The sequence below is a fragment of the Pipistrellus kuhlii genome, unplaced genomic scaffold (assembly GCF_014108245.1).
Source record: "Pipistrellus kuhlii isolate mPipKuh1 unplaced genomic scaffold, mPipKuh1.p scaffold_m20_p_1, whole genome shotgun sequence".
Taxonomy (NCBI): Eukaryota; Metazoa; Chordata; class Mammalia; order Chiroptera; family Vespertilionidae; genus Pipistrellus; species Pipistrellus kuhlii.
Genome location: NW_023425404.1, coordinates 40,988,444 through 41,110,339, shown reverse-complemented (window position 1 = coordinate 41,110,339; position 121,896 = coordinate 40,988,444). Strand labels below are relative to the sequence as shown.

The window sequence follows — 121,896 nt, the reverse complement described above, 5'->3', positions numbered from 1 at the left end:
CCAAGCAGCCTGAAGACTTTAAGGGCTCAGGAACAGCCTCGTTTTAATGCATTATCTGATTTTTTCCACCCAGAACTAAAAGAAAACCATTACCAGGTTGAATGCCACATCCTGGGCATTCATTAAAGGAATCAGGACTATAGAGCCAAAATCATCCGGTGACAAAACGTCCTCATGCAATGAGCCATGAATGGGTGATGTCGTGGACCTGGGCAGAAACCAGCTGGCTTGTTTCCAGGCAGAGGGTGACTGTAGCTCCTCTCCTGAAGACACCCGGTGAATAACCAGGCATCCCTATGCAGGAAGGCCATCTTGCTTGGGCATCTCTGCCTCTAGAACAGAGAAAAGGAACCAAATATGAGTTTGTTTTGATGGACGTCTCTTCGCTGGGATCTGTCCTCACCCACAACTCACACACACACTTCACGGAATGCTGTCCAGGTACAAAGGTGGTTGGAGGAAGGCCAAGACCCAGAAGCGCAGGTGTGGAGGGAAGCGGCCAGCAGGAGGAGAGGCCTCGCCGCTCAGGGTGCTCACAGCTGCAAGTCACAGTCCACTGTACGCGTGGGTTGCTTCATCTCCGCTCACCTCCCCTGCGCCTTCTCAGGGAGGCCCTGGATTTGTTGTGGAAAAAGGACTGGGCCTCGGCCAGGCGGAGTAAGGACTGTCTCGACTTCCAAACCCTGTCTTTCCATCTGAGCAAGGAGGGAGAGTGATCTAACCTCTCTAAGAGATCAGCTCTAAAGATCCAGGAATCAGGGAATAAGTGATGAGATAAAAACGTGTAGACCAGTGGAGAGGGGCAGACACAGGAGGGGTTTGCAGCGAGGGCCTCCAGAGAACCGGAGTTTCCCGTGGGTGGGCAGCAGACCTTTGAGAAGCAGGAGGAGCTCGCCCTCACTTTGTGATTATGCTCAAAGCCCCAAATCGGCCTGAGCTTTCTGGAACAGTTAGATGAAGGTACTGGACACAGTGCTCGATGGATGGGAGCCTTCCGCTCCCTCCCTTCCTGGAGGCAGAGCCCACTTCACCTGTTTCGGACCCCCTCACGCAGACACGAAAAAAGCAGCACTTCTGATCTGCAAATGCAAACACTCGCCTCACTCAAGACTTCCTTTACCAAAGAACTTTTTAATTTAAAAACTATAGGTTAATATAGCATAATTTTGCAAAGACCACAGTTGACTCCAGTCACCGAATTAAAAATAGAAATAGAAAAAGATTACATTTTTATTGGAATTCAGTTGGATCTGAGAATGTTTCCATTTGCAGACTCACACAATAAAATAGTAGCTTAATCAAAGGTTTGTTTAATGCAAATATTTGGCATCCGACCAGAAAGACCATAAGGCTATTGTCAAATCAGTTAAAAATTTTGTTACAAGCAGTAAGGGAGGCCATCTGCTGTGCTTGGCAAGGAGATTAACATATTTCAGAATGCAAACACATCTCTGTCTCCCCGTACAGATCTCCAAGCAGGCATCTTGGCTATAGACAATTGGGATCTAAGATTTACTTCATTGTCTTCGAATAGGAAAGAGGTATTAGATAATAAAAATGTTCTATTTATTGCTCTGATGAAGGATGACAATTTCTTAGCTTAATATTTTGTGCCTTCTTGAGAAACCCTATTTCAAAGCATTAGTGGCAATTCGATTTGGCAAACTAGGATAGTGCCCCTGCCATAGACAAGCCATTGGACTTGGTGCTTGAGGCATACAATGGAAGAGGGGGGATATGGACACATACATGCTTGTACATACAAAGTACAAAGAATACTATCGTAGAGTCCACAGGAGTCTTCTTATCTTACAGGCTGGGGCAAAGGGTTCCCCCTCAATAGGGATTGTGAAGTATTGTGAAGTATTGATTCAGTAATCTTATCCTCTTTCCTCACTGATTACCTGGAATTTTTTACTAAAGAAAAATTTTCTGTATCAAGTATGGATATTTGGTTATCTTAAATATAGAGGATATAGGAAAGGCAAATTTTCTTTTTTTTAAAAAATGTTTTACGGCTTTCAGAGAGGAAGGGAGAAGGATAGAGCAGTGGTTGGTAAACTCATTAGTCAACAGAACCAAATATCAACAGTACGACGATTGAAATTTCTTTTTGAGAGCCAAATTTTTAAAACTGAAACTTCTTCTAATGCCACTTCTTCAAAATAGACTCACCCAGGCCATGGTATTTTGTGGAAGAGCCACACTCAAGGAGCCAAAGAGCCACATGTGGCTCGAGAGCCACAGTTTGCCGAGATAGAAACATCAACGATGAAAGAGAATCATTGCTCAGCTATCTCCTGCACGCCCACTACCCGGGCATGTGCTGTGACCGGGAACTGAACCTCCTGGTTCGTAGGTCGAGGCTCAGCTTCTGAACCATACCAGCCAGACAGCAAATTTTCTTATAATTGTCAATCTTCAACATACCACTTAACTGAAAAATATAAGATATAGAAAGCCACATAAAAAATACCTTAATAAATTATTGTAAGCAAACTTCTGTAACCCTGGCCTACCTGTGAGGAGTTAGAACTTGGGCAGTCATCCCAGGAGCCCTCGGTGTGTCCACTTACGGTGCTTTTTATGGTAATCATTACTTTGCTTTTCTTTATATTTTATCACCTATTAGTGCATCCCTAAACATTATATTTTAGTTTCTTTATTTATATTTTTTAAATGTAATATGAACTTTAATAGACTTTTTAAAAGTACCTTTTACTCTACAGGTTCCCCTTCCATTGCTCCCACCCCTTAAATGTATTTGTTAAAAAAAAAAAAACTTGACTGATCAATGGAGTTTCCCAGACTCTGGATTTTACTGATTGCATCCCCATACCTGGAACCACTGGAGACCAGGAAGCCAGACCAGAAAGCTGCTCCCATCACTGCCACTACTCGACGGCATCTTGCCATTCACAGAACCGGTGACTTGGCACTGGAACATGAACCTTAGAACCTAAGAATCTCAAGAATGGACCCAGGACACTGCTGCTGAAAAGCTCCGTCACTAGGACCTTGCTTGCAAGAAAAGTCCTCAAAAGGGGGTAGGTAGAAGGACCGCTTCTGCTTCATTTTCATACTCCAAATCTTTCAACAATGCATCAAGGAGAGGAATGATATTCACATCCAGAACTCTGCTGTGAGCAAGTCTAAAAACTGTCGTTTGGCTTCCCAGGATCTGCACGCCAGGAAGAGGCTGGGATGAAATTGAGCTAACCAACTCACAATATTTGCTGCAGCAATTTTTGTGTGTCTTCATTCAAGATGTTGGCACAAATAAGGTCCGGAACCATGTGGCTCACCCTAGAAGATGCTCTCCAGATGGATCAGATGGCTCTAATTTCTCTAACCTACCCAGGGTCATGGTTATAACTGGCAGTTGAGACTTAAACCCAGTTCTGACACCAATAACTAACACGCCTATATTGCCTTTCAATTTCTTTCATTAATTTTTGTTTGCTGTTTAAGCAGCTTATAAGCCACCTAATTTTATCTTTATCTTTTTGGGGGACAACTAGGGAACAGTATTCAAATGCTGTGCTAATTCAGAGTATTCTACGATGCTCTCCTGCTTATCAGTCACAATAAAAAAGAGATGCCATGTCCCATGATGGGGAATCCATCGTTGTTCGACGATCCTCATGCTAATCTAACATTCCTCATGACTGTTTAAGACCTGCTGCAGGCTGGGTTGGTGAGAATATACATTTGTGGGCAGATGTGTGTAGCACTTGGTGATCTTTCCCAGGCTCAGCTTCCTGTCAGTGGTAAGTACAGACTGAACAGCATTTAGCAACCGCTGCCTCTGCAGAGGACAGTCACCACCCACAGGGCCGGCATTTTTTTAAAAATATATTTTATTGATTTTTTTACAGAGAGGAAGGGAGAGAGATAGAGAGCTAGAAACGTCGATGAGAGAGAAACATCGACCAGCTGCCTCTTGCACACCCTCCACCGGGGATGTGCCCGCAATGTACATGTCCTTGACCGGAATCGAACCTGGGACCTTTCAGTCCGCAGACCGACGCTCTACCACTGAGCCAAACCGGTTTCGGCAGGGCCAGCATTTTGCTCTCAATCCTTCAGAGCCTGCCAGGCAGACTACACACTGTGACAAAAGGTGTGGTGTCTCCATTTGTACAGATTGGATTCGTCATACATGTACCAAGTCGAGAATTCCAGATGAAGCGTTTCAGCCTTCCCCTGCAGATCATGAAAATATGGTGGGGATCCACAGCACTCTCATATCCTGTACGCAGAATAAAAAAATACAAAAAGACAACCCTATTGGGGAAAAAATGGAATAAAGATGGTTGGATTAGAAAAAGTTCATACTCCTCAAGTTCCTAAGAACATCCTTCAGTGAATGCAAAAACTGGTTAAAAAAGTGGTTAAGCATTTGATAAGGACCAAGCCCCCGAGGTTGCTGCAAGGACTTCCGACACAGGAGGACGTGGCTCACCCCTTCCTCCAGAGCGTGGGGCGCTGGCAGTGAGGCGGTGTCCAAGGCCCAGGGACCAGGAAGCAAGTAAGTCCTAATGCCAGAGCTCTTTCAGCTTAAAAAGTGCGAATCATTCTTATTTAAAGATGGTGAGAAAATGTTCTCATTACAATTAAAATATTTTAAATGCTAAAAAAAAAGACTGAATTTGCATTAATTATGGCTTACACCAGAAATTAAATTCTCTCATGTAAAACAGTTGGCACTATTAGGCCCCTTCCCCCAGTCCTCAGGGCCCCAGGCTCTTTCTATGTAGTTACTCCATCATCCTCAGCATGTGGTGTCACCTCAAGGTCCACGGCAGCCTATCAGAGTTCTAAGGCTTCATACGTGCATCCCAGCCAGCAGGGAGGAAGGCAGGCAAGCACGTTTAACACACCTTTTGATGGCCTTCTTTGGGCTACTTGGCAAGTGGCTCCACGTAACTCCAGGGAAGCTGGAGGAGGCAGGCTATCTTGCAGATGGCTAGGAGAATGCTACTAGTGGATGCTCTCTGCGACGGTGACCTCATTGCATCTTCCTCGTTATCTTGCAAAATTTCAAAATGGCAGGTGTCTTCTCCAGCACTTGGCACAGAGCCTGACATTTTTAGACACATTATTATTTGTTCAACAAACAAATCTTTTTTTTTTAAACTCTGAATGAAAATTTAAAAGCGGTTTAAAAATATGAATTCACTTCTATGTGGAATCTAATGAACAAAATAAACTAACAAATAAAATAGAATCAGACTTATAGCTGTCAGAATGGAAGGGGGCTGGGTGAAAAAGGTGAAGGGCATTAAGCAAAGAAAAACAAACAAAAAACCACCCACACTGCATCGACAACAGAACAGTATGGCCCTCATCAGAGGGAAATGGGGATGGGGGGAGGCAGGAGAGGGGAAACGGGGCAGGTGATGGAAAGAGACATGACTTGGGGAGATGAACACACACAAAACAGATGATGTATTATAGAATTGGATATCTTAAACCTATATAAATTTATTAACCTATATGTGGACTTAATCATATTCAATAAAATGTGATTAAGTATACATCTAAGAAATGTGCTTAATAAGCTATAAAACAAAATATTGTATTTAAATCTTATTTCTCCCTTGACTTCCAATGTTATGTCATATACTTCCATGGGGGTGAAGGGGGAGAACGTGAATAATTTAGAGAAAAACTATAAAATATAGGTAAAATCCCAAAGCAACAAAAATTAAAAGGAAGCACAAAAGATATAGGAATTAGGGGTTAAAAAGAAATAAAGTCCCCATACAATCAAATTTAATCATAAATTTTAAACCAGAATGGAAATTTCAAAGAAGCCACCAAAATAAAATCTGTAGCCTGAACAAGTATCTTCAGTATTGCGTAATGGTTAAGAACTAGGCGTTGGGACCAAATTCACCCCAGGTCTTCCTGTTATTAGCTTTTACCCCTCCAGTTAATCTCTGAGCTAAACTTTTTTAATCTGAAAAGCAGTATTCTTTCAGAATTGTTACAGTGAGGTACTGAGAATATAAGCAAAGCATTTAATAGTGTCTAATGCAAGTCTAAATATTCCATATATATAGTAATACCATTCTCATGATATATTTAATGTATAAAATTATTTTTCCTTCTCTCTAAAATTAAGTACTAGATATAAAACCTATTTAGAAAACTTGTAGGGTTTTTAGTCTCCCCTCCAATCCCCCAAGTTCTACCCTTATAAGCATATTATAGTTCCAGAGCTGGTCAAATACATTTTAAAAATTTCACATTATATACTACTAAAGGCCTGGTGCACAGATTTGTGCATGGTGGGGTCTGGAGGCCTAGCTGCACCCTCTCTTAATCTGGGGGCCCTTGGGAGATGTTGGACTGCCGGTTTCAGCCCGATCCTTGCAGGCCAGGCCGAGGGACCCCATTGGTGCACGATTGTGCGTTGAGCGTCTGCCTCCTGGTGGTCAGTGCATGTCATAGCTGCCAGTTGAATGGTCGCTTAGGGTTTTATATGTATAGGTTGATAAATAAGCCCATCCACAAATTTGTTAATTCTAATGATTAAAAATACACTTACAGCAATGTACATCAAAATCAACCTCTACTTTACAGACATAACAAAATCAAAATTTTGTTTGTCTATTATGGTGACAGGTGCTGAAGCAATTGGGTTTATTTTTCAACCCAGAGAGGGAAGGCCGAATACCAGTTCACACTTTACCAACAGTCTCCTTCTAAACGTCGTCCTTCCTGAAAATCTTCTTTTGTCCTGTTCTTGGTTCCTTAGTGTGAATTCTCACCCTTTTCACTACATAACATATTATATATACCTCTACTTGGCACTTCTTTCTTTTAAAAAAAATAATTTTATTGATTTCAGAGAGGGAGGAGAAACATCAGTGAGAATCACTGATTGGCTGTTTCCTGCATGGCCCTACAAGAGAGCAAGCCCTACAACCTGAGCATGTGCCCTGACTGGGAATTGAACCATGACCTCCAGGTTCATAGGTCGATGCTCAACCACTGAGCCACACTGGCCAGGCAGCACTTCTTAAAGAATACGTTATTAGTTATTCACAAAACTGAGCATCACTAAAGGTAGGCACAAGATTTTAAGTCCCCATTATTTTCCTAGCTTATGGAAGATAAAATTATAAAATTATACAGGGTTCAGGTGCACAATTCTACAGCACATAATATGTGCACTGTATTGTGTTCACCACCCCAAGTCAAGTCTCCTATCACCATTTATCCCCCATCACACACCCTACCCCATAATCACCACACTGTTGTCCATTGGAACTCAAGGAAGTGAGCTCTCTGCAATACAGAATCAAGAACCTAAGCTAATTGGCTTTTGACCTTGTTTTGTCTAATAAGACTAAATGGGGCTTGGAGGGTGGGACAGGAGATTCCAGGATCTTTTTTCTGATAGAAGCTTGAGAGCTTGTTTGGAATGTATAAAGATGTAGTATTTGGAGCTGCGGCAGCCATCCTGAACACAAGGCAATAGACACAGGAAAACAAAGTTGAAGATGATGGAACAGAAATATAGCATTTGCTTCTTCCAAAATTCTTAAGCTAAAAATAACTGTCCTTATGGTTTTAGTCTGTTAGGTTTTATTACTAGCAACCAAAAGCACCTCAAGTGTTATATAACCCCTTCCTGTTCCCGCTTTCATACTGATTTATTATATCCTCTAGGAGCCCGTTGCAGGAAGATTCCTGCAAGCGGCCACTGCCACCTGCCCTACCCCGTCTGCGTTTTCCCTCTGGCAGCTACCTTGCTTTCCACTTTTCCTCCCTCTTCCTTCTAAGCTGTCTTTAGTTTTCACTCCTCCCTCCCTTGAGGTATGCAAATTAACCGCCATCTTTGTTGAGTTAATTTACATACTCACTCTGATTGGCTGTGAGCATAGCGAAGGTTTGGTCAATTTGCATTTTTCTCTTTTATTAGTATAGTTTGTTTCTTGTTTATCTGTTCTTGAGTATTTAAAATTTTTCCACTGTCGCTGATAATCCTAAAATACCTATTTTAAATTAACATCTAGTTAGTTCATTATTTTTATCTTGAGTGATTGCTGATTACCATTCTTAGGATTGGTTTCGTTTTCTTCAGAATTTTGGTTTGAGGCTCATCAGTTGGGAGTCTTCCTGCTCTTCACCTCCTCCTTCTGAATCCCTCTTCTTTCTTTTATAACTGCTTCCACCACTCGTCCACTCAGGGCTCCAGGCCTGTGGTGGCAGAAGGGCGATCACAGACCTACACAGACAAGCAGGCTGTTTAGCTCAGGCCCTGGCTATAATAGGTCACAGTCCCTATAACAAGTTATGTTGCTTCATCCGTTTTAAGGGGAGTCTCAATCCTGACCCTGGTTTCATTACTCTGTAGGAGTTGAAATTTCTGACTACTCTTTCCTGCTTCCAGACCTACAGCTCAGGTTATGATATACAAATTCATTACTTACCATCTGTATTTCGGGTTTGCCTGAATGACTTTTGAATACAATTGTGCTTTAAAAGTCTCCCATCTCCTTCTCCCCCCATTATTTTTCTTTTCAAAGCTCCACAGGCTAACACTTCAAAGCAAACATTCTATGGATGAGCCAGAGGGAAAAAAAAATTTTGGGGGGGAGACACCATACAACTCTATGCCATGTGCCATTCCTTGGTAATAAATCCTAAGTGAACAGCACAGTTCTGATGAGTAAGAGTGGTGTATCCCGCTGGATTAATAGCAGAGAGATTAGCAGCATTATTGTGCCTTGTACTAATTTTTAATTCATTTCCTGAGCTCGAAGGAAGAATGGCATCAGATCTGTATATAAAATGGCATGCTGCCTATATACTAGTAAAATAGATCCCATAAATCACCTTAAGATCCAGTCAGTTTAATATAAAATGTTTTTAATTGAGTTTGAAAACATTTAAAAAACAATTTTAGAGCACTTTCAATAAAAAAAGAGAACTGAAATGCTACTGCAATATTCAACTACTGTAGTTTTAGCAGGTACAACAGACAACAAAACTTTGGGGAAATCTGACTTTGCACTAAATGAAACATGAAACAGGGCTTGTTTTTGTCATGTATGGTGTAGTTAAGCACATTATAGTACAAGACTCTTATATGAACCTCAGATGCACTGCACAAAACACTTTCCTTCTTTTCAGTTCAAAAGTCAGTGCTTATTGCAATTATATGCAAAATTATTTACTTCATGAAGTTTTATCATGATAAACAGTATGCAAAATGTTTTAAACATCAAAACAACGAAAATAACCTGAAAAGAGAACATATTCAACAATAACTAAGCAGAATTAGTAAACATAAAAAAGTAAATAACTTTTGAATAACTATGCTTGCCTGGTTAACACTGAACCAGTTCCAATACAGCCAAGAAAAAAAAAAAAAAGTGGTTACAGGAATACCTAGTACTGTACAAGATAAGTCAATAACACTCATGCACATTTTGTGATCATGTATTAACATGGTGAAGCAAACTAAACTTAATTCTTCCTGCTGTAATATTCTCATGTAAGAGAATAAGAAATAGAAATATCTCATTGAGATCAATGCACATTGCTACATAAGACAATTTTATCTGTCACTTTGATGACATTTTGTCTTTTCATAATGAAACACATTTAAAAAGTTTAATCTGTGGACTGTATTGGTTGCATTTATCCTAAGAGATGTGCCTACCACAGGTTCAACAAATTTAGTGCAATATATGAACCCCAGAAAGTTTGCTGGACGAATTCAACCAAATTTAAAGTGTTTGCTGCAATACTGTACAGGGGTTAAAAATCCTCCAGTTTTTATATTTTTTTTTATCAAAAAATTTCCATTATTTTTATATTAGTAGGAAGCTAATAATGTAAACATGGGATTAGAATGGCCTCAAAATCTCCTTTTCAGAGTATCTCTTATAGAAAGGCTCCCATCATTTGTTGTAAGAAATCGCACAATTTCCTTTGGGTATTGCATACTTTGGTGTGCAGTAGTGCTGTGTCTCAATGTACAGTGAAGAAATAACTAGCATCAAGAAAAAAATATCTAACAGATCATTAAATCAAGATAACAGCAAACATACACAAATGCCAATAACTAGGACATAACGATATATAAACCTGTGAGCCAACCCTAGCACCATTTATCGAAATATATTAAGACCCTACCTTGCAAATTTAGTGAACAATGAAACCTTATTAAATTAAACCCTTCATCACAATTGTTAAACAGTCACTGATTGTAGTCTTCTGATTGACTTACTAATTGAGGTAAAGGAAAACTTAGCTAGGTTCAAGGTAGAATAACAATGGTTTAATGTTAGCTTGGAAACCTAATGGCAATTTTTAAATCTTTCTCAAAGTAATCTTGAAAACAGTTTAAACAGAGCTGTCAACTAGTGAGCAGATTTGTGTCAATGTGAAATTCATAAACAATTATTCATAAAACAAAATGGGAGCCATGGAGAGAAACATTTTAAAACAAATCCTGAGCGCTTATTTTGCAATTGTGGTTATCACAATAAATAAATTAAGCATGTAATAAAATGCTCCTCTTCTTCAAGTACTATTGATATCCCCCTTTGTTTTATCACAAATATAAAGGTTTGAGGCTTCAGACCTCAGGTGGTGAAATGTTTTTGTTCAGGTTTTTATGTTACCTCCCTCCTGCTTGTTCTCAAAGAGGTCTCATGATCAAACAGTATTACCACATTCAGGAGGAGTGACGGAGTCAGTTGCTAAGTTGAGGACTTAAGGATATTATAATTAAAACTTGAAAATAAATTTTAAATAGAATTTTAATATGTGCATGCAGCCATTGTAATGAAACAGAAAATGCTTCATTGTCCTTCTCAATTCCCCTGCTTCAGTTACCAAATAATAAACATAAAATAATTTTTAACATGTTTATATTTATTCTATTAAATTACAATGCTTGGAGTTGTCTGTTTTGTGTGTTTGTATGTGAATGTATGTTGGCTTCATATTAAAATCAACTTTTAAAATAAGATTAATGCAAGGTCACAAATATAAATGGCTACTAGTTTTTTCTTTGAAAATTTATAGTGCAGCTTTTGCTTTCCTTAAATTAATATTGAATTTTTCGTTATATTTTTCCTATTTAAGCCCTTCATTGCAGGTGCAAATGGTACTGAAGTCCCAGAAAGTCCTAGAGATTTCTCATTCTACAGTAGCTCTATGCTTCAAGCCTAAATACTTAAAGTAACCTGAATATTATCCCTGTTTCAAGGAAGAACTTCTTGCCTACAATTCACCTTATCTATGATTTCATATCTAAAAGATAATGCCAACAACAACAAAAAGCTTATGTCTAAAATCAATGGTTTCCTCTAAGTTCTGTGCAGACTGACTGATTAATTAAAATGAACTTATACAAAATAAAGATCTAGACTGCTCTTGTAAAAGCTGGTTAGTCAAATGTTTACTAGCAAACAATGTGATTAAAATGGGGAACATTATAAAATTTAAAACCTAATAATTGTTCTTCTACAGCCTACTGTCTTTCCAGAAACTTCTTAAGAACTGAGGCGAGTCTAACCATTTCCTATTGAAGAAGAAACCACTTCTGCAGCAAACTCTGAAAATGTCACAATTAATAGTAAGTGTTTCTGCTGCGGGAGGCACTTCCATTAAGACAAATACAATACATATGTCTTTAGATACAGTGTGCTACATATTATAAAACACAATTTAACCCAACATTTCAACAGTAGGATGGTCCTTGCTGTCTATCCATTCGAAACCCGACGAAGTCATAGAGCTCATGGATTCACTGCAGATTTGCTGAAATAACGGGTCATTCTTTAATTCTTCCAGTGTAGCTTCATCATCTTGTCCCTGCTGACGGCCTGGATCAAACAGCAGATTTGGGTCTAACGTGTTCAAATCGTTGATGCTGCCTGAGAGCTCAGAAGACAACCTGATGTCACTAGAGAAATCGGGTGCAGTGCTCGCGAGGTCAGAGGCCACCTGACCCACCAGCTGCTGGTTGGCTTGCAAGCCGTCGCCACTCAGCAGGTCTTTGACAGTGCTATTGAAATCCAACTGTTGCTCTCCGATTTCTGATTGTGCTTGATTATCTCCAGGAGAAAAACTGATCTGATCGGTGCTATTACTTTTGGTGAGGTAAGATGGTGTTTGGAATTCATAGACAGAAGTGCTGGAATCGATCATATTCTGAGGATTGGCACTAGGGAAAACAGTGGAAGTTTCCAAAATCTGAGTGAGATTCATCCGAGCTGTGTAATTGGAGGGCAGGTTGTTCATGCCCAAACCTCTCATTGCATCATCATTGTCAGAATCCAGTTTACTCAACAGAACACTGGTTATCTTTTTACTGTTCGTTTGCTTCTGAAGAGCGTTCGGGAAGGCTGTCTGCATCATGACTGTCAATGGGACTGACTGACTTCTTTGAGCTATGTTGTTGGCACATGCATCTGTGTGAGCATTTGTGAAAACGTGAACTTCCGGGGTGACTGGGCTTCCAAAGGGGGTCACATTAGATCGGGGGAGATTAGACACTGGATAGAGGGTGCTCCCGCTAAGATTACGTTGGCGATGAACAGCAGGGCTCACACTCCGGCATCTGAAGTTGCTGCTGGCAGATGAATTAGTTCCTTTATTATCAAGAGGGGCAGGGACTGCAAACCCCTCCTGCTTGTTGGTGTTATTTACGGTGGCACCTTGATGCTGCACAGGAGAGACAGGAGTCAAACGACCAAAGTGAGTGTCATGATGTCTGGACTGGGACTGATAAGACTGTCCAGGCACAGCAAAAGCGTGAGGTTTCCTGAAACGGTCTTCCACTAGCTCCTGATAGCTTGGGAGGATGCCGTGGCCAGAAACTGATGAGTTACCAACCCCACTATACCCATTATTCATCCATTCAAGCTTGGTTTTGTCAGGGTGTGTGGCCATGGGCCTTTGCATCGGTTTCACAGGACTGCTTGAGACAATGCTGGCATCGTGATAAGCCATACTGGAGCTTATAGGGGTAAATGCAAATGGATTCCTGCATTCAACAGGGCTGGGAGGGACACTGCTGCTGCAGTTAGAATGCGGAGTGCCGATGGGTGTGTGTCGGCTACTCCCTAGAGCGCTATCCACAGGTGTGGTCTGGGCTAGCCTGGAGCAGGGGCTCTCCCGCGACAGACTCTGAGACCCAGCAATCATTTCCGAGGTTGGGGTCGGGGTTGGGGTAGGGGTCGGAGTAGGGGTGGGGGTGGGGGTGGGGGTGTGGATCGGAGTGCCATTGCTATGGATTGGATGGTAGAAGTGGGTGCTGGAGGCGTGAGATGACATTGGAGCTCCTGGAGTTACCGACTGATTCTGGAGGGTCATTCCCAAACAGTTACCGTAAGAATGAGAATTGTTCATTGACATTTGCTGCTCCATAAGCACCAGCTCTTCCACGATGCTGTCTTGTGTGAGTTCGTCATCAAAAGGAAAGTAGCTGTCATTTGTCTGGGAAACGGAAGGCTCAAACTCTTTCAGTTCGGACTGCAGAGGTAACTGATCTGAAGACTGTGCTTGTATTGGGTTCAGAGAAGATTCCTGGAGCTGGCTATGGAGCTGCTGGGTGTATGTGTCCTGTGGCAGTCCGTCTAGTTCCCAGACAGATTTCTCTAGGTCATTGATATCAGGGTGCTCGGGAAGTGTCATAACACTGACATCGTGCTGTTGTTCACAGGCAGCAGACACAAACCCAGAATCCTTAGTGATCTGTTGCCATTCGTTTGGATTAAAGCTGCCATCTGTTTTTGAATCGCTGTCCAAGAGAAAGACACTCTCTTCAAGTTTTACTTTTATGTCTGGAGATGATGATGGTGTTTGCTGTTCCAAAGCTGAGTCACTGGTAATAAGGGCAGAAGAATTCAGGGGTGTGTTTGCCATCACGTGTGAGTTGACGTTTATTGATGCCATGCTAGGCATCGGAGCACCTGCTGCTGAGCTTTCTGCTTGCCCTGAATGCGAAGCCTTCTGGTCCTTCCTAATACTGCCTGGTTTCTGACCTTCTATGGAAGCCGCAGAAAGCTGTTCCACGATTGGTTTCTTTACAGGAGGCACCTGGGGCTCTTGCAGTAGAGAAGACAGTCGCTTTCTTGGGCTTTTAGTGCATAATTTAGGGTCTTTATTTATTGAGTCACCATTAGATGGTGAGCTGGTGCTGGTGAATGTTAAGTTCTGAGTGGCAACTGAGAGAGTGATAGTGCTTTGATTATTGCCTGTCGAAGTGCCTGGTGGAATTTCATTACAGCGACCCTTACATTTGGTTCTCTGGTCACAGACCTTAGTTGCTTTTGTCTCGGTGACACTTTCATTCGAAGGTTTTTGCACTATTCCATCTGAATTACTTTTCTGTCCGGAAAGGGCGCTGGGCGCTGTTTTAGGAGCTTTAGTACCATCGGCGTTCTCTTGGCACTGTACGGGATGCTCGTCTGAGGCTATTTCCGGTTCCGTTTTGACTTCCACGGCGGACGTTCCCCCGGCACTGCTGGTCTTGGGTCCAGGAGACTGAAGTGAAACAACAGAACCGTTCTTGATCTGTGGAAAGGCCTTTGCTTCTTCTGTTGTTCCTGTAGCACTGTTCACTGAGGCAGAATGTTTAAGAGGGGCACTGCTGCCGCTGGGTGTGAGGGATATTGCTGTCATTTTCACCACATTTAGAGAACTCATGTGTGAAGTGGGTACAACAGCAGTTTTGATGGGACTGCTCGTGAAGAGGACAGTAGTTGGCGAGCGAATGGTGAGTGCGCTGGTGTTGGCTGGTTTGGGTAAGATCTGAGGGTAGCGGTTCCGGGCAGAGCGGTCCCCACCAGGACTGGCTGGGACGTTCTGAGGAGTCTTTGGTGCCTGTTTCACAGACTGCATGTGCTGAGTGACCACTTGTACATTGAGGGGAAGAACTTTTCCGTCAGAAGAACTCATTGGGCTTGGTGATGTTACCAACTGCCTGGTCCTTTGGACCTATTAAGAAGTGAGAAACAAAAAAAATCAGATTTAGTAAGTCTAGGATATAAACAGTAAATCACATATTTATAGAGTATTAAGGCATTTTTATAAATGCTATGCTAAAAAGAAAAGAAAAGAAAAAAGACAGTTCCTACATTAGATGAGAGTTCTTCTAGATCAGTTTTATAAAATCAGACATATATTCTAATAAATATAACATAAACACAATATAGTTACAAAATATAATATATAAGAACATTAAGATAATGAATATTTGCTAAGACAATGATTTTTTTAAGGAGATTATAGGAAGAGGAGATAAAAAATCTTGATGAAACACATAACTATAAAGGTTATCTATTCGAGTCTGTGCCAATAAGATGACTCACTCACAGGAGACTGTCTTATAAACGGTCTGTCTTGGATGTTAGTAACTAAACCACTGTGGGAAGGTTTCATATAAAACTAATGTCTCTTCAAGTTTGCTCTACAGTGAATAGTGCAAGAAGATAGTTACAGGAGGTTCATGCATTATAAGATGATAAGAACAACAACAAAAAAGATAAAATATCTCCTTTGTAATACCATCTGTAACAAAATACCACCTTGTCTTATTAGTAAGATGCACTCTTATTTTAAAAACCTCTTTCATCATAACCTCAGTTGTGTGAGACAGGAAAGGAAAACACAACTTCTATTTGTTGATAAGGAAACAAGTAGCTAAGTGGCCAAGGGACTTGCCCAATGTCCTATGTCCAGCAAGCCACAGAGCTAGGTTTTTGTTAAAGTATCATCAACACACATTAAATTTTGCTCCATCTGCATGTTAAAAAGAAAAAACAAAACAAAACAAAAAAAGTTTAAACCAAAAAAAGTTTGCAATTGCATCACTCTGGTTTAGAGATGAAAATCTCTGAAAATGACTCATCTCTTACATATTTCATAAATTCTGGACCTTTGCATTCTCACTCATGTTCATGTCATAGCTCACTTTGTAATCAACAAGGTATATGTATTCTGCATGAAAGGCAACCAAGTAAGGCAGAATCTATCTGTGGTCACAAAACCAGTGTATGAGGGAATCTTCTCCTATACCCGCCTCCTTCTCATGTGCCACTTTCAAATTAAATGACTGATTCCCCCCCCCCACCCCCAAGCCCAATCCCTTCAATGGAATTACCGGGATGGGACTAGGGACAGCTGCCACAACAATGCCAATGGGCTGAGGGGACAGGATTGCGGGGTTTCCATTGGAAAGACTGGCCACTCCACTGGTTGTAGTGCCTTCCGATTTTTTTGCTGAGGATTCTCCTGGCAGAGGGGATTGCAGTTTCTGTTCTTGCTGCTTCTTCTGAATTTTCCGTTGCAATTGCTGTTTAGCATCTATAGGCGATGGCAAAGTCTTCACCTGAGGCTGAAAGGAATTACTTTCAGCTGTAGGTACAAAAGCAGAAGGCTGTGCAATTCCTTTAATTCCTAAAAATAAACAAAAAGGAGAGTAACAGTTAATACTTTCTTCCATAAAAGGCAGTTACAGCTCATTTTCTTTTTTTAATTTTATTTTTAAAAAAATATTTATTGCTGAAAATATTACATATGTCCCCCTTTTCTCCCATTGATCCCTTTTATTTTGCCCCAACCCCCCAATCTCCTGTGCTCCAGGCCTTCACCACCCTATTGTCTGTGCCCATGGATTATGCATATATACATATACGTTCTTTGATTGATCTCTTCCCACCCAATCACCCACCTTCCCTCTAAGCTCAATTTCTTTGAGTATGTACCCTTCTACTGGACAAAGCAACAAAAACCAGCAAATTTTAACTCACAATTTATTTTTAAAGCATACTTCCGATTTATAAACATTTGTTAATACTGTTTTAGTGGGACACCTTAAAATATAGTTCAACCAATAATAACAGATTTTGAAGAGTAGGAGTTATGCTATAAATATGCAGAAGCTCAGATAAATAAACACCAAGAGAGCATGTTTTATATTTTATCAGATGTCAGAAATTTTCTTCTCTCCCTCTCTAATAGAAATTCATGAATTTTTATGATTTTAATATTCAGCCCATGAGGGGCACTCAATAATTATTTGCTGAAACCATCCATATCTTGAAAAATATTGTATGGGAAAGCTTTTAATTCTACCAGAAATTCATGAAAAATGATATTACTGCTATTTTAACTGCTACTGTATAATTAATTATTCCAGTAGACCTATAAGAAATTGAACAGGTTCTTAATAAGACTGAGGTTAAGATATTTTAAAAGTGTCACGGAAAAAACCTTTTACTGCAGTAGTGAGGATCAACACTGAGAAAAGGGAATGATGAAACAGGCAAGAGATAAATTTGAAAAAAAAATGATCATATTATACAATTTTTTTAAAAGCTAATTTCACAGTGTGGCATTAGAAAGTAAGCTGTGGCTGGTGAAAAACAGTGGAAAAGAAATCCTGCTGGTACACTTGCCATTCCTTTCCCAGCCCTAGCTCTGCTTGTCATTGTTTTGTTAACAACTTGAGGAGTGGGAGACAGGAAGGAGAGAAAGATGTGACTGTGAGCTCTCTTCCACTCCTCAAAATCACTCATCTTTTGGGCCCTCATCCCCGTTTATCACCTAAGCACTATTTTTTTCTCTTCAATTCTAGCTCACATTGCACGGCTCCCTCCTGGCCCCCGAGTCTCAGCTCCGGCTTCTGGGCACCTGCATTCTTGCAAGTCCCTGCCAAAGGCTCAAAGCTGTCTTATCCTCCTGCCAGGGTTTCTGGACAGAAAGGAGTTCCGAGCAGCTGACTCACAAAAGAACATTTGTAACACAACCTGTTCTATATAATGTACAGACTAAATTTATAAAAAAACAAATTCACCTTCAAAGGATAAAGGTGAGTTTAATCACTACCAAAGGTATTAGAGCCTCCGGGAGAACAAATGAGGTGACACACGCAAGCTATCTAGCTAGGCAGGGCTGCCCAAGCACTCTCCTGCCCATGTGTAAGTATTTGCAAATGGGAAAAATTATGAGAAGGCTCCAGAAAGAGATTATTTTGCTGAAGTGGGTCCTCAATTGACCATAAGTTGAAAGGACAAAACAATTATAAACACACACACACACACACACACACACACACACACACACACACACCACAGAACTTTAAAGTTTCTGATAAGTATAAACTGAATGAAAAATATTAATTATTAAAATGATTAAGATAGAAGAGTGAAGTTATTTTAGAAACTATAATTCTGGCCGACATAAATCTTTAGTAAATTTTAAGATATTTACAATAAATAATCAGAAGAATCATCTCTGGAAAAGAAGTTTCATATTAACACTTTTTTTCATGGAAATTATAATTTCCTAGAGTAATAACATAAATTACTTTTTTAGGCTTATCAGGTATGACCAAAATGAGACATTAGAAATTTAATCTGATAGTTTACATAACTATTAATTTAGGAAGAAGTTATTTATTCCAAGGATACCGTGAATTCTAAAGTTTCTATTTGAATGAGAAAGCTCATTTGCATATTAAAAACCATCCTTATTATTTATAGTAATGTTTCATACAGTTTATTTTTTGGATTTTTGAGTTTATTTGAGCAAAACTGACCACATATGCAGGGGAACAAGTTACTCTGGGGGAATAACAGTTTTGCAGCTTCTTTTATGCATTTGAAATTAAAAGGAGGGAACTACATGAAGGTGGGAGAAAGCAAGGCAGAGACTGAATTATAGGAGCATTAACAAGATTATGTGCTCCTTTGAAGGTTTAATACCCCCATCCAAGGGTATTACTTCTACTATTTCAAAGGTGTGTTAACCTAGATGACCTAGATCTGGCTTAAAACCATTTACTAAAGAAATTATAGGCCTTGAGCATGACTACCCACCATGACCTGCCCAGTTAGGAATTTATGACCAGAAATACAGTTTATTTTTGTGAGATTAAGGCATCTCACACATTGTCCAGAGATCAGTTTTTTTTATTTATTTATTTATTTATTTATTTTTATAAGCATTAGTTTCTGGGATAGTTGTCTTTCAAGTAATTTTAAAATTTAATCTTACCTAATATTTACTAACTTAGGTACACATATATACTTAAAAGTACATATATGTACTCTTCAAATTTTAAAACAGCAATGGAAAAGTTAATGTTAAGTGGGAAATCTTAAATGTTTCATATCTCAGAAGAGCAATATACATAACTACAGCTTTATGCTTTAAAATAGGACTATCATTACTATTTTTGTTGGCTCAACAAACCCATATGAAGTTAGTGTTAAGTGAAATAGAGTGAACTCAAATGAATACTACTGAAAAGACAGAAGTTCTTTAGCTAAACTCTTCTTTTGCTACCCGCTCCAAAGCCAGTAACACTTCTGCCAGTTCTGCCCTAGGGCGTACCTGGTGGCGCTGCGGCCATTACAGTCAGAGCTGCCATGGACTTGGTGCCAATATAGTGGCTTTTTACAAGGAAGCGGGCTAACTCCAGGACTGTGTCGAACGGCTGGCTTAGCACTTTCTGGGCCCACTCGCACACCAGACGGCAAGCAGAAGAAATGACTTCCTCGTCAATATTTTGAAGCTGCCCAGAAGGTTCAGGTCCTTCCAACTAAACAAAAGGAAGAGAAAATATTAAATTTTAAGAGAAAGTTCAGGGAAATTAAACTGAAGCACATTAAAGATACGTATTCTTAATTAGATCTAAATCCGTCAGGCCTAAGTATCATTAGGTGACCTGTCGGCAGGCATTTCAGTCTTGTAAGTAAAGGGCCTATGCCTGTACCCACTGCCATCAGCAGCATTGTGCACATACCATGTAAATGCTTGTTACAGTAACCCCAATCAGCCCGTGAAGCAGAAAGTCAGGGTTCAATTTGAGGTCAGGGCACATGCCCCGATTTTAGGCTCAATCCCCTGAAGGGGCCTGCAGGAGGCAGCTGATCAATGATTCTCTCTCATCACTGATGTTTCTCTCTCTCTTTTCCTTCCTCTTCCTAAAATCAATTAAAAATTTTTTAAAAAAATGTTTGTGAGCATATACGAAGACTAACAGATATTTTAAATGTTTCTAAAACCTTTTCTGACATCAATAAAAATATACCAGTCATATTCCCTATTCTAAAAATATTTATAACATACCTATTACTCTACAACTTCATTTCTCCTCTTGACAATATATATATTTTATATATTTACATATCAGTACATTTAGAACTGTACTGTGCATCAGTACTATCTTGTTCTCCTTAATTTCAGAAGTCGTGTTGACTTAAGTCATATACACTAACACTTTTCAGTCATATTTGACTTTTTTTTCTCACTTATTCAATAAAAGGCAGAGTTCCTGGTCCTTGGTTTTATCCAAATGAGACTGTGCAGTATGCATTTCAATGTTGATTTTAAGGAATAATTCAACTTATTAAAAAGAGAAGGCAGAATTCTTACCCCATCTCCAGTTTTGTGAAAGTCAAGATTGGGCAGTGTTGGCATATGAACAAAAGCTTTTTTTCTCAGTCCACTGTAGCAATATGTAATGAACAGTTAAGGTCTCAAGTATTCCAAATTAAATGAACTGCTTATGTAATTAGCACTTGAGAAGAAACCATATATGAAATGAAAATAAAATCAGAATGAAATAACATCTACTTTCTGAGTTTTCAGTAAGAAAAACCTTAATATTATAAACTTGGGATTTTTACTCCTTTGAAATGGGAATAGTCTGCAGAATGTTACTTTCTTAAATAAAACAAAATAATTCTCATCTGTTATAAATTTAATGAATAAATGTTTCTAATAAGCTGTGTCAGCCATCAGTAACAAACAGGTCAGAAGGAAAGAAATACCCAGATGGAAACCTGGAACCGAGAAGGGAAACTTCAGCTCAGGGCACCAGGACAGAAACAACTCTGAGTGTCACAAGGGCTTTAACCTTTTCATTTCCCTTTTTCCACTGAAACGCACAGGATTATCACCTGCAACATGCCAAAGACACATCAAGACGTTTTTGTCTGTACTCAGAAGACAGGGGCGGGTCGTGTAACAAGCGGCTGAAGAACACTTGGAGCCACTTTAGAAAAGCAGCCTTCCCCCTTCCCCTTGCTCTCCTCTCTCCAGAGCAGTGAATGTTTATGCTGTGAAAAAGGCCAGGAGCTGAGCAGAGAGAGGAGGAGGACTTCTAATATGATACAGAGACCCTCTACCTTCTTCCAAGAGTAGGAAGAACTTTAATAAATCCTTAATTTTCATTTCCTTTTTTCTGTTTGCTTCTAAGTATTTCTCCATCACAAGAGGGACCTAGCTTTGGATGTAATACAGGCTTTAAACAGTTGGCTGAAAACTACAGAGAGCAGGAATCTTCCAGTATAAGTTCCATAAGACTTTTTTTTTTTTATTGTTATATATTTTGCAAAGGAGATCCTATGCTTCTAAATGAGAGGAAGGAAAGAAGGTAAGCTAACACCTTTCTGCACTTTTATTGATAATTTACAATTGCTGTACTGTGGCATGCCTCAGTATTTCTCACCACTGAGGAAAAGATCAGACCAGTAAGAGCACATTACAATGATAGAATAAGATGAAATCTATCACAATCTTAATGACCATTATTTGTTATTTCTCTTGCAGTTGATAAGTAGCTAGGAAAATAATATTTGCAATTATCCTACTAAGTTCTTTTGAGTTGTTTGTATTTATAGATTCAAATTTATTTCTAAATATGGTTACTGGTTGAAACATGAGAGCAGATGATCTGTAATAAGTGGAAACTTAAGAGAGATTACGAAAATCCATCCTGGTAAAGGATATTTCGATTTGCCTCTCGTGCCCAGACGACGAGCCTTCATGTTTGGAAAGACGTTTTTCATGATCTTTCCAAAGTCAGCAGCACTCAGTGGGTGGTAACCGAGATTGTCACAGTAACTCCTGCAAAACAAGGAGGGCCGGTTAGAGCAACGGAACTCGGAATTGCACAGCACAGTGCTATTGCAACACAATTAGATGCGTTTGACAAAGTGAAAAACACATTTTTAAGAGATTCACCACAATTTTCACAGCTAGAAGGTCATTCTTCTCTGGAGATAACTCAGGGTTAGTTAGATTATTTTATTCTCTGGGTATTCAGTACTGCTGCTTTCAACAGCATCCAAGAAGCTTTCAGGAAGAGATACTAGTGGTATAACCCTGAATTCAGAAATGAGTATATCCAACTCAAACAGTAGGGCTACAAATTCCCACATATATATCAAGCTCACATACTGGGACAATTTGCAATATAAACACATGTATGCCAGATATTAGAGACAAAACTACTACATGGTTTAAAATAGAAACATGACATATTAAAACTTAAAGGGACCCTAGAGGTCATCTATACCAACACTCTCATTTACCCATAAGAGAAAAAATGAAGCCACAGAGAGAAGGTCCAAAGGTCCTCCATTCTTATTATCGTCAGGAAAAAGTACTTTGTAAGGCAGTAACTTCAACTGAGACCAGGGAAACAAACTATGTCCTAATTAATTACTCCTGGAACCAGGTGTCCTGTTACTAACGGTGCCAGCCATGGGTAGAGGACAAACCCTCCTCCACCAGGTTAGCAGCAGGCCGAGGCCACAGTGTGTTCTGGCCACCAAAGCCTTCCAAACACCTGCTGGCCTTTGGGAGAACCATTACCTGAGACCTGCCAAAGAGGAAGTCAGAGGCATTCCCAGTACTTCAGTCAAGTCACCCCCTCATTCCACCTCCCCGCCCCACACACGTTTTAGCATCAACCAGAGCAACTTCTTGATGAAGACATGCGGTGAAGAGCCAGAGAGAGATTTCGGATGAAGAACAAAGGAAAACAACAGGAAGGCCTCGTGGGCAGGGCAAAATTAACTGAAACTGGGATTTGAGATCTTATAGACAGGTGAGTAAGAATCCTGGCAACATTCCCAAAGTGACCTGAACACAAGCAGTTGAAATGGAAGATCTTCAGGAAGTAGGAGAAAGGGGTAGGTCTGGAGACATGGGTATTTTCTTAATTATGCCCTACCTATCTCACCAAAACCTGCTCCCCTGGTGGTGGGGAGGGGAAGAGATGCCCAGCAAACACATCTCCAATAATGCTGGCAAGCAGGGAGAACGGAAAGGAGCTAACACATATTACAGTTCCCTCTACAGACATATTTAGATACATCATATAATTGAGGCTAAATTAAATACTCTGGTTCAGAGATCAAGATTTAAGTTATAATCTGAAGGGCTGACTATTCTTGGGTGCTGACAATTCAAATGAACTGTATTAAGTCATAACTACTATGGTAGCAAGTTAGATCAGCCATCTATAAGGCTGAAACCAGCACAGAGAGAAAATGTGAATGAGGAACCAGACACACGTTGCTTCCTCTACCTGGACCATTATTTCTCTTATCCTTCCAGTCCCAGTTTAAATGTTATGATTTTGAAAGGATCTCTTCTAAAGCAATGCCCTCTTGCCCCACCCTAACCACATTTCCTATCAGTGTACTCTTTTTTTTCTTCTTCTTCTGCCTTATAACTATCTAACAGCAAATTTCCTTGTTGTCTCCTCAATCAGGGCAGTGGCCAGATTCAGGGGTGGGCAAAAGTAGGGTTTATAGCTATAATACAAACGAGTAAGACAATAATCAATAAATAACGATACAAGAATAAACTCCGTTTTGTGCACTCACAACTGCAAACCTGCTTTTTACCCACCCCGTATATCTGGTTCACCATTTTATTCTCATCACTACGAACAAGATTTAAGAATCACATTAAACTGTGATATAACTTTAAGTATGCCATAGTTAAAATGACAAGAAACTTTTGCCGAAACCGGTTTGGCTCAGTGGTAGAGCGTCGGTCTGCGGACTGAAGGGTCCTGGGTTCGATTCCAGTCAGGGGCATGTGCGTTGGTTGCGGGCACATCCCCGGTAGGGGGTGTGCGAGAGGCAGCTGGTTGACGTTTCTAGCTCTCTATCTCTCTCCCTTCCTCTCTGTAAAAAAATCAATAAAATATATTTTTAAAAAATAAAAAATAAAAATAAAAAAATAAAATGACAAGAAATTTTAAAGAAAGACACAAAAAGACCAAAAAACCCCAGGAAACAATATACAAAATCCCACCAAACTCAAAAAAACCAATATGCACTGGCTCCTATGACAACATGAGCAGATGGGCCTAAAAAATTGATGCCAAATAAAGAGAAGCAGGGCAATGAGTCTAGTGATAGAGTATATTCATTCTTATTTTCTCTCTGTGCTTAGATTCTGATGTTTTTTCATTATATTAGTATTTAAGGCCTGGTGCAGATTCATGCACCGGTGACGTCCCTTGGCCTGGCCTGTGGGGATCGAGCCAAAAACGGCTCTCTGACATCCCAAAGGGTCCCAGATTGTGAGAAGGTGGTTCTCGGGTGACACACCCTGGAATCAGCCTCCCTCCTCTCTGGTCCCGGGTGCATTACTCAAGAACCCTAGCTACCAAGTCACCACAACTCAGCAGCTCCTGTGTTGAGCATCTGCCCCCTGGTGGTCAGTGCACATCATAGCTACTGGCTGGTCAGCCTGTTGGCCATTCACTTAGGCTTTTATATAGATAGATAGATAGATAGATAGATAGATAGATAGATAGATAGATAGATAGATACCAATGTGTTTTTTTAATTTGGTAGATGTGGTAGGTATAAGATTGGCAAAGTTAAGTGTCAAGATGATCAATTTGCTTGGCAAACAGAACTAATCCAATTTCATCTGAATTTTTATCCCTTGCCCCATTTTTATTTATTTTCACATGAGGATATTTTTTCCATTGCTTTTTAGAGAGAGGAAGAGGAGCTGGGGAGCAGAGAGAGAAATATCATGAGTATAATACTATATGTATTATAGTACTATATCTGAGTCTGGCTATTTTAGAGTAAAAAATATTTCATTAAGAACATACTTTAGCCTTGGCCAGTGTTTTCTCAATGGTTACAGCGTCGGTCTGCATACCAGAGGGTCATGGGTTCAATTCCCAGTCAAGGGCATGTATTTGGGTTGCAGGTTGGATACCCGGCCCTGGTCAGGCACAAGTGGGAGGCTACCAATCAATGTGTCTCTCTCAATTGATGTTTCTCTTTCTCTGTCTCCTGCTCCCATCCACTCTCTCTAAAAAGACAATTAATGAGCCAAAACCGGTTTGGCTCAATGGATGGAGCGTCGACTTGGGGACTGAAGGGACCCGGGTTCGATTCCAGTCAAGGGCATGTACCTTGGTTGCGGGCATATCCCCAGTGGGGGGTGTGCAAGAGGCAGCTGATCGATGACTCTCTCATTGATGTTTCTAGCTCTCTCTCTCCCTTCCTCTCTGTACAAAAATCAATAAAATATATTAAAAATAAATAAAAAGACAATTAATGAAAAAAATATCCTCTAATGAAGATTAACAACAACAAAATACTTTATTTACTGAGTTTTCACATAGTCACTAATTTAATATTAAGAGTAATTAGAATGGAATCTGATCCCTCATACTGATAGTAGAATCTGTGTTATGAAAGACTTCATCCCCATTGTCTAGATAAAAACATTAAAACCCAGAGAAGTTAGGTGACTCTTCCAATGTCACAAAATTAGTGGTGGATATAAGCTTAGAACTCGGATTCCATGCATGGTTCATAGCAGGTGAGAAGGCAAACTTGTTAAATAATATCAAACTGGGTAGAAAAGGTTTGGCAAGTTTTTATAAATAAAGCTGCTTATGATTTCTACATAATATGAATAAATAAGCTGCTCAAAATATGAATTTGTTTATATATAAATGCATACAAATAATATGTGTGTTATAAGAGACATAGCACAGTAAAATGAATTAACAGCACAACAGGTGCTAAGAAGAAAATGTTTCTGTTTCCACTGAATTTATAGCATGTGGAAGCTCCACATGCTTCTCTCATTTGACTATACATTGCCTGAAAAAATAATTTGCCATGTGTTTAAATAAATTACCTATATAATCAAAATTATTTGAGTGTCTAATATGTGCCAGCCACTGAATAAACCCTCTCATCCATGATTAAGTAATTCACAACACCCCAGAAACCTATCTTTTTCTTTTTCTACAGAGGACTTAAAAAGTTTTGAATTCATGTCCTGGCCACTACTGTTCAGAGGTTAGAGAGTTGGCCCAAGCCCTGAAAGGTTGAGGGTTCGTTTCCTGGTCAAGGGCACATATCTGGTTTGCAGGTTCAATCCCTGGCCCCAGTTGGGGCACATGCAGGAGGCAACTAATCGATATATTTCTCTCACATCAATGTCTCTCTCTTCCAGTCTCTCTAAAAATCACCTGAAAAATGTCCTCAGGTGAGAATTAACAAAAAAAAAAATAAAAAACACACAAAAGGTTTGGATCTATAAAATTTGTAAATATAAAAAAAACATGTTTTAGTTTTCCCGTATGCACTGACTTTTTTTACTGCCTTCCACTTTCCTTCTAACTCTAGGTATACCCCTCTTGTTATCTTTAAGAACTCTACCCGAACACTTTTATTCAGCAATCCTATGCCACTGTCCCTTAACCTCAAACAGGCCTCCAGTCATCTAGGTGAACTCTAGAAAGATCCTTTTATTTAGTAATCCTGTCCTTTGCTCATATGCTACCTGAGAAATTTAGAGATGCAAGGAATATCATCAATTTATAAGTTAAACTCTATATGTTTATTATAGAGTGATATTCACTGTGATATTCACCAATGATAAATCACTGTAGCCAAACAGAGTACTTCAGCTCTTTAATACATCACCATGACTGACGTATATACATAATACTTACTTGTACTCATCATAGACTTCCTGTTTGGGCAGTGAAGTCTCAGGATGTTCCTCTAGAGTATTTCGAATCCAGAAAAAGGCATGCTTTTGTTGTGCCCGACTAGATGACATAGCGTTCTGATCACTAATCATAAAACAAAAACACATTTTAGCCGAACTAGATAGCAATTCATTGAGAATTTTTGAGATAATGTTCCACTAAATAATTGTGTGCGAACACACTCTAAATGACCGAACCTAACTGAGGACATGCACACAGCACGGGATTCCCAGCCATCTATATTCAAGTCATCCACCTGTGGTTGTGGACCATTTTCTGCAGCTAGTGTTGGACTAAAGTTAATATCCTGTTCCAGCCCACTTCGCCATTTTTAAAGTGGCAGAGGTGACAGAGCATTGGCAACATTAAGTATTTGTTTTGGCCAAATTTGTCTCTAATTGGGTAGTTGCTCACTTACTTTGCTTGTTTACTTGCCAAATCATCAAACTTTTAAAATAGAAGTTATGGAAGCAATTTTTTACTTCCTATTTGCTTAGCATTCCCAAGTAACTACCCTGAAGTCTTACGAAAGCCCTCTATGCTCCAGAATGTATTTCACACCAGAGTGACCTTAAAAGGACAAATATCCCCTACATTCCTTCCTATAACTAGGTCCCCTCTCCAGGCTAGCACCACCACTAATTATCATAAGTTTTCATTATATGACAGTGTATTTATAAACTAATTTCATGAAATAGACACCTAAGATAGATTAAGCTCCGCTAAAGATTCTGATATCAATCTCAGCTAACTATAACAATAATTTATTTAATTCTAAAGAAGATACTGCGTAATTTTCTAGGACAGAAAATAATTAAAATAGTTATAAATTTTGGTCAAAGGAAAATGAGGTACAAACAACAAACTTTTCATTCCTTTTATTTTTACACACAATTTTAAAGTAACAAAATTTTCTTTGTATAAATTATGTGAATAAAATTAATTATGAGAGATATTTTAATAACGGTATAGAAACTTAAAGAGCATTAATGCATGAACCACCACTGACTCTAAATTTTAGATGTGACAATATTTTTATATGAAAATATAGTAACACCCCCACACACTTAAAACATCTTACATTTATCAGAAATTCATGCTTCCTATAGGCAACTCACTTTTTTCTTTTTAATATTCTGTGATATACTCACCTGACAGTACTTAAACAACTCTTGCAGTTACTTTATTGTTCACAGACTTATGTACTTATTCTTTGGTATTCTTTTCAATTTTCACAATCCCTATATACTGCATAAAAATATTAATCTATTTATAAAATAAAATACAACCAAAACTGCATTCCACAGCATTTACCCAGTAACACAAATTAGCAAAAACAGTAAGTAAACACTTAACTAAATATGATCCAGAACTAAAAAGATCGACTGTTTGCCACTCTGTTTCCTGAGGACTTTAGGGGTGTCCGGTAGACACTGGAGCTAAGTAAGGCAAAGAAAAGCAGACATACCTTTTCTCTCCACTGCTGAGGCCAGAAGGCAGCTGAAGGTAGAGGTAGAGTTTCTCTAGGTCTGTAAACTTCTCGACTTCTTGCTGTTTACAAAGGGTTGAAAGGAAAGGTCATTTTAAAAACATCGTTTTTGTCTTGTAATTTATTAACATCAGTTTAAAAATAAAATACTAAGTTTAAACCGGATTGAATGATCACCTGCCAAAGAAAACAAAATCTATTCTTTTTCCCCCTTCATCATTAAAATAATAGTTAAGATGTTTGATAAGTGTATTGCATGTAAAGAAAGAGATAGAGAGAGAGAGAGAGAGAGAGAGAGAGAGAGAGAGAGAGAGAGAGAGAGAGAGAGAGAGAGAAAATGGAACTTTCCTATTAATGCTTATACTCTACGTCTAAATAAAACTATGGACAAAGTTTGTCATTTTTAATCACATTTAAAGAATGAAAAGTACTAGACTGGGAGTCAAGAGAATATTTATTATTAGTCTTAACCTAACCTTACAACATAAACTAGATGAGAAAATTTCTAGGATCCTTTCCTAAGTCTCAAAAACCCAGAACATGTGACTAAATGATGCTGTCACCTGTGGATGGAACAGAGTTTAAAAACACTGAAGTACAACCAACAACCTTTTCTGCACTATGCAGATGTTAACTATTCTCTTCTTGCAATAATGGCTGCTTCTTGGAGAACCAAGTTACATGATTCCCTATAGCTACTGTTCTGTAACTGTCATTTTGTCTATAAATGTACTTTTTAAAAGAATTTCTGCTACCTACAGGACCATATAGCTTTCTTTCCCAGCTGAGTTTGCCACAGAATAATAGCTTTAAATATGCTATAAATCCTATTACAATAAAAATATCATAGTGAAATTTTGATAGCAATTAATTGTATTGCAAATGAAAATGTGGGCACATTATTCAAAGTTGTGGTGGCAGAATTTATTCTTACATAATAAAACACATAGATAAACACAACAATTATCCTTGCCCTTAAGGAACTTAAAATGATTCTCAAATTATTAAAATACCTAACCTGCCATTAACTCCTTCCCACTTTAATCTGTCTTAAATATAGTTCCTAAAATACTTTTTATTGAACATCATTAACATCAACCACTTACTGCTAACAATGCCTATCACATTAAATCCAAAGTAGGTTACATTACAAAAAAACCCTTTAAGTATAATTATGGGCAAAGTTCAAGAAAATGTAATACAAAACATCATTTTCTAAATAAAGAAAATGTGATATATATATTATATACAATGTGATATATATATATATATATAGTATATAAAATGTGACACACACACACACACACACACACACACACACACAGGTGCATGAAAATTCATGTACTGCAGGGGGGAAGGGGGTCCCTTAGTCTGGCCTGCCCCCTCTCACAGTCCTGGAGCCCTCAGGGCCAGGAGGCAACCCAGCAATCAGGGGACGGCAACGCCCCATCACACCTCTGCTGCTGCCACTGCCAGCAGCACAAGCCTTGGCCGGCCCTGGTTACCTGAGCCTCGGGAAGCCCTGGGCGGCTGGGCAGCTGCCATCCGAGGCTCTCCTGTACCTCGGACACTGGCTGGGAAGCTGGCATCCAAGGCTTGCCTGTGCCTCGGGTGTCAGCTGGGCAGCCACCACCTGAGGCTTGCTTGTGCCTCGGGCCAACCCTGAGCAGCAGTGGGGCTGAGGGGACTAGGGGGCTCTGGAGGCAAGTGCCTGGCAGCACTGAGGGGACTGGGCGCTGCCATCTTGTGATTGTGGGCACCGCCATCTTTGAGGGCATAGCAGCCAATTATCGTATTCCCTCCTTATTGGCTGTGGGTGCCCCATCTTTGTGAGGGTGTGATGGTGAATTGGCATATTCCCTCTTTATTAGGTAAGACTGGTGGGCTAGTGCACAAAATTCATGTACAGGGTGTGGGGGGGAATAGTCCCTCAGCCTGGCATGCACCCTCTCCAATCTGGAACCCCTCAGGGGGTGTCCAACTGCTAGTTTAGGCCCGATTCCACAGATGGATGTCCCTATTGCAATCTGGGACCACTGGCTCCTAACTGCTCTCCTGGCTGTCTGTCTGCCTGCCAGCCCCTAACCATTCTGCCTGTCAGCCTGCTTACCCCCAACTGACCACCCCCTGCCAGCCTGCTTGACCCCCATTGCTCCCCTGACCAGCCTACCCCCCCAACTGCCCCTGCCCCCACTGGCCTGATCACCCCCAACTGTCCCCCACTGCAGGCCTGCTCGCTCCCAACTGCACCCCCTGCCAGCCTGCTCACCCCAATTGGCCCTCCCGCTGGCCTGCTCGCCCTCAACTTCCCTCCCCTCCTGGCCTGATCTCCCCTAACTGCCTCTGCCTTGGCCCTGCCATCGTGACTTTGTCTAGAAGGACATCTGGAAGGTCTCCTGGACTAATTAGCATATTACCCTTTTATTAGTATAGACAGTATATTCATTCAGCCATAAAAAAAGAATAAAACCATTCCATGTATGAGAGCAAGGATGTACCTTGGAGGTATCATGCCAAGTGAAGTAAATCAGACAGAAATAGATAAATATTATATTTCTCCCTTACAGGTGGAATCTAAACGACAACAACCACCACCAACCAAATAAAACAAACAAGTTCCCGAATTCCTACCCCCTACACAAGGAGCTAAATGGATACAGAGAACAGATTGGTGGTGGCCTGAGGTGGGGGAGGTGAAATGGGTAAAGGGATACAAAAGGTAACATTTCCAGTTATGAAATGAATAAGCCGTGGAGATATAATGCACAGTATGATGATAGTACTCCAAATAAGCAAGCAGACCCACGTCATCATACCATTCAAATCCCATCGAATAAAGAGGGAATATGCTAACTAACCCTCACTGCCATCGCAAAGATGGCGGTGCCCACAGCCAATAAGGAGGGAATATGCTAATTAACTGCCACACCCTCAAAGATGGCGATATCCAGAGCCACAAGATGGCTGTGTGCCTGCCTCCAGAGTCCCCCAGTCCCCTCTACCCTCCAGCCACCCAGAGCCTGCCCATGTGGCAGGCAAGCCTCGGTTGATGGCTGCCCAGCCGCCTAGGGCTGACCCAAGGCACAGGCAAGCCTTGGATGGCGGCTGCCCAGCCGTCCAGGGCTGCCAAAGGCTTGTGCTGCTGGCAATGACAGCAGCAGAGGTGTGATAGGGCGTCACCTTCCCTTCATTGTCAGGTCACCTCCCACCTCTGAGGTCTCCCGGATTGTGAGAGGGGGTAGGTCAGACATAGGGACCCCTCCCCCCCATGCATGAATTTACATGCACAAGGCCTCTAGTAAGCATATATTTATAAAACTTTTCGAACCTCTGCCCATAAAAACAAAGCAATGCTATAGACTTACTGTTGCCAATGACCTAAACATACTTTAATCCAGGAGTCTTCAAACTACGGCCCGTGGGCCACATGCGGCCCGCAGAGGAGTCTGATCCGGCCCGCCAGGTTTTTTGGGCAGTGAGCGCAGCTGAGGTGTTACAGTAGGAATTAGTAGTTCATATAGTCCGGCCCTCCAGCTCTCTGAGGGACCGTGATCTGGCCCCCACTTTAAAAAGTTTGAGGACCCCTGCTTTAATCTTTCTCATTCTCGACAGAAAAGCTTGTTTCTAACTACCTGATTCAATATTCACTTAGATATCATGTGATCCAGAGGAAAATAAAGGTACAATGCAAGGTATACAAAATCAAGTTACTTTTAGAGGTTTGAGGTGAAGTTTGGTGTTGGAATTCTACCACTCAATCTCATTCTCTTCTGATGGCTGATGAAGAATATTCACACAAAGACCAGTAGCATGGAGCTACATGGGATACAAATAGTGTTCCATCAAATATCCCATTGTTATCGCCATAATTAGCTAGTTAATATTAATAAAGTTAAGAAAGCAAAGGGAAGTCAGACACTGTAAGCACGTTCACCTGGGAAGCTTTACGAGGAAGCTACAGCTTCACCCAGTATTGCTCCCCCAAGAGGATTAGCACCCTCCCTTCCCCCATCTGTACTAGAATGTTGGCGAGAGAGAGGGAGATAGGCACACGCGCAGAAGCTGGAGTGACAAAGGAGAGGTGCTTGCCCGGCAGTCTGGGGAACAATGGATTGGCTAGAAGGGCATGGAATCTTGGGAAGTTAATTGGTTAGTTTGAAGAAGCTTGGTTAAAATCCCCAGAGTTCCCTCTCTCTTATTCTTGCTCCTTGACCACACGTTCTCTCTCCATAGCCACCATGGCCTTATCAGCCACATGCCACACACATGCAGGATGCTGGACTGGACTCGTCTTTAATATGGAGCAGAAACTATGGGCAGTGGCCTTTATTCTGGCCGTGCTGAAGACAAGACTGAACTGCTTCCCTAGGGAGATGGAAAGAAATGGGACATTGGAAACACATGGGTTTATTTCCACCTGAAAAAATATTACTCATCCTCCGGTGCGAGTCTCAGGAAATTCTTTTAATCAAGACATCGCAAGAACTCCACTTCCACCTAAAACACCATTTGCTCACCTACATTTCTCAGCCTCCTTTACAGTTAGCCTAGGCCCTGAAGTGAGCAAAAGTGATGTATATGATTTCTCAGCTGACATAGTTAAGAATCGATATGTCACCTCTATCCTTTTCCCCCCTTAGTGGCAATTTTGAAGCCATGTGCCTGCCAATAAAGTTCCTGAGGGACTATGTAGAGCAGGGGCCTCCTATGACTTGTGCAGTACCCATAACATGAATGAAAATAAAATTTTATGATTAGGCCACTGATACTTCAGGCTTATTTTGTTATGTAGCATAGCCTAGCCCACTAAAAGCCCCTTTTATATATGCAGATATTATAAAAATGTGGGGAGAAGAAAAGGGTTCCTCTCTGTAATTAAGAAAAGCTTACATTCATTCATTTTTAGAATATTTAACTTATTTTGAAATTATATTAAACAAGAATATATGAATTCACGTTTATAAAAATAGGCTATGCTACATAACAAAATAAGCCTGAAGTATCAGTGGCCTAATCATAAAATTGATCTAAAAAAAAAAAAAAGTGAGAAATACCAGTTTAGAACACACAACAACCTTCATGCTCTCTTCCACTTAACTTTTACTTTACTACTATTAATAAAAATATTAGTGAAAAATTAAACTCTAATAACTGTTTTACACACGATCCTACAATATTCCTCTTTGTCCCTCTACTCTGGGCCATAGCAATTAATCAGGAAAAAAATTCAATAAATTCACATTTACTGATTGTTTTAAAAAATGATTTCAGTGTCTGGTTATATCTTCCCCCCCTCAACTAGACTGAAAAACTTGGTTTGTCTAAACTCAATCACCTTTTGAGGGAAAATCTTGAAAGATAAACAGAGCCAGATGGGAATGCTTTTAGTATTTTAATACTCCACTTAAAATGTAAAATGTTAAAGTATTTAAAAGGAAGTCTACAAAGTAGAAGCACATGTATCACTATCCATATTTAAAAGATGCTAACTTTTGCCACATTTAGTTCATAATTCTTTGATTTTTAAACAGATTTATACAATAATGTTATATGGATTGAGACCAGTTTATTCATTTCTCTAATAAGTAAATTACTTACTATAAAAATCTCACTATTTCAAATATTATTGCAATGAAAATCCTTATTTGTAACTGCTATGTCACCGCACAAGAGTTTTTTCTGGACACATAATCAGAGAAACCAAAACGACGGAAAAGGTAAACACTTGAACTTGCTGCCTCACACAACAACTTAAAAACTACAACTAAAAGACAAAACAGACATCAACCAAAACCACAAGAAGGCTAGCTAAGTGGAAATTCTATAACTAGAAGGGAAGAGAAAGCACACTGAGACCCAGAGGAGCTGTGGAAGGCAGAGGTACTCAGTTGTGCACCCGTGTGTGTGCGGAGAGGGCTGGCAACTGAGTACATGGCTGGCTTTCTCAGCCCGGAGAAAGACACAAGTTCCCGACTGCTTTGTACTCCAGTTCCGGGCGAGACTCTGGGGACCCACACTCATAAGGGGAGAAACAGGATTGTCTGGCAGCGGGCAAAACTCGAGGATGGCTTTCTCTCAGAAGTGCTTGCAGCGATTACCAAGGGACACTGAAACCCAAGGACCTCTTAGGGAAGGGCTATGGGAAGCCATTGGTGTTTGCTCTGCCCTGAGACTCCAAACCATCCAAGCTGTTCGCAGAGGCTTTTGCATATGAATGATCTGGTTCTTTGAAATCTAAACTTACCTAAAAAACTGCAACTGAGTCAGAGAGACCCAAAACATCCAAAAGAAGGCCCCAGGCTTCACAGCAGTTTGAATTGCTTGGCAGCTGGGCCTCATCTGGGCACCTCCAAAACCCAAAGTAGAGGAATCTGCAGATATATCTGTAGCTCCTGTTCGGTGGCCTCAGGCAGAGGCTAAATTAGCACCTTCTTGGAGATCCAAGAACCAGTGTACCCAGTGGTCAGAGTAGGACCATCCAGATTACAACTCCTCAGATCCGTAAGGGACACACTCAGGGGGCAGACACAGTGAGCACCAAAGCCCAGCTGAAGCAAGTCTTGCCTCATAAGGGTATTTCCAGCACAGAAGTTCTTCCATCATAGACACAACTGATCGTCACAGCCAATTGGCCTGGAGGTCAATTTCTCCCAGTGATACCAACAACAATCAAGGCTTAACTACAATAAGACTGTGCACACAGCCCACAAAGGTGTGTACCAAGAGTGAACACATCAGGTAACTGGGGAGGCTGAGCCACTGGGCCTTATAGGACATCTAGCACACAAAGCCACTCTATCAACTCAGGGAAGCAGGCAAGATGCGGAGACAAAGAAACAGATCACAAATGAAAGAAATGGAGGAAAGCAAATGACTAGAGATAGAGTTCAAAACCAGTTAAAAATTTCTCAATAATTTTCCAGGAAAGGCTGATAAATTTAGTGAAACCCTCGAGGATATGAAAAAACAAAAACAAAAAAAACCTAGAAACTAAGAATACACTTTCTGAAATAGAAAATAATATACAGAGATCCAAAAGCAGACTAGAAGATCACAAGAATCAAGTCAAAGATTTGAAATACAAAGAAGAAGGAGGAAAAAAAAAAAAGAAGAATCCAAAATATGAAGATAGTGTTAAGGAGCCTCTGGACAACTTCAAGCATTATGGGGGTGCCAGAAGAAGAGAGAGAGCAAGATACTGAAAATCTACTTGAAGAAATAATGACAGAAAACTCCCCCTACCTGGTGAACAAAATAGACTTACAAGTCCAGGAAGCACAGAGAACCCCAAACAAAAGGAATCCAAAGAGGACCACACCAAGACATGTCATAATTAAAATGCCAAGAGCAAAAGACAAAGAGAGAATATTAAAAACATCAAAAGAAAACAGTTAGTTACCTATAAGGGAGCACCTATATGACTGTCAGCTGATTTCTCAACTGAAACTATGCAGGCCAGAGAGGAGTGGCAAGAAATATTCCAAGTGATGAATAGCAAGAACCTACAACCAAGATTACTCTACCCAGCAAAGCTATCATTCAGAATTGAAGGGCAGATAAAGAGCTTTACAGATAAGAAAAAGCTAAAGGAGTTCATCACCACCAAATCAGTATTATATGAAATGCTGAAGGATATTCTTTAAGAAGAGGAAGAAGAAGAAAAAGGTAAAGATTAAAAATTATGAGCAAATACATATCTATCAACAAGTGAATCTAAAAGTCAAGTGAATAAAAAATCTGATGAACAGAATAAACTGGTGAATATAATAGAATCAGGGGCACAGAAAGGGAGTGGACTGACAATTCTTGGGGGGAAAGGGGAGTGGGAAGTGCGGGAAGAGACTGGACAAAAACCGTACACCTATGGATGAGGACCGGTGTGTGTGTGTGTGTGTGTGTGTGTGTGTGTGTGTGTGTGTAAGGGTGGGACCCGGTTGGAGGAGACTATGGAGGGGGGGGTGGGGGAAGAGGGGGAAGAAGTACAATTGTAATAATCTGAACAGTAAAGATTTATCTTTTTAAAGTTTTTTTCTATAATATGTATCTATTAAAAGAATTACTTGTACCTAAAAGAATTACTTGGTCATAAAGGATATACATCATCAATTTTATTGAGTTTTTCCAAATTACTCCCCAAAACTGTTATGCCAATTTATACTTCCTACACCAATACTATTAATATAATTTCTCTACATCCCTGTTAAAATTTAAGATTTAAATTCAGCTAATCTCATGGATACAATTACCCAAAGTACCGTGTTTCCCCGAAAATAAGAAATCCTCCGAAAATAAGACTTACTTACAGGTTTCCTTCTGAGTGAAATATAAGGCATCCCCCTGAAAATAGCCCCCCCCCCCCCAGGCTAAACATGAGAGATTTGGTCCACTGATTCTGAAAGAAATGGAGTCACAAGAAATTCACCAGGAAATTCAGGAATTGGATTGTTATGATGATGTTCCAGAAGATGATGACATGATTGTCATTGAATAAATGAGTAAATTCTTGATACTGTAGGATTCACAGTTTGTCTGGTTTGTGTTGACAACTACCGTACTACTGTACCGTATACAGGTAATAAATTTCCTTTATTTTCATTTAACAATAAATGTGTACCGTATTCTTCTTCATGGAAAAATAAGACATCCCCTGAAAATAAGACCTAGCGCATCTTTGGGAGCAAAAATTAATATAAGACACTGTCTTATTTTCAGGGAAACAGGGTATCTGATTGTTTTATTTTACATTTTCTGATTGATGATAAAACTGAGTATCTTTTCATATTATTTATCATTTGAATTTAATACAATGGCTGTCAAATTTTACCAATGCATCAGAAACACCTGGGGAGATGTTTAAAGATTGTAGGACTGCACCTCCAAGTTCCAGAGGTTCTGATTCAGTAGGTCAGGAGTGAGGGCCTGAGAATCTCGATTTTTACAAGTTCCCAGTCATGCTGGTCATGGGATCACATCTGGATAACCACTGCTCAAGAAATGCACATTTAAAAGTGGGACAAAATACACACACACACACACACACACACACAGATATTTATTCTGTAGTTTGTATATATTAATCCTCTATTAGTTGTAAGTGCAGCTAATATCTTCCCCTAGTTATAGCTTATCTTTTCATTTTGTTTATTGAGTCATGTGATAATTTCCAGGCAAATATATCAATCTTTTCATTTATAATCTGTGATTTTTGCATCTTGTTTTGAAATCCTTTCCTCTCCCAATGTCATAATGATATCCACTATTATCTTTTTAAAGTTTTGTTTTTCACATTTAGGTGTGCAGGTCTTTAATTTCTCTGGAATTTAACATACAAAGAAGGGAGGGATCTAATTAAAAGTTTCCCACAGGGCTTGCTTAATTGTCCCAGTATAATTTATTGAAGAATTCACTGATTCCTTTGTAATTTTTCATGCTCCATCTAAATGATTCACTGAACTTGAACTTATGTCACAGAAACTTTTAATATAAGAATATTGCCCAGTAGCTGATTAACAGAATAAAGCAGCTTTGATGAAACTTTTATAAATCTGAGGTTAAGTAGTAAGCATCCTACTGATAAATTAACAGCTAACAAAAATAAAGGACCTCTATTATATATTATAGATGAATGAGGCAGCTGCTACTTGAGCTTGATTGACTGACCCTTCATATCTAATTTACTCGAAGGAGTACAGTGGTAAGGTATAGGATATAGAATCAGAAGGCCTGTATCTGATCCCAGATTTGCCACTCACTAGCTTTGTGACATTAAGCAAGCCATTCAAACTGATTATTAATTTTTAAATATGTAAAACAGTGGTAAATGGTGAATTTTGGGGAATTAAAAGCAATTTCCAAAGTACATAAATATTACATAAATATTCTGAATTATAGAATTGCTTAAAATAAAATTTGGCAGGAGAGTTTATAATTCAATTCTATCAACAAGTATAGAATCTTTTATTTGAAAAAGCAAACATTTAAAGAAATTTAGGAAATATTTAGCCTGGTGACCTCTAACTTGGGAGATATGCCATAAGAGCAAGGCTCCTAGATTTTTATGTGAGCATTAGACTTGGGCATAGTTATTGAAGACAATGTTCCACTATCATTGACTTTCCTTGGGGTAAGAGCAAAATAATTAAAATTTCCTCCTGAGCCATTAATTAAATCCAAATTAGAAAATATTTCTAATAATTAGGCTACTAGAAAGAAAAGGAATCAATCTAAGCAAAATAGGTCAGAAATAAAGGCTTTTCCCAGGTTGAACTGGGAATAAAATATATAACTTTCTACATGTTGTCTTCTGTCATAAAAAAAAAAAAAAAACCTAAAACAATATCCATGTTTTAAAGAGTTATTTTTTAGTGTTTCTGTTTGTCTGTGTAGGACATCTGTCTCTGAACTGTCAATACATACCAGATGGGTTGCAGAGAACCAGTGAGAATTTTTTATGTTTTATTACTAAAACTTGAAGACCTTCAAGCAGATGGTAAGGAAATATGTTCCTACTCTTTACTGACATAGAATACAGTATAGTGGAAATCTGCTCCTATTTTTTGAGACCATCTTGAATCAATTTCTCAAATGTTAATAAAAAAAAGGATTTTTCCTGTTTGACATAAATTTCTTTGCAGTGATGCATTTCCTGTTATGACACTTCCTTCAAGTGTTAAATTTTTTTTCCTTCAAGGTCATAAAATTGGGGAAGAGCTGATGCTTATAAAGAAAATAACAATCAAAGACAGAATAGAGACGGTTCCATGCAAACTCTTGACAGTGAAATTACATGCAAGGTGTATTGGTTTTATTTCCAGAAGCACCGGAAACTCTCCTGTTGAGATGCATACACACCTTTCAAAGAAAGGTCCAGGTTGACAATGGCTGAGATTGGATGGAAGATAACCAACAGGTATCATAATTAGATCTTTATACTTCACTTTTCAAACTGGTATCAAAAAAGGTTTTTTTTTAAAGTTTTAATTTAAGTTTGAGAACAGTCAGCTTAAAATCCAGAAGCCTAAATTATCCAGTTTGACTGTTTCTTCAGTTAAGCTACCTTGCCTGGAGGGAAAATGTATCTGTTGATAGGATAATCACATTTGACTTTGTCTGCCCTTGATTTTGTAAACTATAAAAATAAAATGTGGAAAAAAAATGCTAATTATCTTTCTCCTCAGGTGACACTAATTCAGGAGCATAGTTACGAAAAGGCCTCTTTCTCCACCAGCTCCCCTGACTGAAGGACCAGAAGGGGAATGTCTAACCTTACCCTATAGCCTTTCTTTAATTTACAGAAACAATCCACATGCCTGATATACATATACTCTCTCAGGCCCATCAGTCGTGAAAGCTGTGCTTCCACATGACTGAATAAGGAAGATAAAGGTCAAGGTATGAGGACTCTGCCAATGGTTTTTGTTTACAATTCTTAATTTTTAGTTTCCTAACTTGCTATGAGAATGATACAGTATGTGTGTGTGTATGTGTGTGTGTGTGTGTGTCTGTGTGTGTGTGTATGTGTCAGAGAGAGAGAGAGAGAGAGAGAGAGAGAGAGAGAGAGAGAGAGAGAGAGAGGGAGGGAGGGAGGGAGGGAGGGAGGGAGAGATTTTTTCTTTTTCTTTTTTTTTTTGAGAGAGCTACCTACTATAAAAATACAAGGGGAAACTTTTTTCTATTCTCAGTTCAAAAAATATAAACCAAATGCGAAAAGTAACTGTTACTGTACTAGTATTAATGTGAGGATTTACTGTATAAACATACTAAATTAGATGTAAAATGAAAATGGTTTTAATTGTTCAAAATGTTCTGAGATAGGAATGTGATCTAAGTTCATTTAAAAGACATCCGTTACTATGGCATAGCAAGGCTGACAAGTAAACTTCAGCAAAACTCAAAATCTGTTTCTCACTTTCTTCTTACTATCAATAATTCTGCTAGGTAACGTACAGAATTCACAACCATCTGAAGAAAAAAAAAAAGAAAAAAAAAAAAGCTAACAAAACAAAAACCCTTTTCAACCAAGCCTAGAGGAATTCTGATTTCAAGGAGCACTAAGGGACTGCAATATAAACACTGAAAAATTCACACTCCAAGGTAGATATGTAAGATATTTCTGAGAAAATTCTGTGTGTACCTAAAATTGAGAATGTATTAAATCATGTATTTTTTTAAAGTTAAAGAGATTGCCAAGGGCGTTAACTGTATTTAAACAGTGGTCATTTTTATGAATGTGTTCCAAAATATGGTTTGGCCCTGCCCCGCCCTGCCTAGGGCTTACTAATAAAAAAGGAAGTTGAACCTATGAAACTGAAATAATGAATAACAAGGTAACAAGTTTCATGGCTACATAAGTACCCAAATGACTAAAGACCAAATAAAATGTGGAGACAAGAGCATATTGCTAAAATAGTAACAGAGCAAGGCAGAGGGTTCACTAACCCACAGATGTGTGTCCCTGTGAAACAGGGAGAAGACTCTGCTCATAGTTAAATTCTCCAAAAAGTGACCATCCTTTTGATCATGTAATATTTCTCTGGATCACTCTGGTAACTATCAATGTTTCTTTCTGTATGCTGCCTGAGAAGACACACATGCACCAGTGACTGGGGATAGGGATTAGGGTGCTAGAGAGAAGGAGGTTTGGACCATTCTAGTCAGTTTTTAACTTTCAGCATGGAAAGAAAAGATGAGAACCCAGCTACTACTATGCTTCCAAAAAATTGAATTTCTAATCAATTCTTCAAAATTATAAAGCTACAATCTCAACAAAGGTTAGGCCCAGAGAGGAAAAGTCCGTTCTTTAATTCCTGTCTCTGCTCCCCATAAAGCTTTCCTATCTTTCTCTCCTACTCTACTTTTCTGTAAGTTTGAAATGACTTACAAAGAAGAGAAAAACTATGCCAAGATCGGTTTGGCTCAATGGATAGAGCGTCGGCTTGGGGACTGAAGGGTCCCGGGTTTGATTCCGGTCAAGGGCATGTGCCTTGGTTGCGGGCATATCCCCAGTAGAGGGTGTGCAAGAGGCAGCTGATCGATGGCTCTCTCTCATCAATGTTTCTAACTCTCTCTCTCCCTTCCTCTCTGTACAAAAATCAATAAAATATATATATATTTTAAAAAAAAAAGAAGAGAAAAACTAGAATGCTGTAAGAATTAATTTGTTGTCTACCAGAGCACATGCTTATTTATTATGCCAATCTCTGAATACAGTATTAATGAAAATTGAGTTTCTTTCAGGTAATAGTGAGAGATTTCTATTGTATCCTTTCCTACTCCTCTTTGAGACAATAAAATGAATGTGAAAGCTAGCTGACAATGGTTACAGTATTTTTTATAATTAAGACACAAAAATTAACAAGGAGAAAAAAATAAAAGAAAAACATTATCTACACAGGGTATGGCAAAGATAAGTTTACAGTTGTATAAAAAATAATAATTAAATAGTAATATAAATGAAAAAAAGAGAAACATGCAAATTACTGTCACTTCGTGACACCCACCAGCCAATCAGGAGTGAGAATACAAATTAACCCAACAAAGATGGGGGCCTCTGGGCAGCACACAAGCAGGTGCAGAGTGGCTGGGCGGGGCAGGATGCCTGCTATGAGGAGGAGGGTGGGGAGCAGAGGGAGCTTACAGGAGCGAGGACTGAAGGCTCCGGCCTGGGCCCCAAGTGCTGGAGGAAAACCAGTGCCAGCAGCCAGGGGAAGGAAGGCCTATTGCACGAATCTTCGTGCAGGGGCCACTAGTACAAAAATAAACTGTCTTGTACAAAAATAAACAGTTACACAACTGTAAACCTACTTTTGCCACGCCCCGAGCTGTCCTCCCAGAGTGAAGATAAAAAACCTCATCTGCTTAACGTGTTATAAAAGGAGTTTTAAAACCCTCCAAATGGCACAGCCTTACACAGATCATTGCTTTTGTGACATTTTTACTTCTGAGAGTGTGTGATCTACCTCAGAAAGTCCCATTCTAATAATACTAGTCTGGCTCTCATAAAAAATGTTACATGATGATGACAAATGCTATAAAGAAAAAGTGCTGGGCCCTGGCCAGTGTGGCTCAGTTGGTTGAGCATCTTCCCATGCACTGAAAGGTCACCAGTCTGATTCCTGGTCAGGGCACATTTGGGTTTTGGGCAGAATCTCTGGTAGGGGTTGTGCAGGAGGTAGCCAGTTGATGTTTCCCTTTCACATTCACATGGATGTTTCTCTCTCCCTCTCCCTATCACTTCTTCTATCTCTAAAATCAATAAAAATATTTTTAAAAAAGAAAAAAAAAAAAGCGTTGGAAGGGGATATAATTTAAACAAGAGCTATCAAGAAAGGCTTCGTGGAAGTAAGAAGATAAAAAATGTTTTGCGCCGTGAAAGACTCAAGAGAGTTGCTATCTTTCTTCTACCCTGCTTTGGCTTCCTATGGACTGGCTGCGGTAACAGCCAGCCAGGGCAAGAACTGAGAGTAAAGAAAAGCCACCTAACAGAGGCAAAAACAGAAGCTTCCTTCTCACTCTCTGTCCTCATGAACACTGACAGCTCCCCAATCCTGTGGCTTTCAGAAGAGCCTTGCCCCAAAAGAATCGAACACAGAGGTCACAACCTCAAATGCCAAGCAGGTAATGCAAATGACTAAACTAGACTGTAGGTAACAAAAATATCTATGTTGAGGAGCTAAGCATGTCAGGGATTGAGAAGACTGGAGAGCATATATCTATCCTGTGTTAAAGGAGTAACTTCTACTGTGGTCATACAGAAATAAGAACTCTGTGTCTTAATTTTTCAAGAGAAACCAGACATCTAATTTTTTTCTGTGAACTCTCCCAATTTTGAAATTTTAATTTTTAAATATGGCAACCAATTTGAAATTTGAAATATAGTCTGTGGTCTCCAGTATAGCTCCTCTTGTCTACAGGGTCAAGGAATGAGTTCTTCCAGAGCCATAAGCACTAGGGGTGTCGAACTCAATCAGAGAAGGGGCCAAAATCTAAAATCCAGCCTAAATCGCGGGCCGAATGGTTTACTGAACAGTCATAAACTGTCATTGTGATGGAAACGCAGCGGAGTGCAGTGATGACAGCGCGGTGTGGGCCACATTGCAAGGCCTGGCGGGACGGATTTGGCCCGCGGGCCTTGTGTTTGACACATGTGCACTAGACTCTGATTAGCTGGACAAAGCCTGCTTGTTATTGCCATTCGTATCTGAGAAACCATATGTTTTAGAATCCAGATCTCTGAAATATACTTAAGATTCAGAGCAAGCCATATGAATAAGATGCCATAAACCAAGATGAAATGATACTAGAAAGGTTATACCCAGGGAATATTCGTTATTGCAGCATTCCAGATATGAGCCCGGTGAGAAGCCAGGTACTCTTGAACTTCCACATAGATATCCAAGATACATGAACAGACTTTCTACAGTCAGACTGCTTGCCCTGCTTTCCCCCTACCTGTTTCTACCAGCTTACTAGGATTGTTCAGAGGGCGTAGGCAGTAGCTCTGCAGTGATTTGCTTTTCAGCCTTTACATTTTGTAATGGACAACATGTGTGCCCAGAAAGTTGGTTCTTAAGGTTTATCTAATAACAGGCTTGGGTGCCCTCTAAAGAAGAAAAAAAATTTATAGAACATGGCTTAGGCTGTTAATTTTTGTTTGCTTCCTTAGGGAGGACAAACTGTTCTGGTGGGGGTAGGGGATAAAAAGCATCGGCCCTAAAGATTACTTAAATTAGTATTCAGGACCTATCAGATACACTGACTACAGATTGAACACAATTTCAACCTTTCGAGTTTCCTACTGTATTCCTGTGCCAGAGGACCCTATTGAGAGTTTTCCCTTGGAGGGAACCTATCTCACTACTGAATAATCTGAATGATGGCCTCTGCCACTTAGTTACAGGTTTCTGTAGACCTCCAAAAGGAACTGGCATTCTGGCAATCTCATATCGCTTTTAACTTTCCTCTCCTAATGATAATCCCAGAAAGTCCTCCTTTGGTCAGCTCTCGCAAATAAACTCTATCCCAGAATTGCTGACAGGCCAGGAAACTCATACACTCAGCCGCGACAAAGAAACTCAGTGGACATGTCCAATTTTTGCCCCGGTGAGTTTACTTGACTTTCTAGGTGCAAAAGAGCATTCTCTGCAAAGCAATAGTTTTATTAAGCTAGGCAAAGTCACCAAAAAAGGCTAATACTGCATTTTTTAAAACCTAGAAGTAGTTGGCAATATATAAGAGTCCTTTCTTAGAACACTGGTCACTTACAGAGCTCTAAAAATAGGCAGAATACACTTTTCCTGGGAGGTTTAAAATATGAACTTAATAGATTTAAAATACGCAGCCTCCTCTATTCCTGGATTTAAATCTTTTATTTTTCCAGCTAATGCAGAAAAGAAGTAAACAAAGATTGTCTACTCTTACTTTTATAATCATACCAGAATTGCTGTTGAATGGACTAGTCCATCAAACAGAAATATTTTTCTTCTTGCTTTCAACTGATTTCTTGAAAGGTAGAAAGTTATTTACTATTTGCATTAGCCTTTCCTAAGGGAAATCAAAACACATGGTCATTTTCCTTTGCCCTTTTAACTATTATCACTTCTAATAACCCCAAGGCAAAACTAATCAATTTACGGGATCTGGATATTCAAACTGGTGGGAAGATTGTTTCCTGGTGATATAAAAATCTAAAACACAGTAGTAGAAACACAAAATTCACCATCCCCTGATAGTTCTGAGTGGTAACATGTGAGAAGTAGTTTCTCTATTCTAGAAACTTACCTATGGATTTTACCCATCACTTCACAAACAGTAGGCCCTACATCACCAGTTATAAAAGGGGGAAAAGTTTGGAACACACTGAATACTTTCTAAGATTCATGATATATAGTGGCATATTAATAACAGCTTTTTGAGACACCTTTTGTTCCAGAGTTCATGAAACATATTTAATTTTTAGAACCATTTTTTTGCATAACATTAACATCCTATGGAAAGACTCTTCCAAGAACCACATTTTGGGAAACGAATTATTATTTCCCATCCTCCTGTGGTTGACTCTCATCAAACTTTTTCTACACCAAACATTAAGTATTATTTCTCTCACTTTTAGGCCTTGCTATGGCTATCAAGTAAGACTAACTTAACTGAACTAAGATATAAAGATTAGTTAATATGAATTGAGCAGCTTTCAAACTCTGCTAGGGTATAGTTAATCCTCTAATGTTGAACTTGTTAAGGGTAAGGTTTTACACTTTGACTATTACATTGGTTATGAGAACTATAATGGGATCAGCTTTACAAATGTAGAATAATATTGTATATCTAAAATTGTTACAACTAAAGAAATTTAATACATGTTGGTTATGATTAACATTAACTAAAATCAGCCCTAGCCGATTTGGCTGTGGATCGAAAGGTTCCAGGTTCGATTCTGGCCAAGGGCATATGCCTGGGTTGTTGGCTTGATCTCTAGAAGGGGGCATGCAGGAGGCAGCCAATTAATAATTCTCTCATCATTGATGTTTCTCTCTCTCTTTCCCTCTCCTTTACTCTCTAAAATCAATAAAAATATATATTAAAAATATCATAGGTACAATTTTATATTTTCACTTTTAGCATATTTCATAGTGCCACAGGTTCACAACTGTAATAATTTGAATAACTAAAACTATTGAGCTATTTTTACTGAGCATACTGTAAGTTTTAAAATGGCATTCAAACAACCTGCTTGCAAAAAACAGACTGCATTTAGAATTACTCATTATTCAAATTCAGTAAGCTAAAGCCAACTTTTAATTTTTTTATTTCACATCAATTTTAAAGGTGGAAAATTAATTTCAGAAACATTTTCTTGATTATAAAATAAAGTAGAATTTTAAAAATTCACAGGTAAGCTCATATTTCAGACATTTAAAAAAATGACATAATATATCATAGTTTTTAAAAGCCTGGGCTCTGGTCTCTGGATTAAAAGCCTAATTCCACCAATTAGCAAGTTTTATGACCTTGGGTAAGTTACTTAACATGTCTGAGCCTGTTTCTTCATCTGTAAAATGAGGATGATAACAGATTAACCTCATAGGCAAATGATGAGAACTAAATGGTGAAATATGTAATGTCTGGCACATGGTAATAAATATTCAATAAATGCTAATAATAATCATAACAATGAATGTAAAGAAACTCTTTGTTTAGAGGATATCACGTGTATATGATATTTTACATTCTTTTTGACAGTTATTATTTGAGAATAATCATTCAATTATTTACTGAGTGTCTTCCATATACAAGACACTGTGCTAAGCACTAGATACAGAGCCATAAAACACTGTCTTTACTTCCAAAAGATTTTTGGAGAAGAAAAATGAATCTGGTGATTAGCATATATGGCAAAAGCTTTAATAGGGGTACAGAACTTTTTATGGGGGTGCATAAAAGTAGGGGCATGAAAGCAGGTATAGCATACAGGTTGGACTCATACATATTGTTAACCACCTCCTTCTGTATCTTGCTCAGATACAAAGGCTAGGAAGCAAAATACTCTATGTCCTAATTTTTCTTGCAGCTAGGGGTACCCAAGTGACATTGTATGACATTACTCTAGAACAGTGATTTTCAACCATTTTCATCCAATGGCACACATAAACTATTTACTAAAATTCTGCAGCACACACACACACACACACAAACAACAACAAAAAACATTTTTTTTTTTTTTTTTTTCTGATCTGACAAAAAAAATAGGTGTACTTTTGATTCATTCACATTTGTCGGCTGTTGTGTTGGCTGTTGTGATTTTTAAAATCTGACAATCTAAGGGGAAAGAGGTTGTGCTCTTAACTAAATAGTCAGGTACTGCAGTTTTTAAAAATTCTTGCGGGACACCAGTTGAAAATCACTACTCTAGAGGTTATTACTCTGAATTCCTAAAGTGGGTTTTCAAAATAAAAGCAGGAATCCTGAAGATATTGACAGAGCTTCCCTGGAAGAAAGCCCTTTGCCCTTCCTTCCGTCTTCCTTGGACAAAGGGTGCGGAAGTGCAGCAGCCATCTACGATGTAACAGGACAGAGATGACACAGCAGAGAAGAAAGAGCACAGGACTCTGGTAGCAATGCTGTTATTACACCACTTCCTGAATGCCTAACTTTGGACTTATTGGTGACATGAACTCTTCTTTAAACCACCAATAAATGAAGTTTTCTTTTATCTGCAGCTGAATGCATTCCTAGTAGATAAAAGCAGCTTTCTGAGCCAAATCGGAAAGAAGGAGGGGAGGGAGTATGGAGTGTAGATACTGGCATCAGTATATTATGTGCCTTCTGGCTTCCTGGATGGCTTTAGCCAAGTGATTCCCAACCTTCTCCCTCTTCTACTTCCCATGTTTGAGGGATTCAATACTCCCTCTCAGTGGTTCCATAAGTGAGTAAGTTCTGAGATGAATATAAAATATGACCCTTGACTAAAGTTAAACTTCTGGAAACATAAATTTATAGTTAGTAATTAAGTCAATTAGATTCACACCATCCAATCACACATATATGCAATGACCTCAACTGAAGCTGCCCTGTATACTTACTATGTGCCAGGCACTGTATTTACACTAGTTATTTCATTTAATATGTATTCACAACTCAATAGATTAGGCACTATTACCTCCTTTTTTAGTTTGTTACAGAAATTTGGTTAAAACTGTCTAGAATCAACCACAGCAATAATGGCAGGGGCAAAGATTCAAACTCAGGCTTTTTCATCCCACATCCTTAGCTCTGAGCCATTCTGCTAAACTGATCAGTTTCCCTTGGTTTCTGGCCTGTATGTCCCACTTCACTTGCTTAAATCCTCCCTGAATCTATACAAAAAAGTTTTAGTTCTCCGTCTGTACTTGGGATGAGAGTGGGTTGTTTAGGACAGTTATCTCTTCCCAGGGAAAGGAAGTGGCATTCTTAAGTTGAGGAAAAGGGAAGGATGCTCTAGAGCACATGTGTCAAACACAAGGCCCACGGGCCAAATCCGTCCCGCCAGGCCTTGCAACGTGGCCCGCACCACGCTGTCATCACTGCACTCCGCTGCGTTTCCATCACAATGACAGTTTATGACTGTTCAGTAAACCATTCGGCCCGCGATTTAGGCTGAATTTTAGATTTTGGCCCCTTCTCTGATTTAGTTCGACACCCCTACTATAGAGAATGTGACAAGTTCTGTTCTTCTGTCAAACTGTGAATTCCAAAAAATAATCCCAATATGTTAGCAAATGTATGGTTTCTACAAGGCCTAACCTGAAGGTGGTAACACTTTTTAATCTTTTAAATTGTAGTATGTTTAATAATTTAAAAACTTGGTAGTAGTTAAAACAGGAGTAAGCAGAAGAAAAGAAATAATACATACTAGGAAAGAAACAAAATGGAAAACTGACAAAAACAAAAGAGGAAAATCAGTGAAGCCAAAACTTCTAAAGGAAGATCAATAAAATTACTAAACCTGGAGGCAAACTGATCAAGAACAAAAAAAAGAAGATACAAATGGTCATTATCAGGAATAAGAGATAACTCCTTCAAATCCTACAGCTAGTAAAGGGCAATAAGGTAATGTTATCAATGTCATACACACAAATTTAATAACACCGCAATAATCAACAAATTCCTTGAAAGACACAAATATCAAAACTTCATTAAGAATAGAAGAATTTAATAGCTTTATAAATTCTTTCTCACAGGTGGTTTCACTAGTGAAATCTATCAGTTAAAGAAAAATGTAATGCTTTTAAATAATTCCTTCAGAAAATAGAAAATGGAAAAACACTTCCCAATTCATTACAAAACGCCAGCATTACCCAGATATCCAAAAACAGAAAAAGACATTATAAGAAAACAACAGCTCAAAAGCCCTAATTAACACAGACAGGTCTTTAAAAAAAAATAGCAAATCCAAAATAGCAATATATAAAAGTATAATGCAACATATGGAGTTTATCACAGGAATGTAAGGATGGTTTACTTTTAAAAATTCAGTGTAGTCTACCACATTAATAACAAACAAGAGTAGTACCATATGATTATTTTGATAAAGTGCAGAAAAATAATTTTATAAAATCCAACAAATATTTATGATAAACTCCCCTTAGCAAAAAAGGAATAGAAGGGAACATGCTCAACTTGAAAAGAGCATCCACGAAAAAGATGATGCTAATGTCATACTGTAAGGTGAATGAAAGAATGGTTTTCCCTAAGATTGACAACAGGGAAGGAAATCCACTCTCACCATTTCTATTCAACATTATCCTAGAGGTCCTAGCAGTACAAGGTGAGAAAAATAAATAAGCATTTAGATTGGAATGATTTTCATGTGCAATATGATTAAGTAGGTAGAAAATCTAAAGGACTTTTCATATAAGCTACTAGATCTAATTCGTGAACTTAAGTTTACAGAATACTAGGTCAACGTAAATATTAGCAATAAAACACTGGATAACAAAGCTTTTTTAAATGCCATTCATGATAGCATCCAAAATCTTGAAATACTTATTTTAAGCAAAGTAATTTAAGTAAAACATATGGAAAACCTACATACAGAAAATTACAAGTCACTGCTGAAATTACAGAAGAACCAACTAATATGGAGATATACCACATTCATGGATTAGATGACCTGTCATTAAAATGTCAATAGCCCCTGACAAAATATCCCAGTCATCACCTTCCAAAGTCTTAATAGCACTCTTGAATATATTTTGATAACAGACTGAATTTTTCTCTTCTTTTTTATCCTCATTGGAAGATATGCTTTTATTGACTTTAGAGAGAAAGAAAGGGGAAAGGGGAGGAGAGAGAAACATTGATGTGATACAGAAACACTGATCGGTTGCCTTCTATATGCACTCTGATCGGGAAAAGAACCCATAACTTAGGTATGTGCTCTGACGGGAAATCGAATCACAACCTTTGGTGCACAGGCCGACACTCCAACCGACAAAGCCGCCTGGCCAGGGTCATACTGAATTTCTTGAGAGCAAGGGAATTATCTTATTTTGTATCACTTATATCTGGCATTGGCAAGTAGGTGGTATTCAACAATAATTTTTAAGTATACGCAAAAGCACCAGTTTCATCATTTGTAAAAGGGAGATAACAAGATTACCTACTTCCAAGGGTTATTGTGAGGCAAAAATAAAATAAATAAAATTAAAAAAAAAAACCAAAAAAAACGTAAGTGAAAGAAGAAAACATCCCCATAAAGTCCACTTTCTCAACTATTGGCCAAAAAGCACAGAGCTAATCCAGCTACATCTTTCCCTCTGAACTTACTAATCATTCACCTACCTAGAACCTAATCCTATATAATAAAAGGCTAACATGCAAATTGACTGAACAGTTGGAATGACCAGTCGTTATGATGTGCACTTACCACGGGGGGGGGCGGGGAGCGCCACTCAGCCAGAAGCTGGGCTCGCAGCTGATGAGCGCAGCAGCAGAGGCGGGAGCCTCTCCCGCCTCCGTGGCAGCACCGAGGATGTCTGACTGCTGGTTTAGGCCTGCTCCTGGGGGGAGCCGGCCTAAGCCACCATTCAGACATCTGCTGAGGACTCCCGTACTGTGAGAAAGCACAGGCCGGGCTGAGGGAACCTTCCCCCGACAGGTGCATGTATTTCGTGCACCGGGCCTCTACTAAGCTAATAATAGCATAAGATATCAAGTACTGTTTTAATACCAGACACTAAACAACCTCCCTTCTCCACAAAAAAAAAGTTAGCTCATAAGAAGACTCGAATAAGAAAGTTCTGTTCACAAGTAGAGCAAGAAGACTAACTATAGTGATGCTTGAGGTAATCTAGCAGTGTAGCCATTGAATATTCTAGAACATAAGGAGTATTCCATCAGCAGAAATTTCATGAAAGAAGTCAGTTCTATTCCAGTAGCCTTAGTAGCTGCATGCTGCTTCCCTTACATGTTTATAAGAAGATCTCAGAAACTAAAAATACAATCTAAATTTAAACTATTATTATGGTTGGTCATTAATTCCTAGTGACCAACAATCCAAACATGAAAAGTATATTATAGCAACAAAAAAAAAACCCCAAAAAACACTAACTCATGAAGCATTTCATTTTATTTACTCCTCAACTTAGGATATGTTTTATTGATTTTGAGAGAGAGAAACATCATTGACATATGAGAGGAACATTAATCAGTTCCCTCCCATATGTGCCCCGACTGGACATTGAATCTGTGACTTAGGTATGTGCCCTGACTAGGAACCGAACCCACAACCTTTTGGTGTGTGGGATGATGTTCCAACCAACCGAGCCACCTGGCCAGAGTCCCATGGAACATTTTAAAAAGCTTTCATTTAAATAAATTGTTAGAGCTCTGTAACTATAACCTAAATTTAAACTATTATTGTGGGATTAATTCCCAAAATCTAGCAACCGGAATATGACAAAATATGCTATCACAACAAAACTATCCTATCAAACATATTAAGTCTATCTTTAAACAAATTCTTTAAAATTAGAACAGAAAAATAAACATCTATTTTATTAAATGTTTATGTGATCTTTAGTATAAGTTTCAAAAGAATACAATTACCTCAGATTGTGATTTAATTATTGGTGAAATATAGGAAAGTAGATAGCTTATAGCCATATACAATAGTTTGTAATTAAATGTCAAGTTGCATTCACTAAAATTGAGTTAGATTTAAAAAAAATACTGACTCAGGAACAATATATTTTAAAGTAAAAGCCTTATTACAAAACAGAATATTAAGATTAGTTATTTTACTTACCAAAATGCAGTCCACTTTAGATTGTACAGTTTTGCTGAAAGAAAAAAAAATGTTAGATTAGTAAGAATGATATGGTAATTAGTCTTCCATACTATAAAAAAAAAAAATTAAAAAAAAGTAAAAACTCCTTAAGATCAGGCATTGCATACTAAAACTGCATTTTTCACACACACACACACGTGCGCGCATACGCACGCACAATCACATGCACACACACCAATCTATTTACAATTCACTGTGCTATATTGAATCCCAAAGCATAATCAGAATGTTTTCTGAATTCACTGCTACAGACAACCTGTTGTTGTTATATAATATCACTTTAACAGATGCTCTGAATAAACAAGTTTTCAATGATATGTAAAAATGCAAATGTTGTATTATACTTAGATACAGGACACAGAGTTTACAATGAATTATAATTTTTACTGTATGTCTGCTACTTGGACAATGATTTGTTTAGCATTTAAAAGCCATAATGGTATATTATTATCTATACTTCTAAAAGCTCGTTAAAAAGTAGATACTCTCTCCCACCCTGTCTCATGTGTATACACATACACACATACATATGCACCACACACCAGGAAAGGATTCCCCGGACATAAAAGTAATAGTAAAGATTCATATGGTAATCAATTGGAGGAAAAAATATATTTAGAAATAAATAACACAAATAAAGTCAGTATATATAAATTTAAGTGAGCTACTAAATATAAGTGAATTATTAATATATACTAGTAATACAAATGAAGCTAGTGTAAAGTAATTGAACAAAGTCATTTGATTTTGCTACATAAAGTAAAAATGCAATGAAAACATGCAAAAGTCTAGATACACAGTAGTTTATATAATTTTAAAAGATGCTGCAAACCAAATTATCTTCCATAAAGAGTGCCTTTGCATATAGCTATAGAGTAAATAAAAATTAGCATTAAATCCCATTTCAGTTAATGTAACCAATAACCTCAAACTTTACACCTTGAATACTGGATGCTTTGAATGACTCAAAATAAAATAATGCTTCAATACTGCAATGTTCTACTTTGGAAAATGGCATAAGTAAGCTATATTGGAGTAACTTTCCCACATATGACAATTATGTGGACAAAATATAAAAGCAAACGTTAAGGTAAAAAAGAGTGACCAAAAGCAGATAGCAACTAGAGGGAATCGTTAAAAGAAAGGAAGCGGGTGATCTGTATTCACAAGGCTGTTGTCTGAGGGCACTCATCTGCCAGCGCAGCAGCGATCACTCAGGACTGAAGCAGAATCTGCTGTCCCGCCAGCAGAGGAGCCAGAGGACAAAGGCTTGGGCCGCCAGAGCCGCTGTAAAGTGAGAGACGAAATCCCAGGAAGAAAGGTGCCTCAAAATGTCTGTACAACGCAAGCCCAAATATTTGAATAACTTCATTTAGAGAAGACTCCAAGGTTTCCAAAAAAGCAACAGCAGAAAGGTGGAGAGGTCTGAGCTGAGCCTTCAGTTGCTGCCTATCACAGGAGAGAGAACGCTGGGAGGTTGAATCCAGCCATGTTAACTATCTACCAGAACAACAGTAACAACAAAAATAACACTCATGAGCGAAAAATAATAAAACCCAAAATCTACAATATATTTCCCACAATGTGCATTACACAAGCAACATCTTTCATAATGAATAAACAAACAAAAAAAGGGACCTAGAGTAAAAGAAAAACAAAAACAGCTCATAGAAACCAAATCCTAAATAATCTAGATGTCAGAATTAGCAGATAAGGACTTCAAATGAGGCATTATAAATATGTTCAGGGATTTAAAATAAAATAAAATATAATCATGTTAAATGTATGCATGGGAGAAATCTCAGCTGAGAAATGGAAGCTATGGGGGGAAACAACACAAAATGGAAATCTTAGAACTAAAAAGTATATCTGAAATGAATAAAATACATTGAGTTATCTTAACAGAAAATCAGATACAGCAGGAAAAAAGCTCACTAAACTAAAAATAAATCAAGACATCTTACTGAATCTAAGGTAGAGAAAGATCTTCAAAATAATAAATAGAGCTTCAGAGATTTGTAATACAATATCAAGTGGTACTTATGTACAACTGGAGAGGAGAGATAATGAGACTGAAAAATATCTGATAAATAACCAAAACTTCCCCAAATTTCATGAAACATGTAAACTTACATATCCAAAAAGCTCAGCAAATTCCAAGTAGGATCATTAAAAAGAAAATCATAGTTACATCACAGTTAAAGGAATGAAAACACAAATCTTAAGATAGCCAGACTAAAGTGACATTATATGCAGTGAAAAGGTGAAATGAATGACAGCTAACTTCCATTTTCTCAACTGATTTGCAAAAGAGGTACCAAAGTAGTTCAAGGCATAAAGAAAAATACTCTCAACAAAGGCTGATGGAATATCTAGATATATCTATAAACATTAATATACCTCATTCTATAGAAACTTTTGAGTTGGATCATAAAATAAACCACAAGAGCTTAAACTATAAAGTAATTAGAAGAAATCGTAGGAGAATATTATGACCTGAGACTACACAAAAGTGTCTTAGGGTACAGAAGAAATAGCATTAAAAAAAATAAATTAGCCACCATCAAAATGAAAGTCAACTCCTATTCATCAAGGCATCAATAGAAACTAAACCACTAACCAAAAAAAGTATTTGCAAAACATACATACATACATATATATATAACCAACCTTTATGACTGTTAAGACTGAACTGGTCAACAAGTCGCTATGACATGCACTGACCACCAGGGGCAGACATTCAATGCAGGAGCTGCCCCCTGGTGGTCAGTGAGTTCCCACAGCCAACCTCCCATGGCCGGCCAAACTCCACGGACCCCCTCCTCCCCCCCATTCAGCCAACCTCCCGCAGGCCTACCCCCCCCCCCCCCCACTCCCCGCCATGCCCTAGAGCAACCAGCCCTAATTGGCCCAGGTGGGGACTGGGAGAGATGCCCCATCACCTACCAGGCCAAGGGACCCCACCCACACAGAGTTCGTGCACTGGGCCTCTAATATATCTGATAAAAGACTTATACCCAGAATATTAAATGAATTCCTACAACTGTGGATCTTAAGAAGATGGCCTACCAATAAAGACGCCTGGTGGCTAACTGGGCCCAAATTTAAAAGCAGAGTCTAGTAGCCTTTTCTAAACAGAGGCCTCTCATACAAACCACACTTCAGGGAGAAGCATACACTAAGCTGCCTGCCTTCCACACTATGTTCCTGCCATTGATCCAGCTCTTATAAACGAGTTCCAGAAATAGTATTTCAACCAACAGTACTGAGGCTTTCTCTGGCCTATCAGAGCTGCAAAGCTATAGTCCTATCAACATTTTCACCAACCAATCAGTGAGGCTACATTCTGACCAATCAGGACAGAGCTTTTTGGACCTGCAAGGATTTGGAGTCCTCTTTGCATAAGATGGACCAATCAGGGACCAAGGATGGGGACCTCTGTCCATATAAGTCAGCTCCCCTCTGGCACAGAGAGCACTTTCCCTTTCCATTGAAGACTACAGTTCCCTAGCTGGAGCTGAAACACAGAAGTTTAAACTCCAAAGATGTTTGGAGAGACCAGAGTGGAGGACAGCAGGCAGAGCAGAGCACAGCTGTCAAGCCAGAGAGGGGCCAATTCACCAAGGTTGCAGGTTCAATCCCAGGTCAGGGCACATACAAGATTCAACCAATGAATGCATAAATAAATGGACCAACAAATCAATGTTTCTCTCCCTCTCAAAAGCAATAAAAAATAGTAGTTAAATATAAATCTATTCTATAACACACCAATTCTATTCCTATGTTTTTATGCAAAAGAAATGATTACACTGTGTGTTCCCAAAATAGATTTGTATAAGAATGTTCACATAATATTTAATCTTTAGTCCCAAACTGGAGACAATCCAACAGCAATCAATATAAAAATGGATAAAATGATATATCCATAGAATGGAATACTGAGCAATTAAAAAAAAACTCTGATACACAGAACATTAATGGTGTACATTATACTGAGCCAAAGACACTACCAAGAAAAGTTCATTAAGTACAATTCCATTTATATGAAGTTCTAGAACAGGCAAAATTAATCTATGATGAAAGAAAAATTAGAAACAATGGCTATCCTAGGATGGGGTAGGGGGTTAGCTAGGAAAGAGCACGTGTGGCCTCTGTAATGTACCACCCCATTTCCCCTTTTCAGGAAAGAAGGACTCTGTCCTCCAGCTGCTGGAAGTGCTTTCAGCAGAATGCCCTCAGCTGTCAGCCCCTCCGGGGACTGCCTCTGCTCAAGAAAACTTCACTCCATAAGGCCACATCTTCTTCCAGAGACAGCACACATCCAGTGGCTGATCAACCGCGTTTCAAAGGCCCAGCTCTTTGTCCCAACTTGGGGCAACTCTGAGGGGGCCAGTCCGGCTTCAGTACTCTCCAGCAGTGCAGCTTAACTTTCTCTCTGCTTTTTTCCTGTCCATTCCTTCCACAGATGTGAATCTCAAGAGCATTCCCTAACAAAGTGGGTAAGGTATCTGGACTAGCATTACCTGGGACTAGTTAGACAGGCAAATTTGTGAGCCTCAACCAAGACCTACTGAATCAGAAAACAGAAGCCCTATCCATGTGCAAAGAGCCGCTTATTAGCTTGTTGTGCCTCTCTCTTAAATACATTAGATGGGTATCCAATTAAGACAGAGTATTCTCTTTAAAAGGGGGCATGAAATCCCTACTTTGAAGAAAGAAAAAAAAAAGTTAAATCCTCACAAAAGTAAAATACAAAAACTGTGTGTGTGTGTGTGTGTGTGTGTGTGTGATGTCTTAGAAATTAAAACTATTGGGCTAGCTATTTTGTTTGTCCTTCCAAATCCACTTCCCACCCTTTGATAATGCTAATCATTCATCTTCTAAATCAGTTCAAGCTTTTACATATCAAGTCAGATCACCCCAATATTATAAAATAAACCTCAATCTTATGAAAAAGGGGAAAACACACCAATAAGGAGAGCACAGAACAATGTAAGGAAGAGAGATAAATCAAATTACAGAATGAAGTTGGAGGAAACCATTTTTAATAAGTGGACCTAAACAAGACAGTAAATTTAGGAAGCATGTGTTTAAAAACAACAACAAAAATCAAACCAAACAGAAAACACCATTTAGTTTCATTTACCTCACAGAAACACTACACAAAAATACCATGTAATATTTCCCCTTTTTCAGAGTTAAACATGATACAATTAAATAAAGTCTTGAGCCAAACATACATACATAGTATATAATACATTGTAAGTAACAGCATGCCTAAAAGAACACTACAGAAGCTATCTCCCTGTTTCAACAAATTGCTTATAAATTATCTGTTTGTCACAGATAATATAATTCTAAGACACTCCCACCCATCCCTTCCAGTACCAGGCCTGGCCTCCATTCAAAAGTTCAATACTATTTCCACATTTATTTGGTGTCCTCAAGTCTGGATTCAGAGTGACTCATAATCCCCATATACAGGGTGTCCCCCAAAAAATGTATACACACTTTAAATGATTATAAAGTCAGTGTTTATTAACATAAAGCTCATTTTCAAAATTTAACAGAGTGTACAGAAATAAGTAATTTCTGTTGTCAGTGCCTGTTTTTAAGTTAATGACCGTTCTGGTCCAGGCACCACTGATAATGTGAAGTGATAGAATCGCAAACATCAAGAATCACTCACTCAGTATTTGTGTGCTCTCAATTTGTGGACTATTGCCGGTTTTGTGCTGTAAACTTTATCTTTTTTGTCCCCATAAAAAAAAGTCTAATGGCACTTTAGGATAATTTTCTCTGTTCAAAATTTAGTCTGGCTTCACCCATTATTTCAAATCAGTTAAACCTGAAAAGGAGCGAAAATTAAGTAAGTTATTAGCTGGTAAAGTGTGTATACATTTTTTGGGATTCCCTGTATTTGATTCAATGTTATTGTATTGCAGAAATAGAGATCTGTGACACTAGATAGTAGACTTCACCCACAAAAATATCGGAGGTAGGGAAGGTACAATGCAATTTATCAAATGTAAAAAGCTCTTACATTCTAGCCTTACCAGGAAAAATCAAACTCTCCTATAAATAAAATTTACTGACTTCAGATCCTTTTTGTATACTAAAACATATTTTTATCTTAAATTCATCTGTAACAAATGGGACACATTCACTTTTAGTTTGCTGAAATGAGAACAAAATTGTACAGTTGTAAAAAATAACTATAGCAATGGTGCCTAATTCTATAAAGACTACAAAGGGTAGCCAAAAAATAAAACAAACAAAAAAAACTATAAAAAAGAAAAGAGGATAGCCAGAACTCTATAAAAAAGAAACTACCCTGAATGCCCCATCTGGACATTTTGATTCATTATTTAGTCTGTTGTCTTAAAAACAATTCACATCTGCCCTGGCTGGTGCGGCTCAGTTGGTGGGAGCAACCTCCCATGCTCCAAAAGGTAGTGGTTTTGATTCCGGGTCAGGGCACACACCCAGATTTCAGGTTCAATCCCTGGTCAGGGCACATGCAGGAGGCAACGGATCAATGTTTCTTTCACATTCCTGTTTTTCTTCTCTCCCACTTCCTCTCTCGCTAAAAGTAAATAAAATCCTCCTATATAATAAAAACCTAATAGCCAAAACCGGTTTGGCTCAGTTGTAGAGCGTCGGTCTACGGACTGAAAAGGTCCCGGGTTCGATTCCGGTCAAGGGCATGTACTTGGGCACATCTCCGGTAGGGGGTGTGCAGGAGGCAGCTGGTCGATGTTTCTCTCTCATCGATGTTTCTAGCTCGCGCTCTCTCTCTCTCTCTCTCTCTCTCTCTCTCTCTCTCTCTCTCTCTCTCTCTCTCTCTTCCTCTCTGTAAAAAAAAAAAATCAATAAAATATATTTAAAAAAAATAAAAGCCTAATACACAAATTGTCCCCTGGGGCAGTTGTTCGACCACTGGCTATGATGTGTGCTGACCACCAGGGCTTGGCACAGAACATGGCGGGCGTCAGTGACATGGGTGCTGGGAATGGGCGGCAGTGGAGGCGCTGCTGGCCCCGATGGGCCCCAATGAGTGCAGGACCACAGTGGGATGGTAGAGGGTGAGCAGACGGCGCCAGGGCAAGGCAGGTATAAGCGGGGGCCTGATTGCCCACTGATCGCCCAGCAGATGGTGACCAGCAGTGGCAGTGGGGGACGGGGCCACCACCTGGCTCCTAGGAGCTGGGAGAGCCGAGTGGGAGGCCCGATCCTGATGCAATGCCCTGCAGATGGCAACCAGCGGAAGCAGTGAGGGATGGGGCTGCTGCCCGGCTCCCAGGCACTGAGGGAGCCAGGCAGGGGGTCCGGCACCAATGGACTGCCCCAAGACAGGATGGTGGAGAGGTGAGGGGGTGGCGCCAGGCCAAGGCAGGCTGTCAGGTAAGGCTGCAAGACTGGGGTGCAGGCTGGAGCCCAATCTTTGCATGGCACCCTGAAGGATCCCACGCATGCATGAATTTATGTACCAGGCCTCTAGTAAACAATAAAAAAATAAATTTTAATTTTAATAAAAATTTTTAAAAATTTAAAAAATCTATAGATTGAGATATTAACCAATAGCAATATATGAGTACTGATTCAAACAAACTGTAAAGATAACTAAAAATGAGACAGAAATATGAGCACTGACTGTATGCTTGCTAATATTAAGGAATTCCTATCATAACTATTTACATATGAAATTATATGATGTCTGGGATTTCCTTAAAAATAATCAGTGGTGGTTATATATGGGGTTATATATAAATAATATTAGCTAAAAGACTGGCTGATGAAGCTGAAGAATAAGGACATGAGGGTTCACTGTATTTTCTCCCCTTTTGTATACAATTAAAATTTTTCAAAATTAAAAGCTGAGAAAGGAAAAAAAAAAAGCTGAGAAGGGGGAGGAGGGGTTCCTTAGCAGTTTCTTTTCAAAAGAAAAGCACATCAAGCGTCTGAACTGCAAAAGAAACCATCAAAATAACAAGAGAGCCCACTACATGGGAGATCATATTTACCAACGACACATCTGATAAGGGGTTAATCTCCAAAACGTATAGGGGGGGCCTTTTTTAGAAACCCAGCACCACCACCACCAGCTGCAGACCCGCGGACCTCCACATCCAAAGGTACGCAGATCGCGGCAGCTAAGTGCACTCCCCCGCCCCCACCACAAAACCCGGTTTGCGGTCTGCCGCCCTCCCCTCTCCCCACCTCGCCTCTGCTGGAGCCACATAACAAAACCCTGGGTTGCCGGCATTCCCGGATTGGCTCCTGAGCCAGACCCTGGTTAGCGCGCCGGTGTCTGTGAGCTCGCGCCCGCCCCCCCTCTACCCCCCTCGCCTCCGCTTGTGCCTGGATTCGCGCGTCCGTGCATTCCCTGCCGCCTGCCGCCCGGACGCCCGCGTTCGCCTACCGCCGCCCGGACACCCACGTTCGTCTACCGCCGCCCGCCGCCCGGACGCCCGCGTTCGCCGCCCGCCGCCCGCCGCCCGGACGCCCGCGTTCGCCGCTCGCCACCCGGAACCAGGGTCCGCCGCCTGCCGCCGCCTGGACCCCCGGTTCACCGTCCCCCGCCCGACCCCCGTGATCATCGCCCAGGCCCGGACGCCCGCGTTCGCCGCTCGCCACCCGGACGCCGGGTTCGCCTACCGCCGCCGGACGCCCGCGTTCGCCGCTCGCCACCCGGAACCAGGGTCCGCCGCCTGCCGCCGCCTGGACCCCCGGTTCACCGTCCCCCGCCCGACCCCCGTGATCATCGCCCCCGCCCGGACGCCCGCGTTCGCCACCCGGACGCCGGGTTCGCCTACCGCCGCCCGCCGCCCGCGTTCGCCGCTCGCCACCCGGACGCCCGCGTTCGCCGCTCGCCACCCGGACGCCGGGTTCGCCTACCGCCGCCCGGACGCCCGCGTTCGCCTACCGCCGCCGCCGCCGGACGCCCGCGTTCGCCGCTCGCCACCCGGAACCAGGGTTCGCCGCCCGCCGCCGCCTGGACCCCCGGTTCACCGTCCCCCGCCGGACCCCCGTGATCATCGCCCCCGCCCGGACGCCCGCGTTCGCCTACCGCCGCCCGGACGCCCGCGTTCGCCGCTCGCCACCCGGACGCCCGCGTTCGCCGCCCGCCACCCGGACGCCCGCGTTCGCCGCTCGCCACCCGGACGCCCGCGTTCGCCGCTCGCCACCCGGACGCCCGCGTTCGCCGCCCGCCACCCAGAACCAGGGTTCGCCGCCCGCCGCCGCCTGGACCCCCGGTTCACCGTCCCCCGCCCGACCCCCGTGATCATCGCCCCCGCCCGGACGCCCGCGTTCGCCGCCCGGACGCCCGCGTTCGCCTACCGCCGCCCGCCGCCGCCCGGACGCCCGCGTTCGCCGCCCGCCACCCGGAACCAGGGTTCGCCGCCCGCCGCCGCCTGGACCCCAGGTTCACCGTCCCCCGCCCGACCCCCGTGATCATCGCCCCAACCCGGACGCCCGCGTTCGCCGCGCGCCACCCGGAACTAGGGTTCGCGCCCGCCGCCGCCCGGACGCCCGCGTTCGCCGTCCCTCACCCCTCACCCCATCGTCGTCCCCGCCCGACCCCCGCGATCGCCGCCCCTCACCGGGATTCCCAATTTCACGCCCAGATTCATGCATTCGCGGACCCTCTCGCTCGCTGTAGCCCGCCAGGTTCCCATGAGTCAGTGAGCACGTGCCTGCCCTCCCCTTACACACACACACACACACACACACACACACACACGCACGCACACACACGCACACACGCGCGCGCGCCCAGATTCACAGGTTCGCACCTGATTTGGCCATTCGTGTCCCCACGTGTCCGCTCCCGCCGAACAGCAAACCCTTGGATTCACTCCTTAGCGGCTTGCGCAGGCTAAGACTAGCAAGAACACCCCATCCCAAGGTTGCGCGCCTATCCTGGGGCACTCATTCCTTCAACCCCATAGACAATAGGACATCCCAATCCGGGATTGCACGACTCTCCTGGGGGAGTGCGCTGGAGACACCAAGAACACCAGGGAGTGGATTCTGTACAGACAAGGGCTCGAGGCCCTGCAGTGGAAATCCTGAACGCCCCCTTCCTGGAGGTTAGCCTAGCTGCTCAACTGAGGGCCAGGTCCCCTAGGTGTGCATCGGAGCTCAGAGCCCTGAGATTGCGTATCCATGGACACGCCACTACAGAGGTGAGGTTCCAGCAGACCACTGTAAGCCACTAGTGGGAGCCACAGTGAGCTTGCCTTGGATGCGATCTTGAACAAGCAGGAGGCGCACACCCATCCAGCAGTAGAATTCACTTTGCCTAGATACTGACACACAGGCACTTCACCTGCGCTGCTAGGGCCCTTCAGAATCATTTAACGCACCTCACTGGCAATCTAACGTGGGTTTTCCAGTGAACCGCCACTGGGAGTAAGCACCTATTTACCACTGGTGCAACCACAAAAGCTGGGCCCGCCCATCTCACGACTGCATATCTCTGGGCACCTCAGCCACACCTTTCCAATAGCAAGTCCCCTGAACCACAACACCCCAACAGACGATTCCTGGGGACCACTGCAAGTCCCTTCAGGGCACGCGTGATTACAATTAAGGGTACAAGACAGCAAAAATTAAGAAACTCCCCTCCACATCAGCTGACTTGTAGACACCACAGTTGTACATCCCAAGTTTACAGATCTACATCAAGAGAACCCAAATAGTTTGAGAAGGGAGCTACACTAGATTAACAAGCCCAAGGAAACTGAGAAATTATACCAGTAGCACCATCCCCAAAGGAACCTGGGAAGTAAGGCAATTGGACCTACAATTAACACTTTGTAATAGGGCATCTCCCCCCCAAATCGCGTCGTAACGCGGGGCTTTTTTTGACATTTTCTCGCCAAAATTAGACTTTCCGTAAAATACTCATATCTTTTGATCTATTTGATATTTTTCTATGAAACTTTCAGTGTTTTAGTTTAAAAGGAGGTCTCTATTTACTTTGCAAAATATGTGTTATTCTATTTCACATGTACACAAAATTACTACATTCTAGGTAAACAGAAAAAAACACTCACAATCAAAATAATTTTATTTATACAAAATTATAATATTTTTTCAAAATTTTCATCAGATTTTATTAAAAAAAACTATAACCTAATAGTCCTTCCCTGTGTGGTAGCGTTCGAAACACTTTCCTTTGTGCAGGGGTACATTACAAAACTTGTACATGTGCCGCATTTCACTGTGTAGTTTATGAGTGACGCACACACACACACACACACACACACACACAGGACAACGACATAAAACATTTTTATTTTTGCCAGTTCCAAGTAGAGGTTCCAATGTATGTTTCCTCATGTCCATTGACAGTCTCCCTGGTGGATCCGATTTGCAACCTTTGCTCCTAGATGTCGATGGTACAGGTTCGGCTGGTTCATCTATTGAAATTTCATCAGTTAGCCAATGGACCGCTATGTCCTTTAAAAAAGTTTGATATTTCTTTTTGTTAGCCGAATTAACCGAATTATATACTACGAATGAGTTGAATAAGGAACAATTTATAAGGTACATAGCTATTCTTTTGGTCCATTTAGCCATTTTGCATAAAATTGAATAATACGACAAGTACTGATCCACCCAGTCTACGCCTTTCATGTATCGGTTGTAATTGATCAGAGCATTTGGCTTTATAATTTTTTTGTCTTGTCCTTCTATCGATGTTTTGACTCTCCCTCATCTCAGCAGAGTGAATGCTGGATATGAGAAACACTGTCTTTTTTGATTGCCAGACTTGCAGCAAAATATCCTTTTTCCTTCTGAAAGTTGTTTCACCATTTTTCAATGAAACCGTTTTTAGACAATCCGGAAATCCTCTATTTTTCCATATGTACTGCAAATTCTGATTCTTTTTTCCATGAGTATCTCGCTGTTTTGAACACTATTCTAATAATTATCCATGTATACATGGTGCCATATTTATAGAAATTTATCTAGTAAGAAACACTATGGTAAATACAGCAAAAAACAAAAAACAAACAAAAAAACAACAACACACACATTGTTCTAGACCTTAATTCATGGGACTATCATGGGACTCTTCATTTTAGGGTGGGTTAGAAAAGGTTTATAGTATTCAGCATTTTCCAATTAATTTAATACAGAAACTGTTTTCACAAATCATCTTGAACTAGTATCCCAAGTTGGAAAATAATGATCTAGAAGCATAAGGTAAGACTACTCCCATAACCCCAGGGAAAATCAATGCTTTACTGGTAAGGATTTTAAGAATAAATATTGCTGGGCTAGCTTTGAGGGTCTAGTTCCTAACATTCTAACACAAATTCTAAGGACTAAATGATCAGGAACCCCTTTTTAATTTGGTCAAATATAAAAGGCCTATCAAGCTATAATATTCACCCTATTCCTGCATTCAAATAATTATGGCTATAAAGTAAAAAATAATTTAATTAAAACCATATAAAAACATCTCATTTTGGCCCTATGCTCCTATAAACTAAAAAAGAAATTTTATAGAATCAAATGGAGTGGTTAAATTGATTATAAAACTGCTACAGTTGAAACTAGGCATGTTTACAAACTTGGTGAACTTCACAGCACAAAGTTAAATAAGTAACCAAGCAACGAGAATTATTAATGTACATAGAAACATCTAAAAAACAGTCATGGTCCAGAAACAAAAAGAGTAAAAAAACTTATAAGGTAAGTTACTGTTTAACTTATCAATTAAAACAGTATGAGTAAAAAGAGTTATACTCCCAAAAGAGGTAGATTTTTCTAAAGTTTGTGGAGGGTAAAACAAAGAAAACACATCAAAAGGTATTCTGTGATCTTTCCAAATCGCTAATCTGGATTAAACGCTCCCCCTGCATCAACTAAGTAGAGAAAACATAAAATGAAGTTGATACTTAACAAAGTATTCAGGACAGATAGTTATAACTGCCAGTAGTAGGATACATTTAATTTTTGTCAATCTGGCAGGCATGAAAAAGCTGTCTCAATTTCTCTTCCCCTGAGCACTAACAATCCAAGTTCAAGTGCTGCTTTATTATTTACTATTACTCTGTTTCCTTTTTATGAAATGCCTGATTATGCTTTTCCCCCAAATTTTTGCCTGTTTCTCTTTCTTAGTAATCTTAAGAATTTAAGATTTAAAATATATGAAAATGTGTAAAGAATTTAAGGTTAAACTCTTTACACATCTTCATATATTTTAAATACTAACCTTTCAGTTGTGCTGCAACTATCTCCTTTCAGTTTGTGATTTATCCTTTTATTTTCATTATGTTGAAAAAATTAAGAACACTTTAGAATTAAATATAAATGCCCAGAAATGCTAAAGAATTCTGCCACATGTTTAAGAACTAACTCCAATTCTGCACAGTCTTTCCCAGAAAACAAGAGGTGAGAAAACTTCCCACATCATGTTATAAAGCTGACATTTTCATGGCATTGGCAGAGTGATAGACACCTAGGTCAGTGGATCAGAAAAGAGCACGAGGTCCATTGAATTTTGACAAAGGTGCAAAAGCAATTTCACAGAGGAAAGATAGATTTTCAACAAATGGACGTCCATAGATTAAAAAATGAGATACCACCTTGAGTCAGCAGAAAGGCTACCATAAAAAAAAAAAAAAAAAAAAAAAAAACGAAAACAGCCCTGGCTGGTGTGGCTCAGTAGATAGAGCATCGGCCTGCAGCCTGAAGAGTTGCAGGTTTGATTCCAGTCAAGGGCACATGCCTGAATGTGCAGAAGGCACCGATCAATGGTTCTCTCATCATTAATATTTCCATCTCTCCCTTCCTCTCTGAAATCAATAAAAATTTATTTTAAAAACAAAAAAACAATGAAACAGGTGTTGGTAAGTATATGGAGAAATTAGAATCCTGTGCCACTGACACTGTAATCATAACTGTAACTAGTCTCAGCATTTGGTATTGTAAGTTTTTAAACTCTGCCCTTCTTTGTTTAAGAGCATTTGGCTATTCTAGGCCATTTTCTCTTCCACAAAAAGCTTAAAATTCCATTGTGTGGTGTACTGAAAAACACTATTTCAATTAAAACTGCACTGACTCTGTAGACCTACTTAAAAAATTTAAAAGTATTTATAGTAGTCTTTATTTCGATGAACTTGTATGTTTCTCCATTTATTTAGATTTAAATTATTTTAAGTATTTCAATAAGGTCCTAAAATCTTCTAAAAACAAAGGCTCGCATATCTCTAATATTTATTTACAAGTCCTGGCTTGGCTCAGTTGGTTAGAGTGTCACCCTAATACACCAAAGTTGTGGGCTCCATCTCCAGGCAGGGCACATTCAAGAAGCAACCAATAAATGCATAAATAAGTGAAACAACAAATTAATGTTTCTCTTCTCTTAAATCAACAAACTACATTTTACATAAAATTATCATTGTATATACAAATGGAAAAGATTGTTACCAGATTATCTTAATTTCAGTAATTTTTCTGCAGAATGAATTTACCATATCTTAGTCTACAATAATTATTCTTCACTTATTTTATTTTTTTCCTTACTTATGATGTGTTAAGAACTTTGTAAAATGTGGATATAGTAATAAAAAGCATACCCATTTTGGTTCTAACTTTAAAAGGGTGTCTTATAAGTCTTTTTCACTAATAGGTATGTATCCTTTGTCAAATTAAGTAAGTTCTATTCCTAGCTTTCTAAGAGTTTTATCATAAACAGATATTGAATGTTATTAAAGTTCTTTCCTGCATCAATTGGAGATAATCAACAATTTTTCTTCTTTCACCTGTTAAAGTGGAAAATTCTATGAATAAATTTTCTAATAGACTAACCTTGAACTCAATAATAAACTCAAGCTAGCTAAGATTTATTACCTTTTTTATACATTTGTCTCCAATTTTCTATTTTTTCTATTTTTATTTTTTTACTTTTTGTTCCTACGTTTGAGTTGAATAGTAGAATTAAAGGTCATTTTTATATTCGATCTGTTTGGGTGCCAAGATTATAAGAGCTTCATAAAATGTGGCATATATATTAGTTATTGCTGTATAATAAATTACCTAAAAACTTAGTGGTTTAAACAAACAACTGTTTGTTATCTAACCATTTCTGTGTGTCAATACTTGGGAGTGGTTTAGTGGGAGGGTTCTGCCTCATTGGGTTTCTCATGAGGTTTCAGTGAGGATGTCAGCAGGGCATGCAATATCTACTTCAGGGTGGCCTATTCACAGGCTATTCCTCATCCATGGGTCTCACCATGAGCTGCAGAGACCTCATGATAAATGAGGTTTCCCCAGGAATGATTCCACAATATTATGTCGTTCACATTCACATTTTTCCTAATTATCTCAAGAATGCCTTAAAGAGCTTTTATCCCAGAACAGATCAAATCCAGATTCATGCATTGTAAGTGGCTCCTGTATCTTTTGTCTAGAACAGTTCTTCCCTTACGACTGAGATTTAAACTAATCTTTCCCTATACCTTCTCTAAAAGAGGAGTCCTAAAACAATGAGTCCTTCAACAATTCACTGACTTATGACTATTGTCCACATCATTAGTCTCCTAGGTCTTCAATCCAAAACAGAAGCAGCATAGTGTCTCTAAGCTGTGAATAGCCCTTTTGGAAAACCACAGCTGGGGAATATACTGCTAGGCTTATGAACCAGGAGACTTGAGAAAACACAGTAAACTTGGTTTATAGATCTGTAGTATATAAAAGGAAGGAGGGACTAACAAAGTAAAGTACAGTTATTCTCCATTTGGGAAGGAAGTAGAGACCCAAGTTTTATAGTATGTGCAATGAACAACAAGAAGGCTCTAATAATAGAGCCATCGAAAAGAGACAAACCAAAAAATATACACTGAGTGGCCAGATTATGATGTTATGATGATCTCTGAATGCATAATAATCTGGCCACCCAGTGTGTGTGTGTGTGTGTGTATTTTAGAGGCCCAGTACATGAATTTGTGTATGGGTGGGGTCCAGCCAGCCTGGCCAGGCGTAGGAAACATGGGTGGTTGGCCAGCCTGCCTGCTGGTCGAACTCCTGGTCGAGGGAACAATTTGCATATTAGCCTTTAATTATATAGGATATACACTGAGTGGCCAGATTATTATGCATTCAGAGATCATAATAATCTGCCACTCAGTGTACATATCTAATAATATAAAACAAAAACTCTCCCAGATAATAATGCTATCCTATATTGAGTGCCAATATATAGTATTTTATATATCTTAATTATAAAATGAGTTACAAAGAAATCAAATCTAGAAGATAAGAACCAAAATTCAAATCTACGTCTGTCTTATGACAAACCTATTTTCTCACTACCAATACCAGGTAAAAGACCTAACTGCACAATTACAGAGTTAATACATATTAAAACTAAATAAATAAATAAACAAATGTAAATGAGTGAAGAAACTTAGTCCCACCAAACTTAGTCCCCCCCCCCAAAAAAAAATTAGTGACCAGAATGACACTGAGAAAAAGAGGTTGACAACATATGGCAGTTTATTATAAAAAGCTAAAAATAATAATTCTTCAGTTATTAACTGGTAAAACTACAATATTTACATTTTTTTTTCTTCCTTTAGTTTAATCGGGTCTTGTGTGATGCTTATTGAAGCTCCCTTATATGGCACAAATGCATATTCAAGATTTTGTCTTTTTGATGAATTGGCTCTTTTATCATCATGAAATGTCCCTCTCTCTCATTGGTAATACACTTGGTCTTGAAGAGTATTTTGTTTGATATTAATAGAGTCATTCCAGTTTTCTCACAATTAGCTTTTTTCCTTCCCTTTATATTTAATCTGTATCTTTAAAGTGCATCTCCTATAGATATATAACTGGGCCTTGCATTTTTATCCAGTATGAAAATCTCTGCCTTATAACTAAAGTGTTTAGTAAATTTACATGTAAGATACATATTAATATGGTTGTCTTGCTTCATCTGGTATTTTTTTTAGTATTCCGTTTTATCACTTCTATTGGCTTTTTAGCCATAACACTTTGTTTAGTGATTGCTTTAGAGATTTTCAATATATATCCTTAACCTACCAGTCTACCTTTAGTTAATATTATATGGCTTCCAAGTATTACAACAATGCAATTCAACCTGCCTTCCTACTATTTTCTGTGCCATTGTGCCGTGCTTTTTCCTTCTTTGTGTTATAAATGCACAATCAATTTTTGTTTTAAGGCAATGTTTTATAGAATTTTCATAGAAAATAAGAAAGAAAAAATATTTATATTTACCAATACAAACATCAGTTCTGGCCTTCTCCATTCCTTCATTTAGAACTGAGTTTCTAACTGGTGTTTCCCTTAGCCTGAAGGACTTCTTTAGTATTATTCCTGTGAAGTCCAATAGTGATGAATTCTTAGCTTTTGCTCCTCTGCAAATGTCTTATTTTGCTTAGAATGCTGAAAAATATTCTGCTGTGTTTATAATTCCAGGTTATTTATTTCAGCACTTTAAAGAATATACTCCATTGTCTTCAGTCTCTATTATTTTCATGAGAAGTCCGTGTTCATCCCTATTACTGTTCCCCTATGTATAATGCAATATGTCTTTCCTCAACTTCTTGCTACTTTTAAGATGTTCTCTTTATGCTTGCTTTTCAGCAATTTGATTTGAGATGCATTAGTATACCATCCTTTGTGTTTATTTTTTACCAATTAAAAACTTTTTTCGATTACAGTTGACATTCAATATTATTAGTTTCAGATATATAGTATAGTGGTTAGACATTTATATAATTTACAAAATGGTCACCCTGATAAGTCCAATACCAACCTGATACCAAACATAGCTATTTTGATAGTACTGACTACTAGAGGCCCAATGCACGAATTCATGCACAGGTGGGGAGGGGGGTCGTGCACAATTGGGGCGGTGCTGACAAAGGGGAGGGGACAAGGGCAGTTGGCCAGCTGGCCCCGCCCCCTGGTCAAGCTCCCAGTTGAACTCCAGGTTGAACTCCCAGTTAGGGGGATAATTTGCATATTAGCCTTTTATTATATAGGATAATCCCTGTCCTGTACTTTACATCCCCATGACTGTTGCAATTTATACTTCTTAATTGCTTCACCTAAGCAAAACTGGCTAGGACTCGCTTCACCTTTTTCACCACACCCTCCAACCCCCATTTTATCTGGCAACCATTAGTTTGTTCTCTGTAGCTAAGAGTTTATTTTTTTTAGATTCCACATATATAAGTGGAACCATGTGAAATTTGTCTTTCTCTGTCTTCCTTAATTTACTAAAATACCCTCTAGGCCCATTCATGTAGTTGCATATGGTACTATTTCATTCTTTTTTAAAGGTGAGTCATATTCCATTGTATATATGTACCACTTCTTCTTTATCCACTCATCTATTGATGGACACTTAGTTTGCTTCTATATCTTAGTTATTGTAAATAATGTTTCAATGAACATACAGGTGCATATGTCTTTTTGAATTAGTGTTTTGGGTTTCTTCAGAAAAAAACCCAGAAGTGGGGTCCTTCTTTTCACGTTATAGCTTTTGTTTTAAAGACTAGTTTGTTTGGTGTATTACTACTCCAGTTTTTTGAAATATCTGTTTCCATCCCTTTACTTTCAGTCTATGTGTGTCTTTTGGTCTGCAGTGTCTCTTGTAGACAGCATATTAAAGGTCTTGTTTTTTTGTCCATTCAACTACCCTGAGACTTTTGATTGCAGTACTCAATCCATTTACATTTAAAGTAATTATTGATAGATATGTAGTTATTATTTTTTATTCATATTTTAAGTTTCCTTCTTCTCTTTCCTCTTCTTCTTCAAGTCCCTTTAAAATTTCCTGTAATACTGGTTTGGTGGTGATGAACTCCTTTAGCTTTATCTTTTCTGGGAAATTTTTTATCTGGCCTTCCATTCTAAACGATAACGTAGCTGGGTTCTTGCTTTTCATCACTTTGAATATTTCATGCTACTCCCTTGTAGCCTGCAAAGCTTCTGTTGAGAAATCAGATGTCAGTCTTATGGGAGCTCACTTGTAGATAATGAACTTTCTCTTGTAGCTTAAGATTATCTCTGTCTTTAACCTTTGTCATTTAAAAAAAGTAACGTGTAGAAGCATGGAACAGAATGCAGAATCTTGGAGGGAAGGCTGGGAGAGAGTGGGTGGGTGTGAGGTAATCAACCAATGATCTTATATGCATACAGTATATGCCAAACCCATGGGCACAGACAATAGGGCGGTGAAGGGTGGGGGGTTGGGGGAAGACTGGAGGAGGTCAATAGGGGAGAATGGGGACATATGTAAAACTTTAAAAAATAAAGAATTATTTAAAAAAAAAAAAAAAGTACAAATAAAAAGTATTACCTGGACCTTGGCTAGTGTGCACAGTGGTTAGAGAGTCAGCCTATGCACTGAAAGGTCACGGGTTCGATCCCAGTCAAGAGCACGTACCTGGGTTGCATGTTTGCTCCCTGTCCTCATACTGGGTGGAGGCAACCAATTGTCTCTCTCACGTCAATGTTTCTCTCTTTCTTCCTCCCACTCTCTCTGAAAGCAATGGAAACACACACACGTATCTCCCCTCAGGTGAGGATGAAAAAAACAACAACTAAAAAGTAACACCTAGGACTCCAGCAGCTCTGTCTCAGCCAAAATCTCCACTGGTTTTCACAGACAAAAGTTATGGAGACTACTTCTCTTCCCAGCACTGAAATCCTCTCTCCTCAGGGGGACCACTGCAGCCAACATAACCCTATTGATTTTTAACCACCATACATGGAAGTGGAATTAGCCCATTCTGTGTCTCCATAACTCTTACCAATCTCGATGTTGCTTCTTTATATCCTTAGTTATAGGATTTCTGTTCAGTTAAATTTCAAGCGGTTCTCTACGATGTTTGTTCTGTACTTTAGTTCTAATTTTGATGTGGTCATGGGAGGAAGCAAACACAGCGTTTACTTACTGTGCCCTCTTGAATTAAAGCCCTCCTTTGTGTTTATTGTTCTTTGTGTTTGATGACCTCCACAGCTCTATGGATGTTAATCGAATTTGAAAATCTTTCAACTTTTGTATCTTTAAATATTCTTCTGCTCCAATCTCTCTTCTCTTTCTGGGACTCCATTTACACACATTTTCTACCCCTCTAATATTCCAATTTTCTGTTAAATGCATTCAGTGAATTATGCATTTCAGATAATGAATTTTTCTGTTCTAGGTTTTTTTCTATTTGATTCTTATTTAAAGCTCCATTTCTACTGAGATTCCTTATCTGTGCATGCTCATACCCGTCTTTTCCTTTAAATCCCTGAACATATTTACCAGAGAAAAATTTAAATATCTGCCTGCTAAACTCACATCTTTGCCATCTCTGAGTCTTTTACCCCCTCTGAATAAGTGCACTTTCCTGCTTCTTCATTATGTCTAATACTATTTTATTTAGCTGAACTTTGTACGTATTATGTTGTTGAATGTCTGGAGGTCCTTCAAAGTCGGTTTTGTTCTGGCATGAAGTTAATTCACTGCCAGCTCAACAGATCCACCTGAAGGCTAGTTTTGGGCTTTGTTAGAATCGGTCTAGAACAGCTCTTACTCTATGGGTAGATTAGCCTTAGTCCTAAAATATGACTTTCTGGGATCTCAATTAATGCTTAAGTTGCTCAGCAAGGACTTTCTAATCTGGCTAGTTGATATTCTGTCTCTTAGCACTGTGAAACCTCCAGAATCTCCTGTTGACTTTCAGGACCCATTACTTGTTCCTGAAAAGAGACTTACACATGTGGAGTTCAGTAATTCACCAAAGAATTGAGGACCCCAGAGGAGATTTCTGAAGCTCTTTCTATAAGCATCTCCCTCCTTTCTAGAACCCCAAATTCCACCTGCTTCAGCAGTCATGTACTCCAATCACTATTTACTCCATCCTGCTAGATTGTTGGTCTCTGTTTGGGATCTATTTCCCTGAGCTGCAATCTGAAAAGCCAGAGGGAGTTTTCCTTTACTTAAGAGTCAGAGCCCATATTAAAAACACAAACAATCAAATTAAAAAATGTGCTGAAGCTGAAACCAGTTTGGCTCAGTGGATAGAGCATCGGTCTGGGGACTGAAGGGTCCCAGGTTCGATTCCAGTCAAGGGAATGTACCTTGGTTGTGGGCACATCCCCAGTAAGAGGCATGCAAGAGGCAGCTGACAGATGACTCTCTCTCATTGATGTTTCTAACTCTCTATCCCTTTCCCTTCCTCTCTGCAAAAAATCAATAATATATATATATATATATATTAATGTGCTGAAAATGTAAACAGGGATTTTTTTTTTCAAAGACGACTCACAGGTGGCCAATAGGTACATGAAAAGATGCTCAATGTCATTAATCCTCAGAGAAATGCAAATTAAAACCACAATTAGATAGCACCTCACACCTGTCAAAATGGCTGTTATAAAAAAAGACAAAAGATCATAAATGCTGATAAGTATGTGAAGAAAAGGAATCCCTTAAGCTGAAATTGTTAAGTTGAACATGTAAATTGATGCAGAAACTATGCAAAAATAGTATGTAGGTTCCTCAAAAAGTTAAAAATAGAACAACTGTATGACCCAGTAACCCCACTTATGAGTATTTACCCAAAGAAAACAGAAACACTAATTTAAAAGATATGTGCACCCCTTGTTCATTGCAGAATTATTTACAACAACCAAGATAGCCAACAAGATGTGAAAATCATCTAAACGTCCTTCAATGGATGAATGGATAAAGAAATTATGATATATATGTTGGAATATTTTTCAGCCATAAAAAAGAAAGAAATCTTGCCACTTGCAACAACATGCATGCACTGTGTTTCCCCGAAAATAACACATCCTCCGAAAATAAGACCTAGCACATAGAAAGATAAGACATCCCCTGAAAATAAGACCTAGTGCAACTTTGGGAGAAAAAATTAATATAAGACACTGTCTTATTTTCAAGGAAACAGGGTAGAATGGAAGGAATAGCTTAGGGTAGGGTGACAAACAGATGCATGTGAACTTCAGAAATTAAACTAGAGAAAAAATGACAAAGAGATGAAAGGAACTGAGCAAGAAAATCTGGGCTTAAATGTGCTAGAAGCAAAGATGGAACAAGAAAGTAATAGAGAGAAGAAACAGTAAATACCTACACATTGTATGATGATCTGCGATTTGGGGCAACAAAAGTGTGACGCTGATATAATTACTAGATTTCAAATTTGCACACAAAGATTTCCTTATCATGATATATGTGACATATAGAATAAAAAACTATAAATAATTACGCATATACTATATGAAACCCTTCAGAGAGGAAGAGCATAAAAACAAAACTGCAGCCGAAACCGGTTTGGCTCAATGGATAGAGCGTCGGCTTGGGGACTGAAGGGTCCCGGGTTCAATTCCGGTCAAGGGCATGTACCTTGGTTGCGGGCACATCCCCAGTAGGAGATGTGCAAGAGGCAGCTGATCGATGACTTTCTCTCATCGATGTTTCTAACTCTCTATCTCTCTCTCCCTTCCTATCTGTACAAAATCAATAAAATATATTTAATAAAAAAAAAAAAAACCTGCAGCCCCAAAGAAAAGTGGCACCCAACACTGGGATGGCAGCAAGAGTGGTAAACCACCAACCAAAGAACAAAAGGGAGCTTTCTTTCTGTTTGGAGGTTCCTCTGTTTTTCACTGGAGAAACTCTTTAGAGTTTTTTATCCATTTTGTTAAAAAAATAAAAAGTAAACAAATAAATAAAAACAACTCTGAACATCCTGGGGATTTTTGCCCCCCTCTCCAAGAGGGGGAAAATTGGTAAGAAAGATTTTTTTAAAGAACTGAAATAGACATAAAAAATTAAGTGTGTAGTTAGTCTTGAATTCTCTTGGAATGTCCTTTGAGAAAGAAACCACATCACCCCTAAGTAAGCCTTAAGGATCACAGCTAAGTATATAGATTGTCAATATGCCAGACCTTCCCTCATACTTTGTTTTCAGTAAGAAGTCAAGCCACACAAATCTAACATGTTATAACTTCCGAGGTTAAAAATATAAAAAGTATTGCCCTGACACCACAACATTGTTTTCTCCCCTCCTCTATGTCCCCAGTGAGAAATTAAAATGAAACTTAACAAATCTCTATTAAGAGCACTGAACACTTTTTTACAATAAAACAATATACTATAAGGCAGTACAGAACATATACCAGGAAAACCTACCATACTAGGGAAAAAGAGAACAAGTGGAACAAATCTGCCCATCCATTAATTTATATACTGTCCCTGGCTACTTTCCTGATACAACAGAGACGAGACCCTATGTCCTCAAAGCAAAAAAATGTTTAAGCCAAAAATATTTACTATCTGGTCCTTTGCAGAGAAAGCTTGCTGACTCCTTTACTTATAAATGGCCTGTCTTGGCTCAAGCTTCAGATTTTCCTAAAATCTCTCAAACAAGCAGCATCTAGTCTGGGCATTCCCTGTATCTCTTGCTAAGTGGACCCAGGCCCAGCTAGCAGCAGCAAGCTTTGGTTTGCAGCTTGACCTCTCCTGAGCACCTCCAAGCCCAGAGTAAGTAGCAGCCATTTGCAGATCGCTTTGTAGCTCATGCTAGGTAGCCCCAGGCAGAACACAGGTAGTAACTGACCTTGACCTGCACCTCCTGGGAAGCCCCTTAGCTAGTGCACCTGGTGGAGAGCTTCAGACCACATTGGAGCACCACCCATCCACCTCACAAGTGTATACCTGAAACTAATGTAATCTTGTATGTCAACTGTAATTTAAAAATATAAAATGACAAAAATATATATACTAAAAAATATTAAAAGTGTTTAAGTACTTAATTGTACAGGATTCACTATACATGAGATCAAGAAAAGGCCAATTTAGACTAGCCATAGCTAAAGAATGTTTCAAAGTACTGTAATTTGAGCTATGACTTAAAATGGTTAAAACATGATTAAGTAGGTTTTGGAGACAGGGAAGTGGAGAATCCACAAAAGTATAAAGCAGGAATAAAAGCAGAACTACAAAATGAAGTGTCCACTGGTCTGAAGTGGAGTTAAATGTTGGTTAACTGCAAGAAATAGGGTTGGATTAATTGTATTAGGCTAGATTATACTCACATTGAATCCTGATTTTAGACATGACATGGTGGGTAAGGTGAAGTTGTATGTTTTTAGGAGGGGACTACATGAAAAAAAGGATATTTTAGCAATATAGAGCATAGTTCAGTGGGGGTTGGGGAGCAGAGAGCAGCTATGTTGCTGCTTAATAATCCAGGTATGAAATGGTAAAGCACTGAATTATGGTCCTGGAGTATAAGTAAAAAAATAAGAAAACTTAAGTGACAATGCAAACTTGGCAACTTGTTAAAATACTGGGCATGAGAATGAGAGAAAAATCAAGTATGAAAATCAATACTGCCAGTCTGATAGACTGAAGGAACAGTGACATCTATCACTAAAAGTAGAACTGGAAATGAAAGCAAACTGAAGTAGCAAGGCACCATGACACAGAAGAAGGATTATCATGAAAATGCCAAGTTTAATATAATAGTGGTCATTCCCTGTATTCTGGTGAATGAATGAGTAGATATGGTAGAGTTTTCTGTTCAGTCCATAAATTTCTTCTTTTTTTTAATCTTCACCCAAGGACATGATTTTATTGATTTGAAAGAGAGAGAGAGAGAGAGAGAGAGAGAGAGAGAGAGAGAGAGAGAGAGAGAGAGAGGGGGGGAAATATTGATGTAAGAGTGAAATCGATCAATTGCCTCCCACGTGCATCCCTACAGTGGTTGAACCTGCAACCTGGGTATGTGCCCTCCTAACAGGGACTCAAACCCGAGACCTTTTAGTGCACAGACAACACTCCAGCTATAATAATAAGCACACTGGCCAAACCCAGCCCAACTATTTCTTGATTTTAGCAAAGTGAAAAGAGAAAAACAATAGATGGCTGAGAAATAAGTGTCTGGATATTCACAATTAAAGAGCATCTAAAGGAAGGGAGCAGGAAAAATAAAATTCAATCAATTAGAGATAAGGTACATGAAACAGGATTTCACATTCTTGCTCAGAGAATCCCCAATGCCAGGCAGAGTAGCTGATACAAAGGCACCTCTGAAAAAGGAACGAATGAGAATTTCAAAAGCGCAAATAAATCAATGACAAGAAAAGTTAGAGTCACAATGAAAGATAAAGACTGAAAAAGGGCCACTGATTTGGCAAGAAAAGCAGGAAGCCAGACTGCAAGAGTTAAAAGGGACAAGAGCAGAGAGAAGATCTGGGAGTGTGTGTGGGTGGAAGCTCAGTGGACAGACTTCAGCTAAAAGGAAAAGCAGCAGGACAGACAAAGGGCATTATTTTACTTGTTTGGGTATTTTTCCAAACTAAAAATAACACTCGCTCATTCAAAAACACTTGGAAAATATAATAAAGTAGGCTGAAAAATATCATACATTGTTCTACCACCTAAGTGCAAACAATTAACGCTTATATGATGTATGTTCACACCTACTCCACCAAAAATATGAGTGGGCTTACATATTGTACAACAGGATAGAAATTGAGACTGGAGGGAAGAGAAAGGAATATGGAAAACTGTAAAACCCTGGACAAGATCAGCTAGCGAATGGTTACTATAGTTCTTAAAATATTTTTCTTAGCGGTCAAAAACAGTAGTTTTCTGCCCGGCAACCACTGTTGGTCATTGGTTGAATGTCTACCCATGAACCAAGAGGTCACTGGTTTGATTCCAGTCAGGGCATATGCCCCCGTTGCTGGCTTAATTCCCAGTAGGGTTGTGCAGAAGACAGCTGATTGATGATGTAGCTCTCTCAACTGATGTTTCTAACTCATTCCTCCTCTCCCTCTAAAAATTAATAAGAACATATTTTTAAAAGTTTTCTGCTTTATTCTTTTTATCACTGACAGTAAAATGTTTTGCATTTTAACTGTTCATATTTCATCTTGTGAGTATTTACATTATTAATTCACTTACCTAATGACATTTTTTTCTTAGGACTATGATGAACTATTTAGGTCACTGAGAGATCAACTCTTTGTTTTACTGCAAAACCTTTTCTCCAAGGTTGTTTGCTGCTGCTTTAAGGACGTCATACGAATGTATAAAGAAACAGGAAAAGCAGCCAATGGAAAAAACAATTGGATAGTGCTGACAAAAACAGAGTATATGTTAGAACAAATTCCATAAATACATGGAAAGAGATGAATCCAAAAGGGGGAACACAAACTTTCTCTGATAATGGAAAAGTACACAGGTAGGTGCCACAGCTGCCAAGATACAGGAGTGGAGATAGGGGCTGATGGGAGGACCCCTCACCAAATACTCTTAATACTCTTCATGAAGTGCTGTCCCTCACTGAGAGGCAATTCCGGGTACACGGTCCTCTTGCAAGGCTGCTTAGACCGCTCCTGGTCCTCTGCCCGAGTTCCCACCCACCCCCAACCTTTTTTTCTTCTCCATTATTACTTTACATTCATTCTCTACCTTTGTACATTAAAACTTAGGAAAAGGATTGATACTGGTAGAAATTCCACTCCTCGGTCAGGCAAATTTTGTCCTAAGCTATTTTTCTCTAATTATTCTCAGTACTAACAAGGCTTACTATTAACAACAATTCTTAATGTCATTCCTGCTAGAGGGAATAAAGATTCTTTAGTAAGCATATTGATAAATGTATTTGGATCAATAGCCCATCCCCTGATTTTTTGTTAAGGCCACCATCTTGAATTTTCCCAATAACAATATTATGCCCTCACTGAATCCCTCTCTCTTCTAATTATACCATCAATGCATTAATAAAATCTTTCTTTTGTTAGACTCAATTGATGATACACACAACTACCACACAAGGGTAGAGAAAGTATCTTATTACTTTTTAATTTTCCTATGCCTGTATATAGTAGATATCAAAATGCAATGTACTGAATTCAGTTTTCCTTGACCTCTATCTTCTGTAAATTCAGTATTAGTCTTTGACCTCATCTTACTTCTTTAAAATGTGTGTGTGTATAGAATTTGGCCACACACTCCTTGTAATACCTCCTCCTTTAGAAAAAGGAATTAAGCATTTATTAATCTAACAGTTAATTTTTTAGATCACACTGCATAAATCTAATGACTGTAATCAAATTAGGGAAGTGATTCACTTACTACATCAACTAATGCATCTTATTCAAATAAATTTCCCAAATTCCCAGAAATACCAACTTTACTCCAAGCCAGATATCACTGAAGTGATACTCTTGTCTAATTAAATTTTTTAAATTTCATATATTCTGCAAAAAAACAATGGCAAATTCTTGGCTACGGCACAATATTTTATGGTCATATTATAAATTACTTAATATGTAGTGATTGCTTTGCTTCAAGCATATGAAGTCCCTGAACTTTACATACTAGAAAGGTTTACATAGGGAATATTTCACTAATTCAGTAAAAAATTCAATAAAATAGACTCATCTTAGGTAAGGCCAGTCTAAACTCCTAGAAAAAAAAATAATTTATACAATTCAGGTCATGTTCCCTGCCAGTTCGAAAAAGTTTCATTGAAGGGTAGCACATGAGCTGGATCTTCAAGTTAGACACTTATATCAGTAGAAAAAAAGAGAAAGGTTTTTAAGGTAGCAGGTAAAGAGACCAGCATATAATTAGAGAATCAAGATAATGAAAGCAAAGAAAAAGGGTATGGATAGTGCAAACTGAAGTAGCCACTTCATACAGTAATCCCCTATTTTCATCCTGTAGCTACTTGGCAAAATCAGGTGACCAAAGTAGGAAAGTCATAAAATATAAGAATACAAGTAGAAAAATGTCTATATCTTAAATTTAGGTATCCTAAATATAAACACGATAGCCCTGGGGACTAATACCCTCTAAGATAACCAATAGTTCTGATGATATACCTATAATAGAACTCAAATTCTAAAAATTACAGATTTCAGAAAGAAAGGGGAAGATATTGAAGGGCATATGTACTACCATCACTTCCTAGTCCCATGCCCTTGGTAAGCATTACTAATTAATTTAGCATTCAAATTTAAGTGAATTTGCTAATGCTTTGTTGGAATGAGTAAGAAAGTATCGTTTGCCATGTAAACCCTTTCTATCCAAACCCAGATTACGAATAAATTCTGTTAAATATATATATATATATGTTTCATATCATATGGATTCTTATCTTCCAAAATTCTCAGACTTAACAGATTTTAATCTGTCACTCTGACCTCTCACACTTTGAATTCAAAAACTAAAAGGAGATTCAAGTAGCAAAGAATATATGTGTGCTTTCAGTTTGTTTTATGATATGACAAATACAAAACGTCACCGCCCACACAATGTTTTGTAATGTACAGAGGAGTTACTACAATAGAGGTACTGTGTGCATAATTAACCAAACCTCATTGTTTTCTATTTCCTCTTATAAACTGGACGCACATAACCATGAAACAGAAAAAAAGTAAATGTCTCAAGAAAAAAATAATCCATTTTAATTTTTATTCATGTGGGTTAAAATTAGGTGTTAACTATCCTAATCTCATAGTCAGCAATCAAGTGCATTAAGGTTTCAGAGCTTATTGTTCCTCATTTACTATCCTGCCCAAGGCAGTAAGATTCTTCTTCCTCCGGCTCCATGCTGCTCATTAACCTCAACTCTTAGAACCCTCGAGAAGGCAGGAGAGAAAGAAACTAGATACAGAAAGACTGAAGAAAAGGGAGGCACTGGATAAGAGTGGGCTAGTTTTGTCGGAGATATGGAGTAGTAACCATCCTATTGTCTTGTTCTTAAAGAATACTGTCACAACGTCTACCCTAGCCGAAGCCTGTTTGGCTCAGTGGTAGAGCATTGGTCTGTGGATGGAAAGGTCCCAGGTTCGATTCTGGTCAAGGGCATGTACATTGGTTGTGGGCACATCCCCGGTAGGGGATGTGCAAGAGGCAGCTGGTCGATGTTTCTCTCTCATCGACGTTTCTAACTCTCTCTCTCTCTCCCTTCCTCTCTGTAAAAAAATCAATAAAATATATTTGAAAAAAAAACAAAACACGTCTACCCTAGCCTGAATTATTCTAAAAAGAATACACACCTTCCTTATTTACATAACCACATTTACAATATAATATTCACACACTGTCTTAAAAATATTAAATCATTAGTATAGAAAAAAGTTCCTATTTGAGGTGTTTATAAGAATTGAGCACCAGTTTATAAACAAATCAAGCACACGAAAACCCCCACACAACCCCTCAGTGCAATCTCTCAACTAGAAAGTAGTGTACTTCCCGACGACAGGGATACGGCACAGCCTTACACACATTATTTCTGTGTAGTCAGCCACAACTCCCAGTAAATATTTGCAGACTGAATTTCACATAAAAGAACTCGGGCACAAGGTAACAGTAAGTGAATAGCACCTTCAGATAGTCTTCTAGAGATAGAACCCAGGGAAGGCTGACAAATCCTATTAATCCACCCACTGGAAATGTTCTGCTGAATTGCATATGAGCAGTTAATGCTGTTAGTATTCACTGTGCTTATGGTATGCTTTATTATTGTTGTGAATATTAATTTAGTGACAAGAATCATAATTTAGCCTAAAGGAACTTTCAAGGTCATCTAATATGAACCTTTTGTTTTCTAGACAAGGAAACTAAGATCTGTTTTTTTCCACAATTAACACTCTGGCACTTGTCACCTCCTTCCCTGGATCCCTAACTGAATAAAAGAGATATTTTATTGCACATTTTTGCTTAGGTTAATATTACAGATGAATGGACATCCCTCAGATGGCAGTCTCTGGCATAGTACTTCATATAGAGCAGGTACTCAGGCAAGTACTTACACAATGATCTTGCACAAAGTGCTCCAATTTGAGTAAATGTCAACATTTATTTTAACTATTTTCATCTGAACACTTTTAACGTGCAACATTATTTTTCTAATAGGTGACTAGACATAAGTTTTTATCCAAAGCCTGTTTCACAACAAATGAGACACATCTGTCTTTTCTACCACCGTGAAGCTCATTTCCCCCAATAGGACCAAAACTAACAGTGACACAGAAACTAAATCAGTTCTGTCCATAACATCAGTTGTTACCGTATTAAAGACAACTCCCAATAGGGAAAGCAAATTGGTCAATTATTTACGCAAACACACACACACACACACACTCACACACACACACACACACACACACGCACGCACGCACACACACACATAAACAAGGCCAGAAAGTCAAGGGGCTTGAAATTGCTTAACTTGCCTTTCTGGTCAATAGAGCAATTTCATCAATTTCAAATCACAGAGGAGAACAGGAACTGCCTGGTCAATAGAGCAATTTCATCAATTTCAAATCACAGAGGAGAACAGGAACTGCCTTCTTTCTGGAATCAGAAACACTTAGTGTTGGGATGCAACCATCACAGCTGGCCTCAATACAGACAAGCAAAAAGCACCTTTAGTCTTTGGTGCGCTTGATATGTAAGACAGACTGAGCTCAGGGCAGAGAGCGTGTCAACCAATTAATGGAAAATATATGAAAGCCAGTGGATGTTCTAGTCAGTCTCTAACTTGAAAGTAAAATGAAGATCATGGGCTACGGTTAAAGTAAACTCTACAGTTAGGATCTTTACAGTAAATGTTCCCCAGTTGAAGGAAATAGAACTGTTTCTCAGACAGAGTTAATAAGCTGCCTGACCCAGAGCCAAGGACAAAACCTAACTTCTAGGACAGGGGACAGAACTTAGGACTAATATGGAATCACTATGCAAATCTTAGGATCACCATACTTTGCTCACTGTAACTGAGAAATAAAGAAAGTTAAACAAAATTGCTCGATTTGGGATTAAATTAGAATTTAGATAACATCCCAAATGGCCCACATATGTAACTCTCCTTTGATTATAGTTGTAAATGTAAAACGTGCCAGATTCAGAAATCTATGTGACTTAGACTGAATACAGACAGGGAGCTCTGGTCGCCGCGATGTTCCAGGGTCTGATAATGAATCAGAGGAATTTTACTCGTCATTCCATTTCACTCTCACTAAGTGGGTAGAACAATGACACAACTTCTAAGACTGTTTTAAGAAATGGTTTACAAGGCCTTACTTGAAAATAAAGTTACATAAATAAAAACAATAATTAATAACCACTAATTCTTTTAAGAATCCCTGAATTTGCCGAAACCGATTTGGCTCAGGGGATGGAGCATCGCCCTGCGGACTGAAGGGTCCCAGATTCGATTCCGGTCAAGGGCATGTTCCTTGGTTGGGGGCACATCCCCAGTAGGGGTGTGTAGGAGGCGACTGATCGATGATTCTCTCTCATCGATGTTCCTAACTCTCTATCCCTCTCTCTTCCTCTCTGTAAAAGATCAATAATATATATATATATTTTTAGAAAAGAATCCCTGAATTTATTTGAGTAAATACAGTATTAGAACATTATCTACAATAAAACATCAGGGATTCTTTTGAATTTCTAGGCAAAGGTCTGTAGTCTACACACTATAGCCTAACTGCAAATATGTTAATCACTCCTACCCATGCAAGTATGATTATTCTTAAGAATAATAACACGCAGAATAGAATGCAAATTTTTCTATTCTATTTTTTCCACAGAAATTTTATTCTATCAGGGTTTCGAGTAAAACCGCTTCAAAAACACAAAGAACACTTAGTAAATTTTTGTTTGTTTAAGCTAAATAGAAAAACACCACCACCTATTAAGATACTTGGGAGATAAAAGGAAAGAAAAACTTGCCATGGTATTCTTTTTCTTTAGAAACAACTAAAGAGGAGTGCAATGTTAAGTTAAAGAAGTTTGCATGGGCCAAAACCGGTTTGGCTCAGTGAATAGAGCATCAGCCTATGGACTGAAAGGTCCCAGGTTCGATTCTGGTCAAGGGCATGTATCTTGGTTGCGGGCACATACCCAGTAGGGGGTGTGCAAGAGGCAGCTGATCGATGATTCTCTCTCATTGATGTTTCTAACTCTCTATCCCTCTCTCTTCCCCTCTGTAAAATATCAATAAAATATATTTAAAAAAAAAAAGTTTGCAATGGGATTAGGTTGTGGTTTTGTTTTAGGTTGTCACTATGAATATGCATTTATGAAAAGGACACAGGTTACTAGTTTTCTTTTTTTATGAAAAGTTTATATTATAATTCTATTACTTAGAAAATATATTGGGGTACATGGCATTATACTACATTCAGTATTAAACACAACTATGCAAATAAATCCCCTTTAAGCAAGTAGTACAAGTGAGCTGGAATCTATGGATGGATTAGGGATGACGAAGGTCAAGAAAGGTATATGCAGGCTTGGACTTCATTTGAAGCTAGCCATAAATATATTAAATATAACACCACTACCAAGTTAGTAGTAGCTTTATTTTCTAGAACTATCTTTAAAATACCTATTTTCAATTCTTAAGAAGTATAATTTCTGATCCCATTAAGTACCATCATTTCAACTTTGAATACTTAATCTTCTTTTTCAAAGACTAATTTGATGCTTGAAATGATCATGGACATACTTTTGTCGAACAGCACTTTAGTTTAACAAACAAGAACAAATGATTATGAACTGAGATAATAAATAACTCTATTGTCCAGCTAACGGCTTACATCGCCTACTATATTTACATTTGCAGAATAGGAGAACAAGTATAGACATGTTTGTGATCTGCAAGTCCAATATACTCTGGAATCAACCTAAATGCAAAACTCATTTAACAATTTCTGCTTAATGTAATTTTAAATTGTCATTAGTAATGTTACCACAGATTGATATAGGAAGCAACAAAACGGATAATCTCTCATAATATTATCAGGTGATTAAAAAAAAATTGGTAAGAAGGCATTATTACTTCAAGAAATGTAATTGAGATACATAAAGAATTGTAATCTTATCTATTAAAAGAGATTTTAATTTAACATATATATATATATATATATATAGTATGCAAAAAAACCCTTATACATACACTTTGAATAATTATGGAAGTGTTTATTAAAAATTTTCAAAATCGAGTTGTCAGCTATTAAAGTTCATATACTTTTCTTAGGACACCATATTTCATAGATGGTATTGAAGGTATTTCACTTTTAAATGTCTTTATATAGTTACCTGATAAATCTATAAATCCAGTCTTGTGAAACATCAGATATGAGACTATATGTTACATATATTTCCTAATGTTGTTTATGATTACTGTTTTTACAAAGTTTTAAATGTACTATAAAGAAACCATTTTTACAAATAGGACTTCTAAAGATGAACATTAAATGCCAGTAAGTGTGCCATTATAATATTAAAATAAAGATTAAAATTGTACATTTGGAAATTAAAGTGTTTGCTGGCCATTATTTTTCCAGAGCAAGTACCAAAAACTCAAATGCACTATGCTTCAGGACAGGATTTCTCACATTAAAGTCAGTGCAGTTAAATTGTAATGGATGTGTAAACATAAATTATCAATGAAAGAATTATTAAATCACATGATTCACCAGAAAGAGCCTCCACCATCATTATTATTCAAACACTTCAGTTATCTATACAGCTTACTCTTATTTTTAAAATACTATAAAATGAAGGTTCCTTTTCCCCCATTGCTCTCATAATAAGTCAAAATATACATTACTAATTCAACTTTTTAAATATGTCTTTCTTAAAAGATTTTAGTCTTTTTAATTTGGGTGCCCCTTATCTGAATGAAAAAACCAAAGTGCTTATTCAATTTAGCGATGATTTCAGGGACACTTAAGTTACATCAAGTAACTTGCTGGGGGGTGGATGGGGGCACTCTGGTTTCTGGTAAGCAGAAGCTTAACCATCTCTTCCTTTAAATTACAGTTTGAATAGGGAGCTGAGTGTATCCATTGAAGAATAAAGCCTTCTCTCTCTCTCTCTCTCACACACACACACACTCACACACACACACACACACACACACACTCTCTCTTTCTCTCTCTCTCTCTCTCTCTCTCTCTCTCTCTCTCACACTCTCTCTCTCTCACACACACACACACACACACACATAGTACACACACATTACTATTTTTCTGACCTATTCAAGTTGCCACAACATGACTATTGTCAAAGTAAAAAAAAAAAAAAATTACCTTTAAAGCATTTAAACTTCATTTTAAAATTAAAACTGAAAGCAAGGTACACAGCTTCCCACTACTCTCGAATAAAGACTATTAAAGCCTGCACTGACCTACTTCATATTAGCATCATGACAATATGGATGTACACCAGGAAAATAATAAAAATTACTAGATAACAAACCTTAATTTTGTATTTTAGAAATTGTCACTGTTTTCAAATGTGTAAATATTGTACTGCAATGTCCATTATCTTATAACACATTTCTTTTTAAATTGCAATATAAAAGGAGTTTTGATCTAGTAGTCATATTCAATGATGGACATGCAAGATTTCATTTTTAAAATCAGAGCTTTTTTATACCACATTTAATTCTATTTTAAAAGTTCTATTAAAAGTAGTCTCTTACACCAAATTCCAAATACTGCTTTCCATTTTTAAAATAGCACTGCACTTAAAAAAAAAAATGTCAGTTTTTAAAAATGCAAGTTCATGTTCAAAGAATATTTGCAATGGCTCTAAAAAGGACAGACTTTAACTCGGTGTACTTAATTATTAAAAGGCTGGCACCAGTCTTTCAGAGTTTAATCTAATGCGGAAATATTGGAAATCCTCATATAAAAAAAAAAGTACAGGAATATTGCAAAGGGCATTTTACCTGTGGTTTCTAAAAAAGACACACGAAATGGTAAAACATTTATTTTAAAGATATATTTTTAAATTAAAAAAATCACTTTACTGTAAACCATCACCTTAAAAAAAAACAACCCTATACTAAAGAAGCCTTTTCTTCACAATCAATGCAAAGAATAAACTCCTTGGAAGGGAAATGTAATCTCTGAATAAAGCAACAGCAAAAAACATTCAGCAACAGCAGCTAAGCCAACCGAAAGGAAGAGAGAGACACACATCAGGTTTTGTGTGCCGCCTATTAATATTCTTACGCGCAATGTCTGCTTGGTGGAAATTCAACAATACACTTCTTCCTCCCTGTGTGTGACTGCATGCAACCGGGAGTAAACACATTTCACATTCCTCAGCCCCAAACCCATGCCATCACCCTGCAAGACGACTGAACGTCGACCCATATTCCTTCCTTCTGCACACCAGTGAAAACCACAAATAATGTGTTTATCACCCCTCACCATGAGGAGGGGGTAAAAGCACTGGGGAGGGATGTACGGAGCCCCAGGGCCGATGCACGGTTCCCACGCCTCCCCGGGCCCCACAGACATGCACCCGACCCTGGATGCCCATGTTCAATGGATGCATCGCCGCTCCTGCCCCAGCCCGCCGCCCCCACCCCCTTTGCAGCAGCAGAAATGCGCCCGGGCTGTTCCGCCCCGCGATGGTGGATCCTCTTACCAGATGGAGTTCTTGATCTCGTGTTGCAGCGCGCTGGCCTCTGTCCCTGGCAGCCCGGGCACAAGGGCTGGCAGGGCCACCCCGGGGCCGGGGGTGCCGGGGGGAAGCTGCTGCTGCTGCTGCTGGGCATCGGGCTGCGGTGGCGGCGGCTGTTGTTGTTCCTCTGCCATCGCGGCTGGAGGGCTGGGAGGGAGCAGGGGAGATGGGGGCGCGGGGCAGGGTGAGGGAAGAGGCGGGGAGGGAGGTCGAAGGGGGCGAGAAGGAGGAGGAGGAGGAGGAGGAGGAGGGAGGGAGGGGACGAGGAGGAGGAGGAGGAGGAGGAGGAGGAGGAAGGAAGCTGGATAAGCTAGGCCTTTACCCTAGGGCTCGAGTGAGTCGCCTTTGCCTGCCGCCTGGGGGACATCACCGGGGAGACCGAGGCGCTCCAGCCGGCCGGGGCGCTTCACCGCGGGAGAGGCATGGCGGCGCCCGCAGCCCCCCGCCGCCGCCCCCTCTCGTCAGCGGCCGCGGCTGGGGGTGGCAGTGGCGGTGAGGAGGGGGCGTCAGACGACGAGCCGTGCCCGCACCCCCAAATCCAAGGAGAATGGCTGCTCGGGGACTCCCCGGCCTGGCCCTCCTCGCCGGCCCCGGGGGCTCTCTCCTCCGGGAGCCCCGCGCGGCTGCAGCCCCGGGCTCCTCCGCGCCGCGCCGCGCCGCTCCCCGAGCCGCCGCCGCCGCCGCCGCCGCTCGCTCCCGGCCCCGCCGCCGCCGCGCGGCCGCCGCTGCGCTGCCAGCCCGGAGGCAGCCCGTGCGCGCAGCCGCACTGCGGCCCGGCGCAGGCGGCACCGCACCGGCCGCGCGGCCGCCGGCGGGGGGCGGGGGCGCGGGCCCGGGGGGTGCCCGGCGCGGCGCGGGGGGCGCGGGGAGGGGGCGCGGGGGGCGGCGCGGGCCAGGCGAGCCCGGGACGCGCCGCCGCGGGGCGGGTAGGAGGCCGCTGGCCGCGCGGGCGGAGGGGAGCCGGGAAGCGTGGGGGAGGTGCCGGCGAGGAAAGAGGACCCGCGGGGGGAGGAGGAGGAGGAACCACATTTAATATTTGGCTTGGAAATGGGCTTTCTCTCCCCCCATCTTCAAAGCAAGGAAAGTCAAATTAATCAACATGACCCCTCCTCCCCTCCCCTGCACCGGAGAGGGCGGCTCTCCCCCCTGGGCACATGGACGGGGGCCTGGAGCAGGTGATGAGCGGGCTTCTCAGGAGCCCCCCCAAAAGCCCCCGTGGGGATGAATAACCACCTTGGAGGGGACTCGCCGGGCCGGGCCGGGCCGGGCCGGGAGCCGCCCGCGGGGAGCCGGGCTGCGTGCTCCCCATTCGGCCCGGCATTCGGAGCCGCCAAACCTGGCCCCACTCCGGCCGCCCAATCACCGCGGCCGCCATCCCCCCGCACGCGCTCCCCGCGCCAATCAGGGGAGTCTCCATGCCGTCCTCCACGCGCAGCAGATCCATTCTTCCTTCCCTCGTGCCTTCGCCCATGCTGTTCCCCTCGCCGCCCGCCTCACCCCCTTCCCGGCACGGCCCGCCCTCCTCAAGCCAGCCCAGGCTCCCAGGCACACAGCTCAAGTCGCGGCTTGTCAGGGTCCCTGGCAGCCCAGGCCCCCGCCTGCCTCTGACATACATGCATGTGCTGGTTCTCTCAACATGGAGGGAGGCTCAGGCTCCAGGCCACACGCCCCTTCCTTTGGAGCCAGTGGGACCCCCCTGGTTGCACTCTCTGCCCTTTCCCTCTCCTTCCCCCCCCCCCCCATTCATAGGTAAGAGAGAGCTTTGCCCACCCAGAGGAAGATTCCCCACCAGAAACAAGCAAGTCCCCTTTAAGAGCAGAATTGGCTTTTCTAGGTGGGGCTCATCAGGGAGGCCTGCACGGCCCGGGGTGGAAGACAACAGCCAAGGCCCCTGGCACCAGATGGAACAGCTGCTAAGCTCTCACTGACCTTTCTCTCTGGGCCCGTGGGTGTTAGGAGCTTTTCAGCTTTTAACTTTTTTTTTTTTGACAGTGTCTAATCAGGTCTCTCTACCTGACAAAGATTCCCTGGCCACTTTCCTGCTGTGCTTGGACTTTGGGCCATGAGGCTCTGCCACCTTTTAGACTCCTGGTGGGCGGGGAATCTGATTGGCTTGGGTTCCTGGCCTTTGGAGAGAACTCAGCTCACTTCCTTGGCCGGAAACCCTCTTACTTTTGCACCACTGTGCACTTAGACGCCACTCCCAGATTCACCCTGAATGCTTGCACATAGTGGGGCTGGGGGGGCGGGAAGTGGGGGAGGGGGCGGAGGAAAGGGATGGGGGTGGGGAAAGGGCACCTGTGTGCAAAATCCAGGCCTCCCTCTTGGATTCCTTTGCACCCTGAATACCCTTTGCACTGATTGTTTCACACAAGCAGGCCCCCTTTTCCATTAACCTGTTAGCATGGCCACTTTAGGAAAATGAAAGTTGTTTATGAATTCATTTGCATATGTGCCCGGAGTCCTAGGTAAAGACAGTATTTTCCTGTACCACATTGATAGACCTGCTGTGCACCAGACAGAAGCTTTGAAGAATAAAAATAGCTAATGTTGAGCACTTTCAGGGTGTCAGACCTAGCACTTTTCATAGATTATCCAAGTTACTCCTCCCCAAACTGTATATTGCAGATACTACGGTAATCTCCATATTTTACGGAAGCTTAGGTTAAATAGCATTATTAAAGTTACCCAATTAGTAAACGAAAGAGCCAGGCGTTGAAGCCTGGAAGTCTAATTCCAGAACCTGCAAGCCATGGTTATACTGAAAAAATCTTGAATGTATGTCTAAGCTCTGTATTCGTGGGGGAGATGAAGGAAGTAAAAAAGCACCGGGGGAAGTTGCCAAGTCTCCCAGCTTCTATTTTTTTACCTGACCCGGAGAGAAGGATGGCTCTCCATTGCCATACCCTGGCAAGGGGGGAATCCTAGGCAGTGGGAGATTCATCCGCAAAAGGTAATGTATCGGAGACCTGCCAGAGGCCTTAAAAAAGCGAAGCTGAGAACCAAAACTTTTTTTTTAAAAAAGTTCGCTACCGGGTGTCACTTGGGCTGGCTTCCTGAGTACAACTTTTTGAGTTTTTTATGGGTTCCATAGAAGAACCATGTCACCCCAGCAGCCACTAGAGGGCTGGGCACAGCTGCAACCCTGAGCTGCCCTCTAGCGGCAGTGCTGAAGAGAGGAGATTGTTTAGCCTTTGGGGCCTTCAGGGGCCAGCAGCAGACAGTAGGAGACATCTGGGACTTCTTTAGGTTCCATTGGCAATGAGAGGGGTGGCAGTTAGTTTGGACCGAAGAGATCTTATTGCCAGAACGAGAACGCTTGCAGGGAGGAAAGGGCCAAACCCATTGCTCAGTACCTGGGAGCAGAATGTACATGCTGTTATAGTCTACAGAGATGGCTGCAAATACAATTATGCCACTGGGAAGCTAAAAAAAAAAAAAAAAAAAAGACATGATGAAGTTACCTTAAATCTTGTGTTGGGACTCAGCCAAACCTAAACGCCCTGAGTAAAGGTAGCAGCATAGCCATGTGCTTCTGAAATTGTATGTGCTTCCCTCTGGTGTTGAAACCCTGTACGAAGGTCCTTCAAGGACCCAGAATCAACCGGGTTTATTTTTTCTCAGACCTTCAGTTTGACTCAGTGAGAAATAATGGGAAAATATCATAGTAAGCATGAATGTTAAGATTACACTCTAGATTTTTTTTTTTTTTTTTTTAGCTTTTATTTCCCAACCCTGAGGAATATAAGTCCATTCTCCCTGTAAAAATGTACTCGGAAATGGAAAATTTTGAGAAACACTGATGTAGTGGGAAAGAAAGACTTCAGTCTTGGAGTCAGAAGACTTGGGAATTCAAACCCTCTGTTTACATCTCTATAAAAATGAAAATAATGACCTACCTCGCAGGGTTGTTATGAGGAACAACATGGAAATTGATATCTAACCACAGGAGTGCTGTACAATACACATAAAGACAATCTATAAGGTGGCTGGGTTGTGAGCAACCTCAAAGGTAGTGACTATGTATTTATTCTAGTAGCCCTAGTGAATAATTCTTTACTCCTAGGTGTTTAGTAAATGTTTGTTGAATTGGGTAATTATCTAATTTTCTTAGTCTAATACATTATACCTTTCCTATGTCTATAAACCTTGTCTCCTTTATGAAACTGTAAACTTTTTATACTGTCCAGACTATAGCATATTCATGTATCCTACATTTAACATGCATAATAGTATTGGGCACAGAAAATATAAAGAAAAAGACCCGGTCCCTACTTGTAGTAGGTTACATTCTTTGGAGCAGAGAGACATATTAACATATATTAATTCGACAAGATGATGAGCTCTAAAACAGAATTGTGTATACTAATGCTAGAGAGACATAGAGGAGGGAGATACTGGTCCAGCTCGGGGTAAAGGAGCTGCCTGAGAAAGCCTGTTGGCCGGCATCTGAACTGGGTCTCATTGGGTGAACAGAAGTTCATTTGGCAGGGCACTGAGGGGAGAGAATTTCAGGTCAAGAGCAGCATGAGCAGTGCTGTGAAGTCGTGACAGGTCACATGGGATGTGTGAGTAATGCATGGCCCAGTGTTAGCTCCATGCTCGGATCCTTAGTGAAGTGTATAGGAGAGGGAGACCATTCTACAGACTTCCTCTATATTATTAGTGATGATTGTTCTGACAAAAGATGAGGCCTAAAATAGGTTTTTGTCAGTGGTAAATATTGGTTAAGTGCTTAAAGTGTACATTTCATTTTCACAGATTATGGTCATTTACAGATGCAGAAAAGATAAGGTTTTATCCTATTCTCCTGTTTTTCCCCTTAGAAATAAAAACAGTGTTTTATCCTTTTCTTTCCCCTTGATCATTACTTCCTCTTCCTTTTTCCATGGCAAACTTTTCCTAGGAGCTGGAAGAGGAATATGTAATCACCCACATGTTATTATTACTGGAGGGAATGAGGGAGGAAGGCTTTTCACCTTCAAAAAAGTATTTCTTTATATCAGAAAGTAATGGTTAATTTCTTTGGTCTAAGCTGATGGCTTTCAAAATGCATTTATACCTAGAAGATCTGTATATTAAGTTCCAATGCTGTAATATAATTGTGTCTTCATTATTTTAATAGCATCAGAAAAAGTGAGGTAGAGAGAATGGGAGAGAGGGCCAATAAAAGAGAAAGTAAGATTACAGAAGAGCACCCTAACCGGTTTGGCTCAGTGGATAGAGCATAGGCCTATGGACTGACGGGTCCCAGGTTCGATTCCGGTCAAGGGCATGTATCTTGGTTTCGGGCACATCCCCAGTGGGGAGTGTGCAGGAAGCAGCTGATCGAAGTTTCTCTCTCATGGATGTTTCTAACTCTCTATCCCTCTCCCTCCTCTCTGTAAAAAATTCAATAAAGTATGTATGTTTTTAAAAATATTATAGAAGAGGGCCTTAGCCAGTTTGGCTCTGTGGATGAGCGTTGGCCTGTGGACTGAAGAGTTCAGGGTTCCATTCCAATCAAGGGCAAATGCCTGGGTTGTGGGTTCAATCCTTCATGTGGGGTATGCAGGAGGCAGCCAATCAATGGTTCTCTTTCATCATTGACATTTCTATCTCTCCCTCTCCCTTATTCTCTGACATCAATAAAAATATATTAAAACAACAGCAACAAAAAGAAACAGCATTATGTTCAGGCAAAGTAGCCTAACGAGACAAGGCATCTGGCTCTTTACAATATTGTCACTACCCGGCCCTGTGGTCCTATCTATAAAAGTCCTTCACTCAGGTTCCTTTATTTGTCTCTGAGGTTTACCGGGATAAAGTTCTCATAATATACTTGGCTCTTCAAGTGAAAGATATGAGAATGAATGCCAGGTACTGCTTTGATTTCACTTAGAAATTTTCCACTGTTGTTGGAACCACATACATGTTTGTGTTGTGACCCGCAATTCTTTTTTTATTAGAGAAGGCTCAAGTTAATATCATCTGTCTGCATTTTAAAAGAAGTGTTTATTTTTACTTATGGCTAGAAAGGTCCCAACTACCAATTTGATATCTCGGAAATTCAGGCCAGCAGCAGCTGTGAACAGAAGCAGGTAAAGAAAAAGCATATTTGCCTACCCCTAAAAGTGACAAGGAAAAGGCCCTCAAGCCCTACAATGAGGAAGTAAGCACCAGTGCAGTCTGAACTGGTAGAGCCTAGTCAAATTCTGTTATTCAGATTCCTCAGTTTATTTCAAGGCACATATTAGTACCTATTATGTACAAATTATCCTGCTGGGGCCTCAGAAAGATTTAAAAATAAGTGGTAAACACAGTATTGTTCTAATCTTCAATATGTTCATAACCTAATTGGAACACTAGACATATCAGCTCATATATCTTTTTAAAAGTGAAGTACAGAGAATCCAAGATGGTGGCACAGGTAAACACCTAACTGCAGCCGCACACAACAATTTCAATAAAATACAACTAAAATATAAAATGGACATTACCCAGAACTACAGGAAAGTTGATTGACTGGAAATTCTACAACGAGAAGGAAAGAGAAAACCAGAAGGAAAAGCAGAGGAGCTGTAAAAGCCTAAGGTATGGAGACACACTGCTCGAGAGGAGAGAACGGAGCCAGAGAGGAGGGGGAGGCCGAGTGCCTGGCTGGCGTTCCCTAGCAGGAAGGAAATAAAAGCTCCGGACTTTGCTGAGCCCAGTTCCGACTGCTCTGAACCCCAGTTCTAGGCCAGACCCCGAGGACCTAAGGCTCATACAGAGGGAGCTTAGCTGTAAGGCAGAAACCCGGGGGAGCAGCAAAAGGAGGTCCCGGAGGTGTGCAGATTGTGCGCAGAGAACGGATGGTTGGCTGTGCCGCGGGATTGCCCTGGCTGGAAGGAGACTAAAGCTCCAGACTGCTCTGAACCCCACTTCCAACTGAACTGAACCCCAGTTCCGGGCTCATTGGGGGAGAGACTAGACTTTTTGGTAGCAGGCGAAAATCGAGGGCACCTTTCTCTCAGAGGTGCTTGCAATGAGTACTGAAGGACCCTAAGGAATACTGAGACTCAGGAGCCTCATAGGGCGGGGTTGAGGGAAGCCAAGGCTGTAGGCTCCACCCTGAAACTCCGCCCCATCCAAGCAGAACACAGAGACTTTTAAGGCTACCAACTCAGGAAAGCTGCGAAAATGCCTAGACAAGGAAATAGATCACAAACAAAAGAAATGGAGGACAAAAAACAATTGGATATAGAGTTCAAAACTACGCTTATAAGGTTTTTCAGGAATTTCTTAGAAAAGGTCAATAAGACCTATGAGGAGATGAAAAGGATCAACTAGAAATAATAAGGGATCAACAAGAAATAATAAGGGATCAACAAGAAATAAAGAATACATTGTCTGAAATAAAAAATATTATACAGAGTCCTAAAAACAGAATGGAAGATCACAAGAATCAAGTGAAAGATTTGGAACATAAAGAGCCAGAAGATGCCAAAACCGGTTTGGCTCAGTGGTAGAGCGTCGGTCTGCGGACTGAAAGGTCCCAGGTTTGATTCCGGTCAAGGACATGTATGTGGGTTGCGGGCACATCCCCAGTAGGGGGTCTCTCATCAATGTTTCTAGCTACCTCTCTCCCTTCCTCTCTGTAAAAAATCATAAAATATATTTAAAAAAAAAAAAAAGAGCCAGAAGACACTCCTCTGCAGAAGCAAGAAGGCAAGAGAATCCAGAAAGTTGAAGATAATGTAAGAAACCTCTGGGACAACTTCAATTGAACCAACATCAGAATTATGGGGGTCCCAGAAGATGAGAGAGAGCAAGATATTGAAAACATACTGAAAGAAATACTGACAGAAAACTTCCCCCACCTGGTGAAAAAATTAGACTTACAAGTCCAGGAAGCCCGCAGAACCCCAAACAAAAGGAATCCAAAGATGACCACACCAAGACACATCATAATTAAAATTCCAAGAGCAAAAGATAAAGAGAGAATATTAAAAGCAGCAAGAGAAAAGCAGGTACTTACCTATAAAGGAGCACCCATACTATGGTCAGCTGATTTCTCAACAGAAACCATGCAGGCAAGATGGGAATGGCAAAAATTATTCAAGGTGATGAATAGTAAGAACCTGCAGTCAAAAATAGCCTACCCAGCATAGCTATCACTCAGAATCGAAGGTCAGATAAAGAGCTTCACTAATAAAAAAAAAAGCTAAAGGAGTTCATCACCACCAAACCAGAATTATATGAATTGCTGAAGGGGGTTCTTTCGGAAGAGAAAGTAAATAAAGATAAAAATTATGAACAACAAATACATAACTATCAATAAGTGAATCTAAAAACCAAGGGAATTAAAAAAAATCTGATGAACAATATTAACTGGTGAATATAATAGAATCAGAGGTATGAAAGGGAAGTGAACTAACGATTCTTGGGGAAAAGGGGAGAGGGGGATGTGGGAAGAGACTGAACATAAACTGTGCACCTATGGATGAGGATAATGTGGGGTGGGGAAAGGGCAGAGGGTGGGGTGGGAACCTGGTGGAGGAGAGCAATGGAGGGGCAGAAAAAAAGAGGAACATTTGTAATAATATGAACAATAAAGATTTATTTAAAAAATAAATAAACTTAAACTTCTTCTAACACCACTTCAAAAAAAAAAGTGAAGTACAAATACAGGGACAAATAAAAAAAAATATGTGACAAGATAATTTATTGGTCTATTAATTTGGTTTATGTTCTTATATTCTCCCTCCCATTCATTCCAGACAGGTTTCAAGGGGGTATTCCTAGGCATAAAGAAGTTGTCTGACAGGATCTCTCTCTCAGACAACTCCAGTGGGCACTAGTCGCATCTTAAATAAAACCTCCTGGACTTCAGCTTCTTAGAATGCAATGTCACTATTATCCTTGAAGTTGTGCCCAACAATCTGCCTTTCAGGTTCCTTGCTCCTTGAGATTTTGCCAGGAGATTAAGGAGGTAAGAGCATCTGGGAGAAAGGGAGAGAGAGGAGAGAGGAGAGAGGAGAGAGGAGAGAGGAGAGAGGAGAGAGGAGAGAGGAGAGAGGAGAGAGAAAGAGAAAGGAGGGAGGGAGGGAGGGAGGAGTAAGTAGAACTGCAGAGAAAGAAAAAATTCCCCAAACTGGAGCCCTGGCCAGTGTGGGTCAGTTGCTTGGAGGTCCTCCCATTCACCAAAAGGTCTCAGGTTCAATTTCTGGTCAGAGTACACGCTCAGATTGCAGGTTTGATCCCCAGTCAGGGTGCATACAAAAGGCAACTGATCAATTGATATTTCTGTTATATTCTCTCTTTCTTCCTCCCCACCCCCCAAGAGTTTTACCCAAAGAAGAGGTTAATAATTAATTAACAAATGGTTTCTTTATTGGAGAATGTAAATATGATAAAGAGAAAGGGTTAGGCAGTTGGCAGTAAGAACAGCAGTTGACACACAAGAGAAGGCAGATCTCAGAAACCATTAGACAACATCATCCAGTAGAGGCAATGAGTAACCACATGTGTCAAACACAAGGCCCGCGGGCCAAATCCGTCCCGCCAGGCCTTGCAATGTGGCCCGCACCGCGCTGTCATCATTGCACTCCGCTGCGTTTCCATCACAATGACAGTTTATGACTGTTCAGTAAACCATTCGGCCCGCGATTTAGGCTGGATTTTAGATTTTGGCCCCTTCTCTGATTGAGTTTGACACCCCTGGAGTAAGCAGAAACTGTGAGAAGATGATCTGAAAAGGCTTACAGAAGACAAGATAGTTGCTTAGTAGTGGTAGGAGCAATAACCTACTGAAACTGGGTAGATTTTCAGATGGCGCTCCAGAGTGAGGGGCACAATAAGAACAGATAATTGGCCAGGTCTTATTATGGGAAATCCAGAGTAACCACCCAGAAATCCAGAAACATGCTTAAAGTGACTTCATAGACCTGAAGAGAACTCAGGAACTAAAGATCATTTAGGTTCCAATGCAGTTCTAGTAACTGATTTATGTTCTCAGACCCCCAGGAGGAGGCTTTCGCCACCCTCTTACTTTATAGCGTGACTCTCTTCCTCCAAAAAAAGTATTGCCCATTTAGTATGGTCCTTATCATCTGAAGGGTTCAATCCTATGACAAGAATTGCATCCTTTCATAAGTCTCCTCTTATATTTTCCCCATTCCACTCCTACCTACCTGGTTGTTAGCTGTCTCCTTTCTGTGGTCCTATAGTACCACCACAGTCTTCTGCCAGACACTATCTCGTTATATACTTATAGATTCTTGCATCTACCCTTCCCACCCCTGGCTCCTGGTACTGTTCTACATGTCTCCAACATATAGCGTAGTCCCTACCCTAAAGAAGCCAAACCATTACTTGTTTATGGAATGGAGTTATTGAATTATTTGGGCCCAGGGGGGAAAAAGGCAAAATTCAAGAAAAAGCAGAAGGGACTAGTAAGAAAACTCAAGAGCTTATCCATAATAGTACAGGAGCTGAGAGCTTAGTTAATTCATAGTTCAAATACACGTCTTCATGGGTCTACGGAAACTTGCCAAGCAGCTGACTTTGTATGTTCAGCTTGACATCTGGTGCTACAATTCTCTCGTTTTAAAGGTACTTTAGCTATTCCTTTTAAGGAGAAGAGTCTGCTATGTTCTCCCTTCAACCTCTGGTTTCTTATCTGAATAAAGATCCACACTCCTGGGCTGCTCTGGCTTGAGGCTCACTCTCAGGGAAATCCCCTGGGCTTCAGAGCTTAGATAAATCTGGGATTCAAATCCCAGCCCTTACCATTTGCCAGTTTTATAATCTCAGACCAATTCTTCACCTCTCTGTGCCTCAGGTTCTTTCTTTCTTTATTCTTTTGTTTTTTAATCCTCAGCTGAGGATTTTTTCCCCCATTGATTTTCTGAGGAAGTGGAAGGGATGGGGAAGATAGAGAGAAAGAGAGAGACATGGATGTGAGAGAGACACATCAATTGGTTGTTCTCCCATTCACAGGTATGAGGTGATATCTCATTGTGGTTTTAATTTGCATCTCTCTGATGATAAGTGACATTGAGCATTCTTTTTATATGTCTCTTGGCCATCTCTATGTCCCCTTTGGAGAAATGTCTAAGTCCTTTGCCCATTTTTTAATGGGGTCTTTTGTCTTTCCTTTGTTAAGTTGTATGAGCTCCTTCTGTGTTTTGGATGTTAACCCTTTATGAGATGTATCATTGGCAAATATCTTTTCCCATACAGTAGGCTCCTTTTTCATTTTGTTGATGGTTTCTTTTGCTGTGCAGAAGCTTTTTAGTTTGATATAGTCCCATATATTTACTTTCTCCTTTGTTTCCTAGGAGATGTATTGGAAAACATATTGCTACAAGAGATGTCTGAAGTTTTGCTGCCTATGGTTTCTTCTAGAATTTTTATGATTTTACAACTTACATTTAAGTCTTTTACCTATTTGGAGTTTATTCTTGTATATGGTATAAGTTGATGGTCTAGTTTCGTTTTTTTTGCATGTTCATAGCAGCACAATTTACAATAACTAAGATACAAAAATAGCCCAAATGCCCATCAGAGGAATGGTTTAAAAAAACAAACAACAACAACAAAAAAATACCTGTGGTGGGCATTTATACCATGGAATACTATGCAGCTGTAAAAAAGAAGGATCTTCTACCTTTTTTAGACAGCATAGAGGGGCCTGGAGAGTGTTATGCTAAGTGAAATAAGCCAGTTAGAGAAAGACAGGTATCACATGATCTCATTCATATGTGGAACCTAAAGAACAAAATAAATTGATGAGCAAAATATCTAGATTCAGAGGCAAACAAGCATGGAATAGACTGTCAAATCCCAGAGATGGGTGGGTGGGTGGGTGGGTAGGAAGAGATTAACCAAAGAATGTTATGCATATCTGCATAACCCATGGACAAAGACAATAGTGTGGTGAAGGCCTGGAGCAGAGGGCAGTTGCTGGCTAGAAGGGGTAAAAAAAAAAAAAAAGGGGGGACATCTGTAATACTTTCAACAATAAAGATAAAAAAAGAAAATACACAGCTATTCTGGAAGACTTCAAAATATCTCAGAAATTGTCAGATTAGGTAGAAAAAACACACAATTAAGGTCAGAGAGGATTTGAATAACACAATAAAGAAGCTTGATTGGCCATAGCTATATGACTTAGTTGGTTGAATGTCATCCCATACACCAAAAGGTTGTGGGTTCAATTCCCAGTCAGGGCCCATATCTAGGTTATGGGTTCAGTTCTTATTGGGGTGCATACAAGAGGCAACCAATCATGTTTCTCTCTCACATTGATCTCTCTCTCTCTTCCTTCCTCACTCTAAAAATCAATAAACATATCATAGAGTAAGGATTTAAAATATTATTTAAAATAAAAGGAAGCTTGGCCAAAACCGGTTTGGCTCAGTGGATAGAGCATTGGCCTGCAGACTGAAAGGTCCCAGGTTCAATTCCAGTCAAGGGCATGTACCTTGGTTGCAGGTACATCCCCAGTAGGGGGTGAGCAAGAGGCAGCTGATTGATGATTCTCTCTCATTGATGTTTCTAACTCTCTATCCCTCACTCTTGCTCTCTGGAAAAAAATCAATAAAATACATATGTTTTAAAAAGGAAGCTTGATTGAATAGGTGTAAAGGACTTTTATGCAATAAACAGTGAATGCACAATCTCTTCAAACACACATGCAACATCAACTAGTTGCTAAAAAAAACCCACAAAAAAAACAAAAACCACACACACAAAGAAAATGTTAATAAATTTTGAGAAAAGAAATCATTCAGGTCACATTTTATCAAAGTGCAATAAAATTTGGACTAAACAAAGATATATACAATTTTTATAAATTTACAAATTAAAAGAACATCCCTTTAAATATCATTAACTTTGAATAGCTTTAATAGAAATTTAAAATAAAATTTCAGTTATTTAGAAATAGCAATACCCAAAATTTATTAAACATTACTTTTAATCAGCACTGTACTAGATAATCTACATGGATTATCTCATTTAATTATTACAGTAATTCTTTGAGGTTGCTTTCATTATCATCTCACTTTACAGATGTGTTTTTCAAATATTTTTCTTCCAGTCTTTCACTTTTAGTTTTCTTTTATATATATATATATATATATATATATATATATATACTTTTATTGATTTCAGAGAGGATGGAAGAGGGAGAGAGAGAAAGAAATATCAATGATGAAGGAGAATAATTGATCAGCTGTCTCCTGCATGCCCCAAACTGGGGATCAAACCCACAATTAGGCATGTGCCCTAACTAGAAATCAAACCGTGACCTCCTAGTCATAGGTCAATGCACAACTACTGAGGCAAGCAGGCTGTGCACTTTTAGTCTTCTTATGGTGATCTTTCAAAGAACATAAGTTTTTATTTTTATTTATTTTTTTAAAATAAATCTTTATTGTTTATATTATTACAAATGTTTCTCATCGCCCCCCCCCCCATTGCTCCCCTCCACCAGGTTCCCACTCCACCCTCTGCCCTTTCCCCACCCCCCATTGTCCTCATCCATAGGTGCACAGTTTATGTTCAGTCTCTTCCCACATCCCTCTCTCCCCTTTTCCCTAAGAATCGTCAGTTTACTCCCCTTCCATACCTCTGATTCTATTATATTCAACCGTTAATATTGTTCATCAGATTTTTTTTTAATTCCCTTGGTTTTTAGATTCACTTGTTGATAGTTACGTATTTGTTGCTCATAGTTTTTATCTTTATTTACTTTCTCTTCCGAAAGAACCCCCTTCAGCAATTCATATAATTCTGGTTTGGTGGTGATGAACTCCTTTAGCTTTTTTTTATTATTATTATTAGTGAAGCTCTTTATCTGACCTTCAATTCTGAGTGATAGCTTTGCTGGGTAGATTATCTTTGGCTGTAGGTTCTTACTATTCATCACCTAGAATATTTTTTGCCATTCCCGTCTGGCCTGCATGGTTTCTGTTGAGAAATCAGCTGACCATAGTATGGGTGCTCCTTTATAGGTAAGTACCTGCTTTTCTCTTACTGCTTTTAATATTCTCTCTTTATCTTTTGCTCTTGGAATTTTAATTATGATGTGTCTTGGTGTGGTCATCTTTGGATTCCTTTTGTTTGGGGTTCTGCGGGCTTCCTGGACTTGTAAGTCTAATTCTTTCACCAGGTGGGGGAAGTTTTCTGTCACTATTTCTTTCAGTATGTTTTCGATATCTTGCTCTCTCTCATCTTCTGGGACCTCATAATTCTGATGTTGGTTCAATTGAAGTTGTCTCAGAGGTTTCTTACATTATCTTCAACTTTCTGGATTCTCTTGTCTTCTTGCGTCTGCGGAGGAGTGTCTTCTCGCTCTTTATGTTCCAAATCTTTGACTTGATTCTTGCGATCTTCCATTCTGTTTTTAGGACTCTGTATAATTTTTTTTTTTCAGACAATGTGTTCTTTATTTCTTGTTGATCCCTTATTATTTCTTATTGATCTCTTATTAGTTCTTGTTGATCCCTTTTCATCTTCTCATAGGTCTTATCTACCTTTTCTAGGAAATTCTTGAAAAACCTTATAAGCATGGTTTTGAACTCTATATCCAGTCTCTTCTTTTTCTCCATTTCTTTTGTTTGTGATCTATTTCCTTGTCTCTGCATTTTCACAGCTTCCCTGAGTTGGTAGGGTGGCTTTGTGTGCTAAGGTGTCCTATATGGTTTAGTGAGTCAGCCTCTCAGTTACCTGAGGTGGACAGTCTTGGTGTAGCCCTTTGTGGCTGTGTGTGCAGTCTCGTTGTTAAGCCTTGCTTGTTGTTGGTATCACTGGGAAGTGTTAATCTCCAAGTCAATTGGCTATGAGGATCAGAAGTGTCTCAGCTAGGAGGGTTTCTGTATTCCGCTTGGATGGGGCGGAGTCTCAGGGTGGCACAGCCAAGCTTTGTTGAATCCCACACAATTGGTTGCAGGCGCGTGCACCTCTTTGGTATAGGCGCAGACAAGCTTTAGATTCCTGTCTGCCCCTCCCTAGGAGAGTCCTATTGGCAGCGAATGAGGAAGCCAGCCACTGGAAGGGCTTCTGTGCTCCGCTTGGGTGGGGCATAGTCTCGGGTGGTGCAGACAAGCTTTATTCAGCCCCTCCCTACGAGGGTCTGGTTTATGAGTCGTGCAGTAATGGCCACTGGCTTCACACACCTCTGAGAGATCTCTGCCCACTGCCTGACAGTCTGGCCTCTCCCTGTCTGGGGCCGTCTATCAGTGCAATAGGGTGGTTCTGTTTTCCTCCTGAACAAAAAAGCCAGCTGCACATTAGCTGTCTGCCCTCTCTGTGCAAAGAGAGTAAGCCAGTAGCGAACTCGTCCCGCCCTCTCTGCGCTCCGCAAGCTAGCCGGCAGTGAACTCTGCTGCCGCCTTTTCTCCCACACAGTTCTCTGCACCTTCACAGTTCCTGAGGTTCAGCGCGCCTTCTTTCTCCTTCCCAGATGGTAGAGCCTCCTCTCAACCAGCCTTCTGGCGCTTCAGGGTGATGTTTCCCCTGTTTTTCAGTTCTAAATTCAAATTTGTTGTGGTAGACTGCCTTCAGGTGTCTACTCTATGCCGCCATCTTGGTTTCTCCTCTCAAGAACGTAAGTTTTTAATTTTATGGGAAAAAGTATCAATTTTTCTTTTTATGTTTTTTAAATTCTCGACTAAGAAACCTATCCATGAAATTTGCATGACTTAAGGACACAAAGACTTTATCCTGTAACCTATTAATAAAAACCTAATATGCTAAGTATCTGAACATTCATTCAATCATTCAACCAGTTGCTATGATGCCCACCGACCACCAAGGGACACACACTCCAACTGGTAGGTTAGCTTGCTGCTAGGGTCTGATCCATTGAGACTGGGTGAGATGGACCAGACACACCTATTTTTGGACCAACTTGTTCCATTGATTTATATGTTTATCCTTTGACCATTATCACACAGTTTTGATTATTTGAATATTTTTTTAATTTAATAAATCTCTATTGTTCAGATTATTACAACTGTTTCTCTTTTTTCCCCCAGAGCTCCCCTCCACCAGGTTCCCTCCCTACCCTTTTCTTTTACCACCCCCCCACACACTGTCCTCATCAATAGGTGTACGATTTTTGTCCAGTCTCTTCCCGCACCCCCCACATCCTTTTCCCCTGAGAATTGTCAGTTCACTCTCTTTCTATGCCCCTGATTCTATTCTTTTCATTAGTTTTTTTGTTTATCAGATTTTTATTCACTTGATTTTTAGATTCACTTGTTGACAGATATGTATTTGTTGTTCAAAATTTTTATCTTTATCTTTTTCCTCTTCTTCCTCTTCTTAAAGAATACTCTTTACCATTTCATATAATACTGGTTTGGCAGTGATGAACTCCTTTAGCTTTTTCTTATCTGTGAAGCTCTTTATCTGCCCTTCAATTCTGAATGATAGCTTTGCTGGGTAGAGTAATCTTGGTTGTAGGTTCTTGCTATTCATCACTTTGAATATTTCTTGCCACTCCCGTCTGGCCTGCATAGTTTCTGTTGAGAAATCAGCTGACAGTCATATGGGTGCTCCCTTGTAGGTAACTAACTGTTTTTCTCTTGTTGCTTTTAATATTCTCTGTATTTTGCTCTTGGAATTTTAATTATGACGTGTCTTGGTGTGGTCCTCTTTGGATTCCTTTTGTTTGGGGTTCTGTGTGCTTCCTGGATGTGTAAGTCTATTTCTTTCACCAGGTAGGGGAAGTTTTTTGTCATTATTTCTTCAATAGGTTCTCAGTATCTTGCTCTCTGTCTTCTTCTAGCACCCCTATAATTCTGATGTTGGTACACTTGAAGTTGTCCCAGAGGCTCCTTACACTATCTTCATATTTTTGGATTCTTTTTTTTTTTTCTCCCCATTTGAGTGTTTTTTACTTCTTTGACTTGATTTGTATGATCCTCTAGTCTGCTGTTAGATCTCTGTATAATATTTTTTATTTCAGTCAGTATATGCTTAATTTCTAATTGGTCCTTTTTCATATCCTTGAGGATCTTGCTAAATTTATCAGCCTTTTCTAGAAAATTCTTGAAAAATCTCATAACCGTGGTTTTGAACTCTATATTCAGTCATTTGCTTTCCTCCATTTCTTTCATTTGTGATCTGTTTCTTTGACTCCACATTTTGGCTGCTTCCCTGAGTTGATAGAGTGGTTTTGTGTGCTAAGTGTCCTATAGGGCCCAGTGGCTCAGCCTCCCCAGTTACCTGAGATGGACACCCCTTTGTGGACTGTGTGCACAGTCTTGTTGTAGTTGAGCCTTGATTGTTGTTAGTATCACTGGGAGGAATTGACCTCCAGGCCAATTGGCTGTGAGGATCAGCTGTGTCTACACTGGGAGAACTTCTGTGCTGGAGACAGCCTTATGGAAGAAGACTTGCAAAAGTCTGTGCTCAGCTTGAAAGGGGCAGAGTCTCAGGGCAGAGCAGACAGCATTGGTTTCCCATAAGTCCTGCCCTGTGTCTCAGTGTCTCGTAATAATTGCTGCAAGCATCTCAGAGAGAAAGCCATCCTCAAGTTCTCCCCCGCTGCCAGACAGCCCAGTTTCTCCCTGAATGAGTCTGGGTCCCCAGACTCTTGCCCAGAATTGGAGTTCAGCGCAGTCAGGAGCTTTTGTCTCCCTCCCACTTGAGAAAGCCAGCCACGCACTCAGTTGCCAGTCCTCTCCACATACGCATCTCAGTACCTCTGCCTCCTGCAGCTCCTCTGAGTCTCAGTGTGCATTTCTCAGTGTGAGTCTCAGTTGTAGAATTTGTACTCAGGTAACCTTCATGTGGTTCTGGATGATGTCCGTTTTGTCTTTTAGTTGTAGTTTTGAAATTGTTGTGTAAGGCAGCAGATTTAGGTGTTTACCTATGCCATCATCTTGGTTTCTCCCTATTTGATTACTTATAGTACAATAAATCTGGAAACTGGTAGGAAGAGTCCCTAACTTTGTTCTTCATTTTTTTTGTTTGTTTTGTTTTGTTTGTTTGTTTTTTTATACTAGCTCCTTTGCCTTTTCATATATATTTTCTACTTTCTTAAGATAAAATCTTAGATCATTGATGTGAGATCTTTTTAATTTTCTAATATAAGCATTAATACTAAAAATGTCCCTCTAAGGACAGCTTTATCTACAGCCAGGCCTCGATGGTATTGTTTTATTGATCACAGAAACATGTTGAAATTGACACCCATAATTTCAAATTTGGCTATATTTTTTCATCTCTACTATATTTTGTTTTATGTATTCTGAAGTACATGTGCAATTAGTATTTTTTTTTGTGTGTGTGTGTATTCTCGGTTAATCTCTTTGTCATTATTTAATTTTCCTCTTTATCCCAGGTAGTATTCCTATTCTAAAGTCCAATTTTCTGATATTAATATTGCCACTTAAGTTAGCTTTCTTTTGATTATCATTTATATGGGCTCCTCAAATTTCGAATCTGACATGCCAGCCTATGCATCTACCCAAAGATCCACCTGCTTTCTTTTACCCATATTAGAAGTCTCTTTATCTGCACTAAATCTAATCCTTAACCCAAGGCCAGAATTAGCCAGTTTTTTCAGAGAAGAAAATTGCTTGCCAGCATAAACTTATTAGAAAAGGTTTTCTCCTCTCTTGAATATTATACAGTCAATTTTGTCTCCACATTACTCTGAGGCCCAGTGCACAGATTCACATACCAGTAGGGTCCCTCAGCGTGGCCTGTGCCCTCTCACAATTCAAGACCTGTCAGGGATTGTTGAAGAATAGTTTCCACCCAATCCCCACAGGTCAGGCCAAAGGACCCATGTGGCTTCCAGTAGGCATTTAAAATCTTTGGTCTCTTCCTTCCCTTTCCTTCCCTCTCCCCCTTTTCCTCTAAGATTCATCAGTACATTCCATGTTTCCATGCTTGTAGTTTCTGCTTCTGCATTGAGTGTTTGCCCAGGTGGTCAGTGCGTGTCATAGCTACCAGGTGGTCTGCGGATTGGCTGGTGGCTTATAACACACACACACACACACACACACACACACACACACACACACACACACACTTTTTGAGTTTATTTGAGCCACACTGACAATTGCTGGGAAACAAAATCTCAGGGGATTGAGATAATGCTCCCCATATATAAATTTAAGGGAAAAAATACCTGGTGCATGTTTTACCAATAACAGAGGAAACTATAACCATTGGGTTTACCTTTACTTCAAGATAGAAATCTTAAGTTAAAACCAAATTTCACAGAACCTAGTACTTAATCAAGAGTAAATACTAAGTCAACCATAAGTAAAATTCTGTACTTAGTTAAGTAATTATTGGATAGAGCCATCAGTGCTTTGGTGTTACATTTAAAAGATATATACTCATCTTATTTCCTTAGTTTCAAATGTCACAACATTTCTCTTAATAGAATTATATTAAGCAAACATCTAAGAAATATTAAGTTTTTGTACAGTAAAGTAGAGAATAGAAAGATAATCTGTAGATATTTTTTCCCCTATGATTTTTTTCTTTAATATATTTTTATTGATTTCAGAGAGAAAGGGAGAGGGAGAAAGGGATAGAAACATCAATAATAAGAAAGAACTGTTGATCAGCTGCTTCCTGCAAACCCCCACTGGGGGATTGAGCCTGTAATCTGGGCATGTGCCCTGACAGGTATATTGAACAATGATGTCCTGGTTCATAGGTCAATTGTCAACCACTGAGACACACCAGCCAAGCTCCGCATATGATTCTTGCCAACAAATTTAGCTGGTCTTATGGGAAGAGCCTTTGGTGTCAGGGAAATGAAGGATGTTATTTATTTTGTTGTTAAACTCTCACATTGTGTAAGCCTTGAAAATATATATATATTCTCTTGCAGGATAATTTTATCAGACGGATAACCCTCCTCCTATCTTCTGAACATTCTATCCAAAGGCAAAGATTGGAGGGGAAATGGCAGATATAATTTCTGTGCATAAGAATAAATTACATGATCCAAGTAAAATAATGTATGAATGTGGTTGCTACAAATAAAGGCAAGCTTATGCCTATTATATCAATTTTCAAACAGATTTATAAGAAAAGGAAACTTCATCCACACAAATATACAAAAGAACATAACTCTAACAGGATATTTTTAATTTCAGAGAATTGATGTCTTGAAGAAAGTTATCTGAAGAGTGACATAACAGAATCATTGAAAGTGAGAATAAATTTCCACATCTGTCAGTTTCTGGCTGAATCATTTAAATTCTCAACCTTGATTTTATTCCTAAAAGTGAGCATTAATTAGAAAAAAACCAATGTTATTTCAAAGCCAAATGAATGGCCCTTTCATAATGGCCCTTTGCATAATGCTTGACATAGGTGTACTAAAGTACGTAACTTCAACCAAAGATTAGTGTTGGGGCATCAGTAAGAGAATTAAACAAGAAACCCAAGCAAAGTTGGCATTTATATCTTAGGAGGGACTTACTGGGTTTAAGATCCTTCCTTTTGAGTTGAGAGGTACTCCAGGTTAGCGTGTGTGTGTGTGTGTGTGTGTGTGTGTGTGTGTGTGTGCGTGTGAGAGAGAGAGAGAGAGAGAGAGAGAAAGAGAGAGAGAGAAATCTTGTTTTGAAGAGGTTGAGTGACATCTGATTTGTTTGCATCTTACCTTAAACATTGTAAAAGTGCTGGTATTTCTGAATATATGGGCTTTTAAATACTAAATATGCCTTAAAATACCATAGAATGGGAAAGAGAAAAATAGAATCCTTTTAAGGCAAATGAAAAGACAATGCCTAAAACAACATTGGTTAACAGAGGTTAGCATATAGGTTCAAACACTCAGTTGTCAAAATAACTGAAAAGTGTGTTGGCCCATGTGGCTCAGATGGTTGGAGCATTGTCTCATGCACAAAAAGGTTGTGGGTTCAGTTCCTGGTCAGGGCACACATCCAGGTTTTGAGTTCAATCCCTGATTGGAGTGTGTGCAGGGCGCAACAGGTCAATCTCTCTCTCTCTCTCTCTCTCTCTCTCTCTCTCTCTCTCTCAAATAAAAATAAATAAATAATTGGAAAGCAAAAGAAATCTATAGTATCTATATAAAAAAGTAATTTGATATTTTTTTATACTTGAAAATACGATCTTTTACCTAGGAACTTGTAGTGAGAATTGGTGTGGCTAACTGCTTGCAGTCAGTTCTTATGGCTATTACAATTTATACCTCTTCCCCTAAACAGTACCCACTCCTAGGAACTACAGGTTGAGGAATTTGATTCACTCAGGGATAATGAGATGGTATGGGTTCATGCTAGTCAAATTCATAGGACACTGTTTTTATGTATGAGAATATCAATTGTTCTCCATTCATAATAAAAGGCATTTCTGCCATAATTAGAGATTACCTACCCTTTACCTGTTGATGTTCTATCATTCTAAGATACTTCTCTCAAATCATAAAAAATATATTACTAACCCTTCTTATTCATAAAAATGTAAAAATGACAAACTGTAAGAAAGAGAAAATAACAATGCCCTGCTTTTAATCTACCAGAACCATTTCCTTTATTTTCTCAGTTTCTAGAATCTTCCTACACTCTTTGGCTCATGGCCCTTTCTTTGCATTTGCTTCAGTTACCATGACTCTGACTTCTGCCTTTGATCCTCCTGCCTCTCTGGAATAAAATAAGAACCTGTGATTACATTGGGCCCACCTGGATAATCTGGGATAATCTCCCCATCTCAAGATTTAAAAAAAATATATATATTTTATTGATTTTTTTACAGAGAGAAAAAGAGAGGGATAGAGAGTTAGAAACATCGATGAGAGAAGACATCGATTAGCTGCCTCTTGCACACCCCCTACTGGGGATGTGCCCGCAAACAAGGTACATGCCCTTGACCGGAATGGAACCGGGGCCCTTCAGTCCGCAGGCCGACCACTCTATCCACTGAGCCAAACCAGTTTGGGCACATCTCAAGATTCTTAATTACATCTGCAATGTCCCTTTTGCCAAATAAGGTAACATATTCACAGGTGACAGATTTGAACATGGACATCTTTTGTTTTGCGGGGAGGAGGGGTGATTCAGCCTACCACAGTAGCTTCTCCAGAGAGTATTTCTGTTTGCTTCTGCCAGGCTACAGTCCATGACCATCTCAAAACCAGTTCATGGCTTGAGGTTTTTTGGACGACCAGGTGATATAAATCCAGGCTCACATTCGTGGAAGGATAAGCTGTGTAATCACAAATTCTTAGAGAAGGTTCTAATTTCTTTTTCTCCTTCTCCTCTTCCGCCTTCTCAGGATCAAAGCAATGTTTTTTGCAGTCCCCCGGAAGTAGATGTGAGAGCAGATGTACTTGTTTTATCTGTACCCCGAGAGCCTAGCCTTTTGAGACTTCAGTTTAATTTGGGTAAATTTCCTACGAGACACCCCACCTCCCGCTTGGGATTTGTCATGTGTCTCCACCACCCTGCAGGCTTGCCAAAACCCAATTCAAGTTTTTCAGGAATGATAAAAACCCTCAGGCCAAAGAGAGGCTTTGGTGTTGTGACTTGTCTTTCTGGATTTTGGCTTTCCCTTGGATTTGGGGTTGGTAGTTTTTTTATGATCTTGTCAGTTCTTCAGTGCTCTTAACTAAAACAACTATTTTATTCAGCATTTTTTGGTGTTTTCAGTAAGAGTGTTAATTCAAATACTTACCTGACATGATACAAAATTAAGCTCCCAAACACATTCTTTATAACGAACACATATTAGTTGTGTAATTAAAAAAAATATGGACAAAAACATCAGAATATTTGAAGAGCAAGATTAGCCCCAAGATTGCCCATGATTATTGCCAAAAGAATGAAAATAGCAATATTCTTCTTGTGAGTTCTAAAGAAAATTAATTCATCATAGTTTGAAATAGTTTGACAAATTTAATGGCAGAAGTGTGGTTTAAAGTGCATGATAGAACAATGGATTTGATGAAATAAAATTTAAAAAATATTGTTTTAATTTTCATGGTTTCATCTTTATTTAGCTTATGACCTAATCTGTGTGGCTGGAAGCTATTTTGAGATATGAATCTATGGGGTTTTCAGCTCTGAATTTCCCCTGTCTTACTTCCCATTCAAGCATGGAGCTCTGTGATCATTGCCTTGAAGGCAGTATGCAGCAGAAGGGAAAGCAGAAATAGCCCACAGGTCTCCTTAGCTTTGCAATCCCAAAGTGTAAGTCCTTAGGAAAACTTAAAGGGGAAGTTAAAAGAAAGGGAGAATAAAATTCCCAGGCATACATAGCATGTCTTAGAAGAAAAAGGAAAGAACAAAGTTCTACCTCAGTCTAAGGATATTCTGTTGGATTGAGGGTAGGAATGACAAGATCTGTGTGGCCCAGGGCTTAGAAATTTAGGGTACTGCTTTCAGCTAGTGCCATCATGGAGAAAGCAAAGAAAAAGAAAAAAAAAGCAGCCAGAGAAATGCCCTTGGGGCATCTAGATAGATGGAGCATAGATTCCCAGACACTAAACTGGCACAAAAGCAGCCGAAAGCTTCTAGAATTGAAGAGACATGGAGATAGGACAATGGACTCCCAGTAGGAGTCCCCTCCTTGCCCTGGCACTGTATAAGACCCTGGAGGCAAAGACCAACAAGTATAATAAATTCGAGAGGTCCATCAGAAGGCTGATGAACCTTGGGGCTTTAGAAAGGGCTAAAAGCTATGCACCAATTGTTCTGTCGAGACAACGGTGGCTCAAGGCAGTCTCCTAACCTGATAATCTTTTACTGTTTACCAAACCTTACCTTTGATATGTCTGTTTGCTTTGCTAAAGGGCAAATGTGTATTCTAGTAAATGAAAAGCCACAGGTCCACAGATTTGGGGAGCCACTCTTCTAGAGGTTGAGGCCTCCACCTGGCTTTCCCCATGCATTCTAAATTTATATTTCTTATCTAGTATATCCATATGCATGTAGCCCCTTCTCCAGATTCTGAATCCTTGCTGCAAAAGATTGCAGCAGATCCTGAAATTACGGCACAACCAAGAGAGAAGTGGCTCCCCAAGCATGGCTGAGGTCAATTTTCCAGACATCCCAATGAGATGGAGTCAGAAAGTAGGTCAGGATTAGAAAGTAAATTGAAATGTAGACCAATAATAATATAATAATAATAATAAGCAATATTGGGAGAAACCAAGATGGCACTATAGATAAACACTTGAACTTGCTGCCTCGCAAACCACTACAAAACTACAGCTAAAAGACAAAACGGACATCATCCAGAACCACAGGAAGGCTGGTTGAGTGGAAATTCTACAACTAGAAGGAAAGAGAAAAGCACACTGAGACTCAGAGGAGGGGCAGAAGTGAAATGCGGAGGTCTGAAGGCATGCACACGTGAAAAGGGACTGGGAACCGAGTATGCTGTTGTCTTTTTCAGTCAGGAGGGAGACACAAGCTCCTGATGGCTCTGAACTCCAGTTCCTGGTGAGACTCTGGGGACTCAGACTCATTCGAAAAACTGGACTGTCTGGTGTTGGGCTGGAACAGGAGGGCGGCTTTCTCTCAGAGGTGCTTGCAGGAATTACTGTGGGACACTGAGACCAGGGGCCTCTTAGGGCAGGTCTGATGGTCAGCCATTGCTATTTGTTCCACCCTGTTGATTCCCTGAGACCCTGCTCTACCCAATTTAAAACCCCATCCAAACTCTGCACAGAGGCTTTTGCATATGAATGTCCTGGCCTTTTGCAATCTAAAATTACCTAACAAACTGCAGCTGGGTCAGAGAGCCCCAGAACTTCCAAAAGAAGGCCCAAGATACCACAGCAGCTTGCATTAATTCACAGCTGGGCCTCATCAGGGCACCTCCAAACCCCCAAAAAAGAAGAGGAACCTGAAGATCTCTCTGTAGGTCCTGCTGGGTGGCCTCAGGCAGTGGCTAAATTTGCAGCTCCTTGGAGATGCAAGAGTCAGTGTACCTAGTGGTCAGAGTGGGACCATCCAGATTATAACTCTTCAGATTCATAAGGGACACACTCAGGGGGCAGACTCAGTGAGCACCAAAGCCCTATTGAAGCAAGTCTTGCCCCATAAGGGTGTCTCCAGCACAGAAGTTCTCCCATTATAGACACAACTGATTCAGCATAGCCAATTGGCCTGGAGGTCAATTTCTCCCAGTGATACCAATAACAATCAAGGCTTAACTACAATAAGACTGTGCACACAGCCTACAAAGGGGTTCACCAAGAGTATCCACCTCAGGTAATTGGGGAGGCTGAGCCACTGGGCCCTATAGGACATCTAGCACACAGGCCACTCTATCAACACAGGGAAGCAGCCAAAATGCAAAGACAAAGAAACAGGTCATAAATGAAAGAAATGGAGGAAAGCAAATGACTGGATATAGAGTTCAAAACCACAGTTTTAAGGTTACTCAAGAATCTTCTAGAATCCTCTGAGAAATTTAGTGAGATCTTCAAGGATATGAAAAAGGACCAACTAGAAATTAAGCATGACTGAAATAAAGAACAATATACAGAGATCCAAGAGCAGACTTGAGGATCCAGAGAATCAAGTCAAAGATTTGAAATACAAAGAAGCAAAAAAACACCCAACCGGAAAAGCAAAAAAGAAAAAAGAATTCAAAAATATGAAGATAGTATAAGGAGCCTCTGGGACAACTTCAAGTGAACGAACATCCGAATTATGGAGGTGCCAAAAGAAGAGAGAGAGCAAGATACTGAAAACCTATTTGAAGAAAAAGACAGAAAACTTCCCCTACCTGGTGAAAGAAATAGATTTACAATCTATTACACTTCAGGAAGCACAGAGAACCCCAAACAAAAGGAATCCAAAGAGGACAACACCAAGACATGTCATAATTAAAATGCCAAGAGCAAAAGACAAAGAGAGAATATTAAAAGCAGCAAGAGAAAAACAGTTAGTTACCATATGATTGTCAGCTGATTTCTCAACAGAAATTCTGCAGGCAAGACAAGAGTGGCAAGAAATATTCAAAGTGATGAATAGCAAGAACCTACAACCAAGATTACTCTACCCAGCAAAGCTATCATTCAGAATTGAAGGGCAGATAAAGAGCTTCACAGATAAGAAAAAGCTAAAGGAGTTCATCACTGCCAAACCAGTATTATATGAAATGCTGAAGGGTATTCTTTAAGAAGAGGAGGAAAAAGAAAAAGATAGAGATAAAAATTATGAACAACAAATACATATCTATCAACAAGTGAATCTAAAAATCAAGTGAATAAAAATCTGATGAACAGAAAAACTGGTGAAAAGAATAGAATTAGAAGCATAGAAAGGGAGTGGACTGACAATTCTTGTGGGGAAGGAGGTGTGGGGGATGCGGGAAGAGACTGGACAAAAATCGATCACTTATGGATAAGGATGTGGTGGGAACCAGATGAAGAGGAGCTATGGGGGGGGGGAGAGGAACAACTGTAATAATCTGAACAATGAAGATTTTTTAAATATATATTTCTTTAGTGATTTCAGAGAGGAACAGAGGAGAGAGAGATATCGGGTCTAGTAATAATTAATGTCGTTTTTAAACATTCGTTTAAAATCTTGCTTGGCAAGATTGACATAACCTTCAAACACGTGGTATCTACAGAACGTGTGAAGTGCAATTAACAAGTTTTGCTTGAAAAAGTTTGTGTTTGGTTTGGTTTTTGTTGCAAAACTAGGGCTAAGAAGATGGCGGATGAAGAGCATATTCGGCACTGCATGCTTTACGAGTTCCAATTAGGAAGAAAAGCAAGTGAGGCTGCAAAAAACATCTGTAGTGCTCTTGGTCAAGATGCAGTTAGCGCCAGAAAATGCCAGCGTTGGTTTGAGAAATTTCGCGAGGGGAATTTTTTGTTAGATGACAAGAGTGGTCGAGGCCGTGTGTCCAATTTTGATCAAGAAGCTCTTCAAGCTCTTTTGGTGCAAAATCCTCAAATTACCCAACAAGAGCTTGCGACAACTTTAAATTGTTCACAAAAAACAATTTCCAATCAATTGCGTGCACTTGGCAAAGTCCAAAAGTTTGGAAAATGGGTTCCTCATGAGTTGACCAACAACAACCGTAATCAAAGAGTCACAATTTGCAGTTTGCTCCTCTCTCATCAAAACCGTTTGCTGTTTTTAGAGCAAATTGTTACCGGAGATGAACAATGGGTGCTGTATGTTAATTTGAAAAGGCAGCCTCAATGGTTGGACAAAAATGAGGCTCCGCAACCCACACCAAAACCTGACTTGCATGCGAAAAAAGTGATGTTGTGTGTTTGGTGGAATTTTAAAGGAATTCTTCATTATGAACTTTTACCATCTAACCAAACCATTACAAGTGCAGTGTATAGTGCCCAATTGGAAAGGTTAGCCCAAGCTTTAAGAGAAAAAGAACCCGCGCTGATTAATCGGAAGGGTGTAATTCTTCACCACCATAACGCACGACCACATACTGCAAGAATCACTGCTGAAAAACTGCGCCAGTTGGAATGGGAAGTTCTCCCTCAACCTGCATATTCTCCTGATATTGCCCCTTCCAATTACCATTTGTTTCGTTCTTTGCAAAACTTTCTTCTTGGAAAAAAATTTAATAATGAAGAATGCCTCAAAAATGCATTGACCGAATTTTTTGCATCAAAATCACAAGAATTTTACAACAGCGGGATTAAAATGCTTCCTGAGCGTTGGGCACAAGTAGTAGAAAACAACGGCAACTATATTGTTGATTAAATTTTGTTGTATTGTTTAAATAAATTCGATTTAAAAAATATTAGAAAACGACATTAATTATTACTATACCTAATAGAAACATCAATGATGAGAGAAAATCATTGATAGACTATCTCCTGCACACCGCCTACTGGGGATCAAGCCTGCAACCCAGGCATGTGCCCTTGGCTGGAATTGAACCTGGGATCCTTCAGTCTGCAGGCTGATGCTCAATCCACTGAGGCAAACCAGCTAGGGCTGAACAATAAAGATTTATTTAAAGAAGAAGAAGAAGAAGAAGAAGAAGAAGAAGAAGAAGAAGAAGAAGAAGAAGAAGAAGAAGAAGAAGAAAAAGTAAGTAGTATATTTAGCCAAGGTGATTGACATTCAAATTACTACATCTTCATCTCTAGTTTCTAACATTTTTACCAAGTTCCATATAAGTGTGTATTGGAAAATTGTAATTAGGTATTGTAATATATATATATATATATATATATATATATATATATATATATATATATATATATTACTATAACACTAGTATTCCCAACTCTATACTCTCCTTCCTTTAATCAGAACAGAAGCTCAGGAATAGGGGAAAGCAATATGAGCAGAGTTTCCCTTATTGTTACATAATGTCTGAATGCTTTGTAATTTAACCCAGGTCAAGGAGGATGTTATGTTCTTTTAACATACAGCCCAAATTTGCAATAAATAAAACCAAAACAATACCAACATAATTATGAATTTTTTGTGTAGGGTGATTGTGTTAAAGAAACTTGCACTTTGAGGTAAATAGGTGCATGATTATAATTACTTAGAAGAATATCAGCCACGGCTGGAATGGACACTTCCAACTTGTACTCTTTCCTCCACTTTCCATGGACAAAACAAAACTGTCAAGAGCAGTAAAGGGTCTGTTGAGCCATACTCACATGCTAAAAGTCAGCCTTCCACAGTTTCCGGGATGCTGGCAGAAGACACAAAACTCCTGGGTCAGAGAGTAGAAAATGTTTACTTGGCACAGCAGACAGCATGAACTTCATGTTTCTATTGGTTGCCTTTGTCCCCCATGTTCCATAAAGGTGATACAGAGGTGGGATCCGGTAGAGTTTGCTCATGCAATGGATGTATATCAGTCCCAAGAGGGTTGGGAGTTAGGAGTTAGTGAGTTCTGTAGAGAAGAAGGCGGACCCCAAGAAAATGGGGAAGATGACTGTACAGAAGAAAATAAGAGCAGGCCAAAGACAGGGAAATGTTCAAAATGAGGGAGAGAAGGGGAGCTTCTACCTACCATCTGAAGTTCTAAAAGTGAAGCCTTATATGGAAAAGAGCAAATTTCAAATGTCAGGGACTCATTGCCCCATTTTCTACTACCATCAACCACTCTAACCCCATCTCAGTAAGACATCTACACTCTTTCATTTTATTTGGGGATGTTGGGTGCTACAGGCTGGGTTCTCCAGGAAGCAGACTTCCAGTTAGACTTTAGAGTGCAAAACGTTTATTACAGAATACCCGTGATTGCTACCTGTAGGTGGGAGGTAAAAAGAAGCAGGTTGGCACAGAAAGCAAAGTCAAACCACAATGCAAGCTGATGCCAGGATTACTAGTAAGTACATTTACAGACGTGCAACCATTATAGCTATCTAGTTCCAGAACGTTTTCATCATTCTGAAGAGAAACCTGTATCCTTTAGTTGCTCCTCATCTCCTTTCCCCAGTCCCTAATGGATTTGGCTATCCTGGATATTTCAAATACATAAAACCATACAATGTTGGTCTTTCTGCGTAGGGCTTATTTTACTTAGCACAGCGTCTTCAAGGCTCACCTATGAAGTACGTGCCAGTACTTCATTCCTTTTATTTGCCAAATAAAATTCTTAAAGTAATGGGGACTTAACTCATATGACTATGCCACGTTTTGTTTATCCATTCATTGTTCGAACTATTGAATTGGTCCCACTTTTTGGTGCTACTATGAACATCTGTACACAAGGTTTTGTTTGCATGCCTGTTTTCAGTTCTCTTGAGTACATACCTAGGAGTGAAACTGCTGGGTCATATGGCAGTTCTATGTTTAACTTTTTCAGGCACATCCAAACAAGCCCTGTGTTTTGAAATGGGTTTCCCATCTATCATTTCTATTTTTGCTCTGGTGAGCAGGAGGCCTTATTTTCCCACGCTTAAATTACTTCAAACATTTTTTCTGTCATTAGTCCTCCTTCTAATAGTTCTGCTTCATGCCATCACACATCTTCCCCAAATAAATCTTTGATAATGTCAATTCTCCTCCTAAACACCAGCTAAGACTTCCATTTAACTCCAGAAAAATAATCTAATTTTTAGCTGGGCATGTAAGTCCTCTACATTTCCATTTCAGATTTAACTCTCACGTCTCATTCTCCAAACTTTATATAAGCCAGTGCCCTCATCCTCGGAACTTATCTTGAGTTTTTTCAGTTCTTGTTTTCCTGAAATATTTTCCTCATTTCATCTCAAGCATGGATCCCAGGTTGTCCCACCTCTGGACTTATAGAATTATTATATCAGGTTGGATTTCTTTAGCATTTGGTTAGAGAATGTTGCAAAACTCCAAAACTTCTTTGGAAACTATTCTTCAGAAGATATTACACAATTTTAAAGAGGACAAGATTTCTGAGGGGGGAATGATTTTCTGTGAAAAGTATAAAGAAAACCACCAAATCAAATTAATGGTAGTGGTTACAATAACTTGAGAATGGACTTTTTTGTGTGTGTGTGGAATCTAATAAAAAGAAAGAGATTTCTGAAGATATATGCCAGCCCTGAGGAAAAATTCTCCTCTGATAAGGTAGATAATATAATAATGGGAAATACAACTGTGGATCTAAATCTGGCCAACAAAGAGCCGAGAAAAACATGAGATTGGAATCTGAAAAGAGAGACCATGTCCTCTCTGGTTTCTCCAACTTTGGAACTAAAAATGGGATTGTCAAAGCCAGAAATTTATTTTACTTTAAATACAGAAAAAGTTAGTTATCGTATAGGACTAGAATATCTATAAAGGAATATACAATAGTTCAGAACATATATTCTTATAAATATAAAACTATCACTATAATCATTAATTATTTCACTGGGAAAATGAAATAACCAGCAGTTTTATAAAGAAATAAAATTAGTTAGAAAGGGAGTTTCCGGTGAACAGTGGATTTCAATTATGAATATACCTTTGTAATAAAACCTCTTTGTAAATAGACGCAGTATGACATCCATAGCACCTCCTTTATTATTTTAAGGACTCTATGTCATTTTCATCTAAATTTTTATTTATTCTAGCTAATAATATAACCTCATTCCTTAGCTTTTCCTATCATTAGGTATTAGTTGATGTCAGGTCCTTGCGAGTAGCTGGGAGGAGGCTCCATGGAATCCTTTGGGTGTGACCCAAAGGCCTGGAGGAAATGTAGGTTAAAATTTGAATACCAGCCGAGTTTAAACACAAGTTCTACTTTGCTTAGAATTCATGTGGGAACTGGGGTAATATGTTTGTCTGTAGACTAGTTGTGGGAGTAAAAAGCTGGATACAAAAGAAAATACAAAATTGAACAGGGTAGACATTATCTAAAGATTTCACTAGTATCTGAATGAAAAGGGACCAGTGCACACTAGAACATTATGGTAGTGAAGCCTATATTTCATTTTCATTTTACTACATATACTAGTACATCTATTAAAGTAAATTTATATGCATATGTATATTTTATTTAAATTAACTGGTGATATATTGTACATATTTTATTCTATAACTAGGGGCCAGTGCACAAATTCGTGCACCTTGAAAGGAACTGTGAGGCTCCTGCTGTGGGAACAGGGGCGGGTCTCACCCCATCCTACCACAGCCCCTAGTCCCCAGCCAGCTGGAAGTCCTGCTCCTGCAGCCACTGCTCCCATGCTCTGATGGCCCCGACCCCACTAACACCTGCTTACAGAGCAGAGCAATTGGTGCTGGCTCCAGCAGTGGGTGCAAGCAGTGGTTGCTGCCCCAATCGCCCCTCAGGAGCAGGGGGAGGTAGAGAAGCCCTCAGGGGTGATTGGGACTGGCAGCCATTGCTTGCACCCGCTGAAGGCACCGAGTGATCTGGACCAGTGCTGGATGCTGGCAGGGGGTGAGAGCAGTGGCTCCGGCACTGGCTGCAGATGTGAGCAGGACTGGCACAGGCAGTCGGTGCTGACAGTAATGGCTCTCGTGCTAACAGTGGGTGCGAGTTGGGCTGTCACCAGCAAGGGGTGCAAGAGGCGGCTGTCAGCTCCAATCCACCTCAGGAGCTGGAGGAGAGAAGCCCTGAGGGGCTATCAGGGCCAGCACTGGACGCCAGCAGCAGGTGCAAGCACCCAGTGGGACTGTGTTGTGTGGGAGTAAAGATTTTTCAGTAACCACCAGAGGCTCACCTTGATGACAGCCACCAGTGCCCCCCTTGGTTTGGTACCTCCACTCACCTGCTCCAGCATCCCAACTCAGCCAATGCCTGCCATGTTCCGCATGCCCCCTGGTGGTCAGCACATGTCATAGCGACCAGTTGATCAGTTGTTTGGTCTATTTGCATATTAGAGTTTTATAGATATAGATGTAAATCTATTCCTCTCTGCTGATTTACTGGAAGCAGACCCAGATTAACACTTTATTAACTGAGTGCCTGAGGACCATTTACTCTACCTGAGTCTTTGTTTCCTCACCTATAAAATAAGTCTTATTAAGAGCATTATAGCCAAAACTGGTGTGACTCAGTGGATAGAGCATCAGCCTACGGACTGAGGGGTCCCAGGTTCGATTTTGGTCAAAGGCATATGCATTGGTTGTGGGCACATCCCCGGTGGGGGGTTTGTGCAGGAGGCAGCTGGTCGATGTTTCTCTCTCATCGATGTTTCTAGCTCTCTATCCCTCTCCCTTCCTCTCTGTAAAAAAAATCAATAAAATACATTTTTTTAAAAAAGAGCATTATAAATAATTAATGAAAAGTGCTTGGCTCAGTAAATGTAGTTATTACTATTAGCTCTCATGACATTTTGGGTTTAAAAAATTAATTCACCAAGTATCCTGAAGGGGGCACCACTCTTGTCCTAACTGGATATATCGAATAAGAAGCAATGAATTCAATCAAAGTACAAATCATTTCTTTTTTGGGTACTAAGTTCTCCCTACTTCATGAATAACTTCTTGAGGACTGAACTCATAGGTGTCTGCCTTCTCTGGCCCTGCTCTTTTGAAGGCACAACCTTCAGCCTCATCAGGGTCTTCACCATCTTGCAGCCATTGCTTTTATCTTTATACCTAAAAGGCACTATTTTATCAGATTCAAACAAGAGCTGATGGACTGTGGGATTAGTACTGGGTTTTTGCATGCCTGGGATGTGGCTTGGCTTCTCAAATGCCCCAAAGCTGAAGCCTCTGTTCACCCCTGTGTGTGATCCCAGGCAACTGGAATGGATTTTTCTCAGTCAACTGTTCAGAATTCAAGCTCCACCTCTGGTACAGGAGCACTGAGCCAAATTCATGTGAATTGAGGGGCTGAATCCTGTGCTCCATAAACCCAAAGCTTTTTTAGACTGCTGCCCCTGAAATCCAAAAACATGCCTCTCCCGATTTCATTATTTTCTAGTCTCTGTACCCTTTTCCACTGGGATGAAAAACATTTCAATCTGAATCAGCAGTGAATTTGCCATTTGAACTCTAGCTTGCTGCCCCTGTGACTCAATCTATAACTGGATCAGTTTCTCCTCCTGTCCCATCCTGGATTCAGGCCCCCACATGTCTCAGGGTGACGCATCATCTCTGCTAAGTGCACTCAGATATTATATCTTTTCAAAAATTCACATAAATTATGTTTCATATAATGCTTTGTAGATTTACATGCTCTCTGCTGTATTACATGAGTGCTTCTTGTAAAATTTTCTAATTATCTAATTTTTTGATAGTCATTCTAGTTTGTAGCTGAGTTTCAAATTCCATTTTGTTTTAGAACTCCAGGAAAATTGCACACATTGCTTCAATTAGTATCAATTTGGCTGTCAAATTTTCAGGATGAAGCCATTGCGTTTTAGTATTATTTAAAGCTGGGGCATTAAAATTAGCTGGGGATTTTTCAAGCATCACTCAGTATGACCCAATTTTAAAGTTATTTTAAATATGACATTAAAAATAGTTATTAACAAGTCTGTACTCTTTCTCTTTGGGCTACAATATCTCAAATAAAAATCTAATCATTAGCCACCTTTCATTGTGTAAAATACAACATCAACTCAATTGTCTGTATAGGGAGAAGCAGAGGTTGAGTAATCCACAAGTAATTTATATTTGTCTTTGGGGTGATTTTATGATTAATTTGAATATGGGTGACTCTGAAATCTGGGGAATTCATGTCAAAATTTTTACATTATAAAAATCTTAAATCAGAAAGCTAACAAATTCAATTATTTTATTATTTATTTATTTATTTATTTACTTATTTTTAGTTACTCTCCCAGGTTGAAAGAAGCATGTTAAGCTGAGCTCCATCCATTCCTCCTGTAGGTTAGAATATTGAACACAGATGCTAAA

The 121,896-nt window shown here is 39.9% G+C and overlaps 1 protein-coding gene and 1 pseudogene across 3 annotated transcripts; one reads left to right on the top strand and one right to left on the bottom strand.

The window, feature by feature from the left end:
• Nucleotides 1-430: 430 nt before the first annotated feature.
• On the top strand, nucleotides 431-4,542 carry LOC118709532 (annotated as a pseudogene).
• Nucleotides 4,543-8,869: 4,327 nt separating this feature from the next.
• RFX7 (regulatory factor X7) lies at nucleotides 8,870-88,356 on the bottom strand. 3 transcript variants are annotated; one of them, XM_045582262.1, is made up of 10 exons: nucleotides 87,990-88,356; nucleotides 87,632-87,814; nucleotides 52,099-52,132; nucleotides 28,296-28,378; nucleotides 26,789-26,911; nucleotides 21,781-21,897; nucleotides 20,422-20,506; nucleotides 19,378-19,585; nucleotides 16,142-16,437; nucleotides 8,870-14,976 (listed from the first exon to the last, which is right to left on the bottom strand). In XM_045582262.1, the coding sequence occupies exons 2-10, from the start codon at nucleotides 87,799-87,801 to the stop codon at nucleotides 11,701-11,703; spliced, it is 4,392 nt and encodes a 1,463-aa protein (XP_045438218.1). In that variant the 5' UTR covers nucleotides 87,802-87,814; nucleotides 87,990-88,356; the 3' UTR covers nucleotides 8,870-11,700. The 3 variants fall into 3 exon arrangements, with proteins under 3 accessions (XP_045438218.1, XP_036296966.1, XP_036296982.1); XM_036441073.2 differs by having other exon boundaries at nucleotides 87,632-87,806; XM_036441089.2 differs by lacking the exon at nucleotides 87,632-87,814.
• Between the last annotated feature and the right edge of the window lie 33,540 nt (nucleotides 88,357-121,896).

Coding starts and splice junctions, on each gene's coding strand:
- RFX7 (XM_045582262.1), bottom strand. CDS start 87,801: ATGGCAGAGGAACAACAACAGCCGCCGCCACCGCAGCCCGATGCCCAG. Junction 26,912..28,295: donor CTCAGCAGTGGAGAGAAAAG/GTATGTCTGCTT, acceptor TTTTATGATTAG/TGATCAGAACGCTATGTCAT. Junction 20,507..21,780: donor GGCACGAGAGGCAAATCGAA/ATATCCTTTACC, acceptor ACTGTTCATTAC/ATATTGCTACAGTGGACTGA.